Source organism: Balearica regulorum, chromosome Z, assembly GCF_011004875.1.
Source record: "Balearica regulorum gibbericeps isolate bBalReg1 chromosome Z, bBalReg1.pri, whole genome shotgun sequence".
Classification (NCBI taxonomy): Eukaryota; Metazoa; Chordata; class Aves; order Gruiformes; family Gruidae; genus Balearica; species Balearica regulorum.
In genome coordinates, this window is record NC_046220.1 from 61,976,029 (window position 1) to 62,120,207 (window position 144,179).

Sequence of the window (144,179 nt, forward strand, 5' to 3'; positions counted from 1 at the left end):
GACTTCTCTGTTTCAGTCACGTAACAGGATTTTTGGCATCCTGCTCATTAGAAGGGTTGTTTTCTTTAACCATATTGCTGTAGGAATGCACCTTTTAAGTATCCTGCTGCATTATTTTGACACGACCTTCATATCTTTTCACGACCTTCATATCTTTTCAGCTTATAGTTTCTGGAATTCTTTTCTTCCAATAAGAAGCAATGTTTCTGGGCGTGCTTTTTCTAACAAAACTTGATGGAATATCAGGAAAAAAAAAGCTAATATAACCGATGGCTTGATAATTTCAGGATCAAAATAGATTTTACACGTTGATCTTCTTGCACTTGCTGATGAATCTGTTTGACCAAGCAGCTGGTGTACGAGATCTAGCCGGCAGCGCATAGAACACATTAGGAAAACAAAGAGAATGTGAGATTAAACTGAAAAGAGGCAAGAACAGCATTTCCTCACCGTTCTGCATGAAGGCAGAAGATGCTCCGAGAGGATACAAACTCAGTTTTCTTATTGGACCTATGGCCTCTTCCCCCATCAGATTATTCAAAGGTAAATTTGCTTTTCACTCTCTCAGACAGACCATTTCCCCCTCACTGGTATACTTATTTATTAGTAACATTATTTGTAAAATGCTAACTTCATTGCCTGCACTGTTATGATGTTATCTCTATGTGCTTCTGTGAGAATGTAACAATGTCATGAAGAAAAATGATGTAAAAATGATGTGGGTACATAAAATGGGATTGACAGAATGTAATAATTCACTGCTGGGCTGAAGAACAGAGCTGCATGTGTAATGAAATACTTCAGCATTACATCATCGTTTATGTAACATCTGGCAGAGCCTTGTATTTCAGTGTTGCTTTGAATCAGGATCATTTTTTTCTCTCTGAGAAAAGAGAAAAACAAGCCATTAGGTTTTGCACATAGAAAACTGGAAAAAAAAAAAAAAGAAAAAAACAAGAAACCCTTGAAATATCCATGTGAGGTTCTCCCGAGAAGTTCTGCCATCCCCATCATGATGCAAATAGTATAATGTCTGATGCCTACAAAATAGTTAACATCCAAGCAGGATTTTTTCAGTTTTATAAGAGAAGTACGTCTTTAATGTGAAGACTTTTTGAAGTTGCACAGTTAATGTCCCCAAATAAGAGTTTTTCTAACTGGCATCATTACACATACCCTGGGGCCAGACTGCTAGCAGAAAAACAGGTGTGAATTATATTTACTTGAGTGTTTTCCACAGGGATTTTTTTTTTTTTCTTCCCAGAGGAGAATTGAATTATCTTTCTACCATTGTGGACTCCTGGTCCTGTCTCACGCAGACATGTGGGTGCTCCTTCAGTGTGGACTCCTCCACCCCAGGCTGCCAGAAGAGTCTTATCCCTGGGATGAATTGCTGTGCCCAGGTTCGCCTGGGGTGCCAGGCAGGGCAACACGATGTGCCACTGGCGTGAATGTTAGTTGAAATGTATTTAATTAGCTGTTGCAGTAAATGAAGTCAGAAATGGAAGTGCCTGCCACAAAACTCTCTGAATTCAGCAGTTTTGCTATTAATTTCAAGGGAACTTGGCTTTTGCCTTGCACTTCTTGCCTTCGAAGCCCCCTGGAAGATCCTGGTGCGGTGGCCGTGGTGCTGCGGGGACGCAGGCTGCCAGCCCTCCTGGCAGCGATGACACTCTTCTTCCCCAAACCTTCGGTGGGTGGCACCTGCCCGGGACGCAGGAACGGGGCATTGGCAAGAACTCAATCTATCTAAAAATAGGCTTTTTGCTTTCTTTTTTCAACACCCTGCCGGTCAAGGAGGAAATAGGACAGGTTGCCAAAGAGAAATCACTGTTTAGCTCCTTTTCAGTTAATCAAATATCATGCAGATAAGCCACTGTTACTGTAATTGGCCTTCTCCCAGGGATTTTCGTAGGGTATATTTATCCAGCAGTGTAGATCTGGCTGATATGTACATAGACATAGTTGTTCTAGCTATTATACTCCCCCTCCGTGTTTTCCTCAGGTTGGTACAGAATGGTAGACCTTGATATGCTCTCAAGTAAAGTGTGATACATGAGTTTGGTTTTTCACTGTGGAAATGGCAAGGGGAGGTGGAGCAGTCCAAATACAACAGTTACTGCTCTAGAGACCAGGTTTCTGGAGTGCTTTCGTCCTTTCTGAGCAATTGTTAGAATTATTGAAAAGTTTGTTTGCTTCATTTTTTAAACCAGCGGTGACTTCTGTTGATTTTTGTTGGGAGGAGAGAGGTGCTGTAGAGCATGAATGTCATTGCAAGCAGGTCAGTATAAAACTGGCCAAGGCAAAAGAGGGAAGCACTGGCCATGTAATTGAAGTGTAAGATTTGGAATTGGGTGCCTTATTCCTCTTTCTGATTTTCCTGCAGGTGACCTTGGGAAAAGAAATCACTGTCGGGGCTGCAAGCTGGCCGTGCGCAAGGCCATGATGACTCTTACTAGCAGCAGAGGCAGCAGTGGGATGTTTTAGGATGAAAACCTCTCTTTCCACCACCTGAGGTTTTCAGATGAACATATTTTTCCCTTTCTTATGGGAGTGTCATGACATTGTACAGCTGACCTAGGGATTTCCAAGAGGAAGGAGAAACATTTTTACATCTCAGAGGTGTGTCCATGACGTTTTTGATCATGGACATTGCAGGAGTGGAAGCATACTGTCACGTCAGGGTGGTACTGGGCAGGAGTGGGGTAAGGTCTGAGGACAAGCACTGGTAGAGGCTAAGCTCATCTCGGGGTAACAATGGAATTGTGATGATGCCATCTCAACCAACTCCCTCTCCTGTGATAAAAAATGAATTGCTGTGGCTTGAGTGATGGGCCTTTGCAGTGAGGTAGCAGCAGACGATGCCTCTCCACAGGGATTTCTGCAAGACACCAAGTGAGACTTCCAGTGAGCTTAGCTGTTCCTTTGCATTTAGTTTGTAGCCCCTCATGCTGTGTCACAGTCACAATTTAAACAGGGTAAAAGAAGACTAAATTATCTAATGCTAATAAGGTTCTTTCAGTCCCCTGGGAAGGATCACAAAAATATGAGCTGACAATGCAAGAATATCTATGAGCATCAGTGAAAACTGGCTCTCAAGGAGAAAAGAAGAGTTTTTATTTGATATAATATTGGCCAAATGGCAGGTGATTTTTTTTCTTGATCCCTGGTTGCTTCACTTTCCACAGCCTTGTCTGTGAGGAAACCTGGGTCCTCTCCTGGGCTGAGATGGTGTAGTCATACAGCACTTTGGGATCTCCTGGTTTTAACTAGTGAAGTCCAAGGAAAGGCACTCTGCTTGCTTTCTCTTCCCTGCATAAACCCATTCCTCCAGTGGTTTGGTAGCCAGGAGCGCTGGCCCTTAGCTTCATCCCTGTCCTCATGGGATGAGAGCCCTGGTGTTAGGGCATGCCTCCCTGTTGAAGGCTGACCTACATGTCAGTAAGAGAATGAAAAAACCTTCTTTATTTTGCCCATGGAAGGGCATGAGCTGGTGATAAGCTGTTGCTGTTTTCTGCTTTCTCAGAATAATTGCCCTTGCCTTCCTCAAAAAACCAGGGTGAGATCAGCCTCTTCCAAATGGATCGCCATACCCATTTTTATTTTGTCTTGGTGAAAGAGGCGATGCTGGTTGGCATCACTGATCTAACTTAAATGCCTGAACAATATGTGGGCACTAGTCTGCACAGTCACAGACCATGTTTGGTTCAGTGTACGGCAAGGCTCTCAGGCAGCCCATTACTGTGCCGAGCAGGAATAAGCATTTTGCTCTTTAATGGATCAGTAATGTGCTCAAGATTTAGTCAAGCGCTAGGGCAGGTGTACCACTGGGACAAGAAGTGAGAATGCCCAGTCTGCCAAGAAGATGACAGCAGTTCTGGAGAAGCGAGAGTGGTTACTGGCCGAGGAGCAGTGGTGCCTGGGCAGGCAGAGGCACCGAAGCCGGCTTGCTCCTGCCGCTGGCCCAGGGACGAGTCCCCGTCCCCCACAATCACCAAGGTCTGTGGCTTCGCAGCAAGGGCAAGATGCCCTTGTGATTGCGCTCTCTCTGTGCAGGAGGAGATAAAGCATGGGTTTTTTCATTTCTATCAGCCTCTGTCCGTAATAAGCTTTGCAACCGTGCTGCCTGTTGGGATTTACGACTACCTTACTCACATTTGCTTGCATGATGACTTGGCTCAAATTAAGGACGAACGGAGGCTAGGATCCAGGCACCTCCAGGCTGGCAACCCTTAAAATGGTTCCCTCTCCCCAAAGCCAGTGCCCAGTGCGTGGCTTGAGGTCCCCTGGACCTGCACCAGCACCTGCGCTGAGCGGGGCAGCCGTCACCTTCGCTGCCACCGCCGTCCGCCCGGACGAAGGGCTGCAAGCAACCGGCGTGGCCACACCAGCCTGTGGGCAGCAGGACAGTAACCAAACAGGCTTTGGGCATTGCTCAGCAATCAAAACTTTGAATAATCTTAATGAGTTAATTCACCACCTAGCAAATGTTTCCTACAGGCGTAACAGATGAAGGAGCAGTAATGGTTACAGGGAAAGAATTTTGTACAGGGATGCATAACATTGTCATTTCAGATTTGTTTCTTTTTACTTCTTGACAGCTGTTTAGCATTATACAGATGTACATATCGATAATTTTTCCCATCATTTCTACAGCATGAAGCTGCACTTATTTCCCAGATCTTCTATTTAATTCAGCCAAGCAATATTCAATTACTTATTTAAGCAGGAGGTTGGGGACAAACAAGGCTGGGCTGGAAGAAGAATTTATTGGTAAAATCACAGCTGTCTGTGGGAAGGTGCCTCCAGCAGGCTCTGCTCCCTGCCTCTCTTCCTCCCGATTTTAGGGAGCTGTAGGAACAGAGGAAAGGAGAAGGGAAGCAAATCCTTCATATCCTACCCAGGGCTCTGCCCAGGCTCCCTGTTCACACTAGGTTGATATTGTTTGGCAGGACTCTTCTGGCAGGAGAAGTATGAAAGCAAACAGCTATCATTGTCAGTTGGTAGGCTGAAGATTGCTACTGGCACACCATGTCAGATCCATGCAAAATATTCAAAGAATTTCTGCTGCCTAAGGTTGTTCCTGCCTCGTTTCTTCCCCATGCTGGTTATTCACAGCGATCCTTACTAAAACTGATTGCTCTTCCATTGTGTTTTGTTTGCTTTGAGCTGGTGGTGTTCAGCTGACACATGCTAAGTTATTCCCAATTTATTGCAGATGAGGTCAGAATCAGAACCATTATTTGAAAACAATAAGTTTGAGATATATAGTTTGGGTATTTTTTCCCTTTGTTCTCTGCTATTTGATGGTTTGCTTCCAATGTTCCTTCCCACTGACTTCCAATAGAGGTTTCTTGCTTTATAAACAACTGGATTGATTTCCAATATGGACTTTTACTTCCCTGAAAAAAGATATCCTCAAGCGAAATTGGCAGTTCTCCCTGTATATATTTTCTTATTTGCATTTACTTGGAGGGGTTTGGAACTCAGAGACAAGATTTACGTCAACAAATCCCTCTCCCTCTTATCCAATTTAGTTGTTTTAACATAATACAATCATTTTCTAAATCAAACTGATGGAGCAGTTCCTAAAGGCATTACACCAACTGTATATCTGGAATCATATTCGCCTTCTTTTATTGCATTAGCACCAGGCTTGAACTTTTCAAATTTGCATTGTGCTTTGCAGAAGTTCTGAGGATATTTGAAGCAGTTTATAGCTGGAATCTAGTGTGTTTTAAACAGAGATTGGAGAGTGACTTATAGAGGAAAGCTTGTGCAGAGATGAGATTTTAGTTTTGTGGAACAAGTAGAAACGAGAATGAGAAAGCAAGAGGAATATTGCATTTGCTGGGTGGTTTTGGAGGCACTGCAAAGTGGGTGCTATGTTACAACACTGATTCTGGGTGTCTCACCAGACTCTCTGAAAGCTTTTATTTCTTCTCTTTGAAGAAGGTGCTGAGCAAGGGTCTGACATACAGCAAAGGTGTTTGAGCAGAGTGCCCGAGGGAAATGCGTTTAACACCTGGGATGTAATCCGGTGATGCTTCTGTGCTGGCTTTTGGCAAACGTATCTGTTGTTATTAGAACACTGTATTTCTTTTTGCCATATGGACTGCCACTATCAGGCATCCTTCTCAAGATATGCTTGTAATACTAATAAGGAGAATTTTCAAAGACGCAAATGAGACTCTCATGCTCATCTGTGCTTTTGAATAGCTCCTCCCTTGTTCTTGATTGATTATTTCAGTGATAATTCTTGGCCACCTGGAGCAGTGGGTAGTTTAGAACAAGCTGGCTAAAGCAAGCTATACAGAAAACAAGCCCAAGAACATACAGTGAAGGTGTGAGGGGAAAAAGAAAGATCAGGTGACATCGGTTCCAGCAAAGGACTGAGTTTCCCAAGCTATGGGACAGAGAGGTACATCGTGCAGCAGCCCTCTGTGTGAGCAGGAACGCAGTGTCTCTGATCCCAGGGGATTTTGTGTGAAACTCTCCCAGTTTCTTGGTGCTTGGGACTGACTCCTTGCATGCTACTGAGATCTGACTGCCACTTAGATGATGAAAATCCCAACCTGCTCATAACTGGATGCCTCATGGCACCGTTAAAAGTTTGTGGAAGTACCTGATTCCGGTCTGGTGTCATTTGGTACCTCTTCCCACCTTCCACAGAAGAGATCAACTAATCCTTTCCAAAAAATGAGAAGTTTGTGGTGTGGCAGAGGTGTGTGGTCTGATGGAAGTGGTTCCCGCTGACATTGCACTAACCCCAGCCCCACTGATGGCTGCAGCACCCTCTCGGAGATGTTAATGGTTATTAAGAGTGTAAAAACATCCTCTCAGTGCTTGCCATTGACTGCCCACATGAGCAATTTTACCTACAGCCCAATCTTTTCTTTACTATCGATTATATTAGGAAAGAGATGAAAAATATGAAACCAGCGTTGCAGAGAATAGGTCAGTTTATTAAAGCTCCCTCTCCAAAGTGGCTGTTTTAAAATTCAATAGATGAACATAAAAAGCTGATCTTAGTGAGAAAAAAGCCTTCACGCAGTTCGTTCCATCCGCTTTTTATTGTCAGGCTTTGCAGGGGAACCACGAAGCTGAAGTATGTTTGACCTCTTGCCAGATGATTAGTAGCATATTTTTACTTCAGATAATCACATTTGGTCACAGTTTAAAACTGCAACAAGTTGTCATTATCTCCCAGATGTATTTCCCCTTGCCATAGATCATCAATGTGGTATTTCTCTGTGTGTTATCAAGCAGCTTTTAGATCCATACCTTAACATGTGGTGCTCAGGGTTAATGCAACTTATAAATAGTGAAGGGGCTCACAGAGTCGTGGTTTTAAGGAATTCCTCCCTCCTTAGGGGCAGTCCCATACAGATGTGCTGCTCTCTTCCGCGTGCAGCCAGTGACCGAAAACAAGGGGACACCCCCATGGCTTGGCACTCATGGCCATCAGCAGTGGCAGGGGAAAGACTGCTGGGGACATTTTTTAATTTGAATAATCTTGATGGAGAAAGATAATAGAAATACCTGGAGCATAGTATCCCTCACCTATACTTTTTCATGCTTTTCCCTTTCTCTGTTGTACGTCACGGATAACCAAATGGTTGGAACTGATGGCAAAATTCCAGGGAGGGTTATGATAAAGCTATGTAGGGAAAGAAGGATTGCCTTCCTGCCCTGGCTATGATCCTCCTTGCTTGCAGAGGGACACTGAAGTGATTACCTTCCAGCCACACAGCAGTGCCAACCTCACCTAATTGGCTGTCTGTTCTCCCCTGGGTTTATTTCGACCCTAAATGCATTTGCAAAGGTGATGGTATTGTCCTAGCAGAATTGGTACATCAGTACATCTGCTGTAATGGGACTGAAATGCAGAGATTGGAGAGAGCAGCGTTCATACCTGACACTTGGATGACAGCCCTTATGGCACAAAGGGCAGTCCAGATTTGTGCCTTGTATGAGAAATTGATGTTCATCACATAAGCAATGCACCCAGATCATCAGTCTGTGGACAGGGGACAGGGAGCGTGTCGTCTCCTCTCCAGCCTGAACTCCCGCAGCGTCTTCCTTTGACTTACATTGTAATGTCACCTCTAATGTCCGTGGGTTTTAACTCAATAGTTAAATCTGCCCCAGGAAATCAGCAGCAAACTGTCCTAACTTGATTTCCCTAACTTGGGGACCTTGTTCACCACTGTCTTCCCAGCACACAGATTTTCAGATGTCCTTGTTCCTTTAATGCAGTTATGAAAGAACACTGTTTTGTATAACCTTATGGATCTGCTGACAGGGTAGAGAAGAAACCCAACACAAGCCAAATTTTGTCATTTCTTCTCCAACCAGAAATTAATTTACCAGCAGAGGGGTCTCTTATGATTACGTTGTTTTTTTCCCCTTTGCCAAGGTTATCACAAGGTTTAAAAAAAAGGATAGAGAGAGTATGAAGCTGTCCATGCCCCCAGAGTTTAGGGCAGAGGTAGGCTTGAGGTGGGCTCTGGCTCTCTGAGAGTGCCGGGGATCGTGTTTCTCCGTGTGGGGCAGCTTGGGGCGGTGTGGGGCAGTGCTCAGCTCTGGCACCCGTGCTCCCCTGGCGCTTTGCACGCCAGGGACAAGGCAGCTCATGAGATTTGGGCTGCGATAGAGGGCAGGATTTTGGAAAACACATCGTGGGTGGAATCTTTCCAAACCTGACCTGGGGTCCAGGCAGCATCCTGGGGAGGGGACTGCAAAGCACAAATCCCATGGACAGCCAAGGGAGAGTGGCAGAGAGGGGTGGCTGCTGCCAGCCGCTCATCCACCACAGCCAAGTGACCCAGCAAGCAGCAAGGGGTGCTTTTGGGGGCAGCAGGAGCAGGGATGTCCCCTGCGGCCCCCTGGGAAGATGCCCTGGCCCCAGTGCTCCTGGGGCTGCCCCCCTTCAGAGCAGGCAGGGCACAGAGGCTGGCATGGCGGTCTCCTCGCTCTTCCCCACCCTGAGCCCTTTGATGGAACCCCAGCACTCAGCACCTCTAACCCTTTGCGAAATACTTGGATGCAACACCTTCACTGTCACAGTAAATACTAATGCTAATGCACAGCAAATAGTACATACTGTCACAGAGGAAGGTTATGTTGTGACAAGCTTTTATTACTGGAATAGTTATATTTTTGCCCCTTGCTGGTGTGGTGGGAATGCTGTTTACCTTGCCTTCCCTGCTTCTGACGACTCTCCATGCTCTTGGTTGCGCTGTTGAAATACACTGTTTATGGAATATAAAGCACTTCAAGTGATTTTGCTGTAAGGGTAGTGTATAAAAATCCCATGAAGTAGTGGCCACTGGGATCCTGTCGTGATCCAGCTGTTGCCCTTTTGTAACATAAACATTTCTATTTGCTAATAGAAGTATGTATATAGTGAAAGAAATGCATACGTACAGGCACACGTTCATGAATGTGATTCCAATGATTACAGGGTTAATAATCTGTGTGAATATATATGAATCTGTTTGAAAATAAGCTGTATGAACTGTCTATATGAACATCTGTTTTATGTCTTATGAAACGCAGTGATTCTTCTAGTGGTAGAAGATGGGATATTTATTATTTCAAATGGGTTCTTAAAAATACAGGGCAGAAACAAAATCAAGAGCAAAAGTAGGGTTTTCAGAGGGTTTGCACAGATCACGATGTTTATTCTTTTCATCTTTGTAGTGTAGACAGTCTTCCACTTCTGTCCTCTTTATCCTTTTGGTATATGTAGAACTATATCATGAGTGGAGCCAAACAACAGGAATTTAGTTTGTCAATTAAATTGATATTTCAGGAAAAAACATCTCCCTCTATTATTTTTATTTATGAAACGTGAAAAGCAATGAGATTCACTGGATTTTTTAATGACATTATAACTCGCCCTAGTGATCTCAGAGCCTGTCTTCTAACCTCCACTGTATAAGCACATGTAAAACCTCTGTCAGGATATAACTAGGCCTAAGTGCTCTGGACTTTCAGAGGTGGTGGTCAGTTCTGGACTGGTTGCCAGCTGAATAGTGGGAGTGGTAGCTCTAGGGGCTTTCCTGGCCTTCAGCGCTGGTGTAGGTGGGAGCACCGCCATCTCTGGGTTATTTTGTTCTCTGGACGTCCCTGTGAGATATAGTGGTTCTTTTAGCATGGGTGGAAGATGAGTCACAGAACAGGCTGAACAGTTTATCTCCATGAAGTCTGTGGCTGAGCTTAACTCATGTCTCTAATGCCCCCAAACAGTCTTCGAGCTACTAGGCTGTCCTGAACATCTATGTGGTGCCAAAAACATGATTATTAGAAGCCTACAACCTATATAATCACCACTGTTACTTGGAAGCACTGTATTTCCATGGACAACATGATGAAAATAAAGTCCCTTTGTGGCTGCTTGGTGCAGCCCGGCATTTTTGGTGCACACTGCACCAGAAGCGGTCAGTTCCTGTGATGAAAAGGTGCTTCCCTCCCGCAAGGGAAGGGGACCCCTGGGGCAACAGCTGGGGCAAGCAAACACCCACCACTTTTGCTACAGCATGGCGGTGTCAGCTTCATCAGGAAGATTGCATCTCATTTGGGGTGAAATTTTCTGTCTTTGCTGCCTTGAAAAAATGCCACACTGGAGTGTAAGTGTTTCCAGACGGTAGTCACGGCTGAGGCAGCGGTGCCTGCCCTTAGCAGATGGATGCCTGCCGAAAGCAGGGAGCTCAGTTGGGGCTCACGGCTCAACCCAACAAGAAAAGCTCCTCTTTCCACTACTGGTGGAGACCTGACAGTGGTGCTCAGCACGTGTCCTGCATGGGTATTTGCTGAACGACAGACTCTGCGTCTTACCACAATGCTGGCTATCAGAAAGCATTTTGTGCAGTTTTGTTGGGTTGGCTGACACAGGTGTTGCTGTGCAGAGCCTCAGTCATGGTGATAAACCCATTGCCTGTCCACTTGGCATATTTCATGCTCTTTGCTCTTTCTCCGAAAGATCAGGGTCTCTCCCTCTTTCTCTTTCTCATAGTCCAAACCAAGATTTTTAATGAGACTATAGATCTGATCTTTTTCCCCTCGAACTGCAGGTTGTAATTAAAGAGTAAAACAAATCGACCATGAGAAGAACAGTCCTTAAAAGAACAGTTTTCTTTAGCTAACTGATAGCAAACCCTGCATATATATATATTTAGTACTTACATATAGTTGTACCAAGGTGGGGAGGGCAAGTGCTTTTCAGACAAACCCCCTTTTCCCCGTGTCCCTTCCGCTCGGGGACTGCACAGCAAGCTACACCTCGCCAACGTCAGCTCCTGCTCCCACCCCTGCCCCACCGGCACATGAGTCCCCACCGCCTCTTGCACTTCCATCTTTACAAGCACAAGCTCAGGGTGCAAAGGACCAGGGTGTGAAACCGGCAGGGCAGAGCCCTTGCCCGGTCTGGTGCATTGCTCACCAGCTGCTGCGGGCACACCAGGCGGGCTGTGGAGCACGAACCACAGGGAGCAAGATAACTACAGGGCATGGGAAGTTGAGAACAATGTGATTAATTACTTTGGCTACTTAGCAGCTAAATGTTATGATGATTATTAAATAATGTTAGAAATTGGGCCCTGGTGATTTGGCTGCTGGATCCTCAGGTTGCCTGGGCTGGTGCAGCTGTACGTAAGCTGGGAGGGCGCACTAATTTTACGCTAGCCTCGGATCAGCTACAAACCTCATATGGAAAATAACGGGAGAAGATGTCATGTTTATGTGGACATATGGTTTTAAGAATGATTGACAGTTGTCAGGCCAGGAACCAGCCCAGATCTTGGAGATGGCAATGCCAACACACAGTCCCCTAGAACAAAATTTAGGATCTGTACCTGTAAGCAGATAGAGTTAACGTCTTTGAATGAATGGAGCATAGACATCAGCTTCATCTCCCTCAGGCACATCTACTCCATAATCTGTAGTGGTTTTATAAGTGACTGTCTGCTGTTGTGCGTACTGCTACTGCCAATGGAGAAGGATCAAGTCCATTCAAGTGATACCTGCCTTAACCAAACAGTGACAAAGGAAGACCAAGTGAAAGTATGCACACCATTTTTAGAGAGGTCACTGGATGAAAGTAGATCCTAGTCAGAGTGCAGCTGCACTTTAACAGGCCTGTTGGGGAATGGGACGTATGCTTTGGACTTTTCATCCAGCTAATATTGGTCTTTGTTGCGGCATTTACAGTGTCTTAAAGGAAAATTCCAGTGATTTTTTAAAAAGTCTAGCCAGTTATTGAAAGCAGCAGCATTGCCTTTGGGAAAAAATTAATGTTGTGTTTATGAGACTGATCATCGATCAGGGGGAGAGAGCGAGAATGAGTGAGAGAGAAAGAAAGAAAGAAAGAAAGAAAGAAAGAAAGAAAGAATATCCAACAACCCCGTAAAGCAAAAGCTGATAAAGATCCCAGGTAAAGTCACTCTTCTCAGTGGGCAGCAAGTCTGATGAACTGAAATGTAAAGTCCTTCTCATTGATTTCACTGGAAAAAGTAATTGACTTTGAACTCTTTGAGTAAGTGGCAATCTGTATTTAATTTCTTGTTCAAGGAAGAGAATGTAATTTTGTTTTTCTTGTGGCTCCTATTACCTTTAATGTCAGTTGCACAGCTGAATCCCTTGCATCAAGCTCCAAATTTACCCCTGATGTCAGTGTGCTTAGGACTGAAACAAAAATCAGCCTTTCATCTCCCAGTTGCTTAAAGGATCATGCCATAATACCACCTTTATTAATTCAAAATCTCTCTTGTCTGTACATGCACAAGTGGAGCTGAGTATTCAGAGGAAAGGCAGAGAAAGTGTAAAGACTGTAATTTAACTTTTAGACATTAATGCAGCCTATTAACTGGAAATTTTCTTACAGTTCTAGCAAATGTACACATTTTTGCCCTTGGACTGCCTGAATGGAGAGATTCAGCACTTCAGCAGGCTGTCAAGGTCACACATCCAAACTGCTGACTTTCTTGCAGGGCCACATTACCTTTGGAATAACTTACATACAGTGTTAGATTTGTCATCATCTGTTCCAACGTGAACAGGGGGTCTGCATCCAGCTGACCTCTGAGGATGCACAGAGGAGCCACAGTGGAATTTCCTCCTGTGGATGACTTTGGGTGAGATCCTGTTAGTCCCGTATAGGAACAACCATCTGCAGACATAGGAGGGGTGCTTGGGTTTGTGCACCATGTTTTGCCTGGTCCAGTATGAAGGACGTGGTCTGATCCTGCAGAGCTTCCCGAAATTGACACCTTACCTGTGCACTTGCTGTCCATGTTACCTGGGTACGTACAAGCTGTCTGTAAAAACTTCTGTCTTCTTTACTTGTCACATTGACTTGTTTAGCCAAAGATTACGTAGAGGAGAAAACAGTTTTCATAATTAAACTCTAATGATTTACACTGGCAGTTTGGTGACATTACACTTTTAATCACAAACACAAACAAGAAGATCAGAAAGCTCATCTAGAAAGACATTTTTATGGAGAAATAATGAGTCTTGTTAAGTCCAAGCTACAGATAGCAGTGTAAGCCGGGAAGGCAGTGAACATTAAATGTGAACCCCCTTGAAAGAACCTCTAAAATTCCAGAAAAATGTAAACAGACCATTGTGTGAATGAGAATTGGGCGTCATTTGTTTGCATTTATTAGCCTTTGTTCTGAAAATTAAGGGACAAAGGCAACCATGTCTGTATTTTTTTGAAATGCTCTGGTAGGGAGAAGCCATGAGCTTGAGGCGTGGGCAGGAGATGAGGCCATGCCTGGGTCCCCCGTGAGGCCCCTTCTTTGCATAGGACAGAGTGTCCCTCCCAGGCTCATAACTTCACAATTATAAAAGCCTAAGGGAAACTGGAAAAATGGATGATAAATCTATTTTCAAATGATGCTATATGGTTTTTAAATGCCTCTCCTTTTTAAAAGACAAAGAATAAATGTGATCCAAATACATCTGCTTCCCAGGAGAATATGATTCTGACTTTTTGTGTGCAGAGCAGAGAATCAGAAGAAAAACTTCTTTTTTTTTTCCCAGAAGTGTTGTTATTTTGCTGATACTTTCTTGTGTTTTTCTGATAAAAACAGAAGACAGGCAAAAGTATTGCTGTAAACCAGTGTATAACATGGGGTTAGTGTACCCAGAGGAACCCAGTCCGTGCCCTGTCCAAGCTGCAGGCAGAGCCTGGATGTAGGTGTTCGTGTCTGACTATATGCAGCCCAATATACTGTGCTGTTCCTCATTGTGTTTAACTTCCTCTAGTTTTTCGTGACAATGGACATATAGATTTGCTCCACTAGCTTAATCTTGTTTCTAGAAGGACATTCATATACCAGTGGAGTACTGGTTCTGGTCTTGCTTTTTACCTTTTTCTTCCTGGTTCATACACTCTTCTTTTAACAGTGATTGTATATTCAATCCACCAATTTTTGTCGTCATGTTTACCCCAAAACTGTTTTTGTCTATTTTCCTGGCCTTATCCCAGCAACTTTCAAGAACTTCTTTTCTGTAGCCACATTAAAGGTTTTATAAGCTACTTTGCACCAAGTTCTGCTACACGTTAATGGAATTTTTCTTTTCCCTAATTACAGACTTATTTATCTTTTGGTACTATAAGCTGTCACAGACTGTTTTGTTTGAGAACATGACTCATCCCCAACAATTTTGCTATCAATATTGCAATCCTGTGAAGGTCATAGCAAAAAGGGCAATCTGAGAAGAGATGCTGCACCGTAAAGGTCAAGCCTATATGTACTGCACTGAACAGTACAGCACTGTAGGGGGTCAGAATAACCTGTCTGAGTAAATGAGTAATGAACTAAACCCAGAGGTAATTTTTGGACACAAAGGTCCATGGTGGTGTACCTCGGGTCGCTTTTGACTAGCATTACCAATTTTACCTAAGGATCATTCAGGCTGCTTAGAACACCATGGCCTTCCAGCATCTCTTGTCTTTCAAAACAAGCCCCAAACCTTCCCCGAGAGCTAAGGCAAATTCAGACCCAGACATTATGGTAAGGAGATACAACTTGCCAGAAAGACTTACCTTTGTGGTAAGGCTGGGTAACCCTGTCCTCCACAACAAAGGCACCTTCCTGACTTTGAGATTTCATCACAGGTCATGCAATGAGGTTAGTTCTGTTGTGAATAGTTTTCTGTGCACCGTTGCTTCTGTGTAACAGGCTACAGGCACCATGCAGGATTTACTATTAATTTTTAGTTCACAGTTAAGATCTTGTATGAAGCTTTTGATGCTGTTGACAGAGCATTGTTTGCTTTTTTTAGTCCATGGCAGAAAAAGAGGAAGCTGTAGAAATGTCTGACTGTACATTGGTAGACTAACATGTGCTGTTCCTTGAAGTCTAACCTGTTTTCTGTCTTCTTCAATCTACTAATGAGACATTTCTTTTTTATGGCACATATGTTATTACAGTATCTCAGCACTTCATCATCTGAGCTGTTTTTATCCTTACAACCTGCCATGAATAGGGAAGCATTTTTATCGTTACATTTTTTAAAGAGTGAAGAATTGCCAGGAAGGTATCAACTTGCTGAAGATCACAGAGCTACTGGAGGCCAGAAAATCCTAAATCTGTGTGGTGGGTTCACCCAGGCTGGAGGCCAGGTGCCCTCCAAAGCCGCTCTGTCACTGCCCTCCTCAGCTGGGCAGGGGAGAGAAAGTACAACGAAAGGCTCCTGGGTCAAGATAAGGGCAGGGAGAGATCACTCACCAGTTACCGTCACAGGCGAAACAAGAGTTGACTTGGGAAAATAAATTTAATTTATTACCAATCAAATCGGACTAGGATAATGAGAAATAAACCCAAATCTTAAAACACCTTCCCCCCCCCTGCCCCGCCTTCTTCCCAGGCTCAACTTCACTCCCCATTTCTCTCCCTCCTCCCCCCCAGCGGCACAGGGGGACGGGGAATGGGGGTTGTGGTCAGTTCATCACACGGTGTCTCTGCTGCTCCTTCCTCCTCAGGGGGAGGACTCCTCACACTCTGCCCCTGCTCCAGCATGGGGTCCCTCCCACGGGACACAGTCCTCCACCAACTTCTCCAACATGAGTCCTTCCCATGGGCTGCAGTTCTTCACCAACTGCTCCAGTGTGGGTCCCTCCCACAGGGTGCAGACTTTCAGGAACAGACTGCTCCAGCGTGGGTCCCCCACGGGGTCACAAGTCCTGCCAGCAAACCTGCTCCAGTGTGGGCTTCTCTCTCCACAGGGCCACGGGTCCTGCCAGGAGCCTGCCCCAGCACGGGCTTCCCACGGGGTCACAGCCTCCTTTGAGTACCTCCACCTGCTCTGGCGTGGGGTCCTCCACGGGCTGCAGGTGGATATCTGCTCCACTGTGGACCTCCATGGGCTGCAGGGCGACAACGGTACGCTTGTTCACCGCTCTCTCATTAGGGAGCACCAGAAGTGGTCACTGATTTGAATGGTCACAACCATCTGATTTCCAGAGGTGGCTTCAGAAAATATAGCTCTAACCAAGATTTTCTGAGGCACTCCTTGAATGACGGACAAATTTTCCTGTGAGGCCCGGCTGAAAAGGTGAAGCACATGCAGGTGGTTGACTTTGGGTCAGGATTAAAGGGAGGGCAGGGAAAGGGGACATCATAGCAGGGGTCTGCTACAGGCCACCTGATCAGGGGGACCGAGCAGATGAAGCCCTCTATAGGCAGGTAGGAGCAGCCTCACGCTCACAAGCCCTGGTCCTTATGGGGGACTTCAACCACCCTGACATCTGGTGGAGGGACAACGCAGCTGAGCACAAGTAATCCGGGAAGTTCCTGGCATGTGTCAATGACAACTTCCTCGTCCAAGTGATAGAGGAGCCCATGAGGAGAGGTGCTATGCTGGACCTTATTCTCACCAATAAGGAGGGGCTGGTAGGGGATGTCAAGCTCAAGGGCAGCCTTGGCTGCAGTGACCACGAAATAGTGGAATTCAAGATCCTCAGGGCAGTGAGGAGGGTGCAGAGCAAGCTCACTACCCTGGACTTCAGGAGAGCAGACTTTGGCCTCTTCAGGGATCTGCTTGGTAGAGTACCATGGGACAAAGCCCTGGAGGGAAGAGGGGCCCAAGACAGCTGGCTAATATTCAAGGGTGTCCTGGTTTAAGCTGAGAGGATTGATTTTTCTTCATAGTAGCTAGTGTGGGGATATGTTTTGGATTTGTGCTGGAGACAGCATTGATAATATAGAGATGTTTTTGTTCTATGGACCTATTGTTGAGCAGTGTTTACACGGGGCCAAGGCCTTTTCTGCTTCTTGCACTGCCTTGCCAGTGGGATGGCTGGGGGTGGACAAGAAGTTGGGAGGAGACAGAGACAGGACAGGTGACCCAAACTGACCAAAGGGATATTCCATACTATATGACGTCACGCTCAGTTTATAAGGAGCTTGGGGGAAGGGGGGGGGGGGGGGGGGGGGGGGGCACGCGTCGGTGTTCGGAGCGATGGCATTTGTCTTCCCAAGTAACCGTTACGCGTGACAGAGCCCTGCTGTCTTGGAGATGGCTGAACACCTGCCTGCCCATGGGAAGTGGTGAATGAATTCCTTGCTTTGCTTTGCTTGTGCACGTGGCTTTTGCTTTACCTATTAAACTGTCTTTATCTCAACCCGTGAGTTTTCTCACTTTAACTTTTCCAATTCTCTCCCCCATCCTGATGGGGGGGAGTGAACGAGCGGCTGTGTGGTGCTCAGCTGCCGGCTGGGGTAAAACCACGACAAGCCTGGAGAAAAGAAGGCTCTGGGGAGATCTAATTGCGGCTTACCTTATCTGAAGGGGCCTAAAGGAAACACGGTGAGGGACCGTTTATCAGGGAGTGTAGTGACAGGACAAGGGGTAATGGGTTTAAGCTGAAGGAGGGTCGATTTAGATTAGATGTTAGAAAGAAATTCTTTACTGTGAGGGTGGTGAGGCACTGGAACAGGTTGCCCAGAGAGGTTGTGGATGCCCCATCCCTGGAAGTGTTCAAGGCCAGGTTGGATGGGGCTTTGGGCAACCTGGTCTACTGGAGGGTGTCCCTGCCCATGCCAGCGGGGTTGGAACTAGCTGATCTTTAAGGTCCCTTCCAACCCAAACCATTCTATGATTCTATGACCCGCTGCCATGTCCCTGAGGTGGCGTCTTGCCATGCTGGTCTGCTGAGGCTGCTACACTGCTTCCAGCTTTGAAGGAAGCCTTCTCTAGAAATAATTTGGTATCTTTGTCAGTTAAACTTGTTATGTTTGTGATTTAAAGGAGCCCATTTTGATACTGGCATATATGAGGTCACTTTCTTTAGTCACTTTTATTTCTAAGAAACATATCCATTAGTAACATCAAATAAGAGATTTCTTTTACGCCTGTCCTTATACACAGATGGGTAGAAAACAATAATTTAGAAATAAATATGCCCATAAGGATAATGCAAACTAAAATTACACTGCAGGCAACAAACCAGTCACAAAAGAAGCTGTTTTAAATATTCCACCACCTAGCAATGAGAGGAGATTAATAAGCACGAAGCAGGGGCCTGCCCACCAGCCGGCAATCAGTGAGACATCCCAGGAACCTTCTTCCTGAAGGGAAGAGCTGGAAATGTAGACGGAGCCTCTGGGCAGGGGCGATGCAGGCTGACGGCTGTGCCCCGTGTGTGCAGTTGTGAGACGGCTCGGTGTGCAGGTCCAACAGGCTCACCGCCCTCTGCGAGGAGGAGGGCTGCCGGCACGCGGTGACACTGGCTGCCGAGGCTAGTGCAAGGGAAATGTCACTGCATTTGACAGGAGCTAGAGATAAGACAGACACATAATTCAACACAGTTTCAGTCTGGTATTTACCTAAGTAATTTACCTTTTGCAATTACGCCCAACACTGTTGGTCACTTGGAGCCGTGTCTGAGGCTGGTGATGCTCCAGTCCTCGGGGGGACCACGAGACACCCACATTTTCATGTTCCAACAGCAGACCGACGTGCCAGCAGGTAAAACCAGAGCTGTCCAGGAGGGTGGGCAGGAGGTGCTGCGGGCTTGCAGGGTGCAGCATCACAGCTGTGATGGCTGTGGGGAGCACTGAGCGGGGCTGCGTCCCTGCTGAGGCACCCTGTCAGCAGTGGTGGTGGCGGTCTGAGCGCTGGGAGGAAGTTGCTGTGCTCCTAAAGCATCTTTCTCCTAGAGATAATTTTTCCTTGGTGAGAAGTTTCATTTAGCAGTCCCTTTCCCAGAAATGTTAATGATGTCTAATGCAGGCAGTTCTTCTGGACCACAAGCTGGTATTTAAATTTGTGTTGGCGTGGCAGCTTCACCTTCTTGTTCGCCTTTATGTGCAAATCCTGTCCTGCCCTCTTCCTGAGGTGCATTTGGCTTTATCAGTGACTGATTGCTGTCCGCTGCGTATTTCCCTCACTCTTCCTAGCAGTTATTGCAAATGGGCACTGAAGAGGTCTGCAGGCATCTGAAATAGCCATAGACTATAAACCCACATCTGAAATAGCCATAGACTACAAACCCACAGCTTCTGGGTTTGTAGAGATCACAGGCAAGAGTTTTTTCTGTCCTAGAGAAGGCACCCAAGGAGTGACACACTCAGAGATAGTTATTGGCACATACTTTCTGATGCTATGGAAAGCCTGGAGCATGCCTATTTCCTTCTCTGAAATGAAACGTTCCAGGTGTGGCAAGTGGTATGGTGTAGTGCAGGGCCACCCATGGGACACCTGTGAGGGCTTGTGCCCAGGCCCCCAGCCAAAACTTCGCAGCAGGCTTGCCACCTCCGCAGGCTGCCCCAGAAGTGGTTGCCCCTGACCGGGGCACGCAGAGGCTGGTGGGGAGCTCCCCACCACCTTTGCAGCTGTGGCCCGTGGATATGGCACAGAGCAGCACCCTGAAGGCTGCCTTTTGAATAAGGCTTATAAATCATTTCATGATGGATATTCCCATCTGCATAAAGCAAGGAGTGATATTTATTCTCTTTTTACTGGTGCCTTTAACTTTTAAATAGAACGGAACAGAATTTGGTTTTATATGGCTCCTCTTGCACTTCCCTATTCCAAAGCACTTTTACGGAGCAGTTAAGTTAGGATATAGTGCTGGTAATGCAGTGACTCTAGGCAAATGGGGCAGACTGAACTGCACCATATATCACTGCACCCACCTCTGCTGGATGTGATGTGCATGCCGTTTGATCTTTTTTAATAGCTATTCTGTACCTGCCCTTGATTTTGACCGACTAAATCCAAGCTATTAAATCTATGCCTCGGTACCTTTTTTAACACTTTTTTTAAAGGGAATTTAGCACTTGTAAAAGTTGCCAGATTAAGGTAGGTTTATGGAATATGCAGTTTTATCCCTTAATAATGACACCAAGGTATTCAAAGCTTCAGATTGTAAGGAGCATCAAGTCAGCAGCCAAAGTCTCCTGAGCTACATCTGTCTGTAGGGCTTCTCTGGGAAGACTTGCCTGATTTGGTGTCCCTTTTCTTGTAAATAGTGCAATTCCCAGTGATAAAGAAATGCACTTTTTCCTTGCAGAAGGTAACTTTTGAAAACAAATGACACCTGCCTTTCCTTACAGACAACTTCATTTACCTGTAAAATGCTGCGACTCCTGTGTGTCAGGGAGGCATGCGGGTGGCTGCTGGTGCCCCACGGGGAGCCCTGCATCACCTCTCCATCCTCCGGCGGCCGGCGGGGATGTTGACACCAACGGCAGGGAAGCACCACGGGGCAGGCCCCCAGTTATCAGAGCTGCCTCAAACAGCCAGTCTCAGGAGAAGCAAACATAGTTTTACCCAGCTTTTTAACCTGTTCAGTGCTTCAGAGCACCAGGTGGTGCCTTCACATTATACCTGAGCTGAGGCTGCGGCAGCTACATAAAGGTTTGTGATATTATTGATACAGAAATACTGGCATATGAGTTTATTAATAGCCATATACTTCTAAAGACACTGTTCCATTCTGGGTTGTATGGCTCTTATGGTCATTCATTTTTTGTCCTTCCATTCTTGCCTTTAAAGTGAAATAGTAAATAGTTATTTCTGTACCTCAGAATATTCCCATTAGTCTTCATTACTGATTATTTCTGTCACTTTCAAGCTGGTTCTGTAAAAATTATACATGTATAATTGACCAACCCCCTCTCTCATTTCCTCTTAAGCAACATTATTGATGTCAAGTGAGAACTGAATCCCACTGAAGAGTAAGGGCTGAATTTGGCTCAAAGGCTACATTGTACTAAAAGCTTTCCTGCACTGTTATAGGTTGTAACTAATATTTTTATTGGAAGAAATCATGAGTTCATTAAATGGGGTATCTTACCTCTGAGAAACCATCAGAAGAACAGGAGAACATGTAACTGCTACAGTTAAAAGAAAAAAATAGTTTGTTTTTTTTTTTTAAAGCAATAAATAGGGGTGCTATAAAATGAGAAGCACACTGTATTCCAGCACAAACCACTAATGGTTAAATTCTTCTCTCAGACTCTCATAAATCAGAGTAGCCCCACTGACTTTAATAGAGTTATACCGAAATTATGCTGGTGTAGTCAGCTCATTTTGGCCCTACAAACTTGGCATTTGTCATTGTAGATCTATTCCAAACCCCACGGAACCCCTTGGGAATCTTTGTGTTCAGATAATGGGATATGGATCGGTTGGTATAAGTTTAACATGAATCATAATTAGCTCAATTTGGTATTTGTATGGCTCATAATATGCAAGAGAGCCACGTGAGCCAGCTGGAGCATTTGCCTTGTTGCTTAGGAATGGAAGTGAAACCATGAAGTCTTTCACTTAGTCCACCTAATTGCAATCAGATGGTAACTACTTTAAGTAATTACCAAACCAGAACAAGCTTTGGGCACTGACGTCATATGATAGGTTCTGTCTCCTGCTGCCAGGTCTCCAGAGAAGTGATTCTCCTCTCACTTCTCGTAAATCTTTGCCATTCATAACACTCATCTCATAATATTGCTGTTGTTAATTGCTTTTAATATTTTGTGTGCTACAGGAATAGCATTGTACTATGTCTACTATGTTTGCTTAGCTCATTATGTTCTGTACATGTAGTGGGCAAGAGGACCCAGAGGTCATGAAGCCCGTTTCTGACCTCATTTACATTGAAGTTGCATCAACAGAATTTGATGAACTTTAATGAAATTATTCTTGATTTATAGCAGCACAGCATAAGTACATGGCTGAGATCTACTGTAATTCTGTCAGTCTGCTAGAATGGCATTGCTCATAGTGAAGATGAGAGGGAGCTGTGGTTGATGTATATATGTGTGTATTTGCATAATGATTCTTTAAAATGGCTGTTCATGCTCAAAAGGCAAAAATTATTCTGGGTTCATCAGGGATTTTCTGGAGATGTTACGCTGGTGTCGACAGCAGCAAAATTTAGCTCAGTGTCTTGTATGCTTGGTAGCAAAACGACACACAGTCAATACACGCATCCCTTTTCCAAAATCCTCTCGCTGTAGAAAATGTCTGTCGCCTTCTGTATTGATGAAAGGAAAACAGCTAACTGCCAATTTGTATAAAGAGAAGAAGCCTTTCTTCTAGTCTTCATCTAAGAAACAAGCAGATGAGGGGAAAGGATGCTTTTGTATCAATATCACATAAAGGGTAATGAAACTGGAAATAGATTCATGATTTATTGTTCCTCCAGCAGCACACTTAAGTATACGGGAAAATTGGCTTTCAGTATATACTGTAGCTGCTTACACAGCATGACTAAAGAAAGACCCTCTGAATATGAAAGGTCCCAGATGAATGAGGCCTGAAATGGAAAACCTGTATTGCCATAGCAGACGGGGTTGCGTGGCTTTCACGTGCCTTGCCAGTAATTTGCCAACATTTACATTTGATCTTTGGCTAGCAGAAGCATTGATTTAGTAGGCTTGTAAAGGCCCCTTTCTCCACCTGCCATCTAAACTGATAAAAATCATGTTGCAACCATCCCTTTTTCTAGGTGTCAAGCGGGAAAGCCATCACCCGGGGAATGGGGAGAAGTGGTGGTGTAAATCCCGTGCAAGGTTCCACATCACTCACTACGCTGGAGAAAATACAAGGCGTGTCTCTCGGCTGTGGGAGAGCTGTTTCACTATGGCGAGGAGGAGGGTGCTCTAAATCGGTCAGGAGTGGGAGAGCAGTTGCTAGAAGAGGAAAGCCAGACCTGGAGAGCACAGCCCTGTTAGGGAGGGGACAGCCCCGTTTGTGACACGTTGGCTGGCCTTGTCCCCAGCGGAGCCACCGTGCCTGCAGTGGCAAGTCCACCCCTCTTTTAAGTGCATATCCCCAGACTACTGTCGTGCTTTTCCAGCCCTCTCTCTTTGTTAGTGTGGGTGGCAACCAGCTTCCCAGGACCTTGGTGCTTGTCGCTCAGAACAGGAAAACAACTGAAATCTTGAGATGCTGCGTGAGACTGGAAAGCTTTTTTCCCTAAAGCCTGCTTTTTTCCCTACTAGCCTGCTCAAGATGTGGTCTCTATGCCAACGTGCCTGATGGAGGAACAGGCTTGGTTGCGAAAGGCACACGCGCTCTTTGTGAGGCCCCAGCTTGTAACCAAGTGCACGGTGCAGTTTCTTTGCCATATTAATATTCCTTGGGCAGGCCGTGGAATTGTATCTGTTTCTTAGATCTCTCCAGTTAATGAAATGGCCAAATACAATCATCTGGCAATAAAATTGCACTTCAGCTATACAAACAAAAAGACCCTAATTTACATTTGTGCCAATACCATTAATGTAAATTGGTTATTAGCTATTTATGCTAAAAAGCTGTAATAAAAAGCATAAAGGTAGTTTTATAAACTACATTTTGCCCTGTGAAATCCATGCTAGAAGGCACACTTTGCAATCAGTGATTTTCTTTTCTCAGGCAATATGGCATTTGCTCCACCTAACTAACATATTCATAAACAAATTACTACCCACTTTTCTGCACTTTGCATTTTATAACACATCACTGCTATGAAGTCAATAGGACAGCCATGTGCAATGCTTTTGTAATCCAATTGCAATGTTGGATTGTTCTTTACCCTATCTTTCTCATGTATATGTAGGAATGGGTAATTAAAGAAAAAATGGCATTTACAAACAATTACAATGCACAAATAACAAGGAGGGAAATGGCTTTCAATCACTGCTTTTTAATAGGGATGCGGGGAGGGATGGGGATAGCAGGAAAACAGAGCTGCACCTGATCTGCCCTTCTGGTTTTAGTCTCTTGCATCTGGGAGAAGATTTTCTGGGGTGCATGGGCAGAGTTTCCCTTATGCGGTGCTGTGGTGATGGAAGGGAGAGCAGGACTGGCACTGACAATTGATTTCTAGCACAGCTGTTTCAGTGTCATCTTGCATTGCTCGGGTCCTGTCCTGAGGGTCTCTACAGCACTTGCTCGGGCACCGTGTCCCCTGTCCCACCAGTCAGGCATGCAGGCAGCAATGGCAAGAGGAAGGAAAGAGGTAAGGCTGCTGGAAAGAAGAGAAGGGAGGTGGGAAATGGCATGCTATTTAGAAAGAAGCCCAGAGGTACAGCGTATGCATGAAAAGGGGACCCCCTTTCACTCCCTTCCTTCCCTGCCCCCCCTGCCCATGTTGCTGTAAGCATCTGTGCAGATTAAAATGTTGCATGAGGTGCCTGGACCCAGACATCCCAATTAATGGCATCACTGAGGCTAGACTTGGACAAGGCTTTGTTTTGGCAGAAGAGCCAGCTCAGCAGCAGTTACCTCCCGCTCTCCTCGTCCTGGGTCCCTTAGCCAGCAAGGTGTCACAAAACCAGCTCCTCAAATGCAGCCCAGCAGAACAAACCAGCTTAACTCAGGTTGGTGCCCAACCCAACCAGCTGACCTGGTACAGCCGAGGGGCTGTGCGAAGGCTGGGACCCCCGGTGGGAGGAAGAAGGGGGAGGAATGAGAAAGGAGTTGCTGTCATTGGCACTGACACCGGGGGCTGGAGCCTACATGTTAGGCAGAAATGACTTTTACTGCCAATTACGAGTGATGGACAGATGGAGTGATGCCTGGACCAGAGGGAACTCACAGACTGGCTTTCTGGGGGACTTGAACATCCATGGACACTGCAAAATTGGGAATCAATAAGAAGAGAGGGTCACATGGCGAGGGCTGAGGGCTGAGCTGTGGGGGGACGCTTACCGAAGCATTCCCAGGCAGCCGTGGGGAGAGACTGGGTGCTCAGGTCTCCATGTTCCTGGACGCAGCCCCTTCCCAATGTCACGGTGGCATGCCTAAGTGAGCACCCATGAGTGCCTTCTGCCCTGCCCCGTCACTGCCGCAGGTGTCCAGGGCTGAGGCTCCGCTCCTTTCCTCTGCTAGGAGCAGCTGCGTTGGAGAGCTGGATGTCAGTTCCTTGGCATAGGAGTAGCTCCAGGATGTTTTGGACCCAGGAAGCGATTTTGAGCAAACAAATGGTGCTGGGATGTGATTTGAGGTTATCAGAGGAGCCTGTCTCAGTCACCTGCCTCTGTCAGCAGTAGTGCTTCAGGCCTCCAAACCACACCTTCTGGTTTGGCTTTACCACCATGCACGTGCAGTTTCAGCCAGATCTTTGTGTTCCTTGCTCACCACCACCCCCCTTTGACTGAAGCTCTTTTGGGGAAGGCAGGAATGAGAGACACGAAGGATGAATGCGTTTCCTTGTCCAGAAATTAAAAGAGCTTTTAATTCAGACAAGACTGCAATATCCCTAATAGCAACTGTGAATGTGGAGGTCATTTATACTATTTCTTACTTCTGTAAAAAAAGCATTCTGAAGAATGAAAATAACTTCAGTTTAATTAATTCACATATTTCAGTGGAATTTCAATCTTTCACATTGGTATCAAAAGTTAGCATTAAATTATATTCTTAAATGATAGCGTCATCTAACCCAGCTATATCTGATCTCTAACAGGCTGATGTTAGTTTTTTTAAAGGAAATTAGCTAGTCTGGAAAAGAGGAAGGTAACTCTATTTTCTGTGCAAAGAGATTTATGAAGTTGTGGCTAAATAGTAGCTAGCAACTAGCTTCAGTGCATAGGAATATTTTTAACCCCAAGAACACTAGCATTCTCCATGTGAGGATGTATAGGAGAGACTGAGCATATATATTCCATGACACAAAGTAGTCTGACGGTCTAGTTATTTGTGTAAGGAGGAGCCCTAGACTATTTTTTGTTGTGAGTTGGTAACAGAGGCTCTTTGGTTGTTTGCATTCAGTGACCCTGCAGTGGGTTGTTCTTAGAGGGTTGTTGTTGGTAGCCAGGAAAGGAGTGCCGTGCTCCCCTCTGGCCACCTGGTTGGCAGTCATAACACTGGTGGCTCTGGCTGCAGGGTACAGCACGAAAAACAAGTTAATAATTGACCTATGCTCCTTGTTTTTCGTTCTTAGGACTACAGACATAGAAATGATAACATCTGGGGTTTCTTTTTAAACTTTTTATAATAAATAGGTTGTTTTTTACATCTCATGTTAAAAACAACAACAGAAATGGTAGGTCAAGGAATGGATGATTTGCTGTCTATTTTTAATGTGCATTCTTCAAAGAAGAAGAGATCAGATACTGCTAGAGGAGATCATGCAGCATTCAGAAAACTTTGTGAATCACCCGTGATAGGCTGAGGCTGCCATTCTTTGTATGACTTTCCAAGTTCACATAAAGGTTACATGGCTACCAAGATGAAAAGCAGCCTCATCTGTTTTTTTCTACCACAGCCTTTTTCCATTACTAAAAATGAGGATTGTGATGAATCATGTCTTCAGCTGAACATCAAACACGAGTCTGTAGTCTTCAGTGAGCATTAAATATAGATGTGAATATAAATAGAGGACGTTATTATGTAGGAAGGAGGAGGATAATAGCAAGGCACAAGTCAGCTATTAAACATGTGCTTTCTGTCCCCTTGGTATCCTATGCTCTTTTATCTGGGGAGAAGAAAGCAATGGGTTAGCATGACCCTGTCATAGGCTATAGGCGCTCATCAGAAAATTGGGAGTGAATAGTCACTATCATCTATAACGCAATCGTGATTCTGCTCTATCTCTGTAAATATCTGAATGGGTATTTCACCCAGCTCTGTATTCACATGGCTTCCTCCAGCAGTATTTTGTGCTATTAGCAGCACACACGGCACAGAGGAGCACCTGAATTTAAACTTTTCTCTTTCATTAAGGGACCCGGTTGCAGAGAGCCTGCAGCTGAACCTGGTCTTCCCACTAGCATCTCTGTTCACGATCTCAAGGCTCTGCTCTTCCCTCCAAGCCCTGTGCAAGCAGCTACAACCAGTGTTCTGCTCTTTCTCATTTAACTGAGAGTGTGAGCAGGTCTTGTCTTCTAATGCAGATTTTTTAAAGTGTGTCTGTTTAACATGCTGCCACTACAGTCTTCAACAGCACAGTGTTTGGCTTGCCGGGGACTCCTGGCTGTGTCTTGTTTGGAGACTGTGTCTCCAAAGGCCTCAGTGCTCAGCCCATGTGCTGGATTTCAAGCCTACCACAACCAAAACCAGTGATTTCTCTCTCTGTATTTTCTGGATATAAATGCTGAGACCACTGCCTTGGCTTCCCTCTCAGCTGCCTGGCTTGTTGCAGATCCTGGTGAAGGGGATGGACTGTAATGACCCTCTTAGAGTTTGAATCAGCTCCACTATCGCTCCCAGTGTCACTCGCGGTTGTTGCACAGCAAGGGATGCAACACCCTGACCATGCATTGCCCTCTCTTCTCCATGCTCCCATGAGGCCTGTCCTTCAGAGAACTCCAGAAGGGCAGGGCATCCAACACATGGAGGCAATCCTAATACAGGCTGAAAATGGGATGGACTGTTGGTCATCCATGTATGGCTTGAGGGCAGAACCTGAGAGGTGTGTTAGAGAAGGTAAATGAAGACTTGCATGGTGCAGGCAACCATTTTGACCAGGCTGAGGTCAGACCTATCACCAGCTAGCTTCCTCTTGGTAAGGAGATGCTGGTCACCCATCCGCTCATAGAGTCTGATGGGTCTTACTGTATTTCAATCTGTATCAAATCACTGCTATCCATTTAATACGGCATTTCAATCATCCTTCTCTTCTTCTTCTCTTGATTGCCCTTGTTCATTAAACCATCCATGCTAGTCACCTTACTTCACAGGTTACCCAAATTATATTGTACTGAAATAACAACGCATTTTTACCTTTTGGGGATGGAGTTGGGACAGTCTCCCTTGTGACTTTATAGAGTTCTGTGGATACAAAGTTTTAAAGATCTGATTCATCTGGTTGTGCAAAATTAGAAACTTAACAGTGACATATAATGGATCAGTCTTCAATGATTACAAGCACTTTGTAACTTTAGATTAAGATATGCAACTTTTTCTAAAACCATTTAACACTTAAGAAAGAGAATCAAAAGTCATAATTCAAATACAGCCCCTTTAATTAATTCATCCAAAGATAAAAAAAGGGTCCTCTAGAAAGAGTACGAGGATATTGCCAGCAGAAAAAAAAGTCAGATCTACTTTTCATATACATGTCTTCAGTGGATCTCTTCACCGATCAGAAGAGCCCTTAATGATTGGGCTTAATTGTTACTCATCAACACCACTGCACCATCTGTCCTGAAGTGGTAATTTTCTGTGATAGCTACATAATACCACAACATCAGTACTCTTCAAATATCAGGATATTGAATTAATCATGAAGGGATTTTCATCAGCACCGGAAAAAACTCCCTCAATTAAAAAGACTTTCTTTAAAAAATATCTGGTCAAGGATCATTTCAACCTTTCAAGGAAACGGAAATGCACGTGATAAACTCAGCAAGGCTGCTGTGTCCTGTGCTGGTCCTGACTCCTCCAGGAACTCCTATCAGGACTATCTCTGGTCTTTCCCTGGAAGTCCTTTTTGCTTTAAACTTCTCCTTTGCTCCCATATTTAATCTTGTGATAGGACACAGCATTCCCTCCAGACTCTTTGCTTGGCTCTAGCTGCTTATAAAGTCAAATCTTAAGTATGTTCTGCCACAAAATTATTTTTGCTGTGTACTTTCCAAAAACTTGCCACTTGATCTACTCCGATAATGACCACCAATACTCTTCATCAAAAAAGGAAAGCTTCTCATCAAAAAGAGATGCCAGTAGGGTTTTGAGGTTGTAGGGGAGTACAGAGTCCAGGCAAAACGCTCTGCCAGATATCTTCAATACCTGCCAAGCGTTTGAAGTTGCTTGCCCTGGGGGTCCAAGCTAGCTGAAGCCTCTGTGGACACACAGAAGAGCGCAGAAGGAGAGACCTAGTAACTCCCCAGAGACTAGGGAAAAGGAGTATTTCAGCATATTGCTAGGAGGTAGAGGTACAGCACAGTCCTTCCAAATGTGCAGCCATTTGAGATATGCTGAATTCATGCACACGCATTCTGGGAAACTTCTCTGAAACAAACTTTCTGTTTCTGATCTGACTTAAAGACAACATGTGTAACTATTAACATGGTATGACTCTGATGTCTGTGTGGTTTTACTGCCTGTGAAACATACGAAAACTTGCGAATCTGGAAAGACCCTCAAGAGCTCACCAAGTTCATCTCCTTCTGCTGTGACAATATGGGTTACTTTTGTTATCATCCCTCCATATGAGGCTTTGCAGGCAGCCTTTGCAGGTGCGTTGTTCCAAGGTTTCGCTGTCCTTGCTCCTGGAGAGCTTGTCTAGCTTGCATCCAGCTAGTTTGCTGCAGTACGCCCACTCTGTCTGGTCTGTTCCACCATGGGCATGAGGACAGCCAGCTTGTTTCCTCTTTGCTGTAACCTTTTACGTATTTGAAGTTGAATCGCCCGCAGACACATTCTTGATCAGCGTTTTGGAGATAACATTCTCCACAAGTTTGATGCTCCGAGGCTTTCAGAAAGGCAGTGGAAAGCAACAGCTGTCTAAACTCTTCCAGCCACTGCTAATAAACTTCCCACTCTCTGCCCTGAGCCGTCTGATGGCACATGCCGTGAAATGTCAGAGATGGAAAGCCCCTTTGGCGCAGAGCCCGTCTTTTCCTTGGATGGATGAGAACATCTGACTGTGAATCTGTCTGGGCTGCTGTAATGATGCTAAGTGTGGCTCTGCTTAGTATTGCTGCCCAACCAGCAGCCCACGCGAGCCCGCAATTTTCCTCTTACCCGGTATCTGAACACACGGCTGCTATTCATGTCCAAAATGGCTATTTATGGTCTAATTATCATTCCCTGTTGGACTGTACTGTTACTATTGGGAGTCAGCTATCAGCATTTTGAATTCCAGTTTGCCCGGGATTTGTAATAGACTTTTTCTCTTGTCTTATCTTTTCCTGCATATGGTGTGAGATGCAACAACATGATCCAAACACAGGAGAAATCAGCACCGTTACAAAGAGTGTGCTGAAAGCACAGACAGGCCACCTTGCGTGCACTTACACACACCGGGATGAAGTCTGAGCACAGGAAAAGACCTTATTATACTGATTCCTTATTTGAAGTCTTAATTTTCAAATGCTTCTTTATTCCATAGTTGGAATTGTTTACACTAACAGTAAGAGCTAATTGCTTCTGCCCTACTGAGGAGAGCAAGAGATGAACACAGGAATAACTCCACAGATGGTGGGATCACCTAACTGCTGACAGATTCCATAACAATTTTTGTTATATAATGGGGAAGATCCTGGCTATGTCTAGTTGTATCTACTACCTAATTTTTGAAGTTACTAGGAATGCAGAGTGACTTCATAGTTCTGCTGTAGCTTTTCAGCTTGGCTACCTATTGTCTTCTCAAGAAGAGGGCTCTTGAGCTCTTACAGGCTCTAATAAGTATTGCGGGGTTTGCAGGTAAGATCCATGCTCCATGAGAGATGATAAATCTATGTGATTTCAGCAGGCTGAGGACTTTCCCTGGAAGGGTTTTCTAAGGCTTATCTGAACCTGCTCTGGAATAGCAGAGCCTGGGTGTTTTAGAGCACCCTCATCATCCCCACGAGCACAGCAATGTGCCATCCCTAACACAGTCATTGCACTTTCTCATGTTTTCTCACTTGGGTTTACTTACTGATAGTTTTCTCTCATTCTGTATCTTTTCTTTTTCTCTTAAATCTCTCCTGATATCAACAAGGTGACTTTTCTGCAGGAAAGAAGATGGAAAGTTTATGCACCTAGGTTCTTGTATTTGACCTTGTTTGAAGGTTAATGAGCCAATTAATTATATACAAGATAATGGCATTTGGACTGTTTCACTTTGCTGTGTAAACAGTGTAACTAGTAACACTCAGTTTATCTCTGCACCCTTAAATTAAGCTTAAAAATCCCATGAAAACCTGAAGTATATTTTTCAGCAGTAAAGTCTCTCAATAGCAAAAGGCAAGAACTATCCATTGCATATAAATTCGTCCCTTCCCTCTCTCTCCTCTCCCTGCTTTCATGTTATTACACTGTTAAAAATGAGATTTAAAGCCACGGAAAGTCAGGACCTACAGAATTATAATTCCAGTGACATTTTAAAATAGTGGGGTTTCATGTACAGCCTTATTTATTTCAGCATGTAATGCTAAATATAAAAGCTTAGCCTGTAGAGGGTTCTCTGCCAGATGCTCAATTTCCAGTCACTGAGGAAGCTATAACACAATGGTGGTTGATACTGATGTAGAGTGTGAAATCCTTGGTGACATAACTCTCTCATGGCCTGCAAGAGTGCTCTTCCCAATACCTTCCTGAAAATACTTCACCAAGTGCAATGATGGATATATGCATTACATGTTGAAGTCCTGTTCCTGCAGTGCTATCAGTGAAGGGGAATGACAGGGTGAGGGCACAGCTCACCCACTTCTGATCTGGGTTATACAGGGTTTCTTCCTATCTCAGGAGCACCAAACAGGGGGGGTCCTTTCCCCAGATCTTCTTGCTCTGCTGCTAGGAGCAGGGCTGTAGGGGTGCATGGGGACCAGTGTCACCTCCTCTGGGTACAGGTTCTGCTCCATCTGTGAAGCCACATGGAAGATACTAGAAAAAGTCAGTTTATCTCTTGTTTTGGTCTGTGAAGCTCCATGCAGACTTACAGTGCAGCATACAGAAAGAATAGCAAGTAATCTGCTTGCTCATTAGTGGGACTTTCCTGCTGCTGCTTTGTATCACTGAGAAATGTTTCTGGGGATGGGGTTTGGGGCAAACAAGCAACTTGTGCCTTGCTCTGAGAAGTTGTGACAGGGCAAGGAAATACAGAAAATTCTTTCCAGGGTCTCTGCCTATGTTCCTGGTGTCAGTCAGTGAGAGGTCATGTTGATTCATTACCAGTGGAGGTCATGAAAAGGGGATGAGAGTCATCAAAAGTGGATGAGACTGTAAAAACAGAAATGGGATGAAAAAGTCCCAGAGAGCACCCTATTTCTGTCTTCTCTTTTTTCCACACTAATACACACTGGCTGACATTGGAACTGCTGCTCTCTAGAACAGACATAGATCAGTTCAACCTCTTCCCTAGCATTTCTTATCCTACAGGAGAACACACAAGGTTGTGTGGGGCAGGGAAACATGGAGGAAGGTATGGTAGCTAGGTGGTCTTGTTAGTGGAGAGGAAAATAGTAGGAAGGCAGAGGACCAAGGACAGTGTGGAAGGAGCTGGCATGAACCAGGGACAAGCCAAGGCCTAAAATGTGACTACAACTGGTGCAAACCACTTGATGGAGTCTGAGTCTGAACTTATGCATGGCTACTAATGACCATACAGCTGTAGGCACTGCTGCCCTTGTTATTTTGGGATATTTTTTCAGCTGTGGTAATTTTTTCTTTCTTTGGTGGTGAAGAATACTTCATTTTTCCTGGCTGAATATATCCTGCTGGGATATATTCTGAATATTTAAAGAACTACCCCTGTGCAGAAGGGATCAGATTGTTCTTTATCTTGACTGCTGCTGTGTTCTTGATCTCTTAATATTTATTCTTTATGAGTGTCAATGAAGAATAGGCTTGGTGCCCAGTTAGTTATAATCTGACTCTACGTTGCCAGTCTGGCACATAATATGATACACTGAGGTGTCATTTTCATCTTTCGAAGTCTACTTAATTTTTGCTAGAGAAGTAATAGCAAAAACATCCCCAAATGATGTAATTTCTAAAGCCTGCTCTAAAAGTTCCACTTCACGGAGGCTCTTGCAATATTTTTTTTCAGCATTCCAGCTCACACTGTCAATCTTAGAGTTTGAGTTTTAAGAAGCCCAGAGTTAAAGAACATTTTAACAGTTTAATCTGGTATTTGACTAGTCTGAAATGGAGCTTCCAGTGGGAACTCCTCTGTCTGACCTCAGAGTCACTTACAACCCAATTCAACTTGAAAAGGTTGTAAAGCTCTGTTAATTTGTCAGGGAGCTGGGATAAGATTTGTGTTTGTAATCACACTTCAGGAGCCATGGTAATCTATCCTGCAAATGCTCAGGTGTGAGCTTAAATTTAGCCATTGTTTTTAGTGCAGCTACTTGTGTATTTGAAGTTCAGCAGAAACTGATGTGTTTTCCAGGACTAGATCCTAATTAGCTTCTGAATTTGGTACAGCTCAAATAATTTCAGAAATAATATGTGAAAAGCAGCTGTGTATCATGTTCTAAAGGAGAATACACCTTTAAGCTTTCCTCTGTCTAGCGGGACCCTGTGATACAAAACAGTCACATATGTCTGTTTACTAGCATTCTCCATGACATCTTAATGAAAATTAAGAGATGCATATTTTCTGTGCCAGCATCACCCTGGCATTTATTAACCAGCTAAGCTAAAAACTAACCTTAGAAGTAATGAAAACATGAATCCAATGTGACTTGATGATCTCTATACTTAATGGTCTCATTAGTAATGCCACTGTTTTAAATGATGGTAGAATAACTCGATATGCACATTAATGTAATACGTTGATAGATTATTAATTACCCAAATGCTGAACTAAATGGATCCCTTACATAATTCCAGGGAAGTCACATCATGCCAGAAATAAAACTGATCCATGTTATTCTAGGTATGATTGTTATGACTAAATTAATACTGATTTACTATCTAAATATCTGATAAAAGCCCAGACAGATTTTCTACACAATCAGAAAACCATGAAATGACTATCGGGGGCTTTTTTAGGGTTGTTGAGCTGGAAGGCCTCAAAAGGTTGTGCAGCCCATTTCTTGGCTGGAACACAGGAGCAGTGATGCCCAGGTTATCCTGGCAGATGTTTGTCTAATCTGTTCTGAAGAAATCTTGAAGGATGGAGATTCCACCATATTTCACGGCAATCTATTCCCCTGCTTGACACCTGTAAGGTATGTAAATCACAGGACATTCAGGGATGCTGAAAGGCGGCTAGATGCCTGCCTCTTCCACCAATCATAAGATAGTAGGGCCTTAGATAATGTTGGTGATTTGGGTATTTGTGACCCTCATTTTTATTTGTTACATGCTTGGAGGTCTATTTACTAATCAGATACATTGAGGTAAAGCCAAAATCACATTGTCTAGCATTACCCACTGGAAAATGATGTTATGATGTTAATATACAACAAGCCCACCCAGAGGGTTGGTCTATATTGTAACTTCTTGTTAGGGAGCTATGTGCTGGGTCTTGTGTGAATGACTTTTACCCAACACTGATGGCATTGTTGAAGAACTCTTACCTTGAAAAAAACCTTTATCCAGCTAAAGATGAAGATTCAGAGGTCTGATTTTATCAGAGTTCCATAGTTGGAATAAATTAATTTTCTCACTACCCATTAGGGGACTAGTATTGTGGTGCTTTAATGATACCTCTGCATGAATCAATGTTTTACACAGAACTGCCTTGACTTTCACAAATATTGAGAGTGCCTAACTGATTGTCAGACTCCTTAAGTAGCATTGATTTTACTGCTGCAATATTCAGAGGATGAGGTAATTGCATTCTATCAGCTTATTGAAAAAGTCTTGTTAAAGCAGTCAATGGTCATGGACTTAGCCAGCTTACTTGTTTCTCTTTGGTTGCTGTTCTGGTTTTTCTTTTTTCTTTCTTCTTGTTTTCTTTTTTCTTCTTTTTCTTTTTCTTTTTCTTTTTCTTTTTCTTTTTCTTTTTCTTTTTCTTTTTTCTTTTTCTATTTCTTTTTCTTTTTTTTCTTTTTCTTTTTCTTTTTTTGATCGATTCGGTCTGAGTTCTGCAAGGTGGGGTGGAGGTCATGACATTGCTCTGTGTCCACAGATTTCACAATGTTACCACTATTGTTTCCTATTCCTGGCAAAGATAGCAGCCTGTGATAAGGCACTGACAAGGCACTTCAGTGGTGGTCACCGTGTCAGGCAGAGGAAGACAACAGAAGTTTGGCTCAGGAGAGAACTTGCACACACAGATAAGTGTTAGGTTGACCATGTGAAGGTGGTGTAGTACCTGCACAAGTCTGTTATGTTGATAGGCTTTCCAATAAAAAGGGGAATTCTGGGAGTCACCATCAGTGTGAAAACACAGGTTGCTCCATGCTGTGAAACTGCACTGTCTTCTGGTGCTTGCAAGAATAGGAATGGTATTAAATGCCAAATTGCCCGTGCTGATTCAGAGTGCTTACAGGCATCTGATAGCATCCACAATGCTGCGTGCAGTCAGCAAGACCCTCGCCCCAATCTGAGCTGTGCTGCATCTTCACAAGAACCTTCTGTATTTCTAGATTACTCTGGCAATCACCTATTGATCACCAGCTGCAAGAAACTTTAATCCGATTACAGGCAATAAAACTGGTTTCTATCTCTGGCGCCTGACTCAGGTTTCAGAGCAAGGGAAAAAGTATGACATCACCCCTGCTTGCATCTGTGTTGGGTAGCTAATGAAATTACATGAAGGGTTTGAAGACCATTAAAGTCAATGTTGATCCTTATTATTATTAAGAGCACTTTCAAATTTACTGCACCACAGGGCAGGCTTGAAAGCATCATTTTTCAAAGGTGTGTGCATTGCATTGGATTGCAGCGAAGAGCCCTGCTGGCTGTAGAGGATGCCAGCAGCAGAGAGAATCAATTCTGAAATTAATTGGCTAAAAGTCCACATAGCTCCTTTCCTGCACAGACCCACACATCTCATTATTTGGTGATAATGGGCACAATAGTGACCTTGGGGTAAGAAAGACCCAGGTGGGGTCCTGTTCATGAGAATGAGTTGGTGGTTTGCAGAGGTTTCCTCTTGCAGTCCGTTGTGGCTCCGGGGCTGCATGGGGGTCTCCTCTCCTCTGTGGGCATTGCTGAGCTCCGTGCAGGGGCACAAATACCGCTCATTAATCCCAGCATAAGCCTTGGAGTCCTCCCTTTACCTCCTCCAGCAGGATGGTTGGGATTTTTTTTCTTCCAAAACTTAGTATTGACATTTTGAGGTTCAGACCAAAGATATTTAGATGCTTGATGCCCACTTACATGAAATGCTTCTAGTCCGCAGTGCTTTCCCTTCTGTAGCTACCTGAGCTTCTCTGGTTTAGGTGAATGTGAATCCAAATTGAACATGATAAATAGCGATACTGCCAAAACACAGAGATATTTTGTGCCAAAGTTTTTGTTCTGTTAAATGGTTTAAAGCATATTGTAAAAACTGACACAAGCCATTCACTTGGATATTTTGGTATCTGAATATCTCTGCATTTCAGGACACTGTTTCTTCAGTCCACCTCCAGGATAAAGGAAAATTTTATTCAAAGTGGTGTAGATTTTTCATTAGGTTTTTGGACAGGTAAAGCTGCTCTCTGTATTTTAGAAGTCAGAAAAAGTGGATGTGGAAGGAAGAGCTTTTTGCATTGGTTTTGGTATGAGCAGGGTGAGCCTCTGGGGATCCCTCGATTTTGCTTAGGAGAAGGTGTCCCCGGTCGAACTGAAGTTATACATAAGGATTTTACAGACTACGACAAAAATAAAAACTGCCTATATGTCACATGTAAGCTTTCAAATCCAGCTCAGGAAGATGGCTTAACAACTAACTTGAGCAGGCACACAAAGGTTTCCTTAGCTTGAGAACCTGCAGGCTGACAGAGGCTGTGAAAGATGCAGATGTGTTCTTTGCAGGAGTTTTTGGTGTGGGCCTGCACAGTAGTTTGGCAGCCTTTTGGGGCCCAGACTGCCTGTCCTGCTGCATTAGGCAGTGCTGGCAGTGGGACTACAGTTGTCTTTGCTCCTCTAGTAAGTTTGCCACATGATAAAGGGTGTCCCCAGCAGAGGGGAACAACCAGGAGTAGACTGGAGACACCTCTACCATATCCTGGCTTGTTGCTTCATCTCCTCAGGCACCTGTTGTCTGGCAGCACAAGGCAGAACAAAGCTAAGCTTGTCCTGTCCGTTGAACAGGTTGATTTTATTCATGTGGAGGCAGTTCACAAGTTCAGAGAGAGGAAAACTGGCAGGAGGGTCTCAGAGACGCTTTCCTGCCAACCACCTACTCCTCAGACCAACAGTGTGAGCTTCTCTTGGAGTCTGGCACTCACTCTGTAGCTCTGCTAGACATCTTCTGGGCAGGAATCAGCCCTGGCGTCAGGATATATGCTCATAAACAGCTTATGCACAGCAGCAGATCTGAGGTAAGCACACGGGAGCACTAGGACTTAAAGCAAAACATTGTATTTTGCAAATCTAGCAGTTTACTGGTAGAGCTGAAATGCCTATCCGTGCATTTCCTACCTGCCTCCTGATGCATTCATGAGGACAGGGGAGACACATCCTTGGGAATCCTCAGGAACAGTTATTTCTGCCTTCCAATTTTGCACTGCCTCATCCCAGCAGGCTGAGAAATAGTCTCTGCTGTCTAAGAAGTGGCTGTGGGAATGGTATGCTTCCTAGAGTGGATAATGTTGCCTGGTTTTCCAAAGAGAGGCCACTTTTAACAGTGGAAATGGTATAATCAGAACGAGTGTGTCATTTGAATCCCTTCTAACGTCCCCCTATTGACTTTTAGTTTTATTTGAAAGACGTATAGGACCAGCCCCAGAACAACAGAGCAGCATCAATTAATGCTGGCCAGATAAGGAACTGCATAAAGAGACAGCAGAGGCAGAGATGGCCCTAAATAAAAGAATGAGTTTCAATTTACAGGCTAGTCTGAGGAGGTACCAAGAAGTATATAAAAAAGCCCCCTTTCCTGCAGACATCACAATTTCACAGTTGCTAAATACAAAAAAGAGGAAGGGATAGGGGCAAAATTTTAAAATAATGCATGCTGTCCCTCAAAAGTGGTTTTCTTACCAGATACATGCCATGTCAGAGCCTGGAGGCACTGTCCCTGGCACAGCTAGGTGTAAAACAATCATCCTGGTCAAAAGCAGCAAGGTACACTTTCCTGGCTAGCAGCCATAGATTTCTTTTTTTAATGTTGGAATTCCACTATGGGGACATTAAACACTATGACTGCAGTAATATTAGAACCAATGTCCTGAAAATCAGAACTTCCAGTGAAATGATGTACTATACAAGGTATTTTCCAGCCCTCTGCACCACCACTGAAGCCTTGCATGTATTTTGCTCCTTCATTTTCATATATATTATATTGCCCATCAGTGTGCTGCTGTGTGTTGCAAACCAGTGAGAGCTAGTGGCACAGTGCTGGGAGATAGAGATCAGACTACAAGCATTTGCTGTGCACTTAGAGCTTGTGGCTTTGAAATAGGGAAGTTCCCTTTGGAATCTGGAAAAACTAATATTCCCATTTTAGGTAAATGTCTGCTGAAGTACTGCTAAGTTTGGTCATGTACTAGGGCTCCAGTAGTGCCTGCAAATCTGAAGGAAAACCAGTCACTCAGCTAAGAAATTAAAAATGGCTATTCAGTAAAAGCCCCCATTCCTTCCCTTAAAAAACCTAACCAAACAAAAAAAAAACAACAAACCCCACAAACAAATGAACAAACCCAACAAAACAACAAAACAAACCTGCAAGGTCCTCAGGTTAGAGAAGGCACATATCACTGCAATGAAATCAAGAATATGTCTCCAAAGCCATACCACATTAACAGTTGTCTGGACACTCAGGGCAAATTTCTGACAAGCCTGAATAAAAATGCTAGAATGAAGAGCACTAAAAGAAGGTAGTTATAACAATAGTAGGTGCTAGCTTAAAGCCCAAATGAGCATAGCCTGACAGCTAAGTCTTTTTAGGCTTTGAGGTATAGGGAACCCTTGGATTCCACAATAGTGTGAGGGCAGGCTCTTGGCTATGCTTTCATGTGGACAAGACCTTTTTGGGAGATGCAGGAAGGTGAGGGGGGTCAGTGTGCCATTTTGGTGATTTCACTGCTCGCATTCCCTAATTAAGGAAGATTGCAAAAACTTAGCCCTTGTGAGGCAGCGTCCTCACGTAAGCAGCCAAGACATCTTGCCTTGCCATTGCCAAGGCACTGCATATGGCAATGGCAAAAATCTTGATCGAAGATCAGCTACCAGCTGTAGTAGGGTGAAGATCAAAGATCTTGGTTTAGGGCTATCTTTCCCCATCAGTCCTAGTTCTTGGGTCAAGTGAAGGTGGATGAATCAAATGTCCCAATACAGCCTTAGGAAAAGCAGCTACTCTGACACTGTGAATATAATGAAAAGATGATTAAAACTTATAGCATAGGGTTTACTTCAAAGCAAGGCTTCTCAAACAGGAGTATGTGAGGAACATGATCTGGTGCAGAGATAGAGTGTGGTGGGAAGTGTCTACCCCAGTTACTGCTCTCTATAGCTGCCGCTGTTGGTGGTACCCAGAAGAACCATTTAGGAAATTGCTTTAAACGGCATCTGTAGCAGGGGAGAACAGCCATCTAAAAGCAAGTTTGGAGTCACCAAGGGAGCTCATGAGTACTACCTATAGTAGACCTAGTTATCATCCTATATAATGTAGTCTACAGATAACACTCCTACCAGACTGTGAGATATTAAGGTGTGTTTTGGTAAGAGCCACTGTGAAGATATCTAGTTGTTTAAGGCTTGAGCAAAGAGCTACAACCTGTGATTCAACTGCTTTTGCTAGTCAGCAGTTTGGTATTAGCCAAGCCAAGGAACCACCTGCTATTTTCTCTTCTTCCCTCACCCTTTCCTCACATGCGTATTCACCTACGTGTTCACCTACCTATCATTGATCATAAACTCAATACCAGCCCCCCTGCTAGCTGGCAAGATTGCACTGGTGCAGGTATGTTTTAAAGGGCTTGTTAAATAAGTCTGTATCAGGTCTTGATTTTTATTGCTAGTTGACCCCTTTTCAAAATGCAAGAAATTTTCCTTCCCATGTTATTGTTATATTGTAGTTGAGTCCAAAAAGAAAAGACAAAGAAAATAAAAAGGCTGACTAGTGTATGGTAGAAGGATAAACTCATAGACATTCATGGGTATATTGGAAAATGCAATTCCTTCCCCACTGATGCTGTTTGCATGTTGAGATTTTGGAGTCAGTTCCTCCTTCATGTTGATCAGCTTGCAGGCTGTAGAACCACACTTTGATCACAATCCAACAAAGTGCAAATTTTGTCACAGGTTACACTAAAGAGTTTCAACTAATTTACAGGCTAAACCATGATGTATTTCACTAGCCTTCCACATTTCAACATTTGCTTCAGAATAATTTACTGCCTATATATTGGATGTTCTATCTATACAAAACCATATTGCAGGCTGTTAACTTATAAAAGATAGGAAAGTGAGAAAGCATTCTAATTTCTCATCAATGTAAGAAAAGATAAGAAAAAATATGAACACATTGGATAATAGCTTTCTGAATAGAGTTGGATGAGTTTGCAAGAGAGGAGTCCTAGGCACTGATCCTGGTCTTTGTTAGATCTGGAATAAATTCACTGGAGTCAGTGTAACACATTATTCCCAACTTTGAGAAGAATACATTTTTTAAGAAGCAATTTATACAGGATAGATTCTGCTTTGATATTCATGACCATGGATCTGCTAAAGTGTTCTTGGTGTTAGTGGTGTCTCTGGCGTTGCGTGAGTGTTGCTGAGTCAAAGTCATGGGGCAGGAACCAACTACAATCATAGAATCACAGGATGGTTTGGGTTGGAAGGATGTTAAAGATCACCTAGTTCCACCCCCCCTGCCATGGGCAGGGACACCCTCCACTAGACCACGTTGCCCAAAGCCCCATCCAACCTGGCCTTGAACACTTCCAGGGATGGGGCATCCACAGCTTCTCTGGGCAACCTGTGCCAGCGTCTCACTACCTTCAACTACAATCTGACTTTACATTTCATAGTCACATTAAAATGGTATCTGGACACCTATTGAAATGCAACATATGGTCAGTACAGAAAGCTTCATACAAACACAAAAAATTCCTTGCAATAATACCTGAGCTGGCTTGGCTAAATGAGCTGCCCTCAGGTGTGTTTATAGGATCTACCATGACAGGGCTGTCTGCTGTACAGACCCATGCTTGGCACCTCAGAGTCTAGGCTCCTGTGTGGCTGATCTCCCTCCAGTAAGCACCAGCCCAGCACCATGGCAGCCTGTCCATTGTGGGCTGGGCTTAGGAAACCCAACAGTAGCCAAATGGCAGTGGTGGAGGTGACAGCATAAATATGTCTATGTGTGGGGGTGGATTGGGTGAGGGAGAGCTGCCTAAGCAAACCTAAGGAGAAGGGCTGAATTTCTGCAAGAGACAATTGTTTTCTTAATTGTCCAGGGTTTCAAGTGCATTGTAACGTAATATACTGTTTCATTCCCATAATCATTCTGGAAGAGAGACTATTATCCCTATTTCACAGAGATGCTGGAGAATGGATTTACCAAGACAAAAATTTTCAAACATTGCCAAATATTTCTGCCTTAAATCTGCATTTGGATGCTTTGGTCTTGAACTTTTTATTTCAGAATAGTGATAGAGGTCACAAAGGAAGTCAGCTGGAATTACTCAGAGTTGTTTCTTTAGTATAATCAACCATTTTGTCTTTTTAATGAGAAGGCTGTTTGTCCTTTATACTTCTTGGTCAAATAAACTATGTGAAAAGTCCCTGCAGGAAAGCATGTAGGCATCTGCCTAGCTCTGGGAAAGTTTGGAAATTTTTGCAGCCTAAACCACAATTTCTTCAATACACTACAGCCAAGGCAGGCACCACTGCAGCAGAAATGAAGACTAGTGAAAAGGGCCAGTGTACAGCCTGCACAGCGCCTTTTGCACAGTCACCCCTTCGTAACACTTCTCAGGTGGCTGCTGGCAAAGTTTGGCTCAATCTCTGAATGACAGACCAGCATACAATAGGGGATAATGGAAGTGTAGATGGAAAAATGTCCTTCTTTCCTCAGGAACTACTTTCCTTCATTAAAAAAAAAAAAAAAAAAGCGCAGAGAGAGAGAGCGAGAAAAAAGAGGAAGAAAGGGATTTCCCCCCCTAAGTACTTCCCCCCCCAAGTACTTTCTGCTCAATATTTTTCAAACATTTTGAAATCTCTGGCACTTTTTATCTTTGAATTCAGAGAACCTTTGTCTGAGGTAGTAAAATCACTGGCTAGCTAAGCCCATTATCTAGTGGAAAAGGATTTGTTTTCTTTTGATTATGGGAATGACCTTACAGAGAGCATTTGAAAGAGGCACGTTTTTCCTGCCATCAGCCATGTTTTCCACCATTAATCTGCTTAACCAGAAGATGAGATTTTATTTACTTGTTTTCTCAGAAGAGATATGAAAAGGATTTTAGGACTTTGTTCTCCTTGGGTTTGTATTAAAACCTTCCATGGAAATTTAGAGGATTAGACTGAAACATCTTTTTGGTTTAGACTGGACAAGCAGGAAGGTAATAAGGAACACTTTATCATAAGGAAGACAAAATGGTGGTTTCCTACTACAACACAATGTACCCTTGTTTCTGACCTCTTCCACTCCAGCTTAAACACCCCAGGTCTTCAGGAGAGTCCCTGTCTGAAGGAGTTTCTGGCCTCTATCTCAGGTAATGTGAATTATCTTTCTAACTCAGATTGTCCTAAATACAGCCAAGGGTCTTGGCAACTTCTTAGCTGTCTCCGGTTTCCCAGACTTTGACATCTGAGTGGAGATGCCTCTGTCTATGTTGCTCACCCAAGGCTCATGCATGACCAGGGGAGGTGAGCGGGCCTTCCGGAACCGTGATTCATCCCGTCTTGAAACACAAGCATAGATTAGCTCACATGAATTGCAGCCTGTGTCTCTGCTTAGACTTCAGACTTCAGGCGTTTGGTCCAAATGTTGGTGTCACACTGCATCAGTCCTCTGAGGGTGCTCACAGCCCTGATGTCCCAAGATCACCAACATGTGTTACCTGTTGGGAGCTGGGACCGGATCAGTGGTGTGGCTCAGCCTGTGGTCAGGAGCTGCTGTCCTGCCAGTACAGCCAGTGGGTGAGCTGTGGTGGGGGGGACCCTTCCCTCGCACGCACCACCAGCCCTCTTCCAGGGGGTTGCGGGAGCCTGACCTGAGCCTGTGGCTGCCAGGACAGCCTGGGAGGAGACACCTCTGCACCTCCAAGGGACTGCATTGCTGTTTCTGGGATGACACAACAGCTTAGATTCTGCAGAAAAACTCTAAGTACCAAATCTGCAGAAGGAGCCTAAATCTGCTCCTATAGCCCTGTCTATTTTGACTGCTTCCCCAGTGCCCCTCGTTCTCATGGTATAACCTATTACTGCATCCTCAGTATCACACTGTGCAGAGCACTCTCATACCTTGAGTGTAAAAGATGCTATAAAAACGTAATTATATTCTATATCTGATGTTAATATCATATTCTCTCAACTAATGGAGGACTTTGCAGTGCCCATTTAATTTCTCTAATGTTAACTTTCTAGACAAATTTAGCTATGGTACAAAGGTTTTATGTGGAGCAGGATTTTTGCTTTTAATTTCCATCTTATTCTTCCTTTTCAGCTGAAGGTCTGATTCTGTAGTGCACATTGTTCTCATCGCTAGGTTGAATTCAGCAAAAATGGCAAGAAACTGCAAGAGCGATAGGGCCACCTGTCTCCCACCTTGACCCTTGTTGCAAGTCTGTATTTTTTTCTAAGCTGGAATATTCACACTCTGGGTTACTAGTGGCTGCAGACAAAGAAATAACCATTTTCCTCAACAGTCCAGTATGATGGAGAAATTTATTTACAGTGTATTACTTGAAATGTATTTAGCCAGTTGTTAAGCCCTACCTTAAAGTTTATTTTAAGAATTATGAAGTGTTTACCTACTCCATCTTGACCGTCTGAGGGCAGTGTCACCTCATACTTGCTAGAACTGGTATGCCTGGTCACCGCAAACTGTCTGCACTGCACTCACCCTCTAAGGATGTCATCCGAAATGCAGAGGTGTCAAAAAGAACCTTTACACACATCTTAACTTGGGCTTGGATATATTGCACTCACTCTCTGGGCCAGAGTGTCCATTGGTGTAAATCCTTCATGGCACTGAATCCAGTTTGGGGCATTCCACTTGATGGATTCGTAGACTTAAAACTAGATGGGACCATGACTGACCTTCAGGTCAGACCTCTCACAGACATCCAATGTAGATTGCTACAAAGTGATTTTGCCTGAAGCAGTTTATGCTTGGCTAGAGCATGACTTTGAGAAGACTCTCCAGTCTTGTCTTAAAGACCTCAAGTGATAAAGAATCTACAGCAGTCTTTGATAAATTGTTCCATAGGCAATCAAGCTTGCTGTTAAAAACATCCATCTTATCTTAAACTAAATACATTTAAGTTCACATTCCACCAGATACTCTGTTACTCAGAATAAGCTGTCCTTCACTTAATTTTGCCTTTGTTGTTAATGCTAATTGTATCTTGTGGAACACAGCAAACCACCAGACCTTCTTGTGGATGTTTTTATTAATTACATGCTTGCAGGCAGTTATCTCTTTTCCTTTAATTCCACCTCATCCTGAAACAAAGCCTTCTGTCTGTGGTCAAAACAGGAAGGGATGGGGAATCCTATGGAAGGGACATTAATGGGAAATATGGGGCTTCTGGAATGGCTAGACCCTAGATTTCCTCATCTAGACTTAAGGTGGGTAGGATGGGGATGATGGAAAAACATGGAAGACAACAGAATTATGATGGTTTATATCAGCTGAGAACCTGACCTCATGCTTATGTTTTTTGCAGGCTAGTTGTGGGCAACTGAATAGTGGCATGACTATGTTTCAACTCACGTACATTTGAGATGACATAGGGTAGAAGGTACGTTTATATGAAGACATACCTCAAACATAGTGCTTCCTGTTTAGCCTGGAGTATTTAAATGAACACCACAGAGTTACAAGTTCCTCTTTCAAATGTGGTGAAAACCATTGCAATGTGATTTCTTCTGCTGAGTAATGGCAGAATATGTTGATTTTAGGAGACAACAAAAGAGGTAAAATAATGAGGCAGTACCTCTTGGTCCTTCTCTAGTGACAAAAATATTAGGTGGCCAAGTTCTAGATCAATGTCAAATAACCAGGAAAAGGAAAAAGGATAATTTTGGCAGAGACGTATAAAAAAGCCTAAAGGCTATGATGATCAGCACAGTAATCCCAATATGTTAAGAGCTGTTCACCTTAAATCTGTTATATTCTTAAAACATTAAATGTAAGGGATTCTTCTTTCATGTTTTCCAGATGGCTGGTGCTGAGAAAGCTGGATGTTGGCAGCAGAAATACAGTGGTAAATACAATACATCAAAATACACATATTTAATTAAACACTAGTGTATCAAATGAATGTTAGTGGTTGTTTAGGCACTAGTAACCAGCTTTGGCACTAATGGTGATTCTAAACACACTCAAGAACAATTTTGGAAATAGAAAAAATTTGCTGGAAATGCCTGGAGTGTGGGAAGTTGGCTCAACCCTTTCTCTTTCCTTCACATTTTTAGAGAACTTGTGAATCATGTGAAAACACTTGCAATACTGAACTGAAATCAGAAAAGTCTGGTTTAGGGTGGTACAGGACAGTGGTGAGGGAGTTCTGTCATTCTGTCCAGACCAGTTACTGAATTATAGCTAGTCCCTGAACTCCCTGCACTGGAGCTCCCCACTGCTGTGACTTCCTCTCTGGGGAGCCTTGCAGAAACTGCTCGCTTTGGCAGGAGCTTTTTCCATCAACTCCCTTGCCTCAGCTAGGCTCGCACCCAGAAATCCTCGCCTGTGTGGGGAGGAGCAACTTCTACAAACTCCCCAGCTCAGGCTCCCTGCCTGGCTGATGCCTCAGAAGCACTGCATCAGCAGGCAGTATTGCCTCTCACACTCAGCTTTTCTTTGCTCTGGCCTGAGTAATCTTAAGCACAGGTAATTGTACAGCTTTCCTCTCTCAGGTTTCCAGCTTTCCACTTTGAGTACTCCTCCTGCTGTGCGCATCCTTTCTCTGCCTGCTCTAACTCCAAGTCTGCCATAACCAAACCACTTCCCTCTGGTCTAATGTGTGTCAGTGACCATGTTTCTTCTTCAACTTTGGCTGGGGGAATGAGGAGCTGCTTGCTTCTACCTGGAGGTTGTAGGGTATAGGTTCAGCAGAGCAAAAATATGAAGCTTTTATTTCAATATGTTCAACTTGGGCTTTATGGCTACTTAGGGTTCCCACTTGTATGAGCTTCAGCCACTTAGAGAAAGCCCTGGAAATCCCCAAAAGGTTTAGAAAATGTCATTTTCACGATTAGCTTGAAAACCAACTCAGGCCCATTTGTCCAGGCACAGATGACTTGAGTTGCACAAGACACATGCCTAGGACCAATAACAGCCTGTACAAATCCCCATGTCTTGTCTGCAGCCTGTACGTAACTGCCTTGTTGGTTGCTTCCAGCTGTTTTAACAAGTGCTGGTATAAATAGCTGTCAGGGTCTCCGCATCTGACCTAGCTTCATTTCACACTACTAGTCCCATCGCTAAGTAGACCTCCCTCCGTTGCATCTCTTTGGGTTAGTTACTAATGATTTTCCTACCTCGTAGCTTCTTGGTTTTCCCACCACAGTACTGCTGCACTTACCATTTGGCCTAATCCCTGGAAAATGAGAAGTCAGATGCAGTATTGGCTCAGAAACTGAAGAGTTTTGAACCTCAATACCTTGAGTAATGATCCACACCAGCCATAAAAAGGCTGAAGAAAACCTCAGGTGATGGTACCCTTATAGTAGATGATTTATGCTTTTTTAAAGAAAGAAAAGAAAAAGAAAATTAATGATGAAATGTCTACCTGAAGGACATACTGAAACACTCTATGCAGAGTGTGTTGCTGCACACAGAATAGGATGTGTACACCAACGTGAACGACTGTGCTCTTGGGACTTCACACCATCTTGCTTGCAGATTTTCATACTGTCTGGAAGAGCAGCAGAAGAAGGTGGGAGGATGTGTTAGACAGAGGCCATTGGCACCAGAAAGAGCAGGCTCAGACATGGTGCTGGAGTGAGATAGGAGTGCAATATTTCTTCTGTGACCGTCATAGAGAGTTTCAAACCCAAAATTGTGGAATGGAGTCGTGAGTTGGCCAGATGGAAACATGTCTTCACGCCATGGTACATGGAAAAACAAGTTCATCGTGTTCTGTCTTTACTCTGAGCCATTCTTGGCAACTTCAGCCACATCCTGGAAAGAGTGGAAGGGAGGAAGTGCAAAGGGGAGCCAGTAGGCAAATAGGTTATGGGGTTTGGTTTGTACTGTGCTTAGGGAAGCTGTTCAGCTTCAAAGGAAAATATCTGATTGCTGAGAAACAGCATACAAAATAATTATGCTTATTTTTTAAAACCTCATCACCACTTCTCAGTATTTCTTTTACCACTGTCTGCAGAGTACAGTGACAATAATCCTTCCCAGATGATGGTATAATGGTTGCAGCTTGATCTGTCACCTAGTTAGGTGGCAGGAGGGGCTATCTAAACAGTGAGGAAACAGAACTGCTTTCCTGATTCGGGTCAGAAGTTAAAACACAATAAACTCTATTTTTGATATTACAGGTCTTTGTTTTTATTGTTGTTTATACATATAGTTGCCACAAAAAATAACTTTGGTTCATTTGTCATTTCCTTTTTTGGTCGACATACAGTATTTAGCTGTTCAGTTCTCTGATGTCCCAGCAACTAGCCAGACAATTTTAAAAATAAATGTTCTCTTAGAGTTTGCATATTTTTCCTTCTGTTCATTTCTGGGTCTGGGAAATGGAAAGAGACTTCAGAAGCAGCCCAAGTTTATTTTACAAGCAGAAATATATTTGCCATTCTTTTTTTTCCCCCATACCATGGTATTTTTTTCTCCATTTTATTGTCTCAGAGTTGATGTCAAATGTGGATTTGGATTTTCAGGATTTCTTAAGCACCTTTTTTTCTGCATCATAGAAGTCAGAATCCATTTACTGCCAGATGACTAATGTTCACCCATGTTGCTTAGCTGGATGGTTACTAGACTCCACATATATTTTATGTATAATGTCCTAGCAAAACCTTTCTCCTCTCTCTCTTTCTCTCGTTCCTCTGTTGTTCACCCTGCTTTCCTGGGGAGACAGAGCTTATGCAGCCTCAGCCTCTGTCAGTCACACTGGTGACTTTTGAACTAGTTTGTCAATTTAAATCAAATTTGCAGGACGTCAAGAGGGAGGTTCCTGCACATTTTGTGAAAGGAGGAGATGTATTAACAGATGGCTGCATTAACAGTGTTGGCCATGCTCCTGTGTCCTCCTGCATGCCCTGTGCAGCTTCAGGCGCAAGGAATGGATGCTGTGCTCAGAGCTGAATCCCACGGTGATTCCGAGCTGGCTGAAATGCAACAGCAATGGCCACGTGCTTCGTCTTGTGCTGTCAGTGCAATTGCTGTCTCCTGCCTTGGGCTGCGGCTACCGCAGAGGAGAAGCGCTGTGCAGAAGGAGAGGAACTTTTAGGGAGAAAATGCAGAACTCCACCAGCTGGCATTGCACTAGGTCTGAGTGGACGGGTGATGTCACTGTCTGCCATGTCCGTGCCAGGTTTCAAGCCACTGACAGATGTAGCAGAGCCTCCCTTGTGGATCAGTCAGTTGCCCCTAGAGGAACTGCGAGCATCATATGACATTACAAGGAGCTTTTTTAAAAAGAGAATGGCAAGACTGTCTACCTAGAAAGCTCTTCAGCACATATATATATCAGAGAAACATTAGAGACAGTTTGAATATGACACTGTGCATGCCTTTGGTATACCATCACTGATACACTAATACACCTTCACTCAAGGCTCAGATGGCTGGAATGCACACACGCGAGGTGACTCCATGCTCCTCGCTCCTTGGGAGACAGTCTTGAATGGGCTCCGAACCCTCGAATCTCCCTGGTGTCTTTAAAGAAGCATGCCCTCGTGTGAAGGGGACGCGCTGTTCTGCACTCAGCGGTGTTTGGAAAGCCACCCTGCGGGGCGCGCTGCCTGCTGCTGCCTGCGCAGAGGCTGCAGGGGAGCCCTGCGTGCCCGGCGTCCCCACACTCTTGGGAGGGATGGGGGTAACAGACCACTAACTTTTTGGGCTTACACCTGGCCGGCCTAACCTACGCATATGACTTTGGCACGTAACTTGCACTTACATTTTAGGCCCCTAGTGAAGCAGTCTTGTTGAAGTGTCTGTGCTGCGTCCCACAGCGTGGGCAGAGGCAGGAATCTCTACCTTAGCAGGCAAGGTACTCGTGGAGGCTTTCAGAAGTCCTGTTTTGTTTGCTCCACAGAGCATGGGTATTTACTTCCAGATTCTGCATTGTTAGGCACCTTACCTTTGATGGGCCGGCAGGTTAGGTGATTTGGATCCTGCTGTCTTTGTTCAAATATTTTTTTGTTTGGACTACCAGTTAATCAACACGGCTGCAAGCAGGCGTCCACAGGGTGCTCGTGCGCTGCTGCAAACGGAGGAGAGCCTCACTGCACATTTACAAAAACAGTCACTGCTGAAGGCATTATTGTACATTTGGGTGAAATGTGCTTTGTCATCACAGGCAATTTTCCATTCAGCGCACCCAAAGCTATGCCTTTGCTGGGATGTAAGGAAGACTTCAATGTCTTGACTCATCCCAAAGTTTATTTAATAAAAGGAAGGCAGTGCACACTTGCGTGGCTCCAGGTACGGTTGGCAGGATGCTGGCTGCTCAGAAGGTTTTATTTATTCCTAAAGAGTAGAAATAAACTGTAACATTTCAACTGATTTTCTTATTTTAGATGTCATCACACCAATACTAACAAGAGGGGCTGAAGAAGCAGATATAAACAGCAGTGAGATGTGCTTATTTCTGATATTCTTGCTGAGATTTTATGATGTGTTTTTTAATCTTGATTATGCACCTTGAGGCACAAAACTGGGTAAAGCAGATTTTTTTATCAAATTTGCAATGAACTTTAGATTATTTCCTTGGTCCTATTGCTATTTTTTTCAGAGGAAATTAAAAAAGGAGAAAGTGATTTTTAGGGCCTATCATTTAGCAGATAGCCTCTCTTGGTAAAATGGTCTTATCTGCTGTGGTTTCTGAATGTTTGGCATTCATTGCTAGAAATATTACCATTTATTTTTCATTCTGAATCCCTCTTGCTACAAAACTCAAAGCACATCCTATTTATTGTCCAGTTTTGGAAAGACATAAGTGTGGATTCATGGATTCACAAGCTCATGAAGTTAAACATCTACTTCATTTTTTGAGGAATGTCCTTTTATGAATCAGAACAGTTAATTTAACTCTGCAGTTTTTAATGTCTTTGTAGATACTGCAGTTTGATAAGTACACAATGAATGAAGTCACTAGCAGACTTTTCCTTCTGTTACAAGTCACCTGATGACCAAAGAGAAAAAACCTGACAAAGAAGTTTTATCCAGTATTTGTTTAAGGTTGGTGGAGTGAGTGAGTGAGTCTGGGTAAAAGTCATTAGCTACTGAAAACCTGAAACCAGAAACTACTATTCAGTTTAGACTGCAGAAAATGCTAAATACCAAGGGAAAAATAAAAAATTAGACTAATCTCATAGGAATACCAGTTAGACTGGTCAGTTAATGTCTGTAAAATATGTTGAAATAAAGAAGTATGAATCAAAATTTACTTATATTTTATTTTTTTTAATTTTAAAAATCTCTTTATTGGGCCAGTAGAAAAGTATGACAAAGCAAAAAGTAGACCTGAACTCAGAATTCATCTTATAGAAACAACAGATCAATGAAACAAGAGACGAATATAAGGTATGGACTAACATCCCTCTACTTGTGAAAACCAAGCAGAGGCAGACCTTGCTTCTGGAAGGCAGTGATCAGGAAAGCCAGACCATGAGGATGCTCAGACCAGCTTAATTTTTTTACTGGATTTACAAATTAATATCTTCGCAGGGGGCAGTACCTCTCGGTGTTCTGCATTTCTCACTACATAGTCAGTATATTAAAGGACTGAGCGATTTAAATGTCTCAACTTTTGAGTTTTACCAAAACTCCAGATTTTAGCCAAATATCAAGTAATAAACACAAGTGAGATACATGATATACTGCTTGTTTGTTACTTCTCTGTATAATGACTTAGGTATGACAGTGGCTCTGTGGCCAACTTCTAACTTTAGAGAGAAATATTCTCTTAAAGTGGACCATGTTCCATTGAGAAAAATACCTTCCATTTTAGTCCTTGGATCAATCCACTTACCCTGAGATGAGAAGACACAAAGAAATGATCACCAGATAAATAATAAAATGAACAGAGGCCATCGGGGGTTTTTTTTTCAGTCCTTCACACTGTTGCCATCTTCAATTGCACAGCAAACAGCAACACTTGGGAAGCAATAAACAGCTCTGGCTGCCTGACAGTAACCTGAGGCTCCATCATGCAGAATAACAAATGAAAGGTAAAGATGAATTCAAAGGGAATGCAGGGTACAGTGCAGGAGAAAGCTACTTAGTAAATGTTTGTAAGTAAGTGGGACAGTTCTCGAATGTGCATAAGCACACTAGAAAAACAATATAACCTCTTGGGCCCCTGTCTTTTCAGACAAGAGCCTGAAAATTCACTTTTTGCTCAAGATGTCTTTACTGCAAGAATATCTTCAGACATGAGAAAAGAGTTGGAAGGGTACAGAGTAACAGATGACAAGTACGCAATAGTGATAAATATGAGGAAAAAAAAAGGAGCAATACAAAGATTATACTTAAAACCCACACTGTTAATTGGAATCAAGTCACAGTGCTTTTTTTTCTTGGAAAAAGAATAGTAATTTGTCTTCAGCTTTGGCAGAAGAACAGCATGCATAAGAGCAAATAGTATTTGAAAGTAGAACAAGCCGACATGGCACCAAGTGAGATAAATGCTTATCTCATAATCATTAACTCTTGGCCTAGCTAATGCTTTGCATTGCCAAAAATTCAGGATTTGAAGAGGAATTATATAGGCTATAAATAATAGTTCCAAGGAGCACCGCCAGAAAATAGTTGCAACTGTATTTGCCTGTGATCATTGAAGTACTATAAAAACAAAGAAACAAAGAACATCTCCTCTTGGTGGTCCTAAATCACAGATTTGGTGTAACTTCTAATTTTTGTTGCAGAAGTAGCTAATGTCCATGTTATTCATGAACCAAGTGCTTGCTTCTGTTGGACAATCTTTTCCATCATTACCTACCTGAACAGAAAAGCCCTGCTGTTCCTAGAAGGGAGGAAAAGTGGTTGCAGCAGCTTCTAGATGACAGATCAAAAGTGTTCTGGACTCCTGCCTCAGCATGAAGCCTCTCTACTGTGTTAAGCCATCTATTCAGCAAGATAACCATCTGTCCAGACTAGGCTTGATGAGGTAATGGTTTTATTAATTTCTTATAATAAGAAAGATGAGCAGATGAGGCTGCCTGTGCATTCAGATATGAGTACCTGACCGTTACAAAATTATCTGCCTTCCTTTCTGGTGCAAAACCTGATGATTTTCAGTGTACCAGAGGCATTACCAGATGAATTTTCCCAGGGCTTTGCAGTGAGCATGAGAAGATGTCAAGGAAGTAGGTCTGAACTGGTTTTTCACATCTGCAGAACAGGCATTTTTTAATCACCAAGATGGAAAGAATTGCACTGTGAGCAAAAATGTTTATATTCACGGAACAACGACGAAACAGAACAAATTTTTAAATTTTGGAAGAGCTTTTGAGGTAACTTCAGCCTCCAGAATAACCAGCAGCTAAGTAATGCAAGGTAAGGAAAGAGAGGCATGGTGGCCTTTAAGAGATAGTATATAAAGAGGCACAGTGATAAATCATGAACAGCATTTCTTGCACATAAAATGTGGGGGAATGCTGAAAATGCCACTCCCAAATGATACAAGGGTATCCTCTTCTTTTATCTGCAGAAAGAAACTCTAATAACATCGTCCGGTATCTCCAAGGATTATCCTATGGACACGTCCACAGGTGCCTGCAGTCTCCTGTGCAGAATGGCCAACACAGACATGCTAACACGTGTGTTTTGTCTGCCTGTGTGTTCACTTCACCTCCACCATGTCACCACCCCGCGCTTTTAATTTTAAAGGCTTAATTTGCCATTTCACTTTATTCCTCTGGTCTTCCACTGGAATTCGTGTTGGAAAGCACCCAACCCAAATGCAGCTTCCTCAGGTGCAGAGCGGCACTGATGAACACTGAACGTGAGGGGGAGGGAGGTCCTCTTGGCCTTCAGAGAGCTCAGCAGGTTGCTCCAGATGGTCATCAGTAATCACTGCTGCAGAGTTTTTGGCCAGTTCTCAGGAGCTGTCAGGGACGTGTCTGAGAAGCTGTGGGTGATCCTGACTGAGGTTATTCTCCTTCACCTCTGCCACCTCGGGCTCAGCAAAGCCAGAAGCTGTCACTCTGTACACCGTAGATGGGTTGGCCTGGCTAGCAGGTCTGCAGCTTCCTCCTCTGCCTCTGCATGGGGACCTCCTTATCCTTGGGGACAGACCCAGGTTAGGCAGAAGCCATGGAGACAGCCCTGCAGATGAGCTATGGCTGGGGTCAATGCATCCTGGTGACACACTGGGAAGGAAAGCCATGGACACATGTCCCTCACCCACCTGAGGACACCATGGTGGCCTTTGCTGATGCCCAGGACACACTGAGCTCCAAGGCCTGGAAGGATTCAAACCAACTGTGGGCATGCTACAGCAGTTACAGTAAAGGAAGGGACATTATCACAGAGACAGGTTTTCGCCAAATTTATCTAAATCTGTTCTGAACATTTGGCTCATGCCTTACTCGTTATGTTTAGAGCTGCTGAAACACGATGCTTCCAGAAATGTTGTCTCATCAGTGCTGGGGAGGCATTTCAGGTTGAATGGGGAAAAGGACCAGGGGAACATTTAGGCAAAAGGGCGCACAGCAGAAGTAGCTGTAGGAAGGCCATAGCCTGTCGGCCGTCCCCATGGCCAGAGAAGCCGGGGCTAGCACTGCAGAGGCGGCACAGCACAGCCATGAGAGGCCTCTTGCGTTAGAGATCTTCTCCCATAACAGCCAAAAACATTAATGATCGTAGAGAGGATAGGCACAACTGGGAAAAACTATTTAAAGAACTAGGTCAGGAAACTACTACTTGTCAGCATCTTTCCAACAAGCTGACTGAGAAAAGGAGCTTAAAGCTGTTAGGTCAAAAACTGGTGCATCTGCACTGTCATGGTGAGTTATGGGGTGAGGAGAGATGATGGTGCTCGGTACAGAGATGGCGTGAAAAGACCACCGGCTGCCATGCAGGTGTCCCCTCGTTTTGCTACTGCAGTGACCTTTTCTGCAGGATGCTGTTTGTGCGGAAGCAAGCCTTGCTTCTCAGTGGGATGTGGGGGAGAAGATGTGGGCTGCTTATGCTTTTTGAGCATGTCCCATTGGTGTCTCTGAGGAGTTCGTGTTAGGAACAAACAGTTTACCACCCCCCAGCTGCCTGGTCCCCGGAAGGCCAAATTCACAAATAACCATGTCCTGCTTCTCTAATCCCTTCCTGACTTTAAGGAGAGTGGATGCTCTTGTCCCTCCTTCCCTCCCGGCTGCAGCAGTCAAGTGCTGCTTCCAGGAGCTGCTTTTCATAGTTTCTGTGCACGACCTTGCACATCCCTCTGGAAACGGTGACTTTCCTCAGAAATAAAGAAGGCTGCCATGCACATGCACCACGCTTTGCTACCAAATGAAGATACTAGGGCTTTCTGTTAAAAGTTTTCATCCACGGAAGAGCAACAGTTTTCATCCATGGAAGAGTGCTGTTTGCTTTCGTGTTATACCTGTGTTACACCCACCTTGGTGCTAACACCGAGGAGAGGCAGGGCATGCAGAGGGAGGCTCCCAGCGCTAAGGGTTAAAATAATATGGGCTGCTTGTAAATAAATACCCTCCAGTGAGTAGCTATTAATAGTGTGAATGTCCTGTTCAGTGGGGGCTGAACCATGCTTGGAGAGGAAGACCCAGCCTTGGTGCCTTGGTACGTGTCAGGATCTCTGGGGCTGGGGTCCAGCCGGGCATGCTCCTGCCAGGTCACTGCCTATCCCACCGAGCCTTTGGTGGCTTCTTGAGGAGAGCAGCTTGTGGACCCTCACTTACCACTTCCCTTACCAGACTTTGCATTTATCTATTTCTGTGTGCCTGCAGCCTTCCCTGACTTTGTTCCCTCCACGCTTGAAGAAGAAGCTACCCTTGGGTGGAGCATGAGCTCCTCCACTTATTGCTCCAAAGGCAGTAGGGTGGGCTTGTACCTCCTGTTAAGCACCTCGTGGAGGGGGTGGTGGACAATATTAGATCAGCTTCTGTAGCCGCTTAAATTTAACTGTAAAATCTCCACTTGCCTTCAGTGTCTCTGCTGGCTGCAGAGGTGTCATGGCCCAGACAGCCTTGCAGGATGGCCCAGGGCGGAGGTGGGTGCCCAGACCCCTGGGAGCCACATGAGGTCCACGCCGGGTCAGCGGGGCACGTGTGTGCGGCGGGGGGGCAGCATGTGCCTGCTCTGGGCAGCGCAGGGATGGAATGTCTTACAGGTGTCAAGCACCCAACGGCCACCCTCAGACGCCCAGGCATGATAAGCGGGGTCAGCTAACGGCAGAAGTGTCTCAGGCTGTCTTGCACCTTGGGCTGTGAGATATCTGATCAGTTATCTCATGTTTCTCTGCTGGAACTGCACACACGCCCATCAGTTTCTGTCTCACCAGTGCTGCTAGACGGGTGACGGCACAGAGGAGCTGCTCTGTAACCACAGACATAAACACAGATGCAACTGACCCCTCTAGCTCCTGACTTTAATCAAAATCACATGCATATCTCTGCAACCCTTGCATCCTGCAACGATCTTTTATTTTTTTTTTTTTCCAAATGAGGAAAAAAAGGGCAATGTTTCTGTAAAAAGGGAGCAGTTCTTAGGAAAGGAAACCTTATGAATTAGTGACAGAATCCATGCATGTCTGGGTAAAGTTGAAACAGTTTTAAAATAGCACAGTTCTTGGAGATGTGATTATAAATGCCTCATCAAAACTGCAAGGTAAAATCCAGAGAAAGGGATTTTTCTATTTTTTTTTTCTGTAAACTTTTCTGAAGAATCCTTCTTTTCTTTTAAAGTATACTTCAGCCCTCCATTTCAGTCTTCTACTGTTCTTTACACAGGAACTTCTAACTTATAAACACTGAATTTGCTTTACTGCAGTCTCTGAAAGACATGCCCTGATTGCTTAGTTTCTAGACGGAGACAGGTATTTTATCTGTAGATGATGAAATGGATCTAATTACAATATCACATTTGTGGTATGACTTTTCCATTGGCAAGTTTTAATGGTCCAGTGCAATTATTGCTTGTGATGCAACCCTATTAGAAGTTCTCTTCTTTAAAATTTTTGTGATATTTTTGGAGCTGGAAGATGTAATGTGAAGGTGGTTTCAGTAAAGCTCACTCTAACTGTGCATATTTCAGGGGATTTATTCTGGCTGCTATTTCTAAAAATGGGTATATCAATAGCCAGAATATGGGCAAGGCAGAAATTTATCTGTTCACTGGATCACTACTGAAATTATTTGCATGACAAAAGTGCCTGTAGTTGCTAGAATACCAAAACAGGAGGAGATAAAGTAATTCTTCTTGAAAAAAATATATATCCTTTTCAGACTGATTTTTAAATATGAAAGTAAAATGTTAATGTGAATAACGCTAAGTCAGCTAGCTCCAGCTGAGAATCTGCCCCATCTAGTCATACTCAGAGGGATGGGTATTAATCTATTATTCAACTGCGCAAAGTTCAGTAGAATAACTGTTCTCACTAATTGCTAATGGGTGAAATTGCTGGTGCTTATAGGGAGATATTCTGGTAACAGATAATTAAGCAACTAAGTAGTTGAAAATGTCAGGAGAGAAAAATGATCTTTTCACCTCACTGAGTTCATTTTTAAAACTGTGTCAGCCAAGCTCGCTCTGGCTCCCATACATCCAGCCTACAGCTCTGCTGGGGAGATGCACTATGGCCGCTGAGCACACAGAGGGGAAAATGGGGGAAAACCCCTTTTCTTGATCCTCCTTCAACAGCTGCTGCCCATGCTCAAGGAGGAGCTGCAAATCTCCAGCAACTGCTACAAGTGGCTCTGCTTGCACTGACTTTTAGAGCCAGGCCTTGATCATTACTTCCTTCATGGCTGAGAGAGCTCGTTCCTACATACAAGCCATGTCCCTGTGCTACTGCATCCAGACAACTCTCCTCCGGCTCTGTGGTTCGGATATACTCCTGGAGCCTCTCATTTTTGGGAGGTGCCAGAGCAAGGATGGGCAGATTGTTGGCTGGAAAGAGGAGGCGAAAGCAGAGGGGTACCTCTCAGCCTTTGCAACATGGGTTGGAGGGAGAAGACAATTCAGCCAGCAAGTGAGGACAAGAGCTGTAACATGATATTTTGGCCCATCCACCATCTTTGAAATGCATCTCTTCCTGTCCCTGGGGAGGGGAAGGGAGCAATCCCTGACCCCTTGGAGCCTCAGGGGAATGCAGTGAATGCCTGACCTCCTGGCATTTCAGCAGTCCCTGGGGCAGCAGTGTGGGACCTGGGCACCAGGGCAAGGCCGTCCCAGGCAGTGCTTCAAAAGCTGACATATCACCCCAAAGGCTCAGCACCTGCTTCAAATCTGGCACTCTTTTCGGGGTGGAGTGTAGCTGGGAACTCTTTTTGCTCCCTCTCTCCCCACACAATCCCTCTGATCCCCCCCCCACTCCTGCCCTGTGCAGCCCTGAGAAGACTGCATATGGAACGCTGGCTGCCCGCCGAGCTCACAGCTTTACTGGCAGCAGCAGAGTCTAAATATCACTGCACTTTGGTACCTATTTCTGCACAACACAAGGATGCACTGAACCCTTCTCTCTCTCAGGTGGGAACTCGTCCCTGTTTGCACCTATTTGTGGTATGACCCAACATTGCCTTGCAATTCCCTGTAATCCAGGTAGGGAAGAATGAAGAGTATTTCCCATGTTTTGCTGCTGATCACAGACAGCTATTTCTGGTTGTGCGTTAATGAGTTTCTAATGAAGAGCAATGCTCCCAATGAATAGGCCTTGCATCACTAGCTCCCAGGTGCTGTCCCTCTCGATACCACCCAAACTCACCTCCTCCTGCAGCCCTGGCTGCCCATTCTGTACCAACGGCAAGCTGATGCAACAAGGAGTACATATCTACTTAATGGTAACTATTACAGTGAAATATAATATTGCAGCAACTTCTGTCGCCAGGATGGCCACAGAAATACCAGCACATCCTTGCCCAGATGCTCATGTCACGCTGAACAGAGAGCAGTGCCACTCAGAGCCTTGTACTGGGGTTTGAAAGCTCAGTCTGGATGACTGGACTGCATTAGCACTCAGCTGGAGTGAATTTTCCTCAATAGTCTGAAAGTTAAAAGTCTTTAAGTTACAAGGCTATAAAATGAGTGTCAGATGTAGTCCATTACAGGTAGACTTAAAAAACTTCATATTTTGGTCACATACAGCCAGTTTAAAATTACCCTTACTGAGAGTCAAGGAACCTCACCAAAAAAGAGCCCTCTTCCAAAATATCCATCTCCAGTAATGCTTCAGCAGAGCAGACGAGTGTCTGCTCTTCAGGACAGGCTGAATGCAAAGCTGGCCAAGGCCGATCAAAAGGCTGCAGCAGGCTTTGACTCAGACCCATGTTGAATCTCACGTGAATCAGACACAAGACAGGTGTTCTCCATAAATGATCACCTGTGACTTTACACAGCTCCCCTACACAATCAGGGCTAACTACATGGAGACTGAATTTCTTTTATAAATAGCATTCTTTGGAAATAAATTAGTAGGTAAAGAGGAGAACCCATAAGGCAGTGGACATAGGAACTAGACTGCAATGGGGGGGGGGCAGGGCATAACAGAAAATTTAAAGAATTGGCTAAATACATATATATTCACTAGATGAGAACAGCTCAGCAGTCAGAAACAATTCTGCTTGATGATCTACAAGACTAGATAGGAACATGCAAGTTCCTTGGGATCCAGGGCATGGCTGGGATACATTGTGTTCATGAGGCTGCATGGGAAGCTAAAAGATGTGAGTACACCAAAAAGGTATTTCTGTGCCCACGGTCTGATAATCTATAGCACCCTGGGGTGAATGGCAAGTCGAGGTGTCCACTGTGAGGGCTTGGGCTTTTGTCATGTCCTACCGTTTTCAGCCCAGAGCAGGTGTGCTGGATCAATGCCTGTTTGTCTGTGACTTGTGCAGTACTGCTGAGTGAAAAAACAGGCTTTGTAACTTGTGGATAATTAAAACCAAAAATTTTGGGGAAACCACCAAATAAAAAGTAAGAAAGCTTGAAGAATTTCATTGAATTAATGCCCAAATGCTGGCTGACCTGTTAAAGATATTTCAGTTTCATTTTGGTATTGCTTAATGCTCTCCAAAACCTTTTTACCCTTTTGGGGTGGGGGGGGGGGGATGTGGGTGGGAGTAGAGGGGTAGATCTGGATCAGTTTTTAAGTGGTGAACAGTGTTTCAAAATAAGAAGTAGAAAAGTTTTGTTCTTCAACATTGAATGAAAATGGTGCAGCATTTCTAAAACAAATTACCAAATGTCAAAAACCACAAAAATTTTGAGCTTTGATATACTTTTTCCATTATTTTTTTTCCTTGGAAACTTATCAAGTTTGACCCAATTCTTTCAAAAATAGCTATTTAAGAGATTAATTCCTTGACAAAAAGACTCCTTCCCCATCTAATTTAGAGTTAAAGCTGTGAGCTGCAGCCCTGCGAGTTAAGGCTTTCTCACTGGGGCTGTAGCAGGCTGGTGTCCTCTCCTGACATAAATTCACCGGTGAGCTTCATAACTCAGGGAAGTATAAAATCGGTTGAGCTACACAGCTGTAAAACCAGAGCCATGCAGCAGGGAATCAGGCACAGGCTGCTAATTTCACACTGTTGGGGGGAAAAAAAAAAAAAGAGTTTAAAGTTAATTAAAATCAAAAGAATCCCTCTGTAAATTATGTCTGAGGATGTTGCAGTGAAAAGGACAGAAGACAAATGAATATTTAAGGTGGGGAACTTAACTAGCTCATGTATGGCTCACCTTTGGCCTCACTGTCTTTCTTGCAGCTAAGGAGAGTTACTTATGCAGAGTCTGCTCCTGAGATGCAGACAGGGTCTGGAACCCTCCATCCCGATGGCAAGAAGTCACTGCTGAGTTTCTGCATTGCCTCAGGCTGGGTGCTGGGGAGGACTCCTGTGTTCTCTGCGGCCCACAGTGTTTGACAGGGTGCTGGCAAGGGAAAAGCCCTAGAGAGGCCTCTCAGGTGCTCCAGGCATGCAGAGGTACGCAGGGAGGGATGTGCTGCGGACTGCCGCTCGTGTGGGCACAGGCAGCTGGGGAGGGAAAGGCATGGGGGATCCATGGGGTGTGGGACCAGACCTGCACCCCCTGCAGGGAGGGATCCCACAGCTGGGAGGGCAAGTGGGGGCAGAGGGAACTGCTGGGGAGAGGAACAGAAGTTGGGGGAACCTCCATCTGCAGGGAAGCTGCAGGTTAAAGCATCCTTCCCGTGTCCCCTTCCAGCACACAGGTGCTATTTTCCTGCTGGGGCAATGCCATCTGGCACCGGCCATCATTCAGCACCTTCTGCTGGAGGGGGGCTTGTTTGCACAGCCTGGGAGATGCAGGAAATCTGCATGAGTCCTCCCTAATGAGCTCGTTCTGGTATTAATCCATCGCTTGACACCATTGGCCAAATTATGAACTACTTCAGATATATGTATGTTTAAACGAGAGCAACTAGAGTATGAGGTATAATGCACATTCATGCTACACTGATTAAGAGCAAAGTTTGATCCTGTTATTTTATAATGCTGTGACTGCAGTTTTACTAGTCCTTGGGGTGCACAGCAAAAGTATTTGTATTTACTGGGTCTGAATTTTAAGTGCATTTTGCTGTGATACCTTAACTAAAGCATCTTTCAGAAGAGCAGATCTCTCAGATCAATATATTCTCCTCTGCCCGTGAATTGTGGCCTAATGTCCCAAGCCATGTAGGACCCATAAAGCACCAGTCTGTAATAGCATTTCACCTCAGTGAATTAGGCTGCTCCCACCATGTTATATACAACAACAGTCCCTGACCTTTCAAAGGGCTCATCAGCCAGTAAAACCACCTGTCTGCAGGCTGCCTTGCACTTCAGGTAGTGGATAACTCACTGTCTTGTCATGACATACACATTTTCCCTGGGTGAGGTATTACAGCACATCATCACTTTGCTTGGTGAAAGGAATCATTGCCAAAAAGCCCATGAGTATATTTTTGGTGAAAATATCTGGAAAACCAATTTTTCCACCTCTCATGACCGGTTCTTTAAGAAAGTAAGCTGGATTTTCCCTCCTATGGGTAGCAGTTTTACATCTAATGAGGCATTACCTGCAAAACCTTGTCAGAATGGCAAAATGCAGCAGGATTGAGGACTTGCCACACACATCCCTCTGAGGAACACAAAGTATTAAAAACACTTGGCCCCCAAACCATAAAACTTCTACCTGTGAAAATAGACTGCTAGGGCCAGAAAAGTCACCTTGCAAACATGGCGATGGGGACAGCAAGTGTCAAGTACTCAGGAGGACTTGCTCTCCTTTCTAGTGCTTTGTTATTCAGGCTCTGCATTTCAAAAGGAAAAGAAGGAAAGGAAAAGCTTTCAGTCCAAGTGGGAAAGAGATCTCTAGCAGGATTAAATAATGTCCTGCCTCCCGAGTTCTGGTTATGCTGCTAACCATTCCTTTGTGATGGAAACAGTTGTCGTTGCAATCTTGCTAGAAAATACACTACAGCTGTAGCAAAGAGCCTTACAGCATCAAAATGTGACAACTCACTGAAACACACAATCTAAATAAAAAATGAAGGGGAGAAATTAAAGCCCTCCAATGAATAGCGTTAGTTTATAACAAGAGAGGGAATTGTAACTTAGTCATGGTTGAATGTTTCCTGTTTCCTTTTAGCATTCACAGCCCCTTTTTATAATTGTGCTTTTGTGGAGAGAGAGGTGTTGGGATTCTCTGAGGTTTTAGGAATATCCTTGCTTTATCCTGAAAGCACATGTCTGTTCCCTCCATGACACAGCCTCTAATCCTGCCCTGGATGCAGTGAGATGAAATGGGCTTTTAATTTCATGGCTGAAGTCAGAAGAGATAATATCTGCTCAGTTGCCTGCATAAAAATTGCTCTCTGGCATAAGTCTGGAATTCTGCTTTTGTATCCTCAAAAGGATCAGGATGTGAGGATCTGTCTGGGTGTGCGTGATCTCTGTACGTGCTGAAAAGTAGAGTATCAGGGTTGCTGGATACTATATAGATTTTAATAGGAGTTGAGTCACATAAAGCTTTTCACTAGTTTCCCCATTTATTCTTAATATATGTTCTAGCCGTGTCTGTAGAATATAGCTTGTCAGCGTACGTAGGTACAATCTGATTCACGTTGACATCCTGTAAAGACCGGGGAGGTGTTATTCAGGCAGCTGCAAGGACAATTCTCAGAGAGTGGGAAGAAACACTGTATTATCCCCCCTCTAATGTGAGCTTTTAAAGGTTACCTCATTTGTGCAGCATGTTCAGAGACTTCAAAACCAAGCCCCAGTAAGATGCAGAGTCAGGAGAGGGTTAAGGAAGTCAGTGATGCCTGATGTTAACATCTTTCCTCTTTTTCAGCTTTGTAAAAGATAAACGTTTCAGATTTCAATCTGTGGTTCCCAGCAGTGCTTTGGGAACACTGCAGTAGGCCCGCAAAAGTCGCTAATGCTGGGCCAAGCCGAGATAATGCGTCTCAGCAGGAATGACATAATGCCCTAAAAGAGGACTATGATGTAATGCATATCTCACAAATCAGAGCCAATTTCTGTTAGAAAGCCTTGAAGTCTAGCACTAATACTGCAATATGCAAAATTTTGGGAGTTTAGATCTTTTCTTCTTTTTTTTTTAAAGGAATAATTTTGTAAGGCTTACAGCACTCGTGCAGTCTGTCTCAGTTACTAGAGAAGCTTCTCCCTCATTCCACACTTTCTTGCAATTCGAGTGCTTACTGAAAGCGATTAAGCATTTCACTTTGGTTGAGGTGCCTGCAGTATGTTAATACGAAGACTGTAATTTATAGTGTTAACACGGCTGTTTATGCAGGTGAGACATAAAGCGTATATAGCATATTACAGTAAATCCCGCTTAATGAAGGTGTTACGCAGGGATTTATTAGACTTACTAATGTCTCATGGAAAAGTTAAGCAGTATTTGTGCTAAGCTCAGCGTGGGCTTCAGCCAGTGCAACTCCTCAGTCCTTGGTGGAGTTGCTACCCTAAGTAAGGTGAGCCAGATTTGGGCCTATATAGTTTATAAACCATCCCGGTTAGTCTTCGTGTCTTTTATTAATAACCATGCTGTCCAAGCAGCAGGACTTGCCTGCTGCTCAGTGCTCCTGTGGTGCATGAGCCAGCATGACTGGTGTGCTGGGAGCTGCTGCAGGGTTTATTTCCAAGCAGGGCATCTCTGAGGAAGCCTGCTGAGGTCCCGGACCTGCCCTGACCCCAGTCCCTGGTGAAATGGTGGGGTGTCTGGCAGGGTGTCACTGTTCCCTTGGCCTGTTCATGGTTTGCAGCATGAGACCATGGTGATTTCCAGGCACACAGCTGCCTTTATGGCTGTGGCCCCGCACCTTTGTGCACCCTTTGGGCGGCAAGGGCAGGAGCTGCTGCCATCAGCTGGTATTGCCTCTTGGAGGCAGGACAAAGCTAGAGGTCTGGGTCTGCAGCTGGGGGAAAGCCACAATGGTTCCTGGTGTCAGAGAGGATGGACGCAGCCCTTGTAGGGCAGGATCTGGCCTTGGCTACTTGTGCAGCCACATCACCCTACAGCCGTAACATGGCAATGAATACCCTTTTGCTGTGTCTTTATCTCACAAATGTCATATCATTGGAATCAGACCTCACATGCTTTCAAAACACCTCCAGTTGTCCAGAATCAACCCTGATCAGGGCTATGCACCCAGTCCTTGGGCTGGTTCCAGGGACCAGGGACTTTTCAGAGGTCCCATCCCAGCCAGGGCAGGGGTCTCAGGGCCAGAACCTGTTCTTGCAGGAAAGGAGAACTGTATTGCAGCCTCTCACATTAGCCCACAGAGGCGTTCCCAAGGATGTGCCAAGTCCTGCACTTGGGTCACAACAACCCCAGGCAATGCTACAGGCTTGGGGAAGAATGGCTGGAAAGCTGCCTGGCAGAAAAGGACCTGGGAGTATGGGTCAACAGCTGGCTGAATATGAGCCAGCAGTGTGCCCAGGTGGCCCAGAAAGGCCAACAGCATCCTGGCTTGTATCAGAAATGATACAAGGGAAGGACCAGGGAAGTGATCGTCCTCCTGTACTCAGTACTGGTGAGGCCACACCTCAAGCACTGTGTTCAGTTTTGGGCCCCTCACTACAAGATAGACACTGAGGTGCTGGAGCGTGTCCAGAGAAGATCAACGAAGCTGGTGAGGGGTCTAGAGCACAAGTCTTATGAGGAGCTGGTGAGGGAACTGGGGTTGTTTAGCCTGGAGAAAAGGAGGCTGAGGGGAGACCTTCTCGCTCTCTATGGCTACCTGACAGGAGGTTGTATCCAGGTCGGTGTTGGTGTCTTCTCCCAAGTAACAAGTGACAGGACAAGAGGAGATGCCCTCAAGTTGTGCCAGGGGAAGTTTAGATTGGGTATTAGGAAAAAATTCTTCACTGAAAGGGTTGTCAAGCACTGGAACACGCTGCCCAGGGAAGTGGTTGAGTCACCATCCCTGGAGGTATTTAAAAGATGTGTAGACACGGTGCTTAGGGACATGGTTCAGTGGTGGACTTCGCAGTGCTGGATTAATGGTTGGACTTTATGATCTTAAAGGTCTTTTCCAACCTTAACAATTCTATGTATCCTGAGCAGCAGAGGCACTTCAAAATTGTTTGCACTGGAAACCAGAATCTTTAAAAAATGACAGAGTTCATGCACTGCTGCCCCCCACTGTGGCAGGCAGCCACCAGCATGATTTTGACTGCTATGGTCTGTGTGACAAGAGAGCTGATCTGCACTAATCAAACCATCTCAGCTCAAGCAACTGAGGTATTAATATGTAACCTCAGCTGGCTCTTGTAAATTTGAGGTTTACATTTTTGCTTCTCTGTCCTAAGAAACATTGGGAATGTCAGATATTGAAGGCTTGTGTTTACTTGCCTACAAGATGCGAGGTCACTAGCTGAGATTCAGCAGGCAAATAAACTCGTGACCTTATTCTAAAAATTAATAAACCACCATCAGCACCTCAAAGAGAGAAGGAAGATGGCATCTGCTTTTATTTGTTCAAGCCTGGACCTGCTTTTCATTCAGAATGACCTGACTGCAAATGGAGGCTGCTGTATTTTATGTTACAGACGGCCTTCTAAAGGAGACTGACCCAAGACACATGGCATCATTAAATTGAGAATGATGCTGGACATGCACCGCAACCACACAAGTGAAAGGTGAGTTGCTGCCTCAAATTGTTTTAAAAACTCATTATCGTTAATAAATACCAAGCTGTGTTATGTGCACCATTTCATTAAAAGAGGATAGCCAGAAGGAGAGCTTAATTATCTTGCTTTAGCAAAAAGCTCTAGGGGCAAAAGGGGAATGTATAATTATAGTGTCAATATGGCCTACCAGCCTGCTGGTGGGCCAGCAAGATGGGAACCCGGCTCTCTGATCGTGACATCACCTCTGCTGTATGTGACTGTTGGGACAAGTCATTTAACCTCTGTTCTAACATGGGAGCTCTCAAACTTCCAGAGCTAAGTAATCAAGATGCCCTGAAGACTAATTTTGGTATAAGGAGTGGACATTTGTAACCTATTTTGGCTTTTCCCATTTGCCTTTATGTATACTTAGACATCTACTCACCTTGTCCCAGCTGACTTGAACTCAGCAACCAGGATTACACTGGCAAAGGAGGCATTGCATGATTTAAGAACATGGAAGCTAGTACCCAGCCACATTATGAAATTGCCCCATGTCAGTTGTCCTGAAACCATGCAGAAAACAATGTAGCTGCTAGTGCCAGCCACATAGGACTAATTTTGCTAGGAGTTGAGGAAAGAGAAGCACAGGACCAAGTTGACGATACATCTACAACTGCAGACTGAGTGCAATGGGTTGTACATCTCCTAATCAGTGCAGACGGAGTCAGGGCATAACAAAACAGCATTTGTACAGTACGAACCAGCCCAGGATACCCAGAGGTCTTGAGCGTCCAGTGATACTGCTGGCCCGTTCACCCACATCCCGTATCTTTGCAGCTACTGCTACCACTCCAGCCAAAAGACCGCTGCCACATAGACCTGACCAAGCTGTCTTCTGTCCCAGAGGTGTACTTCTGTGCAGCCAGTTTAGTGCTTGTACCCTGACAACCTGCTGTCAGCAGCGAGTCCATTTATCTGTGCACCTAATTAATCTCAACAGCCATGTTACACAGTACTGAGTGAAGCATCTCACCCAGTGCAGAAGTGCCTTGGGTTTATGAATGTCCCCTGGGACTTTCAATGGCATTGGTACAGTATGACAGGGGAAACTTGCTTCCAGTTGTGACCTGTTATTTGGTGGAAGGTAATCTCTGTTGGGCTAGCAGATGATGGAAAATAGGAAGTCCCTAGTGCAGTACAGTGCTAGTGTGGTGAACTGCCTGGCCTTGGGTAAGTTAGCCCAGGCAGAGCAGCACAGTGGCATCCCTGGCACCTCTGGTGCCAAAGTTTGCTTTGAGCTGCCTGGGGTCTATCCGTGCCAGTGCTGCAGAGATGTGCCGCATGGCCTTGCTCCTGTGGCAGCACTGCTTGGTGGAGAGCTAGTCCTGCCATCCTGCCGTTCTACCTGAACATTTACTGCGCCTCTCGCACTTCTCATTTCTGCATTTCAAAGGCTGCCCATGCGTTGAGTTTCTCATTTCCACTTTGAGGGATAATAAGACCTGGGAGCCACTTAATCCTGCTTCAAAGGTACAGCGAGATCTACTAAGGAAAAAAACTAGTCTGCTCGGAAATGTCCCGTAGGATGAGAAATTGCAAGAGCTATGGCCAGAGAAGCCCTTCCCTAGCTGAGCAAGGAGCTGAGTTAAAAAGCATTTGAGTGAGGTATTCTCAATTCTGAAGGGCACAGCGAGAACTCATCATCTCCCTTCTGAACCCTGTCCCACAGTATGAGAACAATAGGTCTCTATGACATTAAAGGCAATAAATTTAGAAGGAATTACAAAGGATATTGCTTTGCACACTGAATAGACAGCCTGTGGTCTTCACTAATGCAGACATTCAATGTCAAGCATGTATGGACGGCCTTTTAAAAAGCGTTGGCTAATTTAATCACCACTGGCTGCCACAGGTAGTGCTAAAATAATCTGGGGCTGGATTTCACCCTGCAGTGTTGCAACTGATTACATTTGGGGTACTTGTGTGCCTGCGTGGCAGAACTATACAACTGGCTGAGTCTATCCAAGTTTTTTTCTTCCTCTCAGTCTTTATTTACAATATCCCCAGAGACATGAGGCCAAAGCAAATAGAATAACATTGGAATGAGAATGTCCAAAGCTAGAAGTCAGATCCAAAAGGGAATTTGGGAGTCAAGCTTTTTCTTGATTGCATATCCAACTTGGCATTGAACTCAGCAGGAATTTAGTACTTAAATGTAGGTCTGATCCTATTGATTAAAGTAGCAGCTATGAAATGCAAGTACTCTACACAACTGAGATAGGAAGGAAAGTGATTCCTGTAATCTTTGCTCGTTGGGAACTCAGAATATTGTCTACCATAATTTTGAAGGCATCTTGAGAGCTGCTCCCAGGTGCTTCCAATACAATGATCCTGCAGGTGAAATTTCTACTGTCTTTTGTTAGTTGTGCCGAAGCATGCAGTTGATTTTGCTGTGCCACTGGGCTGGAATCGATTGTGTCCCCACTGCCTGTAGTGCTGAGGTTCAAATTTGGACTACTCCCCACCCTGTGCCTGGGTTTCCTTCCTCTGGACCTCCTGGGTCTCTGGATAGTCTTAAGAGCAAGCCAGCTGTGGAGTAATGACAGCATAGATACCCTCTCAGAAAGGTGGAGGATTGCTGGGGTGCAAGAATGGGCTGTTCCATGCCTGTCCACACACCTGCTGCGATGTGGAGGGCAGCAAAGGGAGGCCTTGGGGTCATGCTTGGTCAGGAAATCCTTCCTCCTTCTGAGCTGCAGAGAGCTCATCTCGCTCCTGTGCAGTGCCTGAGCATAACTGACTGCAACAGTGACACAGCAAACCACCCGCCTTCTCCTTCCAAAGTGCAAAGCCCCACAGTGGCTACCACAGAGCAGGTTGGGAGCTCTGTGCCATCGCATGCAGTGCCTCCGGCAACCCGGCATGCTGCAATGTCTCTCTCTGTTGCTGTCACTGTCCCAGTGCCTTCCAGTTTCCCCCTGCTGAGGCAATGGTGATTCACACCTGAACACTCTGTGCACCCAGTGGCCCTCGGAGGGGGGCTGCCTGTCGGATGGTTGCCTATTCCCTATTGCAGGCCACTGAAATGGTGGCTTCTGGCTGCTGGGGGAGCTCCCTGAAAGGAGTGGAGACCTCCTGGGTATACCTGGGGATAGCTGATCACCGGCCTGGCCTCTCACTCCTCTGCTGTTTTGCAGCATGAATCACCCACCCCCAGCTCTGTAGAAAAAATAGATCACAGCTGCAGCTACAGACGGCGATGCTGAGGGCAGCAGCGCCAGAACTGAGCGGACCACAGCCTCCTGAGACCCCATGTCCTGGGCAGGCAGGCTCTGTGACAGAAGCAGCTCGAGATGCCTTTGGGCACTCCCAAATTCACAAAGCAGAACCTTTCTCCTGATCCCACAGCAATGCTCTGACAAGGTAAGTTTTCATTTCACATTTCTGGAGGGTGCTCAGAGGAGTTGAACATACCCAAGCTGCAGGATGCTGCAACGCAAACAGCTGCGAGTGAAGCAGAAGATGTGTCAACGCTGAGGAGAAACGTATGTTTCTGAGTCCCTGGCACAGACTGGAGCCTCTGAGGGCACGGTGGCTCTCAGCAGCATGTCAATGATCAAACAAATCCTCTCGATGGCTTCAGCTGAGGGAAAGCTGTGCTGCTCACTGCTGCTGCAGGCTGGGGAGGTTTCTGGCTGTGAGGTTGGGTGGCTGCAGCAGCCAGCCCTTGGGCATCACCAGGGTAGGGGTGCCCAGACCTTCCTATCCAAAACTACCACCTGGTCATCAAGTGCCCTGACACCCTGTCAGGGCACCCACCACCTGCCCATTCCCTATCAGGCATTGTACCACCAGTCCAGTGAAACTCCTGTGACATGCAAGAGCTGAAATGAGTAATTCATGGCTTCAGGCAGAGCTGGTGGCATCTTCTGTTAAGAGGCCTGCACAATATTTTCCATTGTAAGACTGTTTCTAGTTGCTTCTCTTTTTGCCAAGTATATCTGCCTTAAGCTGCTGTTTTATTTAAATTTAATCTAAAATGTTATTGTTTCTGAAAGTGAGGACAGTGGAAAATACTTGGTTTTAATCCATACACAACTGGTATATACATACATATATATATATATATATGTAAAATCTGACAATACTTCTGTGTTTTGCACTCTGGAATGGAGACAATGAGCATGGGGAACTTTGCTGTGCAAACTCGCCCAAGCTGCAAGCCCTGTTCGTCCTGGCTCAGTGAGGATGGCTCAAGCTTCACTGACCCTGCCAGCCTGTGGCTCAGCAGGAAAGTGGGGAGCGTGGCACAGCCCCCCCACTCCTGCCATAACTCTGATCCAGCTGATGCTCCTCCTGCCCTGGTTATCCCTTTTCCTTGTCCTTGCTGTAAGCAGTCGGTGCACAGCTACTGGCCACACGTCTCTACCCCAGACCCAGCCACAGCAGGGACTGAAAGTGGTGGAGAAGATTTTGAAAAGGAGTTAAAATCAGAGGGAAAAGGGCAGCTGAGGCTTTGCTGCAGGATGTCCACCCAGGGGAAACCAGGGCTTGTGGGTCCTGCGACTTGCAGAAGGGCTTCTTGAAACACAGGAGATGAGTTTTCCCTACCTTTCACTGAGCAGTGTGGGAGCGAGCGAGCACTAGAGGGAATGTGAGAGTGTGACTCAGGAGAGGAAGGAGGGGAAAAAAGCTGGCCTCTCTACTTCTGAAAATTATTTGCATAAGGATACTTGCTTAGCTCAATGTTAAGGATCCAAGGTTTTGGGTTTACAGGGACAAGCTTTCTTTAAAAAGGATAAATTCCCTGGATGTAAGTGATGCCTGCGTGTAAGATATGTGTGCTGTCCCTGGAGTGTCTGTGCTAAGAAATTGTCAAGCATCACACTGGTGGGATGCATGCAACAGCAGTTGTCCAAAATCCTATTTTTGAAGATGTTCTCATACACAGACACACAGATCTCTTCTCTGCCATTCTGCAGCTCAATTTAGGTTTCAGCTGAAGCCTACAACATATCTCGTATGTGTGCCACGTGCATTACTGAAAGGCAACTGCCTCTGGGGTCTGGAACTGGGGGGTAAGCCAGTGCATTGCTCCCCAGCTGAGAATTAGGGCCACCGGTGCAATAAGACAGGAACTTTATAGCCACTTGTTTGTCCAGCACCTAGCAAAATGAGATTTACTCTAATACTGGACTCCTAGACAGGCTGGAGTTGAAGTAATAAAATAGTAATATTATAAAAATCAGTAATTTTAGCAGGTACATTTCAGTCACCTCTCATATGAAAATAACATAGGATTCCACAAGCTTCAACACCGGGTATTTCTTGTGCCTTTATTCTCTCTCTCTCTCTGTGTCTCTCACACACGTGCACACACACACACGCACAAACACACAGAAGCCTCACAAGCCTAAACCATCATTAATCTTCTATCATTGGCTGAAGGGCAAATTCAACCTTCATGGGAATAACTCCAGGCCTCCAGGTTCATCTACACACAACGCAAGTTCATGCTGCAGGATCCCATCCTTCCTGGGGTTTGGTTGCACCAGCCATGGCAGCACCAGATGTTTCAAGGAAAGGGTTTTGAGGGGAAGAAGCTGGACATACATATATCCTGCTCTTTACTAGAGGTAAAGGTCTGGACCCTTCCACAGTGAATGCTTTATGAGTAGTTGTCATTACTCCCATGACCCAGTTCATCCAGAAAACAGGATGAGAGCAGCAGCGCAGTCTGCTCGAGGGCAGCTATTTCACTTGCAGTGCTGCTGGCCAGGGCTTGCAGCTCCTTCCTCTGTGCAGCTCTGGGTGCCCCATAGCCACTTGCTGGCCTGGGAAAGGAAACACACAAGTCAGGCTCAACCCGAGCTGGAAGCAGAGAGACATGAGGGGACATTATTCAGAGCAGTGGCTGATGCTTTTTTTGCCCTAGTCCCTGCAGTCCTAGGTTTTGCAAGATCTGCTTTGCTTCTCTGGACTCTGGAAACCTCATTGGATCTGCCTTGTTCTCTGGAAACCTCATTGGATCTGCCTCATACTGCAGGCAATCTACAGTCTTTCATCTATTTCATCACTTTCTGCAATCTTGCATCTATTTTGCCATGTTCTCTGAGGTACAGGCTGTCTCCCTCTGTGCTGTTACAGCACCTAGCACAAGGAGCTCCAGACCTCTCACGGGCTCAAAAATATAGTTTGCCCTTTCTGCTTGTTTTTGTAAACTGCAATGCATTATACTACACTGACTTCAGTGGAAATACTCTGCCTAAGGAATATGGCTGTAAGGAATGGTCTTACTGGATTCCATGAAAGTTTAGTGAAACTAATGCTTTGTTCTGGTGAGGAGTGGGTGCTCAGAAGGTAGTGGTACAACTACGCTCTCCAGGGGCTTCCCAAAAGGTATCCTTTACCAATTGTATTTACCAACCTATACATAAACCTAGCATTTAGATTAGGGTTTGGGCTACTCCTTGTTGTGGAAATCCTTCTTTTCCAACACACTCCTGGCATGAAGCCAAAGGTTGACCCCTGATGGCGGAAAACGGGGGACATTTAATGGAGAGGCCCAGTGGGGGATGGGGAGGCTCTGGTGTAGGCAGCAGGCTGTGCTGGCCTGGGGCACTTAACCAACACTATGGTATATGATGTGCTTCGCTGTATGCCAGGGGACTTTAAGCAGCTGAGTACCTTGCTAGGCATCCTGATGAGGAAATTTATCTACACTCCAGGACAGCTATTGAAATGTGAAGTCTTTTCTTTAGCAAATTATTGCCTGGGGCTATAGCTGGACTAATGGCAGAGAAGTAAAATGTTATATTACCACTCCTACACCATTCAGTCAGGATGCTATGGTGTTCTACTTGTACGGTACAGAAAAATGGCAGGTGCCACAACAGCACCTTTATTTTCCCTGCTGTTATTCTTTGGGCAAAGGTGCATGGAGAGCTGTGCTCCAGCATTTTCTCACTACTGAGTTTGTAGGTCCTTTGGAGACAGTGCACTTTCTCCTTTAGGTAAATGTTGGTCTGTTTTTAATTTAAATATTAATTTGAGCTGGCACAATGTAGTGTGTAATATCACCACTCTCTGTGAGGATTAGAGTGATTAGGAGTCTCAGAATTCACTTTAATCAGTCAGTTCAATACTGCTGAGATTTGCAGTCTACCCTCTCCCATGCAACAGCCAGAGTCTTTCAGCATGCTAACAAAATTGAAATGAGTTCCTTCATCTTAGACAAGGATAATTAATCTTCAAACACTGTTTATCTTAGCCCAAAAATCCCCAGAATTCAGAACCAAATTAATTTAAAGTCTAAATCTGCTTTAACTAGTAATTGGTTAATCAACGGCCCCGATGTGTAATTATATTCTTTGTTCACACTCCTTACAGGCTTGAAAAGACCATCTAATTCCTATGTTGCTTTCATTCCTATAATTAGACCATGTGACATACAATGCTGTATGTATAGTGAACAAATTCTTTCCTGGAATAATTTCCCTGAGATTGTTTCCTACAGATGAATTTGGTCTTTTTAAAAAAAACTTTAAAAAGCTTTCATATGATTTCTCGGTTATTTTGGATTTCTGTGACTCATTTAGAGATTATGCAGAGTTTTAAGCTTTGAATCTTTGCTCTCTGCCTGTCGATGAAGAAATCTACACTGTGTTTTTACTTCCCTCACTTGCACTTGACATAGCTTTAATAGTTAAGGGATACTTGCTCCCTCTGAATATTGATAGGATGTGGCAAATTCAAGATATTGTCATTCTTATTATCTTTCAGAACAGACCAGCCACAAAAACAATTAGCTGGTGTTATTCTTGTGGACAGGATTTATTGTTGCTATTAGGAATAGGAGATCTGAGAATAAATTGGAGAAGGAAATTGTGGTCTTTTAAACACAGAACTATGGGTCTTCTTTACTTAGTGGATACTGTCATAACCCCATTGTGGTCACTGGCCTGGTCAATGGTTTTCATATTTCTCTTCACAGAATTCCCTATTTCCATCAGCTTCATCAGTGCTTATATACCAGTATGTATTAATATCCTCTCTTCTTCAATAATGTCTCTTGCCGAAACCTATTAAAGCCCAATGTCTGTTTAACTCTATGCATACCTAAATGCATTTAATTTCTAATTCTTGTTAATGACATACAGATTATAGCTTCAAGAAACAAGTCGAAAATATTCTCCTTCCGATGAGTGAGATGCAGGAGAGTTTGACTATCAACACGTTACTGATATGAGTACTTAGAGGACAGGGGAATATCAGGATTTTAAGTGTTTCGGCCCAAACCACTGTGGACCTGTGTGGATCCATCCTGCCATTCTGCAGTGCCCTCTAAAAATGGAGCGTTTGGGTAATCTGCAAAGCATTTAGAGCCTTTGGGTCCTTTCTTCTGATACCTACCTAGGAACTTCAGCCTCGTGGAGGAAAAATAAAAAGGGGAAAGCAATGAGAGACTTCAGATGAGCTGCACTGGATATGATGGGGAGGCAACAGGGGAGCCTTCTCCCTTGCCAATAGCCAGACAGCTGTAACACACACATTTATCCTTGGGTCCTAGCAGTGTGGGGCATGTGAACTGCCTGGGGCTCTACAGGAGAGGTGAAGGGCCAGGAGCAGCAATCCTGCTGTGGGAGTTAGGAGGTGTTATCAAAGGCACTTCACAGCCAGTACCTCCCCCCATCATGATGCTGTTAAGTGGAGCTGGTGAATCAGCAAGATATGCCTTGGCGAAATTTCAAATTCTGTTCAACATCAGATCGAGAAACAAGTAGTGAGCTGAAGCCTGGGGGTTGTTGTTCTGGGTGTACCCCACTGCCTGAACCCATCTCTGGTTGGGCAGGGACAGGGTCACTTTTCTCTGGGAGAAGCACAGGGTTAGACTTACCAAAGGCACTGCCAGAAAGAGTCCTTCCCTCCAGGAAGCAACATCTTTTAAGATCTTGACCCTTTAAAAGATTTCCTAGTGTTAGATTTCCAGTGGCAGTGTCAAAGTATGTATGTCATGGATCAAGAAAGCAGTTGCAGCAATCTTTTAAATCCGTGCAGTTGAAGAGGTTTCCCTTCCCTCTCTACCAACCCCTGTGAAACCTTTTTTGACCATTTGCTATTGTTTCAGTATTTTTGCTAAACAGATAGTTCTTCCTGTTTGCATTCACTGTTTTGTATCATCTCCTTGCTCATGAATGCTAGTGTATGTTACATTCCAGGTTTCTTTCACTTACTTGCTGAAAACCATAATAATCAGAGGATTTCTCACCTCCCCATCTAGAGAGGTGGTACTTCTGTTTAACATCTTTGTTGGCGACACGGACAGTGGGATCGAGTGCACCCTCAGCAAGTTTGCCAACGACACCAAGTTGTGTGGTGCGGTCAACACACTGGAGGAAAGGGATGCCATCCAGAGGGACCTTGACAGGCTGGAGAGGTTGGTCCATGTGAACCACATGAAGTTCAACAAGACCAAGTGCAAAGTCCCGCACATGGGTCGGGGCAATCCCAAGCACAACTACAGGCTGGGCGGAGAATGGATTGAGACCAGCCCTGAGGAGAAGGACTTGGGGGTGTTGATTGACAAAAAGCTCAACGTGAGCCGACAGAGTGTGCCAGCAGCCCAGAAAGCCAACTGTGTTTTGGGCTGCATCAAAAGAGGTGTGACCAGCAGGTTGAGGGAGGTGATCCTGCCCCTCTACTCTGCTCTTGTGAGACCCCACCTGGAGTACTGCGTCCAGGTCTGGGGGCCCCAGTACAAGAAAGAAATGGAGCTGTTCGAGCAAGACCAGAGGAGGCCACAAAGCTGATCAGAGGGCTGGAGCACCTCTCCTATGAAGACAGGCTGAGAGAGCTGGGATTGTTCAGCCTGGAGAAGAGAAGGCTCCGGGGAGATCTAATTGCAGCCTTCCAGTACCTGAAGGGGCCTACAAGAAAGCTGGGGAGGGACTGTTTACAAGGGCATGGAGCGATAGGACAAAGGGTAATGGCTTTAAGCTGAAGGAGGGTTGATTTAGATGAAATATTAGAAAGAAATGCTTCACTATGAGGCACTGGAACAGGTTGCCCAGAGAGGTTATGGATGCCCCATCCCTGGAAGTGTTCAAGACCAGGCTGGATGGGGCTTTGGGCAACCTGGTCTAGTGGAGGGTGTCCCTGCCCATGGCAGGGGGCTTGGAACTAGATGGTCTTTAAGGTCTGCTCTAACCCAAACTGTTCTATGTTTCTATGATTCTGCCCTGGTGCTGAGCCTGATCCAAGCCCCGGCAAAAGTCTTCCCTCGGCTTGTAATGAGCCACCCCTTTAATCCTTCTCCCAAGCAGTGTCACAACTAGGAGCTCAGAGATGCAGCATCACAACTAGGAGCTCTGATATTTCGGCAGAGAATCAAGCACTTGTCATAACTCAATCTTTCCTAAAGGTCCTCTCTACAGCCAAAGGGTAGAAGCAAGAAATACCCAGCAGCCCCGAGTAACTCCTCGCCAGGCATGTGGCTGAACCCCTGTCTGCTGTTCAGGGTCCTCTCTTCACTCTGCAACGGTGAGATTACAGGATTGTTACATGTGGTGGTAATGAAAAGTAGATGAAAGTCAGTTTTAAAGCTCAGTGTGTCAAAACTGCAGGAACAAATCCTTGCTTTTCTGAGCACAGGACAGAACTTCTGCTCATGGTTATGGTAGAGAAAAATGCAACATGGAGAAAGAAATACAAGGATTTGTTTTGGAAGTGCTTGGCTTAGCTGTGCCCCCCCACGCTGGTTTGTGGCCCCTCTCAACTGTGGGAGCCCAAGCCCTGGGGCTGGCCCTAGGTGAGGATCTCGGGACATGCTTGGCCCCTGCCATGGGCTGTGAAGCAGAGCCCCAGCTACACCCCTGCATGCAAAAACCAAACTCCTCCTGTCCTGTCCCACCAAGTGTAGCACTGGCTTTAGAGTAATGGAGCTGTAAATCTGTATTTCCTTTTATTTGTCAGCTTCTGAGCCTCTATGAGTCACATTTTCAAGCTTTTCTTAATAAACATGGGGATAAAAAACATTCTTGAAATGCTCTTAAAAAGACAAAACAAAGCAAACCCCAAATGACAGCTGCAATTCTCCTGTAATTTCCTGCCTTGGGTAGAGAGACTTTAAGAACATAAAACATAGGAAGATGTGCTAAGATTCTGGAAGCTGAGGATGGTGGAGAAATGGTGCTTTGCCTGGGCTTCATGGGTATATAGCAGCCCCATTCATACCATTAGAAAGGCAGAAGGAAGAAACATTTCAAAATTTCTAAATGGTTTCTATGAGAAAACTGTTGAAACAAACTTGTTTTGAAATTTATATCACTTCAACTTTTTAATAGGACGTTGTTGGCACCGTTCTTAGAAGGGTCATGGACCATTTTGGTTAGTGAAAACCTTTTATTCTGACACCTAAACAAGTTGCTAAGACTGCCAGTAATTACTTTATATTGATACAGCAGAAAATGTTGATAAAATATTTCACTTAATGTTTGTAAACAGAAAAATTGTCTCTCTTCCCTTTTCATTTTGAAAAAATGTGATCTCTTGATTCAAGAACCCTTCCACCTTGAAAAATGTTGTCCAGAGTTGCTTTAATCATGGCCTTCCAGGAGACCTGGCATTTAATTACCCAGTTTTTACTGTACCCTTTCATAGCCAACCCTACAGGAACTGATGAACGAAGTCTTTCTTTTTACATAAGGTACAACATCTAGACACTGCAGGGCTGCAAGTTTTGATTTGTTCTCCATGATGTAAAAGGTAGCCAAAAGGAGAACCAACCTCCTATTGCTTACAGGACAAGAGCATTCAAATATCCCTCGCCTGTGCAGGAGGGTAAATGTCATAGAAAAGTACACTTTGGAGACTTAATCCTGCTCCCATGCAATTAATAGAGCAAGGAGAGCTGACACAGAGCAGATGGATGTAAAAACAAGCCTCTCAGTGAGGGACAAGAGAAAGGAAACTTGACACCGCATTACTGCTCTAGCAGATACCAGGATACTTTCCTCTGCCTCAACAGAATGTTCTGTAATATATATGGAAGCTTGAGTTACTCAGTTTTCTGAAGTCCCAGTTCTTCCTTACCAACGTGGGGACACTGATTTAAAACTCCCTTGAACAGGCTGTCTTTCCAGGGCTCCCTGTATTGGACAGGGAGATGCTCTGAGGACAACCTTCCTTTTGCTCTTTAATGCTCCTCTTCCTCTGTCCCACCTAGGCACATCTGGGAAGCTACAAGCTCACAGCATGGGTAGCACCATGGTGGTTTTAGACAGGTTTGTGAATCTCAGGGTGTTGCTTTCTGTCATCACTTAGCTCTCGCTACTCAGAAATCACCCCTCTCTCCCTAAAACTGATGAAGCATCTCCTGAGTCGGCCAGGAGAAATCCCCTTCCTTGGTTTACACTGCTCCCCGCTGCATGGTAGCTCTGTGAGAGGCTGAGTCTTGTCGTGTGATCTCGGCACTACTTGTGTAAGCTCCTCTGCAGCACCTGCCTTTGGGAGCGCTGTCCTTTACAGCTCTGGTTTTGGGAGGTCTTATACTCCACAAAGCTTCGGTGTTACCTTTGGAATGACAGCTACTGCAGGGAATACGCTTCTGCTGTACAACACCTCTGCAAACTGCTACTTACAGTAGACAAAAAAACTGCATGAGAATTTGGGCATACAATAGTAAATTTCATTCTGAAAAAGAATCACCCCAAATTTCTATTTTAACAGCCATAGAGCATCTCTAAGACCACATTCCTTGGGAATCATTACATTTCTTGCATGGGCTTTTGTAGGTCTCTGCGCACAGATCCTCCTCAGAAATGCAGTGGTGTTCTGCTTAATTATACAAACATCCTCTGGAAAGTGTGTATCTTTCCCTTGCAAGCTCAGCCTCATCATAGGTCTAAATTTGCAGATAGAGGCAAGTACATCATAATGACGATGACTGATAGCTGAAGATTTCTTGTGTTCAGAGTGTTCCCTGATGTAGTGCCATTTTTCATCATCTAGAGTTGCCTGATAATGATGTCATTTCCATTGCTTGAATGTTGAAGCAGTGGCCACATATCATGGAGTTAAAATGACTGTTTATAGGGCAGCTAAATTGTGTTGTTATCAGTTTAGGGCAGTGTTTGCTTTGCTTCTGGGGACAAAACAACAATTTGACTTTCCTAAAACTCGTCAAACAGGATGAGAATGCCAAGAATACAAATCTGCACTGTATTCAAGCTGGGGGGGGGGGGGGGGGGGGGGGGGGTAAAAAAGGAGAGAAGAAAAAAGGAGAGCTATTTTTGCGTGAAGATGTGATGACCATCAGATAAAAATGACAAAGTTGTTCTTGTCAGAAAATAAGTCACATTGCTGATCACTGGATAACTTTGATGTAATATTCCACAATCATTTAACTGAGATTTCATGGCAAGATTAATGGTGAAGTTTTTAAAACATGCATGAAGAAGAGCTTTCTTCTAATATCCAGCTGTCAGACAGCCTTTATCTGGGGCTTATGTTGATTGATTATGATTGGGATTGAACTAGAACATGACCTCTAAATAAAAAAGGAAATTATGCAGATTTGAAAGTGAACCATCAAGCTTTTGGGTCTTTCATAAACATTTCAAAACCTGTTTAGGGCCTCATATGGTTATATATACATATGCACCCTATATGCATATGTGTCTTTGCAGATTCAGCCCCTTTAACATGTGAAAATAGCAACGAAAAAACTCACCAAACTTCTCTGTGTCACAAAATACTGTGAATTAGGTTTAATACATCATTTCTAACATACAGGACTCACATTGGAATGAGTTGTTTATGAGATACTCTGTGATTGTAAGCAGTGCACATATTTTGAGTGAAAGCAGACCAATTTCCTTCAAAAAACCCGCTAGTTTCTAGTGTATGACATTGAATGAATTGTTATACATACTTTGGAATGGATGGTGACCATAAATCTCATTTTGAACATTTCATGAAATATTTGCAGCATATTTTAAACTAGCTTAGCAGTGCCAATTCTTCTGTAGTGCTCACCGCCTACCTTGTGTTTTCATGGGGGACTTTGACTATGATGAAGGAAAGTTTGGGTGGTGCTGGCCAGCCATGGTGCTGGCTGCAGCCAGCTGGAGACCCCTTTTGCCCAAAAGCCTCTCTTCTGCAGCTAAACACTGAAGAAATGCAACAGGACTTTCCAATTTTGCCCTCTGTTTAGTTTCTTCAACAAAACAAGGTGGTTCACAGCTCTGTTACATGTTTGACTTCATCAGTCACCAAAACTGGATTTGAAGTAGCTAGGCATATGGAAAGCAGCTGGGAGATGTTAGGCTCAGCCACAGCAGCTCTAAAGAGCACCTCATCCTGAGTGAAGTGATCAGGTCAAGCAGAAGGTGTTATCCACCTTTGTATTGTGTTGCTTCATACAGCACAGCCACATAGCTCTGGCTGAGGTTGATGCTGCGTACAAGTCACAGCATGCCCACAAGTTGGTGGGACCAACATGTGTCGGTTCTACCTTTCATGTGCCCTTACCAACACTAAATTTCCATTTGTGCACTGTCCTCTCTGCGTTTTGTCTAAAAGAGACTTTTTAAACTGTTATCCCATCACATAATAGGAAATTTATGGATCTTGCTTGGCCCTGGAGTGAAGTCCTGAACCATTATGTTGATCCCTTAATTGAAAGTCATAGCCTGATGAGAAAGATGCAACAGGAGACAAACAGGGCTGCTCTGTCTGAGGAGCTGGCTTGGTACCCTGAAAAGGGAAAATAAGGGTGCTCTCTCTCACCATGGAGTGAGGCTTCAGGCACCTCCAAGCCCCTGGCTGAGGTGAGCTGGGATACAGATAGCAGATGCACTTCTGAAGAGTGGCCATGCCTCATCCATTACATCTGTGTTTGAAAAACTTGCTCATGCAACCATTGGGAAAAAAAAAAGTGCTAAATCAATGCATGGATGATTCCCTCTCCCTAAAACAGGGGGGACAATCAAAGTCAACATGACAGCCTTCAAAACATGAAATTATTTTGCATTTAGTTGTAAAGGAAAACCACCATGGCAATATCTCATGAGATGGCCAGTGGTTTATTTCAGAAGGATACGCTCGGGCTCATAGAGGTCTGAGAAATGCCACACGGTGCCAACACTGAACTCTGTGGCATGTGGAGAACATTTTGCAAGAAGACACCCATCTTAAAGAAATAGACTTTGTTTTCACACGAAATTCCACTCCCTGCTCCTCACCTTTTTCCAGTTACAGAAAGGGGAGAGGAAATGGAGAAGCAGTAGAAATATTTCCCTTCTTCCTCCCCCAAGAAGAAAGGCAGGACTAATGAAAACAGATCTCCACCTCACCTTTTAAAATTCTTGTTTCTCTTCTGAGGCACAGTGGGTTTGGGGGCACCTGTTTTCTTTCCCTCCCACAATAAACCCTGAAATTCTTAAAAGGTCACATTTGAAAAAAAGACTTGTAAGTCCAACAAAATTTTTAGGGAAAGGTTTTCAAAATAGACAAAATTTATTCATTTTCTCTTCTTTCTGCTGGGTCTTATTCGGGTTTCTTATTTGTGCTAAGTATAAAGAAGGTATAAAAGGGGACTAATAAGACTTCAGGATTTGTAGCTGAATGGTAAGCATGCAGGCAGGAGATACTGCAAAGTGCTTGATTTTCAAGAGGGAATGTGAAGGGAATGGAGGTGGAGCCCTGAAACTTCCTCGTGATCCTGGGAGCAGAGGCTGTGCTGCAGATTAGAATACTTACGTGTGGGACACAGGTAAGGGTGGCACAATCCAGATCCAAATGACTGAGCTTTATAAATTTTGACATGGATAAGGATGTTCATGCCATTCACTCTTAACAGTTTTATAAATCATATTTTAGGCTTTTGGAAATGTGTGAAAGAATCTGACTTGAAAAATTAAGTGATGTTCAATCATTTAAAATAAAAAGGAAAGCTGTTTTTTTTTAGTTAAGTATCTAGAGACCAGAGTCACATTATGCCTGCAATCTGGGAAAACATGAAAAACATCTCTTTACAGCAATATCTGCAGTTTGCTCTGGAATATTGTAAACAATGTTGTAACAAGGGTGTCATGAGTTTTAATGGCACAGGGAAGCATGATAGCACAGATTTATATCAAAGTCTATTATCACAGAGAGTCTTAAAACAAGAGCAGAATGTGTTTATGTCATACTCAAAATATCATCTCAGTCAGAGGCAAGACTGATGATGAAAAATGATTAGATGCAGAGATTTGATTTATCTTTCTCTTCCAGAATGGGGACTTTTGATGATCTCCCTTTAGGTTGCAATGCTTAAAACCCAAATTTCCAGCCATCACTGGGACATAAAGCAGATGAGCGTCTGTTTGCTTCATTTTCCTTTCATTTTACTCAACTGCTGGAAATCAATAAGGCTTCACTAGTAGAACAAAATCTTTTGGTCCTGTTTTCTAATAGAGGAAGCTGAAAAATACCCCAGTCACAAAACACTACCACATTTCCTTACTTAGTTATGGTCTGAACATGAAAACAAATCCTCCCACCCTCAGTCCTACAAATGAGAGGTTTTGTGTGAGGGTCTCCTCCAGCCCAACTTCTCCAGCTTGCATCCTTGTCCTGCATCACTGTGAGCGGCTAACACCACTGCTAAGGCCTATAATATAGACACTATATTCCTAGGGAATTTAAAGAACTTCAGAGGTATTAATCTGCTATCAGCACGCTTTACAGTCACCAAAGAAGTCCAAAGATCCCACACCACAACATATTGCCATCTTCTTTGATAAACTGTGGCAAATTTTTGAGGGTAGATGTGAGTGTTCCTAAAGAGACTTTTCACAGATTCACAGATTCACGGATTCACAGAATGGTAGGGGTTGGAAGGGACCTCTAGAGATTGTCTAGTCCAACCCCCCCTGCTAGAGCAGGATCACCTAGAGCAGGTTGTCTGGTGAGGCCCTGTCTGGAATATTGTGTCCAGTTCTGGGCTCCCCAGTACAAGACATACAGGGAACTACTGGAAAGAGTGCAGTGAAGGGCTATGAGATGATGAGGGGACTGGAGCATCTCTTGTATGAGGAAAGGCTGAGGGAGCTGGGTGTGTTTAGCCTGGAGAAGAGAAGACTGAGAGGGGATCTCATCAATGCTTTTAAATATCTAAAGGGTGGATGCCAAGAGGAAGGGGCCAGACCCTTTTCATTGGTGCCCAGTGACAGGACAAGGGGCAGTGGGCACAAACTGGAACTCAGGAAGTTCCATCTGAATATGAGGAAAAACGTCTTCACTCTGAGGGTGACCAAGCACTGGAACAGGCTGCCCAGAGAGGTTGTGGAGTCTCCTTCTGTGGAGATACTGAAAACCCACCTGGACACGATCCTGTGCAACCTGCTCTAGGTGATCCTGGTCTAGCCGGGGGGTTGGACTAGACGATCTGTAGAGGTCCCTTCCAACACCTACTGCTCTGTAAATCTGTGAATCTGTGAATCTGTGCATTTTTTTCTTTTCAGAAGAGACTATACACAATCCTTTGAATGTTACTGGATGCCCTGTTCCTAAAGAGAGAAATCTTTTGTCTTTCCTGAAGAGCTGCTTTGCCAATATGTCCTGGACCAGGTTGCAGTGGTTGGCCTCATGACTGCTGCACAGGTACCAAAATTTCACATATTCCCTACTGCCCACTGCTTCCTAGGAAGGTGAAACATGTCCGCCTCCTCCCCCCCATTTTTAAATGACTGGCAGCTTTGGGTGGGGGGGAAACAATAAAGCTGCAATAATTTGATGCCATGCTTTTGACATCACTAATGAACTCATAGCATGGGACATGCTTATATCTAGCTCCTGTCCAGCTTCTCCCATCAATGTTGCATCCCTTGTGGAGGTTCACTAACCACAGGGTATCAGCCAGAAAAAAATTCTGTCTTATAATTTAATGTACAAGTACACTGATGGACTTTCAGAGCAATAGAAAAGGAGTTTCTATTCATCGCTCATCAACGTCTTCCTACTGTTCCGAGACAAAACATGCACAAAAACAGTAGGAGGTTGTTATATTCCTGTTAGCAACTACTGTACAGAAAAAGAAAATCCTGACGTGAATTGTGCAGGCTGTCAAACTCAGAAACATGGCACAATTCTGACAGCCATCCTCTGTGTTAAATTCAAACATCTACAGCCGTGCAGTTCAGAAGGTGCAATGGTAACAGCATCTCAGGAACCAAAATGGTGGACCCAAGCGTTACCATCAACACAGCCACATGGCACAGATGTAACACATTGTAATATTTCTGCTCTGTGTCATCCATGCACGGGATTAAACCCCAGCTATGGCTTTATGGATTTTGCAAATCTGACCAGGAACCTTTATGTTTGGTCATGCTTGTCTGACTTTTTTTGAAGTATACAGTACTAAAACCTTTGCATGTCTTTCTTCCTTTGATTTAATTTTGCAAATTTGATCTCACTTTCATAATAGCCCCTATTAAAGCAGAGACTGCTTGGGAGTTTAGAGTCCCTTCCGAGGGTAAATCACCCTGACACGGAGGCTGTTTCTCAGCAGGTCACTGCTTCACTACACAGTGATTCTCATGGAGAAGTGCAAATGCACCAGCTGACCAATGTTCATGCACAAACCTTTGAAGCGACCTGGGAGCCAGGTTATTTAAGGCTCTGTGCCTGCATGAGTCTTCCAATGTCTGTACTGGTGGGCACAGGATCACTTTGGAGTCACAGGTCTGTCTGTGTATCTCAGTAGCTCTGACTCCTTTCCCTGCACGCACCAGCTCCTCCGGCAGCCCAGAAAGGACAGAGAGCATGTAGGCAGGGTGGGAGCCATACATAATTTGGACAACTGAAGACTCAAGCTCAAGTCAAGAGAGGAGGAGTGCTGGCAAGCGCCTCTCTGCACCCATCAATGACCATGGGCTCACTCCTTCACTGGTGTCCCAGACTCCAGACCTCCAGGGAACCTGCAAAACTCACCTTCTCTCCTGCGCGTGCAGGAGGAAGCAGGTGAATGGCAAAGGTTATGTTGCTTTCTGTAGAGTGTCATGGAGATGCTGTGGTTGTTAGAGGTACATGTAGTTCAGTGTATCTGGTATCACAGCACTGTGAGTTTTTCCTCTCAGCTGCACGTATTATTAGAAATACGGCTGGAGAATTTCGATCTTTTTCACATACACACGCCAGTGAAGAGCAGCATTCTTTCTGTGTCATAAAAAGGAGTTACTTCCCCTTTTGCAGAACTTTGTCTAATGCTGTTTAGCAGGGTCAGGAGGAGATATAAAAGGTGCTCAGGTGGATTTTTTTTCAAAACTTTAGGCTCTTTTGTCTAGCAATGACAACATAAAGCATCCTCCTGAAACGAGACAGAGCCTCCTGCCTGGTGGTGCTCGGTGCAGTCAGCAATAATAGAAGCAGAGAACCTGAACTGGCAAGTGCAAGCAAACACATGTGTCTGTCTATTTGATCTAAACAGGCTTGAGAGAAGGGACCATCCTCACTGCTCCAGACTCCTCTTGGTTTACTAAAAGGCTGATGAGGTAAAATTTCAGGGTGGCCAGAAAGGTTCTCTAATGCTACAGCCAAAGGCCACAAGGGTTAAAATGTGCAGTTGGAGAATCATAAAAAAATTGTGTAGCAGAGAAGGGAGGAGTACGAGAGATGTAGTGCCTTGAAGGAGACACAGCTAAGTCCAAATTTAATGCAGCTCAAAGAGAACAGCAGGTTGAATTACACATCCTGAAGGTCTCTATGTACAACAGGATACACAGATTTTCTGTTGATGCTAGTATGAAATGCACATGTTTTTTCTGTGCAGCACATAACAAAGCCTGTAAAACTAGAAAACATTTATTTTTACAGAGGCAGCAGAGGTCCAAACTTATGGTCTTCCCATGGGTATGCTATAAAATTTGTGAGCTCAGATAATTGGCATTGCCAGGTAAGGTCATGAAAGTGTATTGTACCAGGGGATTTAAGACTCACATTCATTCCGAACTATGATGATGATGGTGATGATGATGATGATGATGATGATGATAATAATAATAATAATACAGAAAGCTCTTTTAGGACCATGGTGCTAGCAATTTTATTTTGGTTTTTACTGGAAGGTTTTAATAGACCACAGCTATGTAAATGTGGGACCACGTCAGCTACTTTCAAAGCTTCCACGTAAGCTGTGTTTACATTCCCAGTTAAGTGCTATGGCAATGCCCTTTTGTATAGCAATTTTTGCTTTTAAACTTTTCACAAACTTTGCGTCCAACAACAGTTTTAATACAGTTGCATGGTATTATTGTGAATTTCTGAGCAACTCATTTGGTTGCACAGTTGCTTGTGCCAAATGCAAACCTTTGATGTCTAGGTGGCTGCTAACACTGACGGTACCAGGATAAAATATCTTCAAGAATACTGGATGTGTTATTAGTGATGGCTTTCAAAACCCTGCAAATGATAGTCTAAATGCACAAGAACTGTAGATGAATGAACCAGTAAGGAAAATAAGACACACATACAGCAAAGTATCTGCCAGATTTAGAGTGGAAGGTTTTGAAACTCAGATAACTTAATCCAACACACATCCTGGTTTCACTTGTATACAGCAACAGACCTACGTGGGAATGTTAGTGTTTATTTTCCTACTAAGATTATGCTTATTTGGAGTGGAGGGAAATATTCTGACTAATGTATGAAATAGTGTGATACAGATGATACACTGAAAAGTGTCTTAAAAGAGCTTTAGCTGGAGTGCTTCATCCACTTGATCTCCTCACTGTGCCCTATTTTTACTAGGAAGAAGTCCAGTAGCCATAACGAAAACATTCTCTCTTTGTGAACATGACTATTCATATTAAAGAAGATACTCTTTTAAAAATGCAATCTCACCAAAGGTAGCTTAAAATCAGTCTTCCTCCAAATACTGCAGGGAGATGGAAGAAATCTCATTAGAAGTTCTAAGAAGTTTCCAAGTACTGCCTTTTTAGCAATAAAGGTTTAGATATTGGTCAATAGGGTTTGTTGGGTTTGGGGATTTTAAAAAAAACCAACAAACCCTTGGCCTTCTTTGCCTAACTGCAATGAATTCAAAGCCAATGGGATGCTGAGTTGATGACTGAATACTTTTGGAAACCTCACTCCAACAACATAGCTAAAAATAATTTTTTTTTCAGAAGGTGAACAATGATAGCTGTGAATCCATAAAGCCGTCTAAGCCAGGCAGTTAGCCTGCAAAAACACTGTAAATTCACCTCTGATCTGTATGTTCCAATTAAACCCTCTGTTAAACTGAGGAAGTCAAGGCTGGTGCTTGTCTTTTTTCATTTGCCTCCTCAGGACATTTGTCTTATAATCTGGGGTTCCCTGGTTACTCCACACTCTCCTGAACCTCCCCACTAGCTTTGAAAGGAAGCTGAAGTTCAGGCAGCTGAACTAGGCACCATTAAATAAATTAAATAAATTAAATAAAGTTGCCACAAGTCTTGCTAAACTGAGGGATTTTTCTCCTCTGGATTCATGCAAAAGAATGATTTTTTTTTCATAGTGAGCATAACATTCAAGCAATATTCTTTATTTGAGCAGCCACTTTCAAGAAAGAGGGAGTGGGGAGAAATGTTATGGCAAATTGTAGCTTTGGTGTTTAAAGCAACGTAAGATGTAGAAAAGACCTCAGGCGTGACTGCTGGCCTCAGAGCAGCAAAGCCCATGGCAGGGCTGCAAGCCCTGGGGCTCTGACTCTGACCGGCTTTTCCCCTTTTCTCCTTCTCAATTGCTATTTAAAAGTTGCATGGGATTTTTTAAAGAAGTTCCTAAATTAATTGGCACAAGTCCCCTTGCCCAAACACCCAAGTGAAACGGTATATTTTTACACATCCAGCACATTTAGATGCTATTTTGAGGACCTGGGCATGTGGGCTTGAATAGTCAGGACACGCAATTTTCTACATTTAGTTTACTGATTACCAGCCAGCCCAGGTTGATGGAGACTGACATTTCTTCCTGGTGCCTTGTGACAGCTTGTGTGAACTCAGCAGCTGATCTTAAGTGGGTATCAGTATCAAAACAGTCAATCAATATCAGCAATAAGTGGTAGCTTTACTGCAAATCCTCCAAGCAGAGAGACTAAGACTTGGGGAGTACATTGACTACTTAGCCCTTATCTCTTAAATACACAGCACGGCTTGAAGGGTGGGCCGTGATGGCAACCTGAATTCCGTGGTGGATGCCACTAGCTGCATCCCAGAAGCTTGTCCCTTCTGGCTGAGCTAGCGGTGCTGCTGGGGGCTCGGTGGCCCTGCCCGGGGCAGGGCAGGACTGGAGCTGGGAGCAGAGCGACGTGCCCGGCTCTGCTGCCACACCTGCGGTGTGCAAGAACAACTTCATCAAAAGAGGCAGTGACATTTTTAAGAAAGAAAAAAATAAAATTCCATGTACCTGGACAGCCAAAGTGCAGATGGCAGTGACATTTAAGGGAAGACACATATGAACTATCTCTTTCAAAACCCAATAGTCATTTATAGATATAGACAGGCATGTCAAAGCAACTAAACCTTGAGACTACTTTAATAATAGTCGCATGATTAAAGATACAGCAACTGCTACACAAGGCACCAGCTAGAGGGAAAAGACTTTTTCAGATGGGGACTGCTAATTGTAGACAAGCCTGGAACAATCTATTAAGTAACAATCAGATAAAACACGTGTCTGGATAAAGGAAACCCCAAAAATTCGAGATTGTAAGAATGAATAGGGCAAGACCTCAGGCAAAGACAGTGGAGGAGAATTACTTCAGAGTTAACAGATAGTGTTTGCAACCGTACAATACATCCTGCCTAACGCTGTATTACTTGTTCTAGTTTCTGAGAAATTTAGGATTCCTTAATAAAATACAAATGGTTGTAAAGAGTGATAATGTTGAAGTGAAAAGTTGTAAGTCAGAAGGTTGCTAGGTGGTTATAGTCAAAGAGATGTCCTTGTTTTCTGGCATGGAGTTTGCAGCTCTCTGGCTGCAGTTCCCAAGGGGACTGAAGAAACTAATGTCTGAGTAACGGGATGTAGGATATTTAAAAGATTCCTTGAAGTACTAGAACAAATGAGTGATGCCATCAGCAGCGTGACTTTACCCTGTTGTACCCATTGGGAAAAATACTTGTCTAAAAATACCTATAAATGCTATAACATGAAGAGGGCAACACTTCACAAGATGATTTGCAAGTCTACCACATTCGTTTAAGTATCTTTTTGAACATACATATTTTTAACTACACAATAGAATTACCCAAAGTATTACTATAATATCACAGTCTTGTACAGATTGTGCTCATCAGTGTTTGAATTTAGAGGTGAAATGACTGTGGAGGAGGAGAAGGGAAATTCCAGCATGTGTTACAAAGTGTACAGGCAGGCTATTTTGAGGAGCAGCCTCGTACATCTTTGACATAGGGTAAAAAACCTAAAAAAGTTATTTAACTTTTGCACTTTGACAATGTTGTGGCTAAAGTTTCCACTTTTGCTATCTCCTGTGATTTGTTCAGATGGAACATTTCTCTTCCAGACAACTTTAGCAAGGAAAATGCTCTTGCATTTTCATGGGAAAGTGCAATGTTAATTCTGGCTTATTAAACTGTTCCAGAGAAGGGTTTCATAGCATCACAGAGATGTGAAATGTCAAACATCTACATGCTGTATCCCATCCTTTGCTAATGCCTAACGATTCCCTGTGCTATGCAGAGTGTGTTGTAATCCATGCTTATTTGACCCAAAGGACTGGGCTTGCCATAGTATCGACTGAATAGTTTTTTCCAGTGTTCAGTCTCCATTTCCTTTTGCTTTATGTTCATGAATATAAAGTTGCCCCTCCTGGGTGAAGCCCCTTGCCCAGCTCAACCCCCTGCCATGTCATTACCACATGCTTAGTGTAAAAACCTTTCCCACCCTTAAAAAGCAGTATACTTGAGCTGATGAAAACACCAAGTTCACCTGGAAAAGCAAGTGAAAATTAGCTCTGTTTCATGGGGACAAGTGCACGTGCGTTCTGTGGGGAAGCGTGGCAGGGTCTGCGTGCCTCAGCATGGCAGAGCCGGCCGGAGCCGAGGACGGTGCACCGCCAACCGCCTCCTGTGAGACAGAAACACCGATTCCCACTTCCTGTTGACTTGTAAAAGTCCAAGTAAACCACAAAAATGTCAACATGCTTAATATCAAAGTCATTGCTTTGTCCAGGAGAAATCATGCTTTTAAATGTTAATTTCATTGGAAAAAAATATAAATATACTTTGGGTCAAGCCAGATATAATTTCTTGTCTTCACCAATGAACCGAAAACCTGGTTCATGCAGTACCTCTATTTAAACTCTAACATACTTAGAGAGTCAGCGTATTCCCCAGTGTAGCTTCCCAATTACTTCCCTGTGATCAGTATTTCTTCCTGTATTCAGTCCTTTATTGCCTGTGGCTAAAGAGGGATGAGATGGAAACACTACGGGTCTGACTCAAGATTCCTACTATTCTAGTGAATATCAGACAAACAAGCCTCTCAGAATTTTCAATTTTGAAAAAACTTTTAATTTTGAAAAAAATTTCAATTCAAATTGTTGCAGTCTGAAAAGGTATAATTAATGTGTCAATGAGCTGGAAGAGTTTCTCTGACAGCCTTATTTGATGTTGATTGAATAATGCACATCTCAGGGCACATAAAATTTATTTTACTAATTAGTGAAAATGGTAACTAAATTGATGCAGTTTAAAGCATATCAACATATTGCTCTCTTGTCTCAGAAAATAAAGCATTTAGAAGCTGAGATATGTTAAGCAGAGCTTTGTTGTAAGTTCTTTACCTTTTCTGAAGATCTGATTTTCTCATGGATGGACAGTCAGGAGGGACAGGCACACCTAGCCTGGATTCATACCTCCTGGTATGATGCCTCCTGGATTCACACCAGCATTCCCGCAAAGTTCAAAGGTGGCAGGTCCCTGACTTGGTTCTGTATCATGAAAATACTAAAAAGAGCTTTGCACTCCCTGCTTGCAGTTAGGCAGGACCGGGAGAGACAGGATGCTATAAATGAGGATGGAGAAAGAAAGAGGACCCTGCCCTTTCGGTGCATCCCTGGAAGACAAAGTGGAAGGGGGGGATCTCTGTGGTCCTTGTGCTGCTTCAGAGCCATGGTTTGATTTTCCAGATGCTGAATGACAAGGGAATGATTCTAGCAAAAATTGGTGAATTCTGTGGCAATTATCGTTTGCTCTGGAGACAGCTATGAGATCATCAGAAACGCTGAGTGTTGTGTCTGGAGATCTGGGCTGCAGGGGACAAAAAATATCTGATTTTATTGGAAAACCTAATAGAGGAGTAATATGTGGGAGGGAAAGAGAGGAAGGAGATGAAGAGTCTAAGTATGTTATTCTGTTATTTCAATCTTGTCTTTGTTTTATTTATTTTTTAATACCCATGACACTCCTTGTCTCCATGTCTCAGCTCTTTCCTGGGACACGACATGACCTCCCTGGACATTTGACCTGTAGAAGGATGAGGAGAGTGAGAGGACACCGATTTCCACATGCAACGTTGCTTTCTCATCCCAGGAGATCCCACATCAATGCGGAAAAAAGACACTCCATCTCCTTTTCCTTCCAACCGATCCCGGGAGTGTGAGTACGCTGCCTGGGGCTCCAGAAAGCCACCCAGCAGCCACAACCCTGACCTTGGGGCTCTCCTATTTTCAAGACCTTTGTTTCTAGCCAGAGCATGGGGATGGGGGTGTTGCAGGGAGGCTATTGGTCCCACGGGGTGTCTGTGGGATGCCCAGGGGTCCCCTCTGTAGGGACCCACCGTGGCCACCCAGATACAGGTTATATGGTGTATTAGTGACAGTGTGACAAATGATACTGGCTGCTCCAGGATGAGGTGCATATAAAAGACTGAGTTTTTAGCAGTATTTCCTTGGCTTTCCGAGTGAAATCCCTCTGCCTTCTTTCTTTCTCTTGCTTGTCAGGTGCGATGAGGCACCATGTTTTTCTGTATTTAAAGTAGTAATATTGAGGTATTGCTTTTGGGTTAAGAAATAGAGAATGTGATCCAGAAAAATATGGCTATGAAACACAGTGAAGAAAGGCAATATCTGTGTAGTAGCAATGGGCTCACAGGCAAGTTGCTAGTCATTCAATAATAATAATAATTAGATTTCATTAAAAGTGTATACTACTGTGGAAGGGAAGGGAGAGAAGGAAGGGAGAGAAACTTAGGAGTGTTGTCCTTGCTTTGAGAAGGTCCTGCGAGCGCAGGAGGTGGTAGCTGACAAGCGACAACTGGTCCTGCCGCTGGCGTGGCTGGGGTTGGGGGAGCCGTAGGGGTTGCAGGGGGATGTCAGTGCTGGTAGCTGGGGCCAGAGCCAGCCTGCTCCAGTCAGAGTGAGGTGGAAAAGACAGCGGAGGCATTAAATTAAGCTGGAGTGGTGCCATGCAGCCAACTTCTCACATGTGGAGTGGCATCAGCACCCACTGGGCAGCATCCCGCTGACACTGCTTCTTGACTTCCCAGGTGCTTTGAATTTTGTTTAGGGGCTGGCTGTATGCAACAGGGGTCAGGACTCAGATTCCAGTATATATCACATCGGTAGACAAACTGTGCACTGAAGACACCTGGCAATGCTGCCAGGGGTGAAGCAGAGTGGTGGCTGTGGGCACTCATGTGGTACCTCCTCAGGTAACTCAAAGTGAGAAGATGAAGGGTTGTAAATGATCCTGTTCTGTCGGTGCCGAAGGAGATTTGGGTAGAATTGCTTTCTTTATAGATCAGAGCAGCATTGGCTTGAACAGCTTGTCCTTTTGGTCCGTTTTAGGAAAATAAACATATATAACTGCTTCCTCCCACATGACAGCCGTCATAGCTCTCACTGGATTAAAAATGGCTCCTCATTTAGCTGTGTTATTCAGAGAGAGGATCTGCAGGCTTGTCTTGCGTGAGGATTTAGCTGAGACACCAGAATAGCAAGCTCTAGCAACCAAACGGCATTGAAAACCCAGTGCGAGATCCTACTGTCGCCAGCACGTGGGAAAAGCCGTGGCTCTGGAATAGAGGATGAAATGATCACAGTTGTTGTAGGAGGAGCTGAAGTTTGTCCTTTGCCTCCCCTAGCTTCTCATGGCACAGGCACAATCAGGTGACCAATCTCAGCCTGCTCTTCTTCTCTGGTTAACTAGATGGTGTGTCCTGCTAGGTGCAAGAGGAGTCCCTGTATAGCAAAGGTGTAAACAAGAATTGAATACAAGAATTAACTGGAAAAAAAAAAACATTGGGCATTCAATGCAGTGCTGTGCAGGGAAGCCTGGGCCAGCCCAGTTCACCAGTGGTTGCTCCAGTGAGCTCGGTACTGCAATAAAGAAGAAACTAAAGGGATTAAAACCTGCCATGTATGGAGGTCTCCAGTTCAGAAGTGGCAGATCCCTGCTTACTGAGTCAGTAATGTATAGAGTGAGCCCGCCCTTCCCTCCTGTGAGGCGTGTGCAACTCCACAGTACCTACCTCTGCATCGCTCATACAACCCTTCTCATTCTTCATGCAGGGTGGCTTTTCTAGACAAAAAGCACCTTCTTTTTTTTTCTCCTCCAGTTCTGGGTCTACTGAGCTCTGACACACCCCAAGAAATGAAAGTTAGACAGGCAAAGGCCGAGGTGAAATCAGGTGGGCGTCATGACACTTCTGACATCTGCTTTGGATGCATCTCCAGCAGAGAATGCAGCTCCTGGCTGCCAGGCACCAGACTGGACCCTGGCAGGACCAGCATTCTCCCTGTTGAAGATGCAGGAATGAGATCAGGCAATGCCTGGCATTTATAAGGGTCTCTATCTATGTAGGAATCTCCTATGTCGCTTTTGCCCTACAAATAAGCATTGCAGAAAATGAGCTGTTTGCTGTCCTTTAGGAGATGCAGGCAGGTGAGCTGGTGCTCCTGTGGGAGTGGCACCAGAAGTTCAATTTGAAGAGTGCTTCTGGTGCTACCTTCCTCCTGCAGTTGGCCGCATCTTTATGAATAGGTGTTTTCTTCCCATGACTTTCTCCAGTGGCAGACTTTCCTACATCTCCCCCGAACATGTGTGGGCCTGGGGTCTGAGTATACCCGGCTGCTTCATCTTGTGACCAACTACAGCAATTCCTGTATAGTTAACATGACTTTTGTGGGGTTGTCCACCAACCACACTGTTCACCCAACAAAGGCTGAAGTAGCTGCACTACCACCATAAAATACTACAATGAAATAGCATCCTCAGTAGCACATCTCATCTTAATAATGATGTGGAATATTATTTTATGGTCTAGATTAACAGTGTTCCGTCCTCCTTTTCCTAAAGTTATAGCTGACAAGTAGGTGAAAGATCACAAAACTTCTCCCTTGAACTTTCCATCTGACCCTGCTGCTTGTCAGCAGCTGGCAGGGTTGGGAAAGCGAGGAGCTCGGGGCCCCGTCCGGCGGCATGCGTGTGGCCGGGGACGCCGGCGTCTCGCATGCCTTCCCTCGCCCTGCGGTATGCCGCAAGTCGGACCATGTCAATGCTAGCTTGCGGCATGCTGCGGCTGTAAAGCAGGTGCGTGAGATGCCTTTCACTCCGGCGGCGAGCACGACAAATGCCATAGCCCTCGGTCCCTGCTTGCGGTAACGGTTCTTCCTTTGCTGCAGCCTCCCTCACATGGAGCCCCAGAGCCTTTTGAGTGGCATAAAAGCATACGTAGCTATAAGAAGACTTGCTAATGAGGCACAGCTCCATGTCAGTTCTTCACTGTGTTATATTTTCCAATCTGTATTGAACCTGATGCACATATAAATTCTGAATTTTGAAGTGGAATTAAAACTTTATAACAGTAATTTTAAAATATACTGCAATAAATTGTGGCATTTCTTGTTCTTCATGGTTCTGCTTGTGAGACCAAACTAAAATTTAACTTGGAAAAAACTTGGAAGATATAAATACTCTGGAAAAAGCCCAATGCAATTGCCAGAGAGGGCAATCAGCAAAATTATGCGAGCAGAGAAAAACAAAGGCATCAAACAGAAATTATATCCGAAATCTGGAACCAATAATATGGGGGTCTCACTGTGGGTGAGTGGGAAGGGAAAAGGAAGAGATTAAAAGGTGAAAAAAAGATGCAGTGAAACAAAACACTGTGGGTTTTTTTTCAGTACTGCTTTCTCCCCCTCATTCCTTGAAATAGTCATTAAATAAACTTTGCCTCTGAAGAAAATCAGGGCTCTTCATTGTTACAAGAAGGCTCTTAACAGATCCTCTTTTTTCTGATATGTAGCTCTACATTACCTATTTAAAAAAGGACTTCCCTAAAAAACATCTTGTCAAAGTTAGAGTCAAGGGGACAATTCGCAGTGAATAATTTATTCATCAGATTTTTCTTATTTTCTGTTCTCAGATTGTCCAGGAGGCAATTGTGATTCCTTTGAATATATTGCAGTTTACTCCCAAAAGTTTTTAAGGGTATTATTTTTAGACTGGATTAATGACTGAATATGATACTTGCTATTTGATCGCTGTTGGCCAGTTATTATTAGACTCAGGCAACTATTCACAGTTGAACTAGACACAACTTATTTAAAAAATGCAGTCTAATTTCTGTTTGCAAGTTATCTCCAGTGAAGTCGGGTTTTTGTGGGGTTGTTTAGGTTTCACCTTCTATAAGCCATACATGCAAACAGACACAACCAGGAAGAGCCTCCAAAGAAAGGTAAGTATGAATATTGATATTAATTTCTTCCCATTTCAGCAGCGTGGCACTGTGTCAGCTTCCTGATCAGATGATGAGGATCACATATAGTCTGTTTACATTTATGAATTATCAGCCAATATTCATAAATACTCAATTAATTTACAATTCAGACAATAAACAGAAGGCCATTTTTGGTGCAAACTCTCCTGCAAACATTTACTGACTCCTCTTCATCAACATCTTGTGAACATTCCCATGAATATGATTCATTTACATACATATTTTCAACCATTCTGGTGAAAGGAAGGATGGATACCAAACCAGTGAATCACAAGGTTTTGCACACAAATGCCTCTGGTCTTTAGCAGGGCATGCCGTTGAGATGTGATATATAGCTGCATTGGCCATATAGCTGATGAGATATTGCTCCTGTTCCCTGGCAAGTCAGTAATATCATTGTCTTATTTGGGAAGCTGCAGAGGATGGTTTCTACCTGCAGACACTGGGGTCTTCCCCAGCTCTGCTCCAGGGGCCTCTCGTGCCCAGGGGAAGCCTCTCATGGGGTCCTTAATTCCTGCTCATAAACTGAAGATTGGTCATTGAGCTGGGAGAAGATCGGTGTCGGCTCCAAGGCAATCTTCTGGTGAGTCTGTGGCCTCGTGTAAGATTGGTGATTGCTTTTTTTACTCTCTGCATTCTCAGCTTTTCTGTTATACACATTAGCCCAGGCTGTTTCAGAGGTAAATATTTTCTCTGAAGTACCTTTAATTATGTTTCTGAGAAAAGACTAAGCACATCTGGAAAAAAGTCTCGGGAGCTATCAGAGCAGTGGTAAAGCTGGCAGGAATAAATGTTTCAGCTGTGCAGTGCCCAGAACATCAAGGACAGAGCTTTCTGTTGAAAGGAGTAAGTGGATGCTTGTAAAAATGGCAGACCTGTAAAAGTATAAAGGCTCCACATGCTATATACTGGATGCCAGCTCACTTCAGGATGTAACTCAAAATGCTGCCCGCAGTCTGTAATAGACCCAGTGCTTTCGGCTTCAGGTGATGCTGCAGCTGCCGTTGCTCTGCCCACGTGCAGAGAAACTGCTGCTGTGGGCTATCCTCACCTGACACGTCACTGCTAAACATTTCGGAGAGGAGCTCCTCGCGCTCCTTGCCCATATGGCTGTGCTTGGCCCAGTCATTGGGATGGCTAGAGTCAATACCCTGCCACTGAAGAAGAATAGTCGGTGTATCCTGAGATGGGAAAGCAGAGGAAAATGTTTGCTGGTGGTGGCTTAGCTGGTAATTTCCCCAATTATCAACATTTACAGAAGTTCTGATTTCAGAAGTGTGTTGGAAGGTTGTATCTGCCGAATCCCCATGAAAACCAGTCACTGCCATTCCTCGCAGCGGAGCAGTACCAGGGGTATGTCCACACGGTGTGTCTTCATCAGCAGCTGAGACACGGGATGAGTGGTGGTGGCCGGCACCTCCACCCATGGATTCACCACCTGAGCCTTGCAGGCAGGGGAATAAATAGGAATGTGTGCAACTAAACATATATTCATATTTCCCCATGTCTGCTGTTTACTGAGAAACCCAGCAAGCTGCTGTCAGTCAAACCTCCAGCCAATGCCTCATTTATTAGTGTGATTATTTACAAGAAGAGGGAATTTCATATGGAATCAGAACAACGCTTCATGCTGAGTTCAGTAACACAAATCAGACTTCCATTGGCCTTTGTTCCCCCCTGGGTGCCCATGCTTTATATAGGCTATAGCTACAACAGCTTTGTTAAGATATTTGGCTACTGGATATTAATGCCGTTATCACCCTCACAGACATGGCATAGTTCGCTATCTTGTTTATAAGTTCAGTAACATTTTTATATCTGAACATTTTTATATCTTCTTTTCCCCTGGTAATTAGTGGGTGAGAGACCTTCACCTTGCTGTCCTCTGAAAAAAGTCACAATTTTCATGGTAGCTCAGTTTTACAAACTGAATGACACAAGAACATTTCTAATTAATACTGCTATTTCGCAAAGAGAAATGTTCTTAGTAGAACAAAAACCCCTGCCTGTTTGAAAATTACTCCAGAAAGTCAAGCAGAATGATAAGCTAAATGAAGTTTTGGTAGAGGCAGGTGCCTTGCCACAATGGCAGAGCTTTTTAATTGCTTCTGTTGAAATAGTACTTCTGTTGAAGAATTAGATCTGTTTAAGTAAGCAGAAGTACAGTAATTTCTGAGGCTAAACTGCACTTAGCGACAACATGATGCCTACTTCAGCCTACTGCACGTGAACGCGGCAGCAGTGAACACGAGGGTGAGCAGCAGACTCTTCAGGATGGAAACTGCAGAGAAAACTTTCTAATGAAAGCACAGACTGACATCCTTTCAAGGATGCTCCTGTTTTAATGAAACTCTCCTTCTTGTCACCAGAATGTAGTTCAAATAGTCCAAGCCAGACTGAAGTTTCAGCCTGGGAAGGCCCATGGCTTAGCCTGCAAAGGTGGTGTTAGGTGCTGGCGGGGGGTCCTTGTGGCCAGCTGTGGTCACACCATGCCTTTGACCTGGCCCTGAGCTCCTGCTGCGACCACCAAGGGCTGGGGGACAGGAGCAGAGGGGATGTGCATTTGGGGTGCTGGCTGATCCCCTTCTGCAATTGCACCCGGGCATTATACCAAAAAGCTTGAATTCAGCTGAAGCTTTGTCAAAATATGAATAGTACTTCTGGCTGATTTCTTTTAACTTTTGCCCCGGTCCCAGTGTCAGCTGTGTCCTGCTACTCTGGTATCCATTGCACCGAGCCAGGAGCCGGAGCCACGGGCTGAGAGATAGGGTCAGGTAGCCAGTTCCCGAGGTGCCAGCTTGTGAGTACCCTCTTCATCCCAAAGTGCCCCGAGCCATTTGCCACACCAAAATTATTCATTGGAAGACTTTGCCTTGGGGAACTGCAAGCTCTATTTCTTTAATGATTTTAATGGTCAGAATTGTGCCAGGTCAAGCCATTTAACTGTGTATTTAATTAGTCATCTGTATGCATGCAACTTAAAGGCGTTCAGCTGTGCTATTTTATAGGGATTAACTAAGTGGGCAGTAAATCATCTATGCCAGCAATAAAAGTATTTATAGCAGTACTCCTTTTTTTTTTTTTTTTAAAGTGTTATTGCTGCATTGTTTTTACTGGTAGAGGTCTGCATAAGAAAAGTTCTGCTCTAAGAGATGGGAGAAACACGGTTTGGGGTTTTGACTGACATTGACTAGAAACAACAGTGGGCAACACAGAAGGAGCTGAAATGTGAAGTTTGGGGCCAGACAACCCAAAAAGTTATTGCCAGCTGCAGGCTTGCTGTGTTAAAGAAAATAAACATGCAAGCAACTTGGCCCTGTGGAAGCTCATAATTTAAAGAGGAACAGGAGAAGAAATATGACCTGAACTGGTAGGTAGTAGTTCTCTGGCTTGAATAAATCTTAAGAGTATTTGGCTGCTAACAGTTCACAAGTTTGCACTGGCAAAATACTGCCTGGAATCAGTGCAGTTAGCCTCCTGGTCTTGCTTGTTCTGTAAGCAAGACAGAATAACCATTTTCTGTGTAAGTGCCATTGAAATGCTGAAAGGAATTATGGGACCATGACCCTGCATAGATAAAATGTGTATTTTGAAGCAGGGAAATTTTTTTGCACCTACATCGCATGTAAAGACCCTCCTAAACAGAAGCAATGTGCTTGTTGTTAGTTTTGCATAAATGTTTTCTATGCTGCCTTTAACAATAAATCTTTTGGGAGAACACTGGCAGTTTATAATGAGCACTGACCTGTGAAACAGAGGAAAAAAGATACTGTTAAAAACTTTGGCTGGCTTGCCCGGAGGTCATGTGGCAGGGCCAGGTAACTTTTGAAGTGGCGCACGGGGAGTTGTCTGAGTGGTACAAGCTGCAATAACAACACAACTGACCTGAGTGTGTAAGCCTCCTTGCAGTACTTGGCATGTTTAGCCCAATAAATAACATCACGAGACATCCATTCCCATTGCGTTGTTATTCCAGCGTGACCCAGACGGGCGGCCAAAGGCTCTCCACGTGTGTGGTTTGCGCTCGCAGAAAACAGGCGATGGAGTCAGGTGTCGAACCCTTGCTGTTTACCACAATCCTGTCACCCTCAGCTCCGGTGGAAGCAAACAGCAGGAGACATCCTTTTTGATCACAACTTTTCAAGCAATTCTTGACCTCTTAAATTTCTCCCTTGTCTTTTGGTCAGGCCAAGTACTTACTTGCTACCTTTTCTCTTGCTTTTCAGCACTTCCTGCTACAGACACCCAAACGTACGCTACATAGTATGCAAGCACAGTATGTATCCTGAGGGTATATAGTTTAGCTTCTGCTCAGACATCCCTGGCCGCTCTGTGGGTGCTGTGCTTGGGCCCTGGACAGGGTGCAAATCTGCACAGAGGTGCTGCAAAGCGCTTCTGGCTTCCTTAGCTGCTGAGAACTTAAAATTACTGCCAGGTCTGGCAGGAAGGACAGGGCTCCCTGGGCTTGTGCTGTTGTGGGAGATGGTTGTATCCAGATCTTGTGCAAGTCTGATGAGAACTTAAACTGGGCTGTTGTTTCTGTCCCTCAGTCTTAAACTCTCCAAAAATAGTGAGTTATAGGTAGGACAAAAGACTTGATGAATTCAGGTCATATTTGGCAAATACTTCTATCCAAACAGCTAATCCTGAGTAGGAAGAGAGGATTTATGAAAGTGTGATTTTTTTGTTGTTGTTGTTCTTTATTAAATAAAGGAAAACAGGCCTTCAGGAGTAGCTTTTCCCATTTTGAACCAAAAATACGTTTGGCAGAACAAACCATTTTCTTTGTCCTGAAGTAAATGAAACAAACCATTTTCTTTGTCCTGAAATAAATGAAACAATTCATTGCACAAATAGCTGTGGGTCATCCCCAGATGATCATCTCAGAAGGGTGGGCATCTGCCTGCGAGCGATGCCTTTTCCCTTGCTCTCCTGCTCTGCAGCTTCCTTTCTGGTTCTGTTCGCATAAATTTGTCATGTCCCCCCCAGCTGAGCCATTTTTCACTGTGTTTACTCTTCCTCCCTATTAAATTAATCAACAAATCTGCTCTTCCAAACAGAGGGGTCCCCTCTCCCTCACCACCCTGCAGTCACCTGGCTCAGCCCATGGCTCAGGGGGTCTCTCTGGGTGAGTGGGGGCACACAGATGCTGGCCAGGAGGCTGGCTTTTACTTTTACTGGCTTTTACTTCTCTGTCCTGAGCCAGCCGGATAGGAAAATGCTCTTTGACAGGTCCATTGATGTGCTGCTCCACTGGTGGCTCCTCAATGTAGATTCAGACACCTGCTTTACTCCTCATCCCCTGCCCAAAGAGCCAATCCTTTGGAAACGTAGGAGACTCTCCTCTGGTCAGTGATGAGCGATCTCTTTTGTCCTTCTGCACAACCACACAGGATCAAACCAGAACGGATAAGAGTTTTCCATTTCCCCCAAGGCCCTTGGAAGCCCTTGCCGGCTTTCGCTGCGCTCGCTCACCGCCAGCCCCTGCGGGAGCTCTGTTTGCTCTTCCTGCGACTGCAATTACCAGCGCTCCCCTTGGCAGCTCTCCCGCCCTGGTACATTCCTTTTTGTTATGCTAATAGACTTATAACCAGCTCCAGCTTCTGAGACTGTAATACACCCCTTTTGATTCTCTAATCTACTTCTCTCCGTGCATTAGGGCAGAGAACGGTTTGCCAAGGGCCCGGCAGAACGTGTTTAGCTGACTGATTCTTGCTGTTCCTATTGGAGCCTGGCATGCTTCTGAGATTTGTCACTTCCACACAAATCACACTCCTAATCCTGGGGTTTAGCAAAGTTTGGATGGATTTGGATACTACTACGTCTTTTTTAGGGGAGATGATAATGCTCTCTGATGAAAGATCTCTGGATGGCAAGCCTCTGTGCTAAGTACGAGCATGAGAAGAACATCCTTTCGGTCCAACATTCTCTCTTTTTTTAGTTTAATGATGTGTGCCCATGTCGAGATGGCAGTCGGAGTGCATTGAGGCTCTGAACTTGTACTCGATACCTTGGGGTTGAAGATGTGATTTACAGTTGCCATAGAGGCACGTACAAACATGGACATAACTTAGATCCTGCATTCCACAATGTGGCCCTCACAAAGCTGATCACTCAAATTACATTCCCAGGGAGCTGTGCTTCCTGGTGGAAACCCTTTGAAGTGTTCCAGCCTTATGGGTCTGTCTTTCCTCAGAACAAAACATGAATATTTTCCTAAGTCTTGAACAAGACTATATGACTAAAAATGTTTCAACCTGATTTTATAACCATATTCCTCTTTCAGTGCAAAGATGGTTGGCCTGTGGAGTGCCAGTCTTTAGCATTCGTACCACTGTGCCATTTCACTACTGCTTTTTTTTTTTTTTGCTCCCCCCCCCCTGTGATGCAGGAGGAGCACTGTGATTTATGGCATTATGTCTAAAGGTCACATAACAGCCAGTTCACTGTATGAAGTTTGGACTGCAATATCACGTGAGGGATATTATGCCATTCCACATCTAAGCAAAACACATATCCTACCATAAACACCTATAAAAGGTGAGAAAATATAGCCCAGCATGCAAGACAGTCAGGGAATTGTGATGTGAAACACAACAAGGGCAGTTCCACCAACAAACACAGAGGGGTTGGGCAGGTGTTCAGACACAAGTGTTTTTAAATTCTTCTTCTAAAGTAAAGCCCTCACCCTTACTTACAAACTTCACCTTCCATGACAATTGCTGGTAGGGCTGTGGTTTGAACCTCACTGAGAAACCATTTGGGGATCAGGAAGTTGGAAGGGAAAGATTCCCGCGGGGTGTCTAACTTTGAAGGCATGGACATCAACAAAAATTCATATGCAATTACTTTTTGTGTGTCAGAAATTGATGATCAGGTCTGTGGTGGCTGGTGTAAACAGCTGCACGTCAGGGCACCACATGTGAACACATCGGAGGGTGGTGGGTTGGTTTTTAGTAGCATGAGCAGGGATGACATGGCATGGTTGGCATGGGATTTCTTCTGGAAGACAGACTGCTGCTGCCTCTGCACAGATTACCAGACTCTCCCTGGGGTTTAGTTTGTTTGTTTAACCTCTCTCTGATAGTAAATATGACTTGGAAGAGCTTCAAGGTCTGGTATAACACAAGCTTTGACTTGATACAAAATGGGACACCTTTCAATACGTCAGGGTGGAGCAGATAACCGGCCAAAGCCAAATTGCCCTTCCACAAAGCAGGTCTTTCCAGCCACCTCTCAGGACGTGAGCACCGATGTTGAGCTTATCCGGTTCTCCGGGGGGCATGATATTTTTTGCCTGTAGGAAATCCTTCCTTTATCTCTGTCTAAAAGAAAAATGTGGGCAGTGCTGCCCTCTGAAATCTGCAGCAGGAAGCCTTTTTCACTGCCTTCCCCACTGCCCCCGTAGCTCCCCAGCAAAATTTCATGTGGTTTATATTTAGCGTGCTTGATGGCTTAACAAGAAACTATTACTACAAAGGAATTAGATGTGTTTCATGTTTGGAAATTTGCTTTGCGGTTGTTGTTGCGTTGGTCCTAACTTGCCTCTGAGAAGGCAGCTGCTCCCTGGTCCTGCCCTTAACATTGCAGAGGTCTGCTCACTCCCAACTGCTACAGCACTTCGTGCAGTCAGGGAAGAAAAACATCTGCCTGACAGACTATTGGCAGGACAAGGCTTTCTCACTAGGCATCCTGCGCCCATTATTTTTACTTTAACAGCACAGCAATTTAAAAAAAAAAAAAAAAAAAACAAACCACAAAAATATCTGCACAAAAAGGAGCCAGCAAAAATGGCTGTAAAATGGTCCTGATAGGTGATCAGAAATCAGGGAGTGTTTGTGCCCCTGGCCTCAGTAACATTCTGGTAAGTATTAGAATAACGAGGCAGGGAGTAAGTCAGGTTTTGAGAGACACTCCTTTGAGCAGTGGAGAAAGTTTTGCCAGAGTAGTCCCGCTACACCATGAAATCAGGCGTCCAACACTGATGTGCCCGGGCGGGCGCTGCCAGGCACTCAGTTTTCCAGCGCTGCTTCCCACCCGCGCAGGGATGAAGCTGGGGCAACGCGCAAGGCGCTGAGCCCCCTGCCTCTCCCTGCCTGGCACCGTGGCCCTCCGCAGCCCTGTTTTGTGTTACTGATGATGAAAAGCTCTGCAGTTAATATTCACCTCTTTCGTGCATGTAATCAGTTACTTCACTTGGCAAGAATGACGTGTCCGTGTGCACGTGGGGGGTATAATCAGCGTGCTAACTGGCATACCGATGGAAGTTGGTTTTCAGTTGTGGGTTACATCATGCCTTATATGTTTTTTTAGACAATGCAAAAGTCAGACTACGCTGCAGGTGGTGTTTAGGTTTGTAGCAGTCCTCTCTTTTTGAAAATAAAAGCATTAGCCATCACCAAATTTTAAAAGTTGATAATTGTAGCAGGGAGAAGAATCCAACTCAGAATATTCAGAAAACTAACAGCAACAAGGAAATGTAAACCATGCTTTTATCTGCTCTTCTGAGGAGCCTGACCTCCACTTGGCCTGATGTAAAGCAGCCCTGATGAATGCATACTGCCTGGGTAGTCCCAGCTGAGCTACTTCCAGCATAAGCAAGAGGTGATTAGAGCAGTAAAAAGCCCCCTCCTGTAGTTTTTTTTAAATGATGCTGTGGGAGGCACCAGCACCCCTATAGTGCAAGGACTAAGGGAAGAGAGGTTCATTTTATTTCTCTATCAGAAAAAACGCACAGTCATAATCACATAAAATTCTGCACATTAGCCACTTTTCTTTTACAATAAAGCATCTCTTCAAGAAAGACAAAAATGGAGAATATGGCTTAAGCCATGATGACCTCATAAGCCATTACAGCTAAGGAATACACTTAATTCCCTTCTGTGATAAATGTGGCATTGATCTTCCATTTATGTGCTCTTTTTAACAACAGCAGTGTGGTTACAGCTTTGGGGCCGCAAAATGATTGCTGTATGGATGGTAATTTTTTTGTTGTTACTGCACTTCATTTGATGAGTAGCCAAATTGCACTTCCTATTTCTCCCTTCCTAGCACCCTGCCCTGCACCTCGGATGCCGACACAGGGCTGCTAACCACCGCGACTTGCCTGGTGGCAACTGGCACTTGCCTTTTGGAACAGCTCTGACCACAACCTGCATGTCCCCCTGCGCTGGGGAGACACATTCGATGGGAAAGAAGGAGGTTGAGGATGTGGCAGATTTCCATGCTTGAGAGAACCCATTTACCGCAGGGGTGGGAAGCAACGCTGCTTGCCCAGCGCAGGAGGCACAGGAGGAAACCCTTGCCGCGGCTCCTCCGGGCCCCAGCGACTGTGGAGATGAGGGGATGCTGTGACCGCGTTTGCAGTGAGCCCACCAAGCACAAGTGCCCGTCGGAGCTCCCAGATGGCATGTCTTGCCTGGCCTTCCTTCCTAGCCACTGCACTTGCAAGGGGTGTCTGGAAACCATCCAAGTATCTCATGTTCCTGCAACCAGGGCCAGCACTGGCTGGGGCTGTGTCCATAAACCAAGGTGGCATGGCACCAGGCATACAGGTTATGGTGTAATTTGCAAGCGAAACCTTCAGGTCAGAGTGGGACAGCTGCATGCCCTTCCTCCTGAGCCTCCTTGCAGTGGGTGGGCTGAGGGAATACACCCTCCCAGCCGGTGCAAGGACAGCCCAGCCTTTCCTCTCGGGTGTAAGGGTGCTACAGGCACAGATGCTATGTGAGCACCCAAATCCTGGCACTGAACAGGATTGCATTGCCCCACACACCAAGTGCAAATTAAGCCTCAATTAGACCGTACACGGAATGGGGACCTACAGAGGAACACAGCTGGAGACACCAGTGTGGACCAGAGGGTGTAATGAGGCAGCACGGCCAGCCTGGACAGCTGTGGTGGCTGCAGAGTGAGGCTGAAGAACTCGGTTTTCTTTTCAGCATCGCAAAGGAAAACTTCACTGAAAATGTAAAGAAGGATAATAAGTGAGCTTTGGGTATATTTATGGGGTGTTCCTGCCAAGATTAAGTGCAGCTGGAGAGAAAACATGGGAAGGCCTGTTTGAACTCTCACAAGGTAGGCAATTAAGGCGAGCATCACTGATGCTGCAGAGGTCGGTGCACCTGTACCAAATAGGTAGTGATGAGCCTACGAGGAAGGATAAAATACTGTCCCCTCCTAAACCGCTCTCCCAGGTTGACGCAATGGGAACTACTTTAACCCTTACAGTTGGTACAAACTTCCTGCTGCCAGTGCCAGCTCTTGTGGAGTATCACAGGGTTCCTTATTAACCTCCAAAGCAACGTTAAAGAGAGCCTGAGATAATGACGCAGATCAAAAAAGGTAGGTTTGTTTAAACAGCATTTTCACAGGCAACATACTATTTCAATGGGTAACAACGTCTAACAGGAACTTGCGTGAAGGTGCCTGAGAAAGCTCGGCTTTCATGCTCTGCATTTGAAGTAACTGATTACATGGGCAATATTACAAATCAAGGGGGAACACCCAGGCACACTGGAACTTGAATGCTGGAGCAAAATTTTGGCATTGCTACAGTCAAATCTTGCACTGACCATGCTGAGGCTGGGATTTTTTGCAAGTCTCTAATGAATAAACAGGACAAATGCAGTTTTCAGCCTTTACTCAGACCGACATGAGTCATTTAAAGATTCCAGTGGCTCCTCTGAAGCATGCTTAGTTGGAGCTCAGAAAAGTAAAGTGCTGATAAAGCCAATTAATGAAATACGGCCTTAATTTTACTTGTGGGTTGAAATCAGTGCAATCGTTAACCTGTTTGAAGTGCTTTGCTGAGTTAGGAGCTAAGACTGTAAGAAGATGAATGCGGATTGAACTCCAATAGCGTTTTGCATAAACTTGATAAAGCTTGGAAAAGTAGCTTTTCTAGTTGACATAAATGTCCACAGTCTTCTGGAATAAAAGTAACACTTGGAATATCTGCATAAGTCACTCTTGAGTATTGGGAAGGCATGCTTTAATGTGCTTTCTTTCATTAATGAATGCAGCCACTTGCGGGGTGAAATCTAGAAAAGTGCTGAACAAAGCACAGCAACAGCACCCAATAATTCAAAGGAAAGAAAATAAAGATGACAAACTGCAGGGAACTCTAAGCATCATCTGAATATAATAGCCAAGATACGGATTTTGTTCTGGACACCTTGATGTATCTCCTACTCTCATGTGAGGTGCCATGGGACCTTTTAAAGAGCACTTTCTTTTACGGAGCCTCTAACAGCATAGCTCCTCCTAATCATCTGCTGGAGCAGGATTTCAGTATTGACTTGGAAAAATACTATATACTAAATCACCAAAACTATTTTCTGCAACAACTCGTTTTTATTTTGGTGATCTTCTATCCAAGTAATAGCACAGACCAACATTTTATGACAATGGTCTGATTTCTTTTCTCTGTTCAGTTATGTTCCTAATAAACTTGTAGTTTTACCATCAAAGCAGATTAATTTTCACTCTCAGTTCACTGGTGGAGGCATCCCATTACACCACACATAAAACACTGTTTGTGCGTGTCTGTGGGAGAGCACGTGTGAGGGTGTGCACAGCCGAGCTGTTAAGAAATTGGCCCACTTGCCTGTTTTTTTGATTTTAAGGAAAAATAAGCCATCTTTAATTTGCTCTCGATTTCTCCCTCAAGCTATTGTGCAAGCTAAGATAACAGCTGCCCTTGGTCTCAAAACCCTTGTGCCTGTTTTTCAATCTCTTTTTGTGGACACCAGCCTGTTTCTTGTGCTGCTGACGCCTTGCCTTGCATCACGACCCGCGCCCACCTCGCTTTATGACCCGCGTACAGCAAGGAGGAGGCAGAAGCGCAGGGACGCTGCCAGAAACAGAAATCTCCAGTAGAATACAGCCTCGGCACTGGTGGGCAGGATCAGTAGCAGTTAGCGATGCAGCTGCCACCTTATAACAGGATACTCTAATAGACTGGGTAAGAGAGCCGCAGTTCCTTTGCAACAACTCCCCGTTTCACTGAATGATTAGAGTGCTAACATCGGTGGAAGTCAGCAACAAAATTGCTCCACATACCATACATCTAGGTTGTATGAGGCTTCACATTTTAATTGTGTATCTTTTATTCTCTATTCTGATTGGGTAGGGGAAATCTGATTTCTCCTTTTCCTGATTTTGGATACTTACGTACCTTTTTTCTAGTGGATTAACCCCATTCTCCATCTGGAGGCCTGGGATTGCACCATATTTTCTTTGCTTTTACAGTCAACTGGAAAATCTCCAGCCCCGAGTGGGGCTGTATGCCCTTGACTTTGACATTGGGTTTCTAGTCTCTGCTAATAATCAGGGTTAATTCCTTTGCTTGTCCTGATGATTTGTGGGCTTTGAATTGCCCTATTTCATACAATGCTTCTGTCTCTGCTCCAGCCCCCCTTGTCCTACGGCTGGCACTCCAGCAGCATCTCGCTCTGTGTTGGGACTGTGAGAAGCACATCCAAAAATAGGTACCTCTGTGCTTTGCTTTTCTCTCCCATGCGGAGGACGAGAGCGTTCAGTGTGTACGCGCACCAGCTACCTGGTTTTATGTCTTCTCTTCGTCCAGAGCTCAGCTGCTCTCATCTTCCTCCTCAAACTGGACCTTGACTTTTCCCGTGAAAACCAGAGAGATATACTGGCATCATCTTTCACTGTGTATATGGTTTTTTTTTCCCCTCACAGCTGCCCTGTACAATCTGGACAGTGGGAAAAAAAGCAAAATTTGCACGGTCAAGCAGCAACCCAAAGTTTTATTAAGGCCTGAACCTCCCTCTTCCCTCCCCAAATCTCATTGATATGTAAAAAGAAACACTCAGCCCAGCACAAGTACCTTGGAATGGAGCAGACATTGCCACATTAGAATCATAAAATCATGGAATGGTTTGGGTTGGAAGGGACCTTAAAGGTCATCTTGTTCCAACCCCCATGCCATGGGCAGAGATACTTTCCACTAGACCAGGTTGCCCAAAGCCCCATCCAACCTGGCCTTGAACACTTCCAGGGAGGGGGCATAAAGATGAAATCGAAAGGTTAAATGATATGTTAGAGAGCCAGAGATACCAGGGTAAATAATAGCTACAAATTACTTCAGTCTCTCAGGAGCAACAGGCAGTGTGTGTCACCCCTGCCAAGAAGACCATTTAAGAAGTGTAGCAAAAGGAGAAGGGAGCTGTATCATGGTAAACTGAGGAAGATGATACGGAAAGTCATCTTTCAGGGCTCTTTTACAGGAGATCAGATGACTGATACCAGCTGATGAATCGTAGAGCTACTTGAAAAATGCAGTGGGTGGTAGATCCTCCATATCTCCTCTAGAGGCTTCCACTGGGACAAGATATTACTCATTCAGCAACCCTAAAATAAATGAAATAGATGATACACTGAAAGTAAGAATTATAAATTCTCATATTCACTGGTCCTACTTAGTCTCTGTAACAGGACCCCAGAATGGCTGTAAATTATTTTTAAATTCTTTTATTCTGACAGCACCCTGTCAGGCTATGTTCTTGTAAATGAGGACCAGGTGCACAATTTTCTTCCAAGGAGAGAGCAGTGGGGTGTACCTGTGGCAGAGGGGTACAGTGGGCAATCCTGCAAGCCGGGATAGTGTTATCTACGGAGAAGCCACCAAAGTCTCACTTGCACTATGCTTTGTGCAGCCAAATGCAGGCTACCAAACCAACACTCTTCCTACAAAGCAGGAAGCTGTTGGGGTTTGCTGGAAGAGATGATCAAAATCATCATAATTTGCTCAGCTCAGTGACCTTTTGATAAGACCCCCAGTGAGGGATGCATGGAAGCAAGTAACTGACCACGGGACAAAGGTGAAAGTCCTTTGCCAATTAATATCTGGCTAAGCAAGGGGAAAAGAAAAGATCCCAGGGTTTGGTGCTATATGTGGTGAAATATTCCAACTGAGGGATGACACAGGGAGATATGGATATTGGAAGTTAATGAGATTTAACATATTTATGATGAAAAAAGAGCGACTCTTTTATGTCTTACATCTGTGAGCAATTGTATACTTCCCTGAAGTATACCATCTACCTGAAGATGGTAGATACCATATCTAAGGATTAAATGAGAGAAGAGTTCAATGCCCCCCCAAGTTTAAATGACAATTGATCTGATAGATGCTACCCACAGAATCGAGGGGTGTATCAGATGAAGGAAAAGGCCAAGGGGCAGTAAGGTTTTTGAGCAGTTTTGCCCAGCAGCAGGCTTGGAGGGGTGAGCAGGGGAGTGCCGCACAGCACTGGGGGAAACAGGACATTTGTCAGTGCTTTGTAAGAAAAATCAGACTGCGTTAGAGAAAATCTTGACTAAAACATCAATTTCTCCTCCTCACAGAAGCAATCTGTAGCACCTAGAATTGAGGTTAAGCATTTGGGCTAATCGCTTCGCAATATCCTACTGAGCAGGGAGAATTAAAAATGGTGACCCAGGGAAGCTGGCTGGGAAAATTAAGTTGCTTTAAGCAGCAACAATGCTATACTACAATTTTTTTTTTCCTTCCCTTTTACCCCTTAATTTCCAGCTTCCAAGTTGTGCTGGTCTGGAATAGCCTGTCAGCAGGAATATAGAGGGAAAGTCCTTCTTGCCCCTTGGTTTATGAAAGAGCTTGTATAGTGCCATTGCCTCTGGTGGAGGAGGACTGTACTCTGCAGGACAGAAGGGGTTTTCCAAGCCTTTGCTCTTATATAGAACTCCCTAGGAATATAGCCTTTGGAAAACTGGGCAGTAGCTAAAAATGTCTAGTTTGTACGGGAAACAGTACATTAGATTATCTCCCTGATGTCCACAGCCTAGGGCAGGGCAGTGGCTGAGCACTGAGCACGCTTTACTTGAAGGAAGGACCAAGCAAGGAATTGCTAGTGCATTTGGAATAAGTTTGCCATTTAATAGCAAGACTTGCATGTGTTTTCTGTGAACTTTAACTGGGAGAAGGGACAAATGAATGCCTTGCCATAGATGAATTCAGGAAGTCCCTTCATGGTTTAAATACACAAGGATATTTTGGAAAAGACAGAAACCCCTCAAATCCCTGCCAAACCAGAGGTACATGTGGAAGGGTTGCTCTGCCCCAAGGCAAAAATCTCATCTTTTTGCTCTGACCATTCACAGTGGGTTTTTGTGACTGTTTATTTGGCTATTTAATAAATAATGGAGCATCTCCCTCATGCAATGCACAGTATTTATGCAACTACTGGAAAGCCAAAGATGCTTTCCCAATAGGCAAGGGCTGTCAGGAGGCCTGGAGCAGTTTTTACAGCATCATATGTCCCTTTGGTCAGACACTCCTGTCCTTCAGCTACACAGTGTGAAAAGAGCAGAATTTGGCCCCTGGGATGCAGCTTGCTCTTTCTCATCTCTCCTGTAATATAAACATTTTAATTCTATACCCAGTAGATCAAAATGGAGTGGACACTAGTTAACTGACCATAGACAAATTATTGCTACTTAACTGTTTAAAGCACAAGTTATCCAAGGTGTCCAGTTTGGTTTTTTAGTGGTGAGAGAAACTGGATTTTCTAAAGCAGAAGAGAACTTTTTCCTGAAGTCCAGACTGTTTTTTGAGTGGAACTGTGAAACAGTTCAATTCATTTTCTTCTCCAATTTCTGGTTGGTGGTACTCCAAGCTTTCATTCCGTTCTAGATACAGAACTATCTATTTCTACCACTTAATGAATTAAACTCCCGAAACATCTTGAGAAAAACCTCAGAACTGTTAGATTTACTGTTTTTCTTTGTCATCAGGTATGTGCTATTTTCTGTCTTATAATCTAGAGTTTTAAGTTCCTGGCGTGTGTGAGGAAGAAAATGGAGCCAGAGCCAGAAAGCAGCCAGAGAGCTCTTGTTGCTGAGATTCCCTCCTTCTTTTCTGATCATCAGATACATGCCAGAGGGCTGAAGGTTGGTTTTACCATGCCAGCCCAAGGCCAGCTGATACAAGAGGGCTGCTTAAGCAGTGCTGTAACATCTACCCTTGTTTTGTGCTAGCGCCTAATACTGTAGATTATAAATAGCATCTTGCCCTGTGATCAGCCTAACATACAGCTGGGAGCTCCCCAGGAGCTTATAGTTTAAAATCTCTAAAAACCTCTGCTACAGAAAGTCTAAATTACTGCCTCTGCAGTCAGGGGGAGAGGAGTTCGCCAAGCCTGTACAGCTGTTTTGGGCTGGGCTCCTCCTGACAAGACCCAGCTCAGGCGGCATGGCAGCCTGTCTCCTGGCAGGGCATTGCATCTGTCCTGCTGCACTGTCTCAGAAATGCATGTCTCCTGCTCTTCTGTTTTTCTAAGATGACTTGCAAACCAAATGACAGTAGAGTTTCTAGCTGGGGTAGCTGGCTGTAGCTAGGGATGCAAATCTGGGGCAGGGAGACCTGGTGAGATGTTTATCTTGCTGGGGTGGATATGTATGTAGCTGGCTTTGGGCTCCAGACTTAGCCTTTGCTGCATCCTCTCGCCTCCCTCCCTCCCTCCTGGATGGCAGGAGACTCCCGGGCAGGGACACAGGGTAGGTGTCCCTCAGCTGGGGCAATCCTGGCTTCTTCCCAGACCCACATGGAGGGGTGCGAAGGGAAAGGGAGCCATTCCTCAGGGTAGAGCCTGGGCTGGGCTGTACCTGAATAAGCAAGCTCCTGTGCTATCTCCACCAGAAGATGTCTGCCCTGGGGCCCAGGTATCCCCCCTGTTACCTTTGCTTTCTACCTCTCCTGCCTGTGCTTTACACATGTACAGAAAACTTTTGGGAAGCCCCCATGGGGAGACAAGCCAGTCCTCTGTGCCAGGAGGATGTTCCTCCTCTGGCCCCATGGCACTGCTGTTCCTGGCACCAGGAGCCCCAGTCCCATCCTTGCCCCCATGAAGCCTGCAAGAAGGCATTTTCCAGACCCATAGGTCACTATCCCATTGCTCACTGACACTCCATTAAACAGCTTTAGGTAATTTAAACAAAGACATCTTTTTGAGAGTTAGTATTCAGCAGACAGCAAGCCACACATGCAGATGCATTTTGGCCAGGCTCTCCCACCTTGTCCCAGTCCAGGCTCTCTCCCTTGGTGGCAGCACGCTCTGCCAGCCACCTTGCCTGCAGGCAGCAGCAGCTATGTCCTATTGCTCTACATGGACTAGAAAACTCAGGAAGGCTCAGATAGTGGCCCTCACCTGCCTGACACCCCTTAAATGACTGTGTCCCCCTTCTCCAGCGAGTGCAATCCCGGGGCATGCCCCAAGGTGTAGCCTGGGTCAGGGCTGTTCCCCAAAGAGAGTTTGAACTGGACCATGCTATTTTGCAAAAAGGGCATTTGTCAGCCAAGCTATGAGGACCAGAGAACAACCCATTCTATTTATTCACTGTATTTATGTATTTATTAATTTTATTTGTTAATACAGACATAGCTATAGGGACCAGAAGAGCCCCATGAAGACATTTCAAAACAGGCTGCATGTGTCTGGGAAGGGGCAATTTGTGCAGGCAAGAAGGGAGCCTTTGTAAACTACAGGTCTTGGGGGGTTTTATACTGAAGGAGGGTAGGCAGATCCTGCTGCTGTTGCTGTGGGAGCAAGGAGTGCAGCACGGCTGGATTATCTGGAGGAGACCAGGTGGAATTTTCCTAAGACTTAGGCAGCATGACGCGCCGGGACTGCGAAAGACTGGAGGCAAATGATTCATTGTGCTAAGTACCGTAAAGCCAAGAAAACAGATGTCCTGGCTGGACCGAGGACAGAACCACACATTGTATTTAGTAGATTTATCAATAGGATAATGAATATTTTGTTCAGATTGTTGTAAGGTTTTTGGTGTGGGTTTTTTTTTGATGTCCTAAACCATTATAACTAGATAAAGCATGAAACCCTCCAGTAACGGTTACCAATGTCCTTTCCAGACTGAAACATTAACAGCATGAAAAATAAGACTTTAAATCTGAATATACTGAGATTATACCTGGTACTGTGCAGCTGATTCATACCCATACATTGCCATTGATACGAGTGGGATCGAATGGATCTGAGTAAATTGACTATATGGCCCAGTGATTTTGTATTGATGTAGAAAGCAAAGGGCTAAATTTGAAGTTAATACTGACTGGAACAAAAGCCTCTTTTCTGGTGTTGTATGTATAAAAAGTGCCATATGCCTAGGGAAGGTGCGTAATATTTGTGCTAATGTTTTTACTCTGAAGCCTGATAGGGCTGCCTATACACATGGACATAGTCTGGCCCTGCAAGCTTACAGGCCTGCTAAAGGTTATGAGGTGGCACCTTTAAATAGGTGTGCTTTAAATAGGTGTTTTCCCAAAGGACTCTCTCTGCTATTGACATCCCACAAAATACCTGGAAAGCTACATTTTTGGGGTAGCGGCACATGCTTACGTCCTTCCTTCCAGAACCCTCTCTGCTACTGCAGTGCCCAGCTCCTCGGCTGGGGTACAGATCTCTCCTGGATGGGCCACCAGAGCCTTTCTGCAGCCCTTTGGAACTACCAGGCACTCTCAGGGTGGCAGGAGACTAGAGGGATTGGTCCTACACGTGAAGCTCTTCAGGAAGTTTCCTAAGCAAAATGCCCTTTGAGGTCAAGGAGTAAGACACACTGAATCAAAACCATTGTGAAATAGCCTGTGGGATCCACTAAGATGGCATCTATTGCTGGTGTGCTTACCTCTTGCTGCCCACACCAGAAAGAAGACTTTCCCTCAGGAAAGAATTACCCTCCCCCAAACCAAACGCTTGTAACAAGCAGCCACAAATCTCCCCAATTTGTGAGCGTTGTTGCTGCCACATGTTCTAAAGAGAGTACAAGAAGGAAACGCAAGCCTGTGAAGCTTATTTTTGTCTTGGGTAGATGATAGTTACTTTAATTGCGCAGCACGTCCTGACTTCAGTCCTTTCTGCTCTGCTCACACTGATCAATTACTGCATAACTGGCGGGTCGGTCTGAACGCGGGCATGACAGCTGTGCTCTTTCTCTGGTCAGAAACTGGAGTCAAATCAGTATAGCAATAGCAATCTTAATAAAAATGAAGAAATGTAGATGATCAAGTTTTTTGGGGGTGGGTGGGGGAGGTAATGATGGTTAAAGAAGACTGTGCGTTAATCACTCTCCATAATACTCCTGAAAGTATCTTACCAAGGCAGTAATTTTAATCTTTACAAGTTGAACAATTGCTGCAGGGTGCATTTAACTTTTCACCTCCGATGGAGCAGCCCATTTCGGAGTTAAAGATTTTCCTGTTTATCCTTTCAGTGGAATCTTGCTCTGTTTTATCTGTGCAGTGCACTGTGCAGTTAGCTCTGCTGGGAAAAAAAAAAAGAAAAAAAAAAAGAGGAGAAAAAAAAAGTCACTGTTAGTATCATGAGTTGTTTTTTCCACTTGAAAGGGAGTCTTTGCCCCTTTCATGACTCAATGTGTTTTATGAATCCACTGCCTCAACAGAGTATTCAGGCTTCAACAAAGGAGCTGCAGCTCTATTTCATCCTCACCAAACAAGGGCAACTTGTTTAAATGCCTTCCATGTCCCGGAGAAGCTTGTCACTGTGACTGCCTAAAGACATGTCAAATTGGGTTAACTGCTGTCTCGTTATTATTGTAAATTGCACTGTCTGATAATCAGAGTGGTTGAGATAAGCCAGTCTGCTGAACAGGCAAAACACTGGGAAATCCCACTTTGTGACAGATTATAGCAAAGCAGGGCATTGTTTCAAATCAAAGTCTCCAGATGGGGTATTGGCAACTGTAGGGGATGTGACTGGCAATACCCAAGATGGTCTGATTGTCAGCATCATACAACATTGCTTTCTGCCTGTCTCAATAGTTCCCAAATGCGATTGAGAATCTCCCTCCTGCAAGGCGAGTGGTCGCCACCAGTATTTGGAAGATTAGGATCTGACAATGGCAAGCCATTTTAATTCCCTTGCAGAGAGATCAAAGCAGAGAGGCCATGCAAAAGCCCAAGTTCCAGTGGCCCAAAATAGCACATAGATTTTGGGTTAGGATTAGCATCACTCAGACTGCTTGTTACAGCTAATGTGTTTGGGGAGCTGATCCTTATTTTTCCTTTCTCCTTCATCCTTTGTTTGGGGCTGAATATTCAGGAGTGCTTTGCTGCCATTCGAGAAGCTCAGGTAAGGGACCAGGTTTCCAGGAGAGCTCATTCAGGGTTGTATGGTGCCTGCCACACGCCTCTGAAAACCCTTCTGGAATATGTGGGCCACAAAGTGTGGGGAGCAGCAACTTGAGGAAATTTGGAGTAAAGAGTGTGTGAGGACCTGGACCTACTTCTTCCATTCCTGTTTAAAAAAATATTCTGTGGATGACAAGATGGGACATCACTTCCAAAAAAAGAACACTTCAAAGACAGCAACCAAAAAAGGCATCTATGAATCCTGAGACACAAACCCATGTAATTTCTTTGCACTTAAGGAAGAAAAAGCTTTTTCCAGTAGGACCCATCACATTATTGTGGAAACTATTTCTATCAGCTGGAGCACCTCTCCTTATGTCTTCTACAGTGCGTGGGGAAAAGAGCAGCAGCAGACCCTTCTCCTGGCCTTGCTGTGCCCACAGATGCCTCTTCAGATGCTGTAGGATGAGGCAGATGGAAGCACTTCAGGCCCCTCTCTTGTTCAGTAGTCCTCGCCCAGGGTAGTCTTCTGTTGTTCTTGAGGCCTACCTGGGTACAGCCTGCCCAGACTCTTGAGAAAAACCAAACCCCAAATGCTTAGTAGATTTAGCACTGCGCTGAATGAGCTTGCTGCTCCTGAAGCAGTGGGTCTAGCAGAGGACAGGCTAGATGAACTGCAGTGGGGTGGTACATCTGCACCCCACATGTGCGGAGTTGACTTCTGATGCCCTCCATCCTGTTTGTGATGAATATGAGATGCCTGGAGTAGGCTGTGAAGGTGATAGAGAACTGCTCTGTGCCCCTGGTGGACATGGCTTCCCAACCATGAGCTATACAGGTGGTCAGCACAGCTGGCAAACCTCTGCATTAGTTTTCATCTTCATATGGCTCAGCTGTGTGAGGCAGCTGCTAGTCCTAGTGTCAGGAAAGCCCCGTCCATGCTGGTGTCCCCACGTGTGATTTCCCCTGTGCAACTACTCTGCTGCTGTTTGACACCTGCAGTCACAAACGTCTAAATTACCTGCCTCCTCAGGGCACCAAACTCTAGTTGCTAAAATACCTCTGGACTAGCTGTGAACAAGACAACTTTTAGTTGGTAGCCAGGGACTTCTTTCCATGCAAGACATTACTGTAAAAGATTAAACTCCCACCTACTCTGTTAAAGCAAGAGGATTCCAGCCCTTTGCATTTCTTACAGGTCAAACCCAATGATGAACCCAGAATATTTTGGCAGATGAACTCCTGTGAACAGGAATGTTCTTGCTGCTCCCTGAGACCGACGGTTTGGCAAGGAATAAATTCAGATCATTGCCCCCAGGGATCAGGGGATTTTCCTCCACTGACTGTATTTAGAAAGAAGCACAGAAAAATTTTGAAGATGTATGCAGAGATAAAGTGCAGAGTAAGTAAGAGATAGAAAGAGAAGCTGGGAGAAGGCATGCTTGGCTGGGAAGTTGAAACATGTCAGAAGAGAGGGATAGCTGGTAATGTGGTTGGGTGTGCACATGTGTGCACGTGCGCACGTGTAATTGCTCTGCTTTATCATCCATAAATAAGTCAGAGGTTTTGCTTGGTGCTGTGTGAAGATGTTGGGCCTGCTGTCTCAATTGCCATCTAGCTGGTCTGAGCTTTACTGTGGTAATGTAGACCTAAGTTGGTTGATTGGGGTTTCTTCTGGAGTGTGTATGGTCAACATAGTGTGCCACTAAGTGTCACCAGCATGGTGAAGGGCAGCAGGGGCTTGATGGGCAGTGAGTTGAACAACGGTGTCTGAAATGCGGGAAGATTAATTACTTCCACTGCTTGAAAATACTAGCTTAATCCTAAGGCCCTGTTGATTAGCTGGTGTAAGGGAGCTGTGTTCAGACTGTGTAGTGTAACATAGTGTGGTGTGGGACAGTGCAAACAACGTGAATGCTTCCTTCTGCACCCACCTGGGTGGTTCTTTGCCTGGGGCTGAACACTCAGGACACTCAGCAGCACCCCCAGGAAGAAAAGCCCCCGAGAAACGTGCAAACCTTGAAAGCGTGAAAAAGTGATTTGCGACATTGAATGGACAAACTTTAATCTGCTGGGTAGACCCTTTCTGATCTAGTCACTAGGGGTTATATTGCTTCTTTGTGTGAACACACTGCTCACATAGTATTAATAAGAATTACATGTGTTTGCACCAAGAGAATAATATACCCCTAAGGAAATTACAAATGGCCCTGAAATCTTTCACTGCATCACCACTGTAACTTCCAGAAGTCTGATAAAAGTCCCTCAAAGCTTGGAAAAAATTGTATATGGAGGTACACTGGAAATCCTAAGAACAGGACTCAGTAAGGGGCTCAAGATCCACAGTCTGGGTTTTTTGGTGAAATGCCTGTGCCAATATGCCCCACTGCAATGGTTGAAGCTGAGGTCTGTGACAGGAGGTTTGGGCTGGGATCTCTTCGACTTTGCAGTCCATCCGGAAGAGTGCACTGGAACAACTTTGAAATATGGAAGCCTCAGCCCTTCAAAGGGGTGAATTTAGTAGATATTTTTCCAGAGATTGTGGAAATGCCATGTAATTTATTTGTAAAAGTAGCAATGTTTCTAGAATAGGATCATCCAGAGGATCTTAAATCAGTTTGCCTTCTCCTCTTCCGTGGATGTCCATCTCCCTGTTCAAGCCGATATTTTATCTTTAAAAGCAGTGATTCCAAGCCAGGAGACATAGTAATAGTCTGAATTGCCTAACCAGGCTAAACTATAGTTAATACAGGAGACTTTTTTCCTTTCCATCCTCTCCCTGTCCCTGCACCAAGTTTGGCAGCTCGGCCTCAGGACCTACAGCAATGGAGTGGAGGAAACCCGCTGGTTCTTCTCACTGAACATGACACTGAAAAATGCAATCCAAAGCCACAGTCAAATAAAATGCACAAGCAAGTGCATGGTTAGCTATTTTGCTTCAAGATCTCCAGGCTGCTGTGCATCCATCTCCCAGTGGTACCTCCACCACAGCACAGAGCAGTGCCCCGTGGGCTAGGTCAAGGTCCCAAACTCAGTAGAGGGACTTAGATAGATCAGAGCCCTGTTAGCTCTGGTGCAGCACCACGTAGGCATGTCTGTGCTACTGATCTTACCTGAGCTATGTACAGCCAGCTCAGAAATCTCTGCTTTTCCCCACCACAGCTTGCAGCTCTGGGGTGAGAGCTGGCAGAGCACCACCCTGATATCTGTGCCCCCTTGGATGCAGCATGGCCTGATACCATCTCTCTTGGAGCCACTGCAAGTCCAGGCATGCACTTACTGGAGTGGAGGAAAGCTTTATACTGGTTTTGCTCCCTCCTCCATGTCAGTCAGTGGCAGGATGACTTCTGTTTTGATGACACCTATTCCTGGTTTAGATCAGGACATGTTTTCATCTTTTGGTGTTTATTTTTTTCCTCAACGCCTCCCTGGACGTGCAATGAGGGAGGCTCTCAAATTCATTAAGGAAACATTTGTTTGTTGACCTTATGGTGTGTGCAAAACGTACAAATTAAAGGCTCAAAATCACTATGACAAAACATTGAATTTATGAGAATTTTCAAGTCAGCCTCATGATTCTGACTCACGAGGTCTAGATATTTGGGGCTGGCGATGTATGCAAGCCTCTTTCTGTGCCCTCCACCCCTTGCTTTTCACTCCCTCTCCGGCCCCAGCTTAACAGCTGCATCAGGAATTTACCACTTGGGCTCTCTGTTGTTACTGCAATCATGGTGAGCTGATTTTGAGAGGGGGTAGTGGTCTGGGTACAAATTTCCATGGCTATTTTTAAGCTGCATGAATTGCCAATAAACTAATAGCTGGTGATTTCTGAGCTGCTGATTTGTCTGCATGTTCATAAGCAGGAACGCAAACTGGCTCCATTTTTCCAATTCAATTTTGCATGCTCTTATCCTCTGATGTGGACTAGGGGCCCTGCTATAACTCAATTTAATTTGAAACAGCCAGCCCATTAGGACTGGAAAGCTGACTACTGAGTCACTTATGTTCAGAACATTTTAAAATGCTACTCTGTCCTGGTACTAACCCTCACGATGGCTTCGTGCCACCCACTGGCAAGATGCAGCAGGCAACAAGAGTAAACATAATGCAATTTTTTAACATGAGATGTGCTCCCTGGGGGAATTTGGGTTAGATTCTGACCTTAACAGAATCTGGTCTAACTCCATAGATTTTCATCGCATCATTCTGAAATTATTTGTCTGCAGTGGAATGAAAAATGTGTTTTTGGAGATGGATGTCAGGCCCTAGAATTTATCTTCTTGATCACAGAAGGTGCAACTCGCCCCAACACAGGATGTTTGTGCAACTGCACTGGGCCATGAGGAACGACTTGAGAGGCAGCAAGCCAGTAGTCTTCCTGTGCACAAGGTGAATCAAACAAAGGAAGAACTGTGAAAGTAATGACAAAAATATTTTTTAAATTAGCAGAAGCCCATGTTATGTGAACATATTCTAATTTACCTCACCCGGCCCTTGATGTATCTATGAAGAATCCTTAATACACTTTTCTAGTTAAATATTTTGCACCTCTTGAAATGACAAGGTCAATTATACCACTGGGAAACCCACCCTCCCCCCAACCCCATGAAATTAATGGCAAGGCAGTACGTTTTCACACAGCACATGAGCAGAACTCATTGCCACAGGATGTTTTATGGCCCAGGTATATAAAAGGTAAAAAAAACCTCAAGCACCTAGTAAGGTGGGAGAAGGTTCCATCAAGAGCTATTGAAGATGATGGCTGGGCATGACCTCTGGCTCAAGATACCATCAAACCACTCATGGCTGGACTGTGGGTAAAAAAATCCAACAAGGATCATGTTTTCCCTTAGCAGCTGCCAGTAGTCACTGGCAGACAGGATACTGGGGTAGATCGAGCTCTGTTGTAAGTGTTGATACTTTATATTCTCCTGAGAAAAAGATAGAGATTCAGATGGAAAGGTGGTCTTCCTTTATTGCCTTGTGGTGAACTTTAATTGTATCAGAGCTAACTAATTTATCTTTAAAATATTACACCTGTTCTTGAATATTTAAAATGAATTTTTAGAATGAAAATATCAGTGATTTTTAAAATTACACAAAAATTCAATTAGCTCTCTGGCTACAAATCCAGGAGCACTTTCACAGGTGTGTTTCTTAAACAGTTTGGAATATTTTTTTCCTGTGAAAGAATATGTTTTAAATGAAGATTTTTGTTAAGGAAACAACTTTTCTAACTTTGGAAAACTTTTAGGGGTCTGGCTAGAAAGCCACCAATGCACAGGTAGTCTTACTCCATAGACATGCCATAACATATCATAACTACTTTGGAGAGAGCTCTTGCAGATCAGTGTGGATCTAAACCTTAGCCCAGAGTCTGTGTTATCCTGATTACTACCATAAAGAAGAATATTCCTTCTCTCTCCATCTAATGCCCTAGACAAATTTTGCATGGACCGAAAATGGCACCCTCCTATTTGGCATCTATGGGAGTTAGACCTCAGTAAAGACTTAAGGGGTGAGGTCTTATACTTAAATGGCCTTTTACTGGCAGAATTGATTTTCCTAAGTGATTTTTAGTCTGGTACAATTCCTTCCAAGGGATGGGGAGGATCCCTTTAGGTTTTAGTGTAGTTTAAGTTCCCTTTAGCGTGAAGATTAGAAGAGATTTCAAAAGCTAAATGGTAAATTATACCATAGTCTCAATGGTGGATGAATAAAAGAGAGGTTGGCATCCTTTTCTGTTTTTCAGTAGTCTTTGCTGAACTTAATTACCTGTAAATTATACAACCCCAGGGCAGGCTGGACAATAGAGAGGAAACCAAGTTAATACACATACACTTCTCTGTTAGCAGTCACAATAGTGATCAAGGAACCTGATTAATTTTGACTTGGCATCAGGCAGCAGCTGGCATTTTAAACTCTCCAGCTTGTTTTCATCACGTCTCTGTGACTCAGACCTGTTGCATCGCCTTTCCATTCAGCCGCCGACAATAAGGACTGAATAATCCTTCTCCAGAGGCAGGGAGGGCAAAGAACGGGCAGGGCATGCTGTGCTCACTTGGTGCTGCCTAGAGATGATGGGGGAAGGACCCTCTCCTAATGGTGCTGGGCAGCGGCACGGCTGTCACTGCCGAGGGCGAGTGGGGCAAAGCATGGCACAGTCACTGATGCGTTGGCTCCTTGTTACTGCCAAAATACCAGCCGGGTCTCCTCCCTACACAGGCTACCCCAAACTCTAGTGGGGGAATATGACCACCACCACCCCTATAATAAATTCCCTCCATTCTCCCTGTACCCATTCCCCACAGACTCAGAGCTGTGAGATTTGCCGCAGTATTTCCTGCTTACCATAAAACATGAACATGTGCATTGATCTGATCTCTAGGTTTGAAATAACCAGTTCTAAACAATGGAGCATTAAACATCTGCAGAGACCGTGAGGGCTGGAAACTTGCGCCTTCTCTCACTGGAGAGCTTGGAGTCTTCCTGCCTTCTCCCTTGACCAATGTAAGGCATTTATTTCAAGTTATGGCTGGGTGTGGGTCCTGGACTTGCACTACCCTAGTTGATAGGAACACTGGTTTATATCACTTCTAGACCTCTTAAATTTTTCCAGATCTCTCCTCCTCCTTCATGTCTCTACTAAGAGAGTAGGAGTGCCTCCCTGGGCACTGAAGCAGTTTAGCTTTGGATGAATATAAAGATATATGGAGAATATTCATGCTGACATATAACTTTTCCTGAAGGTGTGGTTTAAATACAGTTCATGTCAATCTGTGATGGTGTGACTGTAGTTCTGGCTGTCATTGGGCCAGAGCAGCCAATCACCCTGCCGGTGTGTGACGATGAGCTCTGTGCGCTGCAGTCTTTCGCTTTCCTCCCTGTCGTCTCTACTGGTGTTGTCCACTAACCCCACTTCTGTGCTCTTCTAAAATGTGGGGTTTTTTTCTGAGCCTTTGGCCTTGCCTTGCTGCTGCAGGAGGGCATCAGGCACTGGAGGAGTCTGGGGGAAAGAGAACAAAAAATTAAATCGCTGCTTCAGAGCAGGCAGTGATGAAGTGAGTGCTCAACTCTACCTCAGCAGATCTGTCCAGTGGTTTGCAGCTGGAAAATGAGCCCCTGCACACTGTGCCTGTGGAGGTGGTTGTGTTGGAGTTTGCAGGTGCTTGTCTGTGGTACCTCCCATGTTGGCGATCGTGCTCAGGGGGGGAAGTCTGGCTTTTAACTCCACAAAACACCCCAGTCCTTACATCATCAAGAGGAGTATCCTCTTGCATTTTTTTTCAGTGTCTCTCAAAAGCAGCAGTCCAGATGCAAAGTCGAGCAGCAAGGCCAGGGAGCTGGCTGGTAGCACACCCACATGCTGTAATGGCCAGGGTTAAGTCCAGGATGGTCAGCTGCTGCTGGCCCACCTAGCACTGCCTCTCCCCGTTTTCTGCTCAAGTCACGTACACGAGCAGCGATTTGGCACTGTCTCTGCTCGCAGTGGTAGCCAGGGGCTGAGTGTGGTCCCCCTGCACCTGCAGCACCCTGGGCAGGTGGCTGCCCTTGGCCAGAAGTGGCATTCTCAAATATCTGGTTTCCTTCCAGGGTGGGCCCCTTTCCATTGACGTGAGGGCACTGTGCCCTTGACAAACATTTATTTTAAAATGCATTTAAACAAACCGGCCCTGCAAAGTTGTCCACGGTTGGCTAGCACCTGGCTCCCCTCCAACAAACATGGTGGGACAAAAGCAGTGTTGATGGGCTTCTTCCTTTACATCCTTTAAAGATCTTGTACCTTTGACAAATGGGCTCCTTGCAGCAGATGGCGGAGAAAAGGACTGCGATACAGTGCGAGGAAGGGTGCAGTGGATAGCCAGAGATGGAAACAGGGGTCTCGGAGAAGAATACATGTGCACTATAGAAATAGAGATCAGACTGTTTATGGAAAAGAGCTATGGAAACCCATCATGAATGTAGAGAACCAGATGCTTGGCCTGCCATTACTCCATGCCAACCTGGGAGTACATGACAGCTGGAGCACCAGCGTTGCAGGGAGCCCGCCGGGACCCAAGGGCTGACGCATCCACAGACCGTGCAAAGTGTCTTCACTCTCTAGCATCATTGACCACAGTTTGACCCAACCGAAGATCAAATGTCCTGAATCATTGCAGAGTACTGCCTTGACACTGACGACTTTATGCTTGTGGTTTATTGTAGGTGGCACGGCGCTCGCCGACTCAGTTGATGCCAAGTTGAATTCAGGGGGGTGCTCCACCTTTTGCAGGAGCATATGTATGTTGGTAGTTCTGATTAGGAAGTGAAGGGAAGGTTAGTCCACCATCTCTAACTGATGGCTAGGCTGCTTCAGGATACACAAGGCAAAGGGCTGGTCGTATTTTTCAGTGTGTTTCTATTCTGTTGGTGGTTCTTTTCTTTAGTTCCACCTCCTCTATAAGCATGACAGCCCTTAGCAGTCACGAACATGACTAAGAGATGCCAAAATCATGCAGTTTGCTTTGAAATTACCCGAGCAAACATCACTTGATCTCTTTTATTTACTTTTCAGAAAACATGGAGGTGTTTTGGTTTTGGGTTTTGTTTTTTAATTTCAGGCATTCTGAGAGTATATTTGGAACCTTTTTTTCTCCTCTCCCATTCCTCCTTTTCTAAGAAATGTAGACAAACACAGGTATCTTTATTTCTGACTACAGAACGTGGTGCTTTTCTCAATATACAAAAATACTGCAAAGACCTGTGGCCAGACTGGGAAACATAGGAACACCCGCTTCCTTATATTGTGTTTTGAGGAGTACCACCAAGTGTCCTTAAGACTACACACCTTGTCCCTCCAGAACACAAACTGAAAGCTTGACCTTATAAGCAGCCAGAGGCCAGTGTCCAAAGCATGCAGATAGCTACTCTGAGGTGTGCAGAAGCCTACAGCTGGGAGGACACCTGGGTATTACCCCATCTTGGTACCCTTCTTGCCCAAGCAAGCAATCAACAAGTTGCTCTGGAAGTCCTCAGGTGTTTTCCTTTGACGTCAAAGATGACTGTTGGTCTACCGATTTCACGTAAATAGAGCAGAGTCTTAAAGCTATAAAGGTCAATTAGTTTGAAAAACTTGGTAGAGATGTGTTGGGGTGGTAAAGCGGGTGCTATGCTTGAACCAAGAATAATGTATGAAAATATTTCATACTCTTTCTAACAAAGAGGAAGGTAAGTGAATATGCTCTAAGGGAGTTTTGCAGGGAGTTTGCCTGGCTTTCACAGTGGTCCAGCACCAAGAGAACAGCAGGGCAGGCTGGCTCTTCCAACACGTGCTCTTCCTGCTTGAGTTGCGGCACAACAACCTTAGCATACATGGAGCAGAGGTGATGGCGGTGTGGGGTGACACAGTCAGAGTTCTTTCCTGGAAGGGGGTCTGAGGACATCCATAAACTGTATGCTGTGATTTGTTGATTCAAAATAAACCCAGACTGTGTGTGTAAAGTTACAGGGAGGTGTTGAAAAGCAAATGCCAACATCTGTGTCCTAAAGAAAGTGCCACTTGTCGGTAGAGACCTTGCAAACTATCCTCTTGTGTGCAGTCACTGAGCTGGGATCTGGAGTCAACGCAAGATGATATACATGTGTATAATAAAAGAAGTGATCTATCAGTGCGTTGGTGACCCCAGGGCCTCAGCTGGCAGGTTGTGCTGCCAGGGGGGAGGCTGAAGGCTGCCCAGGGCTGTGCAGAGTAGGACTGCACTGGTCACTTTGAAAAGAGGTCCTCTGCCTATGCACCACCTAAATATGCTGCTTCCTGCGGGGAAACATCAGGGACCCTTGCTGCTGGTCACTCCTGCTGCAAGCCTTGTCTCTGAGCCCACTGCATCAGGCGGTGCTTCCGGATTTTGCAGCTTCAGCATGTTCACTTTTTTTTTGGTGCTTGCCAGTCACAAATAATTAAAAATTATGAAGATTTTTGTGTAAACTAGTCCCAGTTCAAGGAAAAGAGAAAGTAGAGCCCATCTCAGGAGTGAAGAACTCCAGCAAAGTACTTAAAGCAGATTTAATATGGAGCACATGTGCAGTCCTGCTGAAATAAAATAAAACTTATTAAAGGCTTTTCTGCAGCACAGCCAGTATGCCCAGGTACGCTGTGCAAAGGCAATGGGGATTACTCACAAGCTTAGAATTAAGCAGTGTGCTTTGTCCTCTGTTAGATTAGGGCCTATGTGCTCTATTTACAGAAAAGCGTTTCAGAAACAGTTTGCACAAATGTTCTGTGCTGCCTCCCGGTGCTCTCACTTATGCACATTGTCTGGATAAATGCATATGCAGATGCTTGGGCCTTGTTCATAGGCAACAGATAAATTTTATCCATGTCCCAGCTGAAAATGGGCCTTCAGGAGGAATTCTATTTCCTAGGCCCTGTGTGTTGGTTTTGCGTGGCAAGGTTTTGGTAGTGGGGGGGCTACAGGGGTGGCTTCTGTGAGAAGCTGCTAGAAGCTTCCCCTGTGTCTGACAGAGCCAATGCCAGCCGGCTCCAAGACGGACCCACCGCTGGCCAAGGCCAAGCCAATCAGCGCCTCTGTGATAACATATTTAAGAAAGAGAAAAAACAGTTAGAGAGCGCTTTTGCAGCCAGAGAGAGGAGTGAGAAGATGTAAGAACATCTGCAGACACCAAGGTCAGTGCAGAAGGAGGGGGAGGAGGTGCTCCAGGCGCCGGAGCAAGATTCCCCTGCAGCCCGTGGTGAAGACCATGGTGAGGCAGGCTGTCCCCCTGCAGCCCATGGAGGGAGGATGAGGAGGTGTAGCAATTCCACCTGCAGCCCGTGGAGGACCCCACGCCGGAGCAGGTGGAGGCACCTGAAGGAGGCTGTGGCCCCGTGGGAAGCCCACGCTGGAGCAAGCTCCTGGCAGGACCTGTGGATCCGTGGAGAGAGGAGCCCACGCCAGAGCAGGTTTGCTGTGACAGGACTTGTGACCCCATGGGGGACCCACGCTGGAGCAGTCTGCTCCTGAAGGTCTGCACCCCATGGAGGAGACTCACGTTGGAGAAGGCCGTGAAGGACTGTCTCCCGTGAGAGGGACCCCACGCTGGAGCGGGGGAACGATGAGTCCTCCCCCTGAGGATGAAGAAGCGGCAGAAACACCGCGTGATGAACTGACCGTAACCCCCATTCCCCGTCCCCCTGTGCCGCTGGGGGGGGCGGAGGTTGAAGCCGGGAGTGAAGTTGAGCCCGGGAAGATGGGAGGGGTGGGGGGAGGTGTTTTTAAGATTTGATTTTATTTCTCATTCCTCTACTCTGTTTTGCTTAGTAATAAATAAGATGAATTCCCTCTCTAAGTTCGGTCTGTTTTGCTCGTGATGATAATTAGAGAATGATCTCTCCCTGTCCTTATCTCGACCCGTAAGTTTTTTTTCATTGTACCTTTTCTCCCCTGTCTAGTGAAAGAGGGGAGTGATAGAGCGGCTCTGGTGGGCACCTGGCCCTCAGCCAGGGTCAACCCACCACAGCCCTGTTTTCCTTATGTGGTGACCCAACTTCCATATTTCTGAAGCCACACTAATCATAGCATGATTAGTAGCAGGAGGTTGAAAAGCACTTTAAAAGAGCCAAAAAGAGTTATCATGAAAGAAGATGAGATATCCATGAATAGCAACAAATGTATCCTTGGACTATTTTCTTTTTTACATTTTATGTATAAAAATTAATCTAGATTTTCGGTGATTTCTTTCATTCTGCTCCCAGAAGGTATTTACCATTCACTGTTAAATCCTTTAGACCCCTGAAGGTCGTCACAAGTTGTCACTCTGCCCAATGTACCATCCACTGTTGCCTGAACGACAGCTTAATCCTTGTGGCATGGATCCTGGCTTATTGTGCTGTTGACGATACATAAGTCTTGAAGCACCGTTAAATACTGTAGGGCATATGTAAGCATCGGGCAAATCAGAGAAAAATGGTATGAATACAATTTAAACTCTGATATATCATATGTCCTGGAAAAAAATGTGAGTGTTTGAAAGATTTATAGGATCTAAAGGTTTGGGACTGCATGTGGCTGATGGCTCTCGTTGAGCTCAGTGCCTGGTTGGGCTTCACCAGGCTGAAGGAGTGCTCACTTTTGTGGGTGGAAACCTCTTCCCTCAGGATGTGGTTGGGGAAGACAGTCAGTACATTACACTGTGGCCGGGCAGTGGAAATGAGTATATCAGCCTATCGGTATGTCTGCCCTGGCTCCCCACCAACGAGCATAGGTGACCCAGGCTCAGGTGCTCTGCTTGTCCCAAGCAATTGCAAAAGGAGCGGGTCTGGGGCTGAGCACACTCTCCCAATCTGGGCATTTCTGAGGCTTCAGTTTCATTAGCCACAAGAGGAAAAAGCGTGTTATCATCTCCTCAAATGACACAAAGCAATCGGGTTAATTTGAAAAATGTTCAAGCCTCTATCTTATCTCATCTTGCAGCTCCTTCTGCCCGTATTTTATTGTCTGCTTCGTGCAGACACACTGGAATTAAAAGAGAAAAATAATTGATTAGTGTAATAGCATGGAGCTTACTTAAACCCAGGCTGCTGAGAGCTAAGGATGAAACTCTGTCTTTGGGGTACTTGCGATTTTGCCTAGATAAAGTGGCAAAGCAGCTACTTCAGATCAGATGGGCCAGGCCTTCATCATAGCACATTTCACAGTGCAAGTCATTTTTGTGCCATTTGTTCCTCTCTGCGGTACAAGTTGGAGAGCTGGGCCATTCACCCCAGGGATGGAGCCGAGAAAGGAAAAAGAAAAGGTGAAGACACAGCCATACTGAAGTCACCACACCAGGTTTGAATCTCACGCAGCTCTGGAAGGGGTGCCATGAGGTCCCCTGGCATGGTGTGGGGCACTGGCCTCACTAGACATAAGCCATCCTCCACATGGCTTGGAAACATCAAGGTCCACTGCAGCACAGCCCCTCTTCCTCTTGGTGCAACTGGGATCGCCCCCGTGGAGCCCAATTCGTGTTCAGCCTTGAGTTTTCAGATTGCCAGCACTGAGGTTACATCAAAATCCTTTTCCTTTGAAAGACAGAAATGCAGCTAGTGACCTTTTCCTTTCCTCAGAACATCAGACTGAGTTATTAATTTTAAGTGCTAATATTTAATATCCACAACTAATTGGGGATTGGGTCAAAGAAAGCAAATGTCAATGGTAACGAGAGCCTGTGTTCAGTGAGTGCAAAGCCACTCATTTCACACAGCTGAGGATGAAGGTAGAAATCAACTTGCTTTTGATGTCTAGATCTTTAGAAGAGTTCAAGACAACAAAGATTGTTAAAATGAATAAACTCAGTGCTCTGGTACTGAGTTCAGTTGCAATACTTCTTGGATTTTTTCAGCCTGGCAATTATCTATAGGGTCAACATGGTTTTGCCTTGCAGTACAGGCAAGCTCTTCTACTCTTTTATGAGTAGGCAGAAACAAATATTAAGAAAGATAGTTGGTCCATTGAAGAGATTATTACGAATGGGTCTGGAGTCTCGTGGGAGTAACACAGTAGTTGCAAATTACAAAACAAAATCCCCTGCAAATCAGAAGCAGCTAGTTATTTCTTCTGCATTTACATTAAAGTGGACTCATTGTGCCACTTGCCTACAGTGAAATAAATGAACTACAGACCAGCACCATAAAACCTTCTGTTTTTCAGTTCTGTTTAGAGTGTTAACTTTTTACCTTTTTATTTCTTAAAGTCCCAAGTACATATTAAGTCCCATAATGAGTATAAGCTTGGATAAAATAATCAGCATTTCCAGAAGGTGTCATAATTTTGAATATTCAACTTCTAGGCATTCAGAGTCAGATTTTCATAGGTAATTCTATCTTGTATTTTAAACATGAGTCTGAGCTCACTGACTTGGACATAAGATGCATATAGTCATGGGCATTAGCAAACTTTGGGGCAGAGTGGGTGAGAAAGAGAGGTAGGTTAGTATCTGACCATCTGTTGGCACAGTCCTAGGAGTGCTTCTGTCTGTTTTGGTACACCCAACAGCAGTTTGCTGCTTTACTGGCCAATGAGAAAGAAAGTAGCCACCAGGTCCCTCTTGGAAGGGCTGTGCCATGGGGGTAGTTGGGGTCCTGGCCGTCCCTGTGCCACATCCAGCAATGTGGGGCACCTGGAGCAAGAGCTGAGGAATGTGTTGGGCTTAAACGTGCCTTCTGGTGCACTTTCCTAAGAAGAGTACTGGGACATGTAGAGTCAGTCAGCACATTGCCCTAGGTATTTTCCTCATTTATAGTTTTGACTGTGGAGTCCATCCAGGATTTTCTTTGTTTTATCATGTTGCCTCATCATCAACACCTTCATCCTGCTGAGGGCTGTTAAGGAATGGGGAGAGGATGGCCAGACTGACCACAGTGATGCTGCTTCAGTTCTACTTGAAGTACCATGAGATGCTCTCTGTTGCCAGCTGGATGCCACCAATGCAGGTAATGCTAGTAGAGAAAGACAAATTAACTGTTTACATAATAAAAGTAGATATTAAACTCATTAATCCATGAGCGGTTGGGAATTAACAGTGCCATAAATACAGAGATAAGACTATGCTGCTTCAAGGGATGGCTGGGTGCTGAAGGCTGTGGACTTCCTTCACCCTGATGCAGCGCTGAAGCAAATACAGCTGAGGAGACAAAGCTAGTTCTGGGTAGACCAAACTAGAGCCAGCTTTGTTGATATCAAAACACTGTCAAAATGGGGCCCAGATTTTTAAACACACTAAAACATTTTTCTGTGTCCTTTCAAGGAATGAGAACAGCAAGCCTCCATTTCCCATGTGTTCAGTAGGAGTTAGGGACTAATTTTTTGTCCAGATCTGAGTAGTAGGAGCCTTAATGCCCTCAATGTCTGTTTCAAATGAAGTGTAATCATGTTAGACACTTGACAAGATAGTGAAACCAAAGAATAGAAATTGATTTCAGTTGGATACCTGTGTAGGAGTGTTTAATATTTTCACACCTCTGAAGAGTGAACCAACAGATCCTCAAGCCGAAAAAGAAGAAAAAAAATCAAAGTGAAAGAATGCCTAACTTCCTTTGGAATATTTTTATTTTGATGCCTCCAGTCATATTCCAAAGCAACCAGAAATTATTTAAGAATTCCTCATTCTGAGAAGGCTGGACTCTCCCCTAGCTGTGCTGTTCTCTTTGCAAAAGAAAAGGAAAACAAAGAAAAAAGAGTAAAAGGGGATGTTTTAATGCTTTAGTGGACGAGACGAAACTAGGTCAGCATGAGACTGCTGGACTGTTTTACAATGAACTGTCAAGTGATCCAGTCCCCTTATGATGGTTGGGCATTACTGGCAAGAAGACCCTCTGTGCTGAGAGGGAGATCCTGTCCCTCAAGGATTTCCTTTCACAAGAAAGGAAAATATTTTCCCCATTGGTCTGTCATCTAGATAGTGAAACAAGAGGTTTGAAGTAGCCATTTTGTACCTACAACCCACTGCCCTCAAATTCCTCTAGCCCTGGGAAAGCCCTAGTCATCTTCTTTGCAAAATCTTTGTGAGTAATTATTTGTTCCATGGCTTTGTTGCATTATGTGGGCTGGAATCCATCCAGAAATGAAATGTCTACACCAGCAGAAATTTCAGCACCTTAGTCCTACCTTTTATTTCTGCTCCACATCAAAACTCAAAAGGCTGGCATTTGCTACAAAATGGAGTTCTCATGTATTTCATTTTGGAAATTTAAAGAACACCTTTAAATGAAATATTCTATTTTGGTAAAGGCCCCTCCCTATGCCTTATTTTGATTAGGCTAAGACGTGTCGGTCTGACTTCTTTATTGTTTAACTTTTAGGTAAAGACAGAACACAACATAAATCTCACAGGCCTATCGTATAAAAAGCATCACTAGTTTTCCACTGAAAACTATAACCAGTGACCAAGTCATATCTCTATGAGCTTTTTTATTTTATCAGATCAGTGTTTTCTGAAGGAAAAAAAAAAACACCTGGAAAATTTCCAGCCAGCGTTAGTGGAAACGATGTTCATACTGCCGTGTCCATCTCCTTTGAGGTCAGCAGGCTGGTTATTTATCAGCAGGGATGTATGGCAGTGAATATGCCCTTATGTAAGTCAGCAATTTCAGCTATTTCAAAATCAGCAGTTTATTTAGTGCAGACATGAAATCCAAAGCTAACAGAACCTAAGCAGAGTATAACCCTGCCCAGGCTATGATGGCTATGATAAACATTGCTAGCCTGGCTTGCCTACAAAAGTGGCTACAAAGGGATTGCTGAATGGGAGGAGCCTTAATTATCCTAGAGCCGTGGTGCAGCGGGGCACGGCTGCCCTGGGAGCCCAGCGCAGGCTGTCTCTGCAGCCCTGTGTGTCGGGAGCCACCCGGCCTCATCCAGCCAGAGTGGGCACCAAACCTCAGGGTGGCTTTTCAGGGCTCCCTCTCTGCTGTAATGGCAGACACGGGAAGCTGTCCCTGGCTTTATGCTAAAGTGTTGGCGCTCTTCGTTAGCTCCAGGTCTTAACATGCAAAGTGGTAGATAACCAAATTGTGCCCTATCAGTGAATTGCCTGGTTCAGTTGCCCTCATGTCAGGTGTCCTGGTATTGGCTGGGAGAGAGTTAATTTTCTTCCTGGTAGCTGGTGTAGTGCTGTGGTTTGGATTTATGATGAGAATAATGTTGATAACACACCGATGTTTCAGTTGTTGCCGAGCAGTCAAGGACTTTTCAGCTTCTCATACTGCCCTGCCAACAAGAAGGTGGAGGTGCACAAGAAGCTGGGAGGGGACACGGCCAGAACAGCTGACCTGAACTGACCGACAGGATATTCCATACCGTATGATGCCATGCTCCATATATAACCAGGGGGGTTTCCAGGGAGGCAGCACGGCTCAGGCACTAGCTGAGCGTTGGTTCTGGGTGATAAGCAATTGAGCTGTGCATCACTTGTTTTGTATTTTCTTTTATCAATATTATTCTTACTATTATCTTTTGTTTCTGTCATATTAAATTGTTTTAGTCTTAACCCATGAGTTTTACCTTCTTCTTTTCAATACTCTCAACCAACCCACTGCAGGGGGGTGGGAGCAGTGAGCGAATGTTTGTGTGGTTGTGTTCGCTGCCTGCCAGGGTAAACCATGACATCAGGAAATACATGTGTGGACCAAGAACACATTGCTGTCGACTCTTTGGTTTAAACTGAAGTATAATTCAGATCTGTAAAATATTCTGCTTAATCAATGTAGATGAAGGTGTATAAATAACAGAGAAATAGTATATTTGCATCAACACAAGAGTAAGAAATTAAAAGACCCTTCCCAGTAGAAACGGTCACTTTGAAGGAGATGTCGTATCTGCTGCTGAATCCCACCCTGTGCTCCTTGTTAATCACCTCTGTATAGTGATATTGTAGCTGCTGTATAGAGACACCAGTTCCCACTGTTGCAGTGCTGGTGCTGGCAGCAGCTTGAAGCCACCAGCCAGGGGCTGGGCAGCTCTCGGGATGCCGGCTTACAGTCATGCTGAAAGTACCTCGGAGGGTTGATGCAAAGGAAAGCTAGGGGAGCCCACAGTTATGAATGACAGGTCTGTGGCCCACCAAGTGATCCCACAATAGACATCCCACACAGATGAGGTGTGAGGACGCAGAGCACATTTCTACCCAGCGTAAGCGGCACAGAGCATGGCAGTAATACGGCCTTCACGTCCTGCATCGGCCCCGTGCAGGCTGTGGAGCAGGCTGGTCCTGAGCTGGTATCAAGCTCACAAGGACAAGTTACTCTTTCACAGAATTTTTTTTTTTTTTTAACAAACATGGGTGGATAAAACAAGTCTGGACCAGTTCAGAGCTCCCCAGCCCTGTGAAGGTGATTGATCTGAAGTAAGGGACCAGCAAAACAGGTTTAGCACCCCAGACTCCAGGGCCGGTGACTGCTGGTTATTCCTAGACAGACACAGCCAGAAATGCCTTTACAGATCTCAGCACTTAGAGTTATTTGGTTGCGTATTTCCCATCTGGCCACAAGGCATGAAGGCTAGTCATCTGTTTATGTGTGTGTATATATATATGAAAACCCTTTATCTGGGAGAAAACAGCCTTTTGCTTGCTAATATATCAGTGTATTAGTTTCCCCGGCTGAGAGAAACAGAGGTGGGTTTTTTAATGCTGAAGAAATCTGGACTATTCTGTGTCCTGAGAGCTATGACTGAAAGATGATGTGAAGAGCAGGAATGCTTTTGTGTGCTAACACCTCAGCCTTGTGCTGACACCTTTGTACCCAGGCCTGATGTCTGTACCCACTTGTCTGCCCTGGACTGTTCAATCTTTCCCTTGCTCTTTGCAAGGCTGCTTCGTGCTTGTAGGATGGAAATTTCTAAATCAGACTGTTGTGGTGTGGCAGCTAGTGATCCCACCACATCAGTGCCTAAAATCTGTCTGGAGGGGTGTGTACGTGTGCACAGAGCACCCACACTGCTTTTTTTTTTTTACTCACTACCCCACTTCAGTAACTTTCTCGATTCCTCCCCCCTCTACCTTGCTTTCATATCTCAGAACAGGCTTCAGGGGAAAAATAAACAAGATTCTTATTAATCCAGGCTGATGTCAGGCTTTTCATTGCAAGACTAGAAATAAATTACAAGAAATGACAATGTAAATAACAGCAGTCCAGATGGAAACTGGGTACTTTTTCCAGTGCCCAGGTTGGATGCAAGAGCACCCAAACGTGAAGCCCCGGGACAGGGATGCAGCAGCAGCTGAGTGTTTGCTTCACTTTCTGGAGGTAAAGCTGGGTGAGCTCTTGGTGCCGTGCCCTTTCCGGCTACAGCATGGATCAACTTGAAGAGCCATGGACCATGTGTTGATGTCACAGGGTCCCATACACTCCTCCTTATCTTTAAATAGCCTCTTCCCCCTCTTCTCCTGAACTACTGCTTCACTACAAAATTTCACTTCATCCCTCCTCCCCCCCATGCTGGTACTAGGGATTTGAGGTAAAAAAGCAAATGTTACAGGCTCCGTTAGGAGGTGGGCTGCTTGGATTAAGGCCTCCTCTCTCTGGTTCTTCTCTGTCGCCTTGTTGTTTAGTTACTGCTGCCCAATATGGGCCAGTTAATGCTTGTGGCTGTTGGCTCTACATACACTGCATACTAAATAGTACCAATAGTGTACAAAGACTTAACGATGCATGTGTCATGTGAAGGTTGTGATCTATGGTGTGTTACCAGCCTCCTAGAGAGACCACGCAAGGTGCATGGACAATACTGATGAAAGACCTGTGAGAAAATAATTTTAGTCCATCTCTTACCTGTCAATAGTTATTAGTATTAAGAGCTTTGGTTTCACAGCTGGTCAAAAAAGTTCAGAGTAAATATTCTTCCACTGAAAAATTACGCTCTGATGTTTAGATGAAATGTTGGATGCAATTAGGTAAAATATGTCTATTTCAATAAGTTTGCGTTAAAAAATGAAAATTAATTGCTTGGATACAATTTTTTACCTTATCAAAACAGAATATTTTCATATTTCATTTTGTATTACTTAGCTTTGAATTAACATGTTACAAATTATAAAAGTTTATGTTACTTATATTTTCATGGAATTCAGGTCTTGTCAAAGAAAAGCAACAATCTTGTTTGACATGATTATGGGTCTGGTTGACATAGGCAATTGTATTGATACAATAGTTAACATCTTTAAGGCATCCTGCATGACAATTATATTAAAACACTTGAATTATGCAATTTATGGGGATCATGCTAGATGGATTCAAAAGCAACTTACTGATGTGTCTCAAAATGCAATTGTCACTGAGGAAATATCAAAGAACATGTATAGGGCTGATTCTGGTGAGGTTCCTCAAACATCTGTTCATCGTCATAAGTTGTTTTATAATCCATATACAGGTATAATCTTGTTATGGAGTCATCATCAAATTATGAAGATCAACAAATGCTCCAGGTATTGGTATTATGAGGAACACACCGGAATGTTTAACTGCACACTTAGATTGTTTTTCTTGAAGGATGAATTAATCTTCTGGATTGAGGCTGCTATGACTTCATGTTTGCAGGAGGGTTTTTTTTTTAATAAATAGTTGCGCGAGTCTGCATCTAAAGCAACAGCATGACTGTGGACACATACAAGTCATATGAGAGGGCAAGGGACCTGCCAAGGAAGTTTTAACTTCCATATGATCAAACCACTTCCCATAAGAATGGTTGTCAACCCCTCCAACAGGCACAGCTGAAGGGCCATCTCTAGATTGTATCAGTCACTGTATGGCCTGTAAATTTAGTTTGTTTTACCAAAAAAGAAGAAGGAAAATGAGCAGAAACTATCTTACTGTTTCCTTGTATGTTTTTTGCTAAATATAGTGTCAATTACAGTGCATGTTGCCTCTGACTTTTGCATGATTATATCTGCACATTGTCAAGGGGCATGGAATGAAGTTCCAGTCCCTGGCTCTGTGAGGGCAGTAATCCACGTCCCCCATTAGCTTCAGTCCTGTGATAAGAGTAATTGCAATGCCCTACTTCTAACTGGGATAGAATCATCACTGCAATTCTCAGTGGCATTTCAGTTTAATGAACTCATTCGCACTTGTTGCCTCTACATCTCAAATTGCTTCCCTGAATATTTATGTATGGAAAATATGTCATTCAAAAGAAGTGCTCCCTACTCTCCAAAGAACCGTTGTTCTATAATTTCCAAAAGAACAATTAAGGAGTAGCAAACAGACAAACTGGAAAGCTAAAATCTGTCACTTTTTCCTTCTCCAGAGATTCCTCATTAAAACCTGGATAATAAGAGGAAGAACAAAGCCCCACTGTGGCTGAGCCACACACAGGACCTGCACATAGGAGCTCTGTATGACAGACACAAACATACACATAAAAGCATTCCAGCTGCAGTCTCAGCTTTTTTCTGCCTTTTGTTTGTGCAAGACCATACTCTGCCTTTGGATATCTAACTATGCTTTCTACTTTCTTTATTAAGAGACATGGATATGAATCTCTCCATTAATCTTCATTACTAACTCACCAGCTTCTGCGTAATGCTTTGAAAATCTACCTTCATCAAGCCGTCAACAGTACCATCACTACTGGTACCTTAGTCTTCTCTAATCTAGCCCCTGCCATCATAGAGCTTGATTAGATTCATAGTCACAGATATTTTCTTGGGAAATTTGTGGCTCAAAGCGTTGTGTCTTCCAGTGATATGGAAACTGAAAATGTTTGTTTGAGATGGTACAGCCACTAGTTGGAAAAAAGCTGTTTCATTTCTGTTCCAGGTTTGGGCACGGCTGAAGGTAGGGTTTGACCAGAATGATCTCTGGTGTGTGCATGCCATTGACAATGACAGAGAACAAGACAGCTCTCAAGCCATTCTTTCTTTGTAATGAACCCTTCAATTTATGTGGCTGGAGCCACATTTCTGTCTACAGAAACACCATCCTGTTGCTTTTCCATGAATACCTACTATCCAAGGATCAATGTGAGGCAGTCAGAAGGAATTAATGAGATTTACACTGGCAGACCTCGAAACATTCACCCCACAGGTGTAAACTCTTTACGTGGGAGACCATAGCTCTCTCCTGGCTTGCCTGTCTACCCACACAATAAAATGGCAGATCTTTGTATTTGCTTTTTCTTTCAACACAAGGTGTTAACTAGCAGCAGAAAGTTTTACAGTTGTGTATATCATACATGCATGGATATCATACATGTATTTGCAGAGGTATCATGGAAGCCACACATTATTTTGAACTCCATCCCCAGCTGAAATTCAAGACAGAAGTTACGTGCATTTCTCCCCCAAAAAAATTTAGGCAGGAGACTACAGTTTTGGGTGGTCTTGAAACATCTTTAATAACCCAAGGGGACCCTCAGCAGAGTAGAAATGGGCAGCTAGGAATTAGACTGGCACTAGGGCTACTGCATAGATCTAAGGTCAAGAGTACCTCAAGAAAAGGTCAAGTAGGAATAAATACAATACAGGAGTTCCAAAAATAGCAGCTTGTGGCTTACCCTTCAAGTCTTTCTCTGAGGTTTTCTCACAGTAAATAGTGAGACAACTCCCATGTAGAACTTGCTACAAAGGACTTTAGAGATGTAAACATACATTGACAAGCACAAAACAAGCCTTTCTTTTATGACAGAAATGCATCTGGTGTTAGGGCACATTGACATAGATCCCTTGCTATTTTAGTCAGTCTTATCAACTGGGTTTCTTTTCATTAGGAATGTGTATTATCAGTGTCAGAGTTACTGGGAGGTTTCTTTTTAAATTTATAGGACTTCTTTGTTATCTTTTCAGGAGTACCTCTTATATTGAAGTAAAAGAGCTGAGTCCAGCAGCAAGCTGAAAGCAGGCGAGTGCCTTTAAGAGGTTGGTTTTACATCAAAGGTACATTGAAACAGATGGATGTGAGTTAGGGAACTTGGCTTCTTATTTCCTTATCTAAATTTATTACATAAAATTTCTGTTTACTATGCGTATTCTTCTGTTCAAAGCTGTGGATCAAACTCAGATACTATAGAGTGCTCCACTCGATAAAGATGCAGAGGAAGTCACATATTTATTTATTCAAGGAGTTTGCAAAACCCTACAACTTTCTGTACCCTGTTCCTCATCTCTTGCCTGTTGTGGATTTCCTTCATAGCATGGGAAAACTCTTTGAGCGTAGCCTGAGGGATGGGGATCTCACATTCCATGACCCAAAGGACTGAAGGCATCCCACTGAGCAAACAGATGTTTCCTAAGATTACTCATTGGTGTCTTGCCCATGGCATCACAGAGCAGGTCCTGCTGCTGCTATAGAACTCCTGGATAGTAGTCTCTTTGCTATCTTGCTGGAGAACTGTGCTGTAGCCAGGGGAAAGACGTGATACAGAAGCATTGCAGGAGGTCCACTTTCTATTGTCAGGGGGCAGGGGACACAAAGAACCAGTCCTGCTTCCACAGGGCAGTGCTCCCATGGAGGTACTAGCCACACAACAGGAGCACTTCATTCAGCTGCTCTGGAATTGGGACCTTGATGACCTCCAAGGCTGATGTATGACACACAGGTCTTGCACCTGATATCTCCTGCATAGCTGGGAATAAGAGCCACCAAGGTCCTACTAATGCCTACCTGTAAAGAAGCAGCTGCATTGAGTCTGTTTCCTATGAAGTACTAGTTAAGGCAGGATCAGCTCTGATTGCCCTGTGATCTGGTGGTTTATGCAAGTGTCTCATGGAGGAGAGTCGTCACAGCCATTGGACATTTAAAAACTATGGCTGTAATAATCATGTCTCTAGTTGTTTAGACTTCACTGAAATTTTGTAATTGGGGAGATGGAAGTACCACAGAATACATGGGTAGCTACAGACCAAAAATACAACTGATTCTGGAACACTGAACTTTATCCAGGACTGAGAGAAAGCAAGGCTTGCAGGGTTTAGTCTGTGTAGAAGATCTGTGAAGGAAGGCAAGGTATCACCAGGAAAAAGGGCTTATCTAGTTATATTGGAGAATATGTGACATCTTGCAAATAGGTAACTGGCATGGATCAAAAAGTGATATAAGTACTGGAAGTTTTCTCTGGCACCAGATGATTTGGTCTGAACTAGTGCAAGTAAAAGTGAGATTTTTCACAGGCAACATTTATCCTAATAAGACATGTCTGTGTCCTGTGCTTGTGGTCCCTGGCTTAGTGCAAACATGGAGAGCTGAAGCTTGGCTGCTTCTGTACGCCTGAGCACCTGGGAAGTTTCCAGTGATTGTCTTGACCAGACCTCCAGAAGGGGCAAGCACAGATCCAGAAAAGGCTCATAAGGAAGTCTCCTGTGTGGGGCAATGCACGTGCTGCATCTGAAGGGTTCATGGAGAAAATACTGCAGAATCAACCACTGACTGTCAAACATTCTGTGGGGGAGGTTGGGTGTCTGACAGTTTGAGTTTAGAGCAAGAAAGGCTGAGGAATTTGCAAGAGCAGCATCAGTAGGTGAACCCATAGCTCTGTCCTGCAAAACATTTTAAAGACAAATTTGCTGCTGGCCTACAGAGCTGGCGTGTGTTATGTGTCCAGGTTAAACACAAGAACAACAGTTGGCTGTGAGAAGGAGGCAACAGTACCTTTCCCCAGAGCTCTCATGCAGCCCATTGCACTGAGCACTGTCACTTCCCTCCAGCTGTACAGCTGCTGCACGAGAGGAAACCAATAAAACATCATCTCTACCATTTAGACACTTTGAGGTTGTGCTCTGCCCACTCAGGATTCAGGCACAGATCTCAGTCCTTGGGAGGAGCAAGTTCATGTGCGTCAGCTGAGCCACAGTTACGAACTATGCTTTCTCTCAGTGGTATTTGAAGTATCGGTGAAATTGACCCCATGCATTTCAGGCTAGAAATGTGCATGATCACACTGGACTTCAGCTGGTGCAGAAGAACTTCTCCACCACAGGAGCTCAGCTATACCTGAGGTCTCTCCCACCTTGTGGGTAGTGGCAGCTGTCAGAAAGATCGTAAATGAAAGACTGAGTCATAAAATTGTCATTCTGTCACCGCTGCATCTCCACGTGGAGAGCTGTGTTATACAGCAGGGAAAGCAGAGAAGTTGGCTTTTGGGGCTACTGAGGTGCTTCCTTTGTGAAGGATGCCACAGAAATATGCTTCTTGGCTGTGGCTGGGAAGCAGACAGCAGCTGGGGACATTTGTCTCCTGGTGCAACAGGAACCTCAGTACAAATCTGCAGCAGTGTGCACTTAACCCAGACAAGTCCTTTCCCCATCTCTGCCTGCTGCAGAGGGGACAACCTACATCCCCACACCTACCAGGAGGCTGCTGAGGTCTGAAATGCCAGCCTTCCCTGCTCTCTCCCCCAGACCCTTTCTTCTTTGGGGCTAAAGGGAAAGTCAGAAGAGTTTGATGATCCTGGCTCTTGTGAAATTCCTTTTGCATGCTGGACACCTACCCCAGGCAGTGCAACTAGAATGGAGCAGCAGCTTTAGTGTCCACTCGTAAAGGTTTTTTTTTTTGTGTTTAAGAGCTTCCAGCTTGTCATAACTGTTCCTTCACTTGATAAAAATATTTGTAACTGGTGACTGTACCTAAGGATAGCCCAAACCTGTGAACTGCAGAGAGCACATCTTGTTCTCTCAGATGTGCTGCTACATACAAGAGTGCAGACAGAAGCCTTAACTAGTTATGTCCTTTTTAAAAAATTGTTTTTACTAGAGCATCAGTCCCAGAATACTATTATCAACTTTATCCATTCCACACAATATTAAGACAAAGCTTTGCAATGTGTATGGTATATGACCTTCAAAACTCACAGAAAAGAGACGCACATGCTCACATTCGGGCTGGGGTTCCAGCCCACCCAATGCAGGCATTGTTCAGATCCTCTAGGTTTATACATGACTATGCTGCTTATCTAGAATTAGAAGTAAGTGCCTCAAAGGTTGTCCAGGGATGCCTTAGGCAGACCTATTTGCCTTCTGAAGGTCCATTAGACATTAGATATGTTTGCTCTATCCTAATATTACATGTCTTTCTGGATTGTCCTTGAAGAATCATGTTGGCATAAGAATAGAACTGTCAAGAGGGTCATGATATTTAGGGAGGACAACTGTCATTGGAATGGTGGTGGTGTTTTTCCCCTCCTGCATGCGCTGCGTTGTCTGGCCCCTAATGCTGTTGAGGTACCTCAGTTGTATTGGAGGTGTCAAGTCCTCTGCAGGGCAAACAGGATGTGGTCCCTCCCTCAAAAATATCAAAGTCTAGTAAAGTGGAAAATGACTAGACAATAAAAATAGATTTTCTACCAACTGTGATTTTGTGTGTGTGTGTGAAGTTGCACAAGCAAGAGCCATTCTGTTCTACAGAGGTCCCTTAACTGCAAAATCACCATCCCTTATAGAGATTATTGGCAGGTTATTGCTATTTTTTATTAAAAGAGAGTTAATGGGTAATGGCTACTATAACTTTCTTCACTGGGGCATTTACTCCACTTTCTGTAGTTTCATTAATTTCTTGTTTCATTAATTCTTTGGACTAAGGCTTGTGCTGGACATCTTCCCCCCCATTTTTTTTTTTTTTTTTTTGCCAATTTAGCAGTTATTTGTTAACCATTTTTCACCTAGATCCTTAAATTCATCATGCTATCTAGTTCCTGTTCTCATCCAGCAACAGAAATTCCTTTAGTAAGTTCTGTTACATCAGTTCTTCAACAAACATGATACTGGTCCTTCAAACAAATGATCTTCCTGAATGTAATTTCACTGTAATTTCTTCCCACATGTTACACTGAAGAGCAAAATTAGCTCTTAACAGGTTTTAATCTCCAATTCTACATACAGTATAAAGTCCAGTTATAGCAAAGTATATTTATAAAGAGATTCCATAGCTATTAAAACTTCATGTAACTTGTCATGAAGATTAAGGCTTAAAGTCTGCAGTGGCAAATGAAACAAGTTTCTAACAATAGAATCAATTTTTTTTTTCAGTGTCTTCTTTCCTCATTGGGTTGCTATGAAACAGAATTAGTCTGTACAGACCTGCAAACTGCACCTGATCTTCCTTGCTTTTCTTCTGAGTTCAGTTCTAAGCCTACCCTTGAATTTTTCTTGGGGTGAAGAAAATTTGAACATTTCTATAATTTTTTTCTGTCTGTAATGTATAGTGCTCTCAATATCTGATAAAGATTGACTTTAGGGTTTTAGTTGAGGAGTTGCAAACGTGGCAGTAAAACATCAAGACTGAGTCAAGCTGAGACCTAAATATAGTTTAGAGTCATAGAGGTTTGTGGTTTGAAGACCTGTTGTGAACCCATTGTGAACTGGGAGAAGCTGAACAGTCTGATTAGCATCTTATTCCCTCGTAATGCTTTCATGTCCGGTAGTTTTAGTGTTAAGAGAAGGGTGAACAAAATTCCCCATTAATTTATTACTTAGTTCTAATAATCTTTTAAACTTGATAATTGGCGTATATATTACTTTAGAGGTAAAAGTTCAGCTTTCTTCCCTAGGTGCAATATATTATCTTGCACATGTTAAGTGCAGTAAGGAACAAAGTATAGTTACGGACCACAGAGTGCACTGAATTGGAGAGAAAGTATATTTAAAAAACCCGCCCTAGAATAATGAGGCTTGCAGTCAAGAGTCAATCATTGACTACCAGACAGTGTCAAGAAACAGTAGGTACTAAAATTTCAGCTTTACAGTTCAGCTCTCTAACCTGAGAGAGCATTTCAAAAGAGGTATATATTGCACTTAGCCTCTTCTTATGATGCCATACAGGGCCTTCCTGAATCAGTTGCCGAGGGGAGCTGCTCCAGTGCTGGCCTGACCCGCAGCGGAGCAGCAGATCTCAGCACACAGGTGGGTTTCCTGAGGAAGGGAAACACCAGGGGACCGGAGAGACCCTCCAGGAGCTGGCAGCTCTCGCGGGAGATTCTGACAAGGCCTGGGCATCACCAAAGCAACTGCAACCACCCCCTCGCCTATAAAAAGCAGCCTTGGGAGTGCAAACAGCCAGGAGCACCATGAAGAGACCGTGGCATGTCAGTTACGGTGTGGCATGGCAGTTCATGTGGAAGGGCGTGCAGGAAGGGTGTAGTCACCCTGCGGCTCAAGAGGTCTTTGCCATAATGGTGGGCACTCACCTCAGAGTTAAAACCAGTGTTTCTACTGAGAAAGTCCCTGAGATATGTGATTCTTCCACCCAGACAGAACTGGTAAGGAAGGAGACTTCAGTACGGAAGGTAGATTGCAATGAGTGCCAGATGTTTTTCCTGGAGAAAAGGTAAGTACCTGCACAAGATGTGCACAGGTTAATGATCTGTTGCATCAGGTGGTCGAGCTGCAGGAAACAGTTAAAAGGCTGCGTAGTATTAGAGGGGCCGAGACGGAGATAGATAAGTGGTTTCAGAACCATGCTCCTGTGACAGACACCACAGAACATGAGGCACCTTGGACCCTGGTGACCCACAAAAGCAGGATCTGCTTCAGTCCCCACCCTCCAGCATTACAACCAAAACCCAATATAAAGGTTCAACAGCTGCAGACACCCACGAGCAAGGTCTGCATGGAGAAACTGTACCAGCAACACACAGCGGATCCTGTAAAAAGAAATGACAAGTGCTCATAGTGGCTGACTCTCTGTTGAGGGGCATTGAGGCACCCATCTGGCGACCTGACAGGGAATCACGAGAGGTATGCTCCTTCTGGGAGCTAAGGTCCGAGATGTCACTGAGAGGCTGCCACAGCTTGTCAAGAGCACAGACTACTATCCATTGCTACTCTTTCTATGTGGGCACGAATGACACCGCAAGTCGGAAGCTGGGAAGAATCAAGGAAGACTACACAGCCCTGGGGGTAAAAGCAAAAAGTATTGGTGCCAAAGTTATCTTCTTTTCCATTTTACCAGTTAGAGAAAAGGGTGCAGCCAAAAATAGATGTATAATGCAAATCAACTTACAGCTTTGTG

At 44.5% G+C, this 144,179-nt stretch overlaps 1 long non-coding RNA gene across 1 annotated transcript; it reads left to right on the forward strand.

Moving 5' to 3' along the window:
* Window positions 1-376: 376 nt before the first annotated feature.
* Window positions 377-60,496, forward strand: LOC142599373 (uncharacterized). Its single transcript, XR_012832916.1, has 3 exons — window positions 377-543; window positions 51,608-51,726; window positions 60,436-60,496. It is a non-coding gene; the product is annotated as an uncharacterized LOC142599373 (long non-coding RNA).
* Window positions 60,497-144,179: the final 83,683 nt, after the last annotated feature.